The sequence below is a fragment of the Acomys russatus genome, chromosome 22 (genome assembly GCF_903995435.1).
Source record: "Acomys russatus chromosome 22, mAcoRus1.1, whole genome shotgun sequence".
Classification (NCBI taxonomy): domain Eukaryota; kingdom Metazoa; phylum Chordata; class Mammalia; order Rodentia; family Muridae; genus Acomys; species Acomys russatus.
This window is the reverse complement of record NC_067158.1, coordinates 1,541,094-1,685,272: the sequence shown is the minus strand read 5'-3', so window position 1 is coordinate 1,685,272 and position 144,179 is coordinate 1,541,094. Positions and strand designations below refer to the sequence as shown.

The window sequence follows — 144,179 nt, the reverse complement described above, 5'->3', positions numbered from 1 at the left end:
TCATTGCAATGAACATTTGCAAGTCAAGGTGTTTGGGCAAAAGGGCGCACTGTGTGACACACCATGACACACTACAGTTTCCATGACAAGAATTTTTTAATTATTCTACCGTATTTTATTTTCTTTTGGGGAGAACGGTTGCAAGGACAGATACAAAGGGATGGGTAGATGAGTGGGATTGGGGTGCATGATGTGAAATTCATAAAGAACCAATAAAAAGATTTTTAAAAAACTAAAAATCAATAGCAAAACAAAAACTACAGAAACTACACCAATATTTAAGAGTCTAAACAAAACACCACTGTATTTTTAGTATGTAATTAAAAAACCATAGGGGAAATATAAAAGAAAAAGAAGTCTAGAATAAAATGCAAATGAAAGCAGGCTATAGCTAAGAGGAAAGATTCTGCTATGAATGCTTACATTGAAAAATTCAGACATATCTCAAGCAAATAAGGTAATGATGTAACTCATATAATTATAAAGACAAGCCAAACCCCAAAGTGTTTGATAGACATACTGGAAGATGAAGACAGAAAGTAATGAAATGGAGATTATAATGACCATGGATAGACTCGATCAATTTAATGAAAAGAAGGACAGCAAATACCTAAGCTAATAAAAGTCAATGGAGGAAAAGGAGAAATGTTACATAAATTTCAGAGAATCATTAGAAATTCTGTGAGAACAGTAGGGCAGTGGTGGTGCATAACTTAAATCCCAGCACTCTAGGAGGCAGAGGCAGGCAAATCTCTGTGAGTTCAAAGCCAGCCTGGTCTACAAAGCACGTATCTAGGACAGCCAGAGCTGTTATACAAAGAAACCTAGTCTGGAAAACAAAACCAAAAGAAAAAAAAAAAAAGAAATTCTGTGAAAATTTATATTTAAAAAAAAACTTGAAAATATACAAGAAATAGATAAATTCCTAGACCCAGATGACCTAGCAAAATTAACTCAAAAGAACATAAACAAACAAACAAAAAAGAGCCTTCACTTTCCCGTGGCAGGGCTACCTCACCAGGTCTCATTCAGTCTTGATAGGACTTGATGTGCTGGGGTGGGTTGAGGGGGCGGGGACTCCCTGTTCTGAGGACAAGGGGAGGGCAATAAGGGGAAGAGAGAGGGGAGGCTAAAATTGTCATGTAAAGTGAGTAAATACATTTTAAAAGTAAAATAAAATTTAAAAAGGTTAAGATGAAAAAGAAAAGACCCTTAACAAGCAGCAAGACAGAGACAGCTATAAGCCATCTCCCAACATGGAAAAAACCCAAGAGCAAGTGGATACAGGTTCTAATTCTACCAAACCTTCAGAGCAATGGTTCTCAACCTGTGGGTTGAGACTCTTTGGCCACAGGGGTCACATATCCAATATCCTGGTATCAGATGTTTACATCATGGATCGTAAAAGTAGAAAAATTGCAGTTATATGTAAAGATATAAAGATATAGATATAAAGAAAAAGATATAGATAAAAATAAAGATATAGATACAAATACAGGTATAGGTACAGGTATAGTATAGGTATAGATAAAGATACAGATATAGATATCCATTTTTTGCTGCACAATTGCCCATCTCCTAGGCAAGGAACAAGCACATGAAGCAACATTGATTCCAGTTCCAGTGCCCTCTTCTGGCCTCTATGCATGTATATGTGCACAGATACACATGGGAGCAAGACACTCATACACCTAAAATAAAAATGTTTTAAAGATTTATTTATTTATTATTATATATACAGTGTTCTGTCTGCATGTACACCTGCAGGCCAGAAGAGGGCATCAGATCACATTATAGATAGTTGTGAGCCACCATGTGGTTACTGGGAATTGAACTCAGGACCTCTGGAAGAGCAGGCAGTGCTCTTAACCACTGAGCCATCTCTCCAGCCCTCTAAAATAATTTTTTAAAATATGCTAAGTTAAAAAAGCAAATGTGCTACTCAAAATCATCATTCCCTGCTTCCTGGCTGTAGAAATGTGTCTTGACTTACTGCACCATGATGGGCTGCAAGCCAAAATAAGTCATCACGTAGCTTTTGTCAGAGTACCTCAGTTGCAGCAACGGAAAAACTAAGGCAAAGCAATGTCTTATAGTGTTTGAAATCTGTCTCTTCTTAATTAGTTAGTTAACTTAGGGATGTCTCATATATCCAATGCTGGCCTTGAACACACTAGACAGACAAAGATGATCTTGAGATTTTTTTTATCCTGTTTTCAGGCACTGGTTTACAACCATACCTGATTTATGCAATAATAACAGTAGAACCCAGGGGCTGGAGAGATGGTTCAGAGGCTCAGAGCGCTGACTGTTCATCCAAAAGTCCTGAGTTCAATTCTCAGCAACCACATAGCGGCTCGTAACCACCTATAATGAGATCTTGTGCCCTCTTCTGGCTCACATGCAGACAGAATACTGTATAAATAATATATAAATAAATTTTTTAAAAAAAGAGTAAAACCCAGGGCTTTGTGCATACTAGTGCTCTACCTACCCATTGAATTTTATCCCTACCCTTTTGTTTGTTTGTTTTGTTGTTGTTGTTTTTGTTGTTGTTGAGATGTGTCTCTCAGCTAGCCTGAACCTCACTATGTAGCCCACATGGGCCTTGATCTACTGATCCACCTACCTCAGCCTCCCAAATCCTGAGAAAAAGGTATGTGTCCTTCTCAGTCTCCTGTTTAAATTTTTAAATTTCCTATTTACAAAGCACGATTGGCCACTGATAAGGGCAGCCATCTCAGTGGAAGCTGACATATTGATATTACCTACCTCAAATAGTGCCCAGGAACCAGATGCCGCAGAAGGATCTTTTGTTTCCTTTCTTCCTGCCTAACCATCCCCTTATCCTTACAAACCTCTCAAGAGGAAATGGAGTCTTCCAGACCATTTGAATCTCCAGTAGGACACTGCTCATGAATTTACTTTCAGCCAAGTCTCAATAGCCATGTTTGCCTATTCTATACTATTAAATACGGTAATAAAGGTAAAACCAGTGTACTGCATTATGCCTTACAATTGTACCTCTTCCCTAAGCAACTTAAGAATGTTAATGTGCACAGAATTGAAGGGCTCGGGTGAAGTACACTTTCTTAGCTATCAAAATGTGGTTTGACAGAAAGAGAGAGGGAGGGAGGGAGGAAGGTGGGCAGGCAGGCAGACAGGAACAAGGAAGCCTTGAAACAGAGAGGACTCCATCATGTTCTAGTAGCAAGTGAAACTCCATATAAACTCGATCCTAGCCCATCAGAAGCCACCAACTGTTTTCTAACTAAGCACTTTTCATTTTAAACAATAAAATATTTTCTTTCTCTTCTTTTGGGGGTGAGCAGGGAGTTGAAACGGAGTCTTAACATATAGACCAGGCTGGCCTGGAACTCACAGAGATCCTCCTTCCTCCTGAGTCCTGAGCTACCACACCACACTCTTTGTCTTTTTTTCATAAACACTTTACAAAAGTTTTCCCTTGGTACCCCTCGACAGAAAACCAAGAGATCTGTGATCTGATACCACTTGTCCTCAAAACTTTCCTCCAAAACACCCTTTACAGTTTCTCTGTTTACCTTTAGGCAAAGCAACCAAGCTTTAAAAACCAATAAAAGCTAAAACCACAAGGACACTCAGCAACCTGATGGGCTGCCTGCAGCTGTGCAGTTTGCTCCAGCTTCCCAACTTCTGTAGAGCTATCACTCATACATGGTGGGCCTTCCTGATACAGCTGTCTTTGAGCCATTTCTGCTCCTGTAGGTAACTCCTCACCCATATTCCTTTAAGTAACTCCGATAAAACTCCCTCATTCACCAACGTGGCCTTTGGAAGTATCCATACTTTGACCTGCCATGGGCTCCTTATCTGGGGAAAGAAGACATGTGTGTTTTGTCTTTCCAGTAAGAGTTTTGTCACACAATTAAACGAGAGATTGCGTCTGTGCCCTGAGCAGCATTTGAGGACCTGAGACTAGAACTCTGGTCATCTGGTTTGGCAGAAAGCACCTTTACCTGCTGAGCCATATCACAGCCTGTAAGAAGTCTTGTTTTCAGAAGAACATTATGATAGGCAGATTTGGGCCCAGGGTCCCGCTCAAACTATGACACCACCCAAGGATAATACAGGCTGTAAACTTTAAACCCCTACCCAGATCTAGCCAATGGACAGAACATTCTCTACAGTTGAGTGGAGAGTGGGGTCTGACTTTCACACGTACTCTAGTGCCTCACATTTGACCATGTCCCCTGAATGGGGAGACCTGGTGGCACTCAGAGGAAGGATAGCAGGTTACCAAGAAGAGACCTGATACCCTATGAACATATACAGGGGGAGGAGGTCCCCCTCAGTCACAGTCATTGGGAAGAGGAGTAAGGGGAAAATGGGAGGGAGGGAGGAATGGGAGGATACAAGGGAGGGGATAACCATTGAGATGTAACAAGAATAAATTAATTAAAATAACAACAACAACAACAACAACAACAATAACAATAACAACAACAATAATAATAATAATAATAATAATAATAATAATAATAATAATAATGAAGTCTTGTTTTCATAAGAGATGCCTATGAATCACCACAAAGAGAAGTTTTACTTTAAACATAAGCACTTCAGAAAATACCACATAACCTTAGCTGTCATCTCTTCAAAAGATAACAAGTCACTAGGAGACTAGAGACGTAAGATTGTAATGAGGGCTAAGGGAGAGAGATAAATTAGGCACCATTGTATACAGCAGTTCTACTACCAGCAGCTCTGCCTGTCTGCCGGGCAGCCTGTTCCGTTCATGCCCAAGACACAGTGAGTCCATTTTAGCACAGACCTTATGTTACTCCGAGGCAGCTTAGGTCTGGATCAGTGTTGTCCTTCCACACAGCCAGCCACACACAAAGGGTGGTCTCCTTTGGGTCAAACGTCGAAAAGGAACCAGAGAAAAATGTAGAGAAGCTGATTTTCACATTCTCTTTTAACAAACTTTTAAGTGAGCCTACCCCCCAAAATCAGCCTGAAGACATCATTATTCCATTAAGAAAACAGAACAATTTTAAGGAAGAAAAGAAAATGTCATCAGAAATTCCCTTGATCATCAACTCGGAGCAGTTCCCTAAGTCTCCCCAGAGTTCGGCGCACATTAATTACAACCGTCAAACCCAGTTACCATAAACTGCAGTCACCTAAGCTCACTTGACTGAACACACAATGCAGGGTTGGCAAAGGGGACCGGCGCTCAGTTGCTGTTCATTCATGCTGACTTGAAAGAGTTGTTTTGTCCAAAAGAACAGCATTCCTCCCATTATCCTAAAATACTAACCAAAGGTGAAAGTTTAAACAGCAGTCCAGTGTCATCCATTCTGTCAGGAACCAAAACAAGTAAAAACAGTAATAATTAAAGTCTATGTGCAGAGGATGTCAAAAGGAACCAGAGAAAAATGGAAAGAAGCTGATTTTCACATTCTCTTTTAACAAACTTTGAAGTGAGCCTACCCCCCAAAATCAGCTCGAAGACATCATTATTCCATTAAGAAAACAACGATTTTAAGGAAGAAAAGAAAAATGTTAATGTCATCAGAAATTCCCTATCTGCGTGTTGCAAAGCTATACAACTTTCTCTGAGATGGTGTGTGACAGGGCATGCGAGCAGGAGGATTGCAATCAGCAAAAAAAAAAATACATGTGTAGGAAAAAACGACAACTACTGGTGCCAACAAGTTCAAAAAGTAACAAAGCAGTCCCCAAAATGCTGATTGGCAGCATCTTGGCACAGAGAATACCAAAAGGGTATGTGCATTACACCTAGCTGAGAAATAGGCCAATCCCTACTTTGTAACAAACCCCTTTCTTATTCTCTTTTGTTGAGCTGAAGAAAAATGTCACACCAAGACAAAAACAGGCTAAAGGGATTTTAATTATCCTTTTATCTTCCAAAAAGGATGGAGTATAAATAATGATCCAAGCAAGCAACACCATACTGCTAAGGTCCAGGCTTTCAGTTAGTCAGGTGATCAGAGCCCCAGAACTGCTGTTTACTTGGTTCCTGGAGAAGACACGAAGCTATGTCTTCTGTCTATATCAGCAAGGCTGGGTGACTGTCTAAAATAATCCTAGCACTGTCAGGGCTTCCCTCAAAATGGAAACTGTAGACCAGCAGAAGTGTCCAGCCACAGCTTTCTTGATGGGCCCACAACAACAAGGAAGAACTGCTTCTGTTTCCTATTTTTAAAAAGGAATGAAAAATAAAGCAAGGAAGCCCAATTTCAGGTAAATGTTTGCTTTTCGCTGATGTGAAGGTGAACACACTTGTATAAAGCCATCTTCGTTACTATAATGATATACCTGATGCAGGGTGACCCAGCAAAGAAAAGAGGCTTACTAAACTCACAGTTTTTCAAGTTCAGAGGCGATGGCTTGGCTCCAGGAAAAGCCTTCTTGCCTGCATGATGTCACCATAAGATGCTTATGAGAAGGAATGCATCTCAAAACAGAAAAGCAGAGAGAATCTAGTCTCACAGTGCATCCCAAAGGCACATCCCCCAGTTGACCTGAAGACCTGTCACTAGACCCCATCTCTTACCATACCATCTCCTAGTACTACCAACCTGAGGGCTACGCTTCCAATGCATGACACTTTAGAGGACAAACAACATCTAAACCAAAGAAGTCCTCTCTCTTGATTGTTCCTGGCATGTCATCTGTATTCTAGATAGCACCATGAGGTGCCTTTTATGCATATAATCTTCACACTATGCAAAACAATTGGCATTGCTGCATACATACACAATTCCCATGTGTTGTTTGTGACCGTTATACACTTTTTGAAATGATTCCAAGTACTTGCATAGTTTTGGAGATGATGTTTTTGTTTTGGAGTGTAGTCTCTCCTCCCTTTGAGAATACAACATCTTATCAGATCCCATATGTGAGCGCCTGCAATGAACTCACTCTCTCTTGGGGATATTATGTCAAATTTTATCAGAATCTCCATATGTGAGTTACTGATCTCAACCACTGGACTCCAAATCCACATGAGGTCAGGAGTTTGCCTGACATTGACGGCAAGGCTACACTCTGTTAGCTGCCCCTGAAGATGGAGACCATTTGCTATGACGGGCTGCTCTTGGAACACTCAGCTCAGGCTTGGAACTGTAAGGCTTCCACACCGGCAGCAAAAACCCCCGGTAGCATCAAGGACCTTGTGTTGCCTCCAATCTCTAAGAGAGTCAGGACGGATCCTCCTGAGAGTCACAACCACAAAGGCACAGCTGGGACACTTGGCTACTTTGTATTTGAAGCCTTATCTCCTCGTATAAAGGCACTAACTCTAACAGGGCCACCATTAGGATCTCACTTTGCCCTATTCTGAATTCAGTCACACTGGGTGCTAAGACAGCAACATGAATTTGCAGGGGCAAGGGGCAATTCGGTCCTCTGTCCCCATACTATTATCAACCTTCATGAATCCTTGACCACTTATCATCCATCCCATGGCTTCACCAAAGAGGTAAACTAGCAAGTAAAAATTCTCCCAATTAAATATGCCTGCTTCCCTCAAAAGCTTTTATGAAGAACCTCAAAAGACACTCAGCAACACTACTATCTGATGATGGTGCTGTTTCTCAGGAGACTCACTCTTGCAACCTCTAAAATAACTTCCTTCTAAATGTCGCACACCCTTTTCTGCTTTACTCTCAGCTGACATCCACCCAAGAGTGAAACCTTCAAATTCATCTGCATCTATGCCCACTCTTACGCTCTCTGTCACCTCTAAGGTGTAAAACAGTGTGATCAATGAAGGAATTTGCTAAGACACCAGAATCTGTGTCAAGCCTCCAAAACTGAAAACAATTAGTAACTGCAATTCTAGTCAACTTCAAAATCTGAAGGAGTTTCACTGGAGAACTGCATTTATCAAATAACACACGCGTGCGCGCGCGCGCGCGCGCGCACGCGCACACACACACACACACACACACTTCTGTCCTCTCTTTCATCTGTTTCTTTCTCCTGCATTCCAATTCTGAAGCTACTCTAAAAACATCTGAAGCAGGAAGAATACCCCCATTGAAAATATGAAATAGCCAGGCGGGGTGGTGCACGCCTTTAAACCCAGCACTCGGGAGGCAGAGGCAGGAGGATCGCTGTGAGTTCGAGGCCAGTCTGGTCTACAAAGTGACTCCAGGACATCCAAGGCTACACAGAAAAACCCTGTCTCAAAAAACTAAAAAAGAAAAAAAGAAAAAGAAAATATGAAATAAAAATGACACTTCTGAGCTAGTTGGAAAGAGGTCTTGAATTGTGTGAGAACTCCGGCCTCTGCTTCAGCTGCACTAGATCTGGAAAGAACATTCTAATTCAAGAGCGACACTTGTTGTGTGGGTGCCCTGCCTTCTGGTACTCAGGTGGAAGGGTGTCTACACCCCTGAGGCATGGGAAGGTGTCCCAGACCTGAGGTGGGACAGTGTCCCAAAGGTATCCTGGGGCACGGGAGCCCAGGAGCCTCACAGCTCTGAGAGGAGGCCTCCTCAACAGAGACGATGCAGCTCCCAGGGAAGGGTTACCTCAAACCCTGAGGAACTGAGGAGCTTTGATCTAGCTGTGGTCGTGGAGAAAGCCCTACAGTCTGAGCAGTCCTTTGAACCCATCAGCTTCTCCCTTCTCCATTCCATGTGAAGATATTGTCAAGATCTTAGACTACCTGGCCTACAGAGGGGTAAAGAAATTACTTACATCAGATAATTTATGGTATTCTATCAGAGTTATCTAAGCCAGATACTTAAAGAATAGGATGCCATTCTCTTACCTGAGCTGCCCTGTCTGGCCTCAGTGGGACAGGATGCACTTAGTCCTGCAGCAATTTGAGGTGCCAGTGTGGGTTGGTACCCTTTGGGGGCCTTCCTTTCTCTAAGCAGGAGAGGGGGGAACGGGGTGGGGAAAGGGGCTCGAGGGTGGAACTGGGAGGAGAGGAGGGAAGGGGCTGGGATCAGGCTTTAAGTGATTAAAATTTTAAAAATATGATCCCTCCCCCAACCAAAAAAAAAAAAAAAAAAAGGAAAGAAAAGAATAGAGTCTCAGAAGCCACAGATACAGAGAAACTTTCTAGCACTCAACTGCCTCTCCATGGAACTGAGACAACAAGAAACAGAAGAACAATTGGAGAGCTAAGCAAATAAGACCACCTAGCAAAAACCACAGGGACAGAGGAATATAGCCATTGCCACACCATGAAGAATTACGGCTCTCCTATAGACAATCAACGGCTGGTGAAGAGAAGGATTCTCCAGAGTCTTCTCCAGAGACAAGACATACATGTATAAATATATTTATGTTTAACAATAATAAGGAAGAAGTCAATAAGGGGGGTTGTACGGGGTAGAAATGATGTGGCTATGGTACTCATGGAATTCTCAAAAAACTAAAATTTTAAATTAAAAGAAAGAATTATGGCCCTCAGGTTTTCATCACTTTTTCCTTTTTCTTTCTAATTTCTCATTTGTGCCTCCCCAGTTGTCAGACCCAACCGAAACCAGGAAGGCCAGGGAGCTGGAGTGTGGCAGCTCACAAAGAAGGGTAGAGAACGCACCTGGGACGACAGGCTAGAAGCACGCAGCAGGATGGATCCTCGCTTGCCTGCATCCCTGCTGCCCTCTCCACTTCCTAGATAGACTCCGCCACCTTAGGGTTCAGGTCCTGGGCCTCCTCCATATCATATTGGTAGTGATAACACAGATCCCTGGATTATGATGTCATTGACATGACAATTACTTTTATATTTGATTGTTGGCTCTGTTTCTTAACTATTAAACTTTATTATACAAACCAACTAGCTTACATAAGAAGAAAAAAAAGTTAAAGGGAAACAAGAGTGAACCTTCCGGTATCCATTCCATGGGACGGATCGCTAGGTGTCTCTGGCCTGCGCACTGGTCCAGCCTGTTCGCCAATCCTTTTTCCGATCCACATGCGCTCATGCTTAGTTTGAACCTCCTGCCCCACTCGTCCTCTCTGCCTGCCTGTCTCTCACTTGCAAGGGCCGGTCTCCCCCTCCCATTGAGAGTCCATTAGAAACACAATAGTCCCGGTGGAGTTCCCACCCACTCCCCTCCACTCCCCACTCCATCTGCTTCCTGAATTCCAAACCCAGGATGGCTCCACCCAGTGTATCTCAAGGTTAATCTCAGGGAGCATCCATGTGTCCTGTCCAAGGGCAAAGCCCACAAAGATTGCTTTCCCCTGTGACAAAGCTTACAATGCTTCCCACATTTGATTATCTCAGTTTTCTCCAAGTCCTATGCTGTCTTGGACACTGCCATTCTGGCCCATCTAATTAATTCCTGTCCCTGCATCCTCCTTAAATCAATGCATCAAGTCCTAACAACTGCCACCACATTGCTACGGACCATTACACTTCTCTTTCTTTCCTCTTCTGTTCTATTCTAAATTGGGAGCCTAAGGGAACATCTTAGACTCTAGATCAAGCCTTGTAGCAGCTCCTTCTCCCCGACCTTGTATCTCTCACACTTAACTACTGTTCTGGAAGGTTCTTCCCCAACCCAGGGACAGCCCCTAGCAGCACAGGTCACTCACGCCTCTGCTGGAAAAGCTGAGTCGCCTTTTCCTCGTCCTCTGCTGAGCTTAAATTTCTCTGCTCACTAGGAAGATTCTTCCTGCTCAACATGTTTGAACAATTGTTCTCTCCCACCAATTATTCTCTCTCAGCGCTAACTGGACTCTAATTTATCTAGGTAGCTATTTCGCTGTCTCAAATGAAGCAGCATAAAAGCAGGGATTACACCCTGTGACAGCAATTTATCCTCCAGCAGCCACACAGTCTAACCTGACTTTTCGGCATTGGCTTCACTGAAGTGCAAACCTGTGGAGAAATGGTAGAGCACTGCCTCTGGATGTCTCTGTGAGGGTGTTGCAGAGACAGACATGTGAACTTGTGGAATGGATGAAAAAGATCTACCTCTCAGTCTTTCTCCAGTCACCCTCTTTCCTGCTCTTCTCCCTCAGTGCCCTCCCTGTCCCATCTTCCCTCTCCCTATCATCTGTCCCCTCCTCCCCCTTCCCTCTCCCTATCATCTGTCCCCTCCTCCCCTTTCCCTCTCCCTATCATTTGTTCCTTCCTCCGCCTTCCTTCTCCCTATCATCTGTCCGCTCCTCCCCTTTCCCTCTCCCTATCATCTGTCCCCTCCTCCCCCTTCCCTCTCCCTATCATCTGTCCCCTCCTCCCCCTTCCCTCGCCCTATCATCTTTCCCTTCCTCCCCTTTCCCTCTCCCTATCATGTGTCCCCTCCTCCCCCTTCCCTCTCCCTATCATCTGTCCCCTCCTTCCCGTTCCCTCTCCCTATCACCTGTCCCCCCTCCCCCTTCCCTCTCCCTATCATCTGTCCCCTCCTCCCCCTTCCCTCTCCCTATCATCTGTCCCCTCCTCCCCCTTCCCTCTCCCTATCATCTGTCCCCTCCTCCCCCTTCCCTCTCCCTATCATCTGTCCCCTCCTCCCCCCTCCCTCGCCCTATCATCTTTCCTTCCTCCCCTTTCCCTCTCCCTATCATGTGTCCCCTCCTCCCCCTTCCCTCTCCCTATCATCTGTCCCCTCCTTCCCGTTCCCTCTCCCTATCATCTCTCCCCTCCTCCCCCTTCCCTCTCCCTATCATCTGTCCCCTCCTCCCCCTTCCCTCTCCCTATTATCTGTCTTCCCCTCCCCCTTCCCTCTCCCTATCATCTCTTCCCTCCTCCCCTTCCCTCTCCCTATCATCTGTCCCCTCCTCCCCCTTCCCTCTCCCTATCATCTGTCTCCTCTTCCCCCTTCCCCCTTCCTATCATCTGTCCCCTCCTCCCCCTTGTCTCTCCCTATCATCTGTCTCCTCCTCCCCCTTCCCCCTTCCTATCATCTGTCCCCTCCTCCCCTCTTCCCTCTCCCTATCATGTCTCCCCCACCCCTCTTTCCTCTCTCTATCATCTGTCCCCTCCTCCTCTCTTCCCTTCTCACTACCCATCTTCACTACTCTTTCCTTCTCCCCTCCCTCCGTTTGTCAGCAGACTAATACTGTAGTTGTTCAGTAAATGCCACAACATAATCTGTGTGAGAGGGAAGGCTTTAGTTATGCCAGAATGATTGCATTCAGATAAGCAACAGTCTTAAGAGGTAGGCTTCCTCCCTCCAATTTCACATGAGGAAAAATAGGAAGCTGCTTATCTGAGCCACAGAGTTGACAATCTGAAAGTGGTAAAATTCTAACACACAATTTGGTGCCATAGCCAGTATTTTTTTTTTTTTTTTAATTCAGATTACACGGTATTGGTATCTAGCACCACTTTCTGGAAATAACGGAATAAACTAGAATATCAGCCTCAGATTTTTCCTATGTGTCGGCCTGGGGAAAGAAGAGCAGTCTTGTTAAGTACTGAGCTCTCCAGACTGACACATAGGAGGGTGCATGTGCTAAGTACACAGACATACCTGCAAAGACACGGAGGCACAAGACAAAGTTGCACATTGCAAGGGATTAAGCTCAGTTTTTTCAGAGTATAAAAGGGAGGTAGAGATAAGTAGACTGGTAGATTAAAGTTCATATAAACCAAGTAGAAAACAAAATGTTTACAGACCATGAAAAGCAGCCTATAACAGCTATAAACAAGCTCAAACCATCAGGCTTGATGACAAACGGATTAGTCCTCTTGCCAGCCCCAAAGCAGTGTTTCTTAAATTTGAGCAGGAAGCATTCTTTCTGAAGAAAACTCTCTTGTATGTCTCAGTGTGTGGTGATATTTTTAGATACACTGTTAGCAAAGGGTTTACAAATGTATAACAAGATATAGACTAAGTATTCTTGCAGCTTTTGGAAAGCTACCTGTTTGAAAGAAAGAAAAAAAGAAAGAAAGAAAGAAAGAAAGAAAGAAAGAAAGAAAGAAAGAAAGAAAAATTAAAAGTACATGTATATAATAACAAACCAAATTACACTTAAATTAAGCCTATTTTAAAGCAATAGTGTTTTACTTAAAATTGTCACACAGAGTACACAGTGGTATTATGTTGATGCAGTTTAATTTGATGATGAAAAAGGAAAAAAGGAGATATGAGAAACAGTGTTCACCTCTAATATTCTCCAAGAGTCATAGAAAACTTTTAAATTACATTGTAACTGTTGAACATATTTAGCAGAACTTTGCTTTCTAGGATGTGACAACCTCAGAAATCAGTTTTAGCTGCTACAGCCACAAGGATTTATGTTTTGTCTCTGTGTTAACCTGACTAGCATAACATATTGTGGGGGAGAAATCTGCCACAAACTTCACTGTTTATATTTGCTTTTGAGCTTATGACTCCAAATTACTACAATTCTAATTATTTTAGATCGCCCTTAAGAAACAAAGACTCCTCCCGTTTTTATACACCTCTCCTACATTTACAACTGAATTAAAGTTAAGTGAAATTAATTTCAGAGAGAGAGAGAGAGAGAGAGAGAGAGCTGTTTCTTGGTTTTGTTCTGATTTGCTGGTTTTTGCTTATGTGTATACGAGTTTGCATGTGTGTGGACACACATGTGTGTGCAGGTACATGGCATGTGTGTGGACGTATTCGTGGAGACCAGAGTTTTAAGTAAGGTGTCTTGCTTAATAGATCTCCACTTATTTTTTGAGGCAGAGCCTCTTCCTGAACCTGAAGCTCTCAAGCCCATGTATTTATTCTCGGGCTCCCAGAGCTAAAACTATAGGTGGCTGCCACCGTTTGAGTAGGAGAGCTCTTCCATGCCCTTACATACATACGAACCTAGATCTTAACAGAACCAAATAAACATGAGTCGTTCAGCACTTAATTTTTGTTACATATATTTATTAAACACGTTGTTCTAAGACTTTTTTAAAAACTGAGAGAGAGAGAGAGAGAGAGAGAGAGAGAGAGAGAGAGAGAGAGAATTATTAAGAGCTTTCTTTAAAATCCTTTCTCTCCCTCCCTTCTTCTTCTCCTCCTCCGCTTCCTCCTTCTTCTCCTCTTTCTCCATTCCCAGTGTGTGTGTGTGTGTGTTTGGTTTTGTTCGAGACAGGGTTTTTCTGTGTAGCCTTGGCTGTCCTGGAACTCACTCTATAGACCAGCCTGGTCCTGAACTCACAGAGATCCTCCTGCCTCTGCCTCCTGAGTGCTGAGATTAAAGGAGGTCATTGGTAAGGTGAGGAGAAAGGAAACACAAAAACAAATCAAAACAAAAAACAAACAAACAAACAGAACGCATTCTGGTAGTTTGACCCTCTTGGATCTACATAGAAAGCGGCCAAGTAGCGTTTTCCGGAAGGCCCATCGGCACCGCGGAAACGAAACCGCGTCGGGCCCCGCCCACACGCCGGCTGGCCAATGAGGTGCCGCTGCGGCCCTTCGCGCGCTGGGTGTCATGGCGGCCTGCAGGCGGTGCTGCTCGCGCCTGGGTCTCCGGCCGCTGGGCTTCGGCCCCCTCGGTCCCCTCGGCCGGCCCGGGCGGAGTCGGGCACTTACGCCTTTGCAGGTGCGAGCGCTGTGGAGCAGCACCGGGTCCCGAGCGGTGACTGTGGACCTGGGACACAGGTAAGGGCGGTGTGAGTTCGCAGACTTCACGCGGTGTCCTGCCCTGCCTGCTCTGATAGTCAAATCTCGCAGCCTGAGTCTCTTTTAATCCCTCTACCTTAAACCTAAGTTCGAGATTTCCTTTTCTGGACTTGAAGTCTGTCTCCCTGGGCCCTGCCCTTGCTCACGCTGCCCGCTGCCCTTCCCCCCAGCTCTGTGCTGGACTTCCCCTCTGAGTCTGAGTCTGCCCCTGACATCCTTTCTCTGTATTTTCCGAGACCTCGGGCTCTGAAGTAGAAAACCTATACCACTGCCACCTCGAGGTGATGCGTTGTCAGTAGGTGCTCCAGCTCAATTCGCTGCCAAACGCGAGGTCGGTGTGAGCCAGAGTTGGGACTGTCATTTTGTTGAATGCCAGCTATATGGTGCACACAGTCCTGTTAAGCCTGTCGTGAAGGTACGGTTACCTTCATTTTGTAGTTAAGACAACAGAAGGTCAAAAAGGTACATTTCTCAGAGTTAAGAAAGCTGGGGCACCTGCACTCCCTTCCCCCGGAGAGGGGAGAGAAAATGAAAATATTTTAAATTTAAAAAATAAAACATTTTTCTGTGGTAGGCCGCTAGCCCCGCCCTTCCTTGGCGTCCTACTTTTCCCATCACTGTGTTCTGTTGTTGCTCACTGCGTCATCTTCTTATTATGTTTTCACAATACTGAGGTAGGCATTCACTCACATTGTTTGACATATTAAACTTCAAACCTGTTCCAAACCTCATATTGCTATCCATGTAGTATGGGTCATCTGTGTTTGGAGGTATTTTATACATAGACTATAGTTTTCTTAGAAACAACCAAAAGCACATGGGCCCCTCCCCAATCCTTCTTTCTGCGTTATCAGAATTCATTGAATTCTGGATCCTTCTATTTCCCCATTCTCCCATGCTTCTCTCACCTAACATTATGACAGGCGGATCTGGGTCCTGGGGTCCTTCCTGCTCAAACTATGGCACCAGCCAAGGAAATTATAGGCCGTAAACTTCGAACTCCTACCCAGACCTAGCCGATGGGCAGGACATTCTCCACCGTTGAGTGGTGAGTGAGGTCTGACTTTCATACAAACTCTGGGGCCCCATTTCTGACCATGTCCCCTTGATGGGGAGACCTGGTGGCACTCAGAGGAAGGATAACAGGTCACCAAGAAGAATCTCGATACCCTATGAGCATATACAGGGGGAGGAGGTCCCCCTCAGTCACAGACATAGGGGAGGGGAGTAGGGGGGAAGCGGGAGGGAGGGAGGAAGGAATGGGAGGATACAAGGGATGGGCTAACAATTGAGATGTAATATGAACAAATTAATTTTAAAAAAAGAATTCATTGAATTCACTGGTTGGCTGTGTCTGATGATTTCTTGGCCCTGTTTTTTCCTCATGGCCTTTCAGTATCAGTTCTGTTAGCTGTTTGCCAGGCGGTTCTAATTTCCTTTGGTACAAACTGGCTGTTGGCACACAGGGTTTCTTTCATTTCGCCCTCAGACTGCACATTACACCTTGGACAGTAATAATACCTATGTATTTGTATAAATGTAAGTTACAAGGTGACTACAGAGTTAAAGATGTGCATAGTTCAGGGACTTGATGAAGACTAGTCTAGAGGCAAAGAGCTCAGACACATACAGAGACTGCTGCTGCTAGTTCCATTTGGAGAGCTACTGGAGGTCCACAGGGCCAACCTACAGGGTGAAACTCAGCTGAAGAGCTGAGGGTCAGAACTGGGTCCAGACAGATGGACAAATAGGTATGAAGACCTACAACAGTTTGAGGAGGCCATGCCACCCAATGGGGACCTTAGGGACCGTCAGTTCTCTGCCTGTCTGTCCTTTGACGCACAGCAGATCAATGCATTCATCTCTTTTGGCGTTATTAGATGTCCTTCTGTTGGCTCCAAATGAGGGTGCTGCATCCTTCACTGGTTGGCTGTGTCTGATGATTCCTTGGCCCTGTTTTTTCCTCATGGCCTTTCAATATACCCATTTGTTCATACATATGTTTCCAATGTATTTGATGTTTACAAGTAATACCGTTTTACTTTTAGAACTAAGTATAGACATCCTTAAGTGTAAGTATACACCTGTGCCTTGTGGGTAGTTGTAGGCAGGAGCTGGTGTTTACTTGTATGAGGTACACTTTGCCTATTTGGGCTTTTGGTGTCACGTCAAAAAAGGCATTTTCTAATCTGAGTTTATGGAGATTTATTCCTACAGTTTTTTCCTAAGAGTTTTAATTTTTTGCTCTAAAAGAGCTATACCTTAAAGGAATATTGTAAATATGGGTTTTTATTTTTGTATGGTATATGTGGCTTTCCAGCCTTCTTCACAGCTTTGACTGAAAAATACTTTTTCTCATCATTAAATTGTCTTGACAGCAGTGTTGAGCATGAAAGTCTTGTTATTATTATTGTCATTAAGTTTTTAAGCCTTCAAAATATTGTTATTTACCAGAAGGTAAAGAGCTTTATTATTTTTAACTTGGCATACACAATATTGTTATATTTTAGAACATGAAAGTCTTTGTAGTCAATATTCAAAAGTTTATTTTTTTCCAGAAAGTAATAGAATTTTTTAAAAGTATTTTAATGGGGAAGAGAAGAGTTTATGTGTCGGGGATAATGAGAGATGAGAGCTAACAGATAGGAACCCTGTTTTCTCCCTGAGAACTCCCCTCCAGATGAATCCTCTGCCTCGGCTCCCATCATCTTTAACCTGAACCTAAATCTCCTTTGTGTTTTGATGATCACAAATCTGATGCTTATGATTTTTTTTTTTCTGAATGGAGAACTTATGAAGATGGGGAGCCTTTCATTCTTTCTTTCCCCTAGATTCGCCAATCATTTTTACTAAGCAAAGACTTGTACTAGTGTCATTTTGAATTAAATTTTTATTTTTAAACAGAAAATTAGAAATATCCTCTGGGAAACTGGCAAGATTTGCAGATGGCTGTGCTGTGGTGCAGGTAAGAAACTAATCGTCCTAATGGTATTGGGGCCTAGTTCAGACACTGCTACAGGTATAGCTAGTGTCAGAGCTGTGCTAGCCCATCAAAGTCAGTGTTGTGTATACTAAATGACCTTTAAATTCTCTTCCAAATGTTAGGCCCTAGTGTAGCCTATTAACAAATCTTCTATGCCTGTCTAGAAAAAGTGTTTTCACTATCCTTTTTATAGTAACTCTTGGAATTTTTTCTTTATAGTCTAAATTTCCTCTTAAAGAGTAAAAAATATGATCCAATTCATTGATGTGTGTGAAACCGTCAATGAATATTCTAACCCTGGGCTTGGTCAGATAGAAAGGATCAAGATTGGGCTGGTTGTAACCACAGGAAGTGAGGTCTGTTGTTGAGCCAGGCTTTGAGGTGCAAGCAGTTAAACCCAGTGCTCTGGACCTCTGCTGGCGGAAGAAGTAGATCTCTGTGGGTCTGAAGTCTACATAGTAAATTCCAGGCAACCAGGGCTGTATAAGGATACATTATTTCAAAAAAGACAAAGATCTTTCATTGGGTTTACTTGGAGTGAGGTTTCATTCAGTGCCTGTTTACACACTAATGTCTGATTTCAAAGAAATTTACTGGTATTTTTGTGTGTGTTCAACCAAGTCAGGTGATACTGCAGTAATGGTCACAGCAGTCAGTAAAACAAAACCTTCACCGTCCCAATTCATGCCGTTGGTGGTAAGTATTTGCTTATTTACCTAAGCCCTAGAATAGTGTATGTATAGAATTTGTCACACCCTGTCAAGTTCTCAAGTTAAAATTAAGTTGTACACAAAGGCTGGCCCTTGGGTGTTTGAGACTGTGTGTTAGGAGAGTGAACTGATGGCTAAGAGGACACTCCAGAACACCTAGCCTGATGGGAACATGAGAGTACTTTGGTGTTAAGGAAGCAATGAATTCATTGTTTTGGGGTTTTTTTTTTTCCCATTTGAGTCTGTATAAAGTGAAGAATTGATTAGGATTTTTTTTCTCTTTCTAATACGATAAGCAGAAGGCAATTGTGTTTCACAGGATTGATGCACAGAAAGGGGGGAGGGGCATGGACAGGAACTATTTGGCTTGCTCAGGGTAAGCTACTGTAGAAAGTAGGGAGACGAGGCAGCCACCTGACTGCTAAGTGAAGGGCTTTGTTTCATCAGTTGGCTGAAGGATTCTATACTCTTCTTCCCCTGAGAGGTGTGAGAGAATGCCAAAGGCGAATAAAGACAACCTGCAGTCTAGAATATGTTGTTAGCAACCTCAGGGAAATTAGTGCTTATGTAGCAGTTCTTGGGATCTACCTTGTTACCCCAAAAAGGTACCTTAATTCTTCATTGCTCCTTCAGGTAGACTACAGACGGAAGGCTGCTGCAGCAGGTCGAATCCCCACAAACTACCTTAAAAGGGAGATTGGCTCTTCTGACAAAGAAATTCTTACAAGTCGAATAATAGGTAAGACATTAGCAGAGGCACTTCTCCATTACACCCGTGTTCACTTCCTCGGTGTCTCCCAAGCTTCCTTTCCTTGTGCGACTCGCTGGATGTTACTCACTATCTGCTCCTTCACTCAGCTGTATGCTTCATGGGAGGAAAAGCCTGTGTCTTCATTGCCAGATCCCTGTAGCCGGTATCCTGCCTGGTCAAGAGGCATTCAGTAAACTGACTGAAAGAAGCTATTGAACATGTGAATTCCATGCCCATGTCTGTTAAATTTAGCCCTTAGGGTTTTTCATTTTTTACGTTCAACTTAATAAATCCTAAAAGTATTGTATTTATCAGCTATTGAAGTATACCTATCATCTTCCAAGTCTTTTTTTCTGAAGGAAGAGGCATGAGTGTGTGTGTGTGTGTGTGTGTGTGTGTGTGTGTGTTGGTGGTGGTGAAGAAACCCGGGGCTATTCACATGGCAGGCAAGGCCTATACTTAGTTACATCAACCTTCCTAATGACCCTCCAAATCTTTGACAACTACAAATACTGTGGGATTGTGTATAGCTTATAGTTTCCCTATCCAATAATTGCTAGTTTGTATTTATGTACTCAGACACGATGATGAAGAAATCTGTTCCTTTTGTCTCGTGTTGGTCTTGAGTCTCCTCTTCTGCCTTGTTGGGTAGTCATCTGCATTGATGAAAGTGATGTTTATCAGTGCTTTTCTTAACACATGGTCTTTTGTTTGTGTCTGTGACATACTCAGCAGCTATTGTATTAGCTCAGTAGTTTTTCATTCTAAAGCAGCTCTGCCAGGGCCTTTTAATAGCTTTTCCTTTGTTTTGACAGATCGCTCAATTCGACCCCTCTTTCCAGCTGGCTATTTTTATGATACTCAGGTAAATTATGCTTGGGTTTGTTACCAGATATTATACTTTTAAATTATTCAATTTCTATAATTCTTTCTAGAGAAAGAATTTTGATGATACCTATGCATTCTATTTTAAGTCATTTTAAAAGGCAGTACTTTTTGAGCTGACACCTGAATGATGAGTAGAAGTAAATGCTGTTGGGAACTCTCTAGGAGGACTGAATGAGGATGTAAAAAGCCTGCAATAAGAAATAAATGAGTGTACGGAAGAGATGGTTAGTTGTGGGCGGTGGCCAGATGAGGTGGCTGCACTTTGTAGTAGCCCACTAGGTCAATCAGTATAACTAATAGTTTTTGTTTGGTAAACAAGACAGAAATCTCTATAGCTCAAGTGCCGAGGTTAGAGCGAGCAGTGAGTGGGCCATCATGACTAACTTTTTTTATGACATCTTTATTTCCAGGCCTTCTGAACTTCTGTTACATTTTAATACTTTTTGAATATCCTTTTCTTCCCTCATGGTGGTTATGCTTTACTTAGCATACTTAGGGAACCATTTGACTTAGCTGCACTAGGTAGGTGTACCTTTGAGAGAATTGTTCTTTTAAGAATTTAGCACAGGTACATCATTGCAATGTAAACTGATAATAATGCAAATACATAGCTAATATTTACAAAATACTTGTAGCATACTATACTTTAGTTCTCACACGAACCCCTTAGGAACATGCCATGTTTTTCCTCTCTAAAGATGAGGAAACAGAACCGGGGATGTAGCTTGGTAGTAAAAGCAAAGCCCTAGGTTCAACAGTGCCTGATTAGCCACACATGCCATGTATCACTTTAAAAAAAGGAAACTCAAGTTTTAAATGTCTAGTGTCAAGGATTTAGTTAAATAATAGCTAACTCTAAGGGATTTGGATATTGGTCATATAGTTCTTACATTTTAGCCCAAAATGCTGACTACAGTCCTCCATGTTGCTGTATGTCTGACTTGTGTCCTTTACTGCCAGGTGCTTTGTAATCTGCTAGCAGTAGATGGCACCAACGAGCCTGATATCCTAGCAATTAATGGTGGTAAGTATAAGAACACCAACTAAAATGATCCCTGCTGACTTTTTAAAACAATGAAATATTGTAATTTCAGTTTTTTATTTTTCTCTTTTTTAAAGCTTCTGTAGCCCTCTCCTTATCAGATATCCCTTGGAATGGACCTATTGGTAAGTTACAATTTGAAAGTGTGAGCCACTGTTTATATTATTTTAGTAGTGGTGAGCATGTTATTGGAGCCGATTTGTTACTTCATAGGAAGTTGAACTAGATAGCATTGTAAGATTTCTTGCAGGTCTTTGAGGCATTTTCATCCTTGCTTTGGGTTTTGTTATCAGTACCCAACTCTGTTGCAGTGTTAGTGATTTTTATGGCCCTAGACTTCTTAGTTCCCTTTGTATTTGGTATCTTTTCTTTCTTTACAGTAGGGAATTACCAGAGTAAATACACTTTCAAGATAAAACCACCATGTTTGTAACTTATAATCCTTGTAAGTTGTAACCGCACAGTCTGTGAATGATTAAAGTTTGTAATGATGAAGTATCCTCAGTGCAAGCAGTGGGCTAAGCACCAACGGAGAAAGGCCATCCGAGTACTAGCAATAGAAAGATAAAGGAAAGACACAGATATTTATCTACAAGCAGTACTATCATAATGGCCCAGACAAGGTGCTTAGAAAATGACACAGAAGGGCAGGTTGTCATGTGGAGCTTCCCAGCGTAGCCAGTGTGTCAGTGAACCGTTAGTGTAGGCATTTGCTTTGGACAGAGTAGTCTGGACAGAGAGAAGAGCAAGAGCATAAGCAGGAGTGCCAAAGGTGGTTGACTAGAGTGAGTCAGAGCATCCCACTAAGCCAAAAAGCAAGACGGGCTGGGGGCTTTCTGGGCCTTACTGTAACAACGAGAGAAACAGAGATGTCATTCTGTTGTCAGAAAGACAGTGGCTTGAAGTCATTACTACAATAATAACCGTGAAAATTGCAATTTTAATTAAACAGTTGCCAACATTTTAATGTTTTAGGGGCCGTACGATTAGGAATGATTGATGGAGAATGTGTCGTTAACCCAACAAGGAAAGAAATGTCTTCTAGTACTTTAAATTTAGTGGTTGCCGGAGCACCTAAAAGCCAAATTGGTAAGTAATTTAAATGCATTCATTCTGGATTTTACTTGCAAGTTGTACTTTCTTCTTTTGTTATTTGTATCTTTGTTTTTCATTTTAAAATACTAAATTGATGAAGGTTCTAAGACAGTAACCATCTTCTTTCTTTCTCTAACTAGTCATGTTGGAAGCCTCTGCAGAAAACATTCTACAGCAGGACTTTTGCCATGCTATAAAAGTTGGGGTTAAGTATACCCAGCAGATAATTCAAGGCATCCAGCAGTTGGTCAAAGAAATTGGTGTTGCCAAGAGGACACCCCAGAAGATATTTACTCCTTCCCCAGAGATTGTGAAATATACCCATAAGTAAGAACACCTGAGCAGCTGGGACATTGTCACTAGGTTAAGTTTCCTCTGAGGAAATGCATTTGTATTGTTTCACGTGCAGTGCCTTCCTGCTTTAGGTCACTGCCGTGAGTATCCATCTGAGGCTGACAGGAGGATAATCACAGTTATAGCACGAACTTAGTCCAAGACAAAAGTTTAAGTCATAAATGAAAAGGAGAGACATTTGTTGTTTAAAAACCAGATCCTTTATCTCTCGGTGTCCAGAGAAACGGAAATAAAGCATGATATTTGAATATCTAGGAAACCGATGGATTTCTTAAAAAGAAATGGGTTTGAACCAGCCCTGTGCCCAGTGCTGAGACAGTGCCTGGCAATGCTTAGAACAGACAGGGAGGCACCAAGCAAGCAGGAGTGGATCTAAGTTGGGATTAAATGAGGAAGCCAGGTACAGTGCCATGTGAGCGATTGCCTGAAAGGTGAAAAGAAATCTGTTCTGTGTAATTAAGCACATTAGCAGTGACACGAAGCAACATTTGATCTTAGTGACATACATATTATTTAATTTGTAGTTCATTGCTATTTAATAACTTGTTTCAGTTATAAAAACTTCAGAGTTCAAATATTGTTAACATTTATTTTATACTTAATAGACTCGTGATGGAGAAACTCTATGCAGTTTTTACGGATTATGAACATGATAAAGTAGGTATACCTTAGGTTTTATTTGAAGATTACTTTTGTCATAACTCATACAGTTTCCTTTGTGCATATTAGTCCTATTTGCCTTTAACAAATCTGTCTGGCCAGGTTTAGGAATGTGGCTCAGTGGTAGATCAGTTGTCCAGCATTCATGAGGCCCTGTAGCACTACAATAAGTAAATAAATCTCTAAAAAACATTGAAAAAAGTGATTTTCCTTTGAGAGCTCATACCCATACTTCCAATTGTATCTTGCTTCCCTTCCAGCGCCTTTCTTCTTGTTAATTCTAATCTCCTACCTCCAACTGGACTTTTCTTTATAAAGCTAAGTCAAAGCCTACCTGTTCGCTTTCCAATTCCTTTCTTAATTCGCATTTTAAGAAAATGTGAAAATAAATGCTTGAATTTATTAAATCAGGTTTTAATCTTTCAGAAATGTTACTGTTTTTATAGTGCACTATTTATGAAACATTGAAACTAGACCTGTGAATGTCATGTTTACACACTAATGTCAATGATGTTTTAGATTTCCAGAGATGAAGCTGTTAACAAGATAAGATTAGATACAGAGGAACAACTAAAGGGTAAATTTGTTTTCATCTTTCAGTGTTAAGACCTTGAAAACCTGTTATTCTCATTTCTAAATTTGTAATGATGATAGATGAGGAGTGACTGTCACGTTAGCCTCTAGAAGTGTGGCTGACACTTCGCTTGAGTAGGCACCTAGGAAACAATTAATGTAAAATTTTCCTTTCTTATCTGCTTTAGGATCTTTAGGTGCTAGCCCTGTAGCCTGTCATTTGAAAACCTAAAAATAGGGCTGGAGAGATGGCTCAGAGGTTAAGAGCACTGGCTGCTCTTCCAGAGGTCCTGAGTTCAATTCCAACAACCACATGGTAGCTCACAACAGTCTCTAATGAGATCTGGTGCCCTCTTCTGGCCTGCAGGTGTAAATGGAGGCAACACACACACACACACACACACACACACACACTCTCTCTCTCTCTCTCTCTCTCTCTCTCTCTCTCTCTCTCTCTCTCTCTACTATCTGGTTTATGGAGAGTAAATGTGTATCTCTGTACCTGGCACATAGTCATCATTCAGCTTGATGCTGTTGTTATTTTTAACATTGTCTAGAACCACGAGGGGCGGGTTGTTAGATTAACCCTCCATAATCACTAAACGGCATCTTCCTGAATAACATCACTTTTATAATGTGAGTAGAGGGAAGCTTGACCTACAGTTCTTGTTACTGTTATCACTGATACCCTCTTGGGAAGAGTTTATCAGATTTTACAATAAAAATCCTGCTGGTTCCAGATAATGCTATTGCCTGTAGTTGTCTTCAAAAGTTTAGATTTTGTTTTTTGTTTTTAATTCCTTTTCATCAAGACTAAGAAATTATAGTCAGCAAAGTAGCTCAGCAGGTGACAGCTTGCTGAACAAGCCTGGAAACCTGAGTTTGATCAGGCTTTTAAAAAAAAATGTAAATTCCTACAACTGGCTTAAGAGCATTTGATTTGTTTTCTTTGCCTAAAGACTATGTTCCACCAGCTCCCTTGGCTTGTTCCCGCCATAATTGATTTGATGCTGTGAATTTTGGAGAACTTATATTCCAAAAGGATAAAACCTTTGTTTTTATTTATCTTTTTTCTATAGAAAAATTTCCAGAGGCTGACCAATTTGAAATAATAGAATCCTTCAATGTTGTTGCAAAGGAGGTCTTCAGAAGTATTATTTTGAATGAGTACAAAAGGTAAATATATCTTCCTGTGGTAGAATTGAATAGATGTGATGCCTTTAAAGTAGCAGCCTGCGTCATGGAGGGAACTGGTTTCCATCGAAGAGTAAGGACTAATGTACGTTCTGTAATGAGCACCTATTGTCAAGTACATGGACTGTGTGGCTGTGGCTCGCTCTCCTGGTGTGTAAGCCACACCTCCAGACACTGATGCCGTGGGGCTTAGAGTGGAACCCAAGCATTTATGTTACATGTTGCTGTAGGCAGCTGGTGATTAGAAATTAATGGTGGAGATAAAGAAGTCTAGTTTTTCTGACTTCCCATATGGCTTTACTACTTTACTACAGGTGTGACGGGCGAGATTTGACTTCACTTAGGAATATAAGCTGTGAGGTAGATTTGTTTAAAACACTTCATGGATCAGCATTATTTCAGAGAGGACAAACACAGGTAACATGTTTGGAGGTTGTTTAATTATATCTGCTATGTAGATGCTGTAATTTGGTGTGGGGGGGGAGGCGTCCTTGTCAGGGATCTCTTGTTGTTCACAGCTACACTTGCCAGGAAAGCTGGCCTGTGGGTTTCTGTGACTCTACTGTCCCTGCCCCCTATCTCTCCATGCGTGCACCAGAATCATACATACACGCATACTATGGTGCCTAACTTTTTTTTTTTAACACAGAGTCACTGGTGTTTGGCTGTGATCTCAACAAGTATAGTGTACCACTGTGTAGTGTAGACTGGTCTGGAATTCATGGGCCTCCTGCCTTTGTCTTCTGAGTGCCTTAAGTATCGGCATACGTTACTTTGCAGAGCCCTAATGTTCACTAGTAAAATTTAAGTACTGTTAAGACATAATTTAATGCAGTAAAGTATACATTTTTACATATATGGGTATCTTGTGTGTGGATTTTTTTGTTGGTTTCTGGACTCCCACTTGTAGTGTAGGCTGGCCTAGAGGCTCACTATGCAGCACAGGTTGGCCTCAAACTTGTGTTCCTCTTGCCTCATTTTTCTGAGTGTACTGCTTAGCCCGGTGGCTAAAATGTATGATTTGATATGTTTAAATTATATGCCGTATTTAAAAGGACATATTGGTACAGGGCCATAACTCAGTGCTAGGGGCTTACTTACCATGTGAGAAGCCCTGGGTTCAATCCCCAGCACCACAAACAGAAAACTCACAAACATGATAATAAACCTTCAGTCAGCTCCAAAAGTATCCTCAGATCTCTGTAGCTCCTTCTGCTCTCCCTTCTCTCTGGGACACTGCTTTTGTTGCTGTAAGTGCGTTTCTTTTTCCAGGGCTATTAGGTATTTTCATTTTTGTTTTAATATTAGAAGCACAAAATTAAGTTACTCACTCTCCCTGTGTTAGGGTGTATTTTCATTATTCATCCATTCATGATCCTTGTGTGCTTTCTACATGTGCTGCGATCCTGTCATACTCTTTCTTTACATAGATACCTGTTTTCTGGTATTTGCATTTGTTCCAACGTTCACTTGTTCCTTTACTCTATATGTACCCATTGCTTATGTATGGTAGAATGTTTGATGCCTTGTTCTCTTACGTTAGTAACACTTAGTTTCCCTAACCTAATAAGCACAAAATAGTATCTTATTGCTTTAATATGTATTTCCCTGCTTCCTGGTGAGACTCTCCTTTCATAATAACCAGTGAATAGGATCACTGTATGAGCCACACCCAGGATGACTGCACACACCTGTTTTCATGCTGATCATTTCACCTAGAGTTTGTGATTTGAGACACTAGTTCAGGACAACTTTTGTCTTTCTGTCCTGATTTCTGCATCACTTTTGGGTTGACTTATTTTCTATTTTTAACACTGTTTATAGTACTGTACCTGCTACTCTGCATTAATTTCTTAGATATTTTGGGCATTAATCCTTTTAGAAACAAACCACACTTTATACACATGACTTCATCTTTATCTGCATTTCGACTTTATTACAGCAGCTTTCTGAGTGCATGGAACAAGCCTGAATTCTTGAGTGCTGACGTGGCCGGTCTCTTTCTTACTCTTTATTGAGCATCACTCCTTATTCCCAGAGTTACAAAGCTGTTATTTCCTATTAGCTTTCTAGTATTAACGGTTAATGTAGACAGTGAATATATATTGGAATATACTCCTACGTATGGTATGTAGTGAAACCAGTTCACTAATCATTTATTTTTACCACTTATTTTCAATAACAATTTATATTCAAAGTTCATAAGTATATTTTTAAACTATCCTCTCTTCACTATTTTGTACATTTTTTTTTTTAATGTCAATATCATTTTCATTATCAAGCCTTTGGGGGTACACCTTAATGTCTATGAAATCATCTTCGCTGTTCACATACCCTCCCTACAAAACTATTTTAGCTTTTCAGGTACATTGGTTCCTTCATTTGAATTTTAGAAGTATATCAGATTCAAACAGTCCTTTAAGAATTACATTGGAATTGCACTGAATTTGAGAAGGAAATGGTGTTTTTACAGTTTAGTGATTACAGCAAATACAGTGTCTCTTACCTTTGATTCGTTTCCTGAAGCATTAAAGATATGTCCATTTAGATGTCCTGGATACTTCTGTTACGTCTTCTCACAGTTTCTGCCTTTTAACTGGAGCACATGACCAATTTATACTTAATTTAATGACTAATATGGTGGGGGAGGCTTTGCTTTTGTTTCCTTTGAGCACTTAATGATGTAGCATTTCTTGTTCTTTACTTTTTTTATCTGATAAGGGCACATTGAAATCATTCCTGTATATTATTTATTTTTCTTATGTGGGTGCTGTCAAAATGTGTTCTTTGTCTTTGGATTTCAGCCTATGACTTTGAAAAGGGTGATTTTCTTAGAGTATGTCATACTTAGGATTTCAAGCTTAAATCTACAATTAATTTTTTTTATTAAATTTTTTAATTAAGTCTGAGGTTTTTAGCCATTATTCTTTCAAATATATTTTCCTCTCTTCTCTCCTGGAATTGCAAGTGCATGCGCCAGTCTCTTTCATGTTATCCTACAGGAACCTGTGAATATGTTCTCTTCAGAGTGGGTGACTTCCTCTTTGCTTTTCATTCATCATCTTCTTCCCTTTCTCCCATGCTTAAGATTGACCCCAGGCCATACACCTTAAGTGCTGCCAATGAGCTTCCTCTAACCTCTGGACCATCTGTACCCATCTGTTGTTATGTTCTCTGACTTGTGTATGTTCGGTGTCCTCGGTTGTAATCTATAGCTGTCAATAATGTTTGACTGTTAATCCAGATTTCAGCTGTGGATCATTCTCTATCCTCGTCTTTTCTGTTGAGGATATTGCCTAGTTGCTGCTGATGCTGAACCCTGTGAATGATGCATTGTTGAGTCACTAGGCTTTGTTTCAAATCCACACAGATTAACTTTCTTTTAAACAGACAGGATTTGGGGTTTTGTTTTGTTTTTTTGTTTTGTTTTGTTTGTATGTTTCATTTTGTGGGGTGGCTTTGTTTTGTTTTCACTGAACCTATGATCAGGCTTCTTTTATGGAGTAACATTGTCTTTTATTACTCTTTCCTCCTCTCCCCATCAGCACTACTAGTGAGCCATACTTAAGCCTTTTGGATTGCTGAGTATTTCAGAGTGAATAATGTACACTTACTGTAATAACTGCCATGGGTACATTGTGTAGTATGTATTTATATATTATACCTTTTTTTAAAGAAGAGATACATTTGCCAGATATTTTTAGTTTGGGGCTGGGCGTGTAGCTGTGTAGAAACACAAGCTTAGTATTCAAGCCCTCAGTTCAGTCCTCAACACACACACACACACACACACACACACACACACACACACACACACACACACACACACCAAAACAATCAATTACCAAATGAATAGACCAACAAATTACATATGTATGTGTGTAAACTCATATAAACACACATATTTCCTTCTGGTTTTAATCTGTTAATATTTTAAAGCTTAAAAAATAATTTTTTTTCTTTTAGGTACTCTGTACTGTTACATTTGATTCATTAGAATCCAGTATTAAGTCAGATCAAATTATAACAGCTATCAAGTAAGTTATATTTTGTATTCTTTCACTAAATAAGTCTTTTGTATGTGTCCTAATACTTTATTCTACTCTCATCATTAGCAAACTTTTTGGTTTGTTTTGTTTCTTTGTTTTGTTTTGTTTTGTTTTTGGTTCTTCAAAACAGGGTTTCTCTGTGTAGCCCAGGCTGTCCTGGACTCACTTTGTAGGCCAGGCTGGCCTCGAACTCACAGAGATCCACCTGCCTTTGCCTTCCAAGTGCAGGGATTACAGGTGTGCTCTACCTCACCTGGTTTATTAGCATACTCTTAAAGGGAATTGCTATTCTGTTTGTTCTTTTGATAAGGCCTCACTCTGTAGCCCAGGCTAGCCTCAGGTTCTCAGCAGTGATCCTGCTTCAACCTCCTGAGTACTGAACTATAGATGTGAGCCGCCATAACGACTTCATTATTACTTTTATAGCCTGTATAGCACACTTCATTTTTAAGTATAGTCAGAATTGAAGAGAATGCTTTACTGTTGATGAGTCATATGTTCTTAGTTTGGAACACACTTAGAAAGCATTGGTTCTGGAATGTGATTACATTCAGTTATATCCTTGAAAATATTCCCCAGGACCAACTTCTTAGGTGATCTTTCATAAATTTTGTATTACAAAAAAGAAAAGAAAATATGTGAGTGAAGTCCCAAGTATTAAAAATAAGCCAGGGACTATTAGTGGAAAAACTCTGTTTAGTCTTAAATGGTACTGTAATTTTATACTCAGAAATACTTGGTTTTCCTCCTGTTCCTAAAAACTCAGCAGTAAAACTCTGTTCATCTGTTGAAGATAATGTCTCCAGCAGCCCCACTGCATCACAGGCCTGAGACACAGAGCCTTACTACCTAACTGATGGTAGTAACCCCTAATGTTTTCAGATTTCTGTCCCCACAACCCTGTTTTTCATGTACATAATAAATTAGCAGATTGAGGGCTGGGAATGCACATAGCTCAATTGGTAGAGTGTTTGCTCAGCATATAAAAATCTAGATTCAGTCTCCATCACCACCTGCAGTCCCAGCATCGAGGAGGTAGAGGCCGGAAGATCAGCAGCCAAGGCTCTGCTTGACTACACAGGGAACTGGAGGGCGTACTAGACATGTGAGACCTTGACTCTAAAAAGCAACAACAAAAGACCGCTTTGTTTGTTTGTTGAAGGAAAACTGTTAAGTCCACCTAGAATTCAGTTGTGTGTCCCAGCTGTAGGATGGCGTCTCTCAGCCCTCACGACAGCATGGCAAGAGACTCTCAAAAAGAGAGATACAGATTGGCGTTCATCCTCTGTTCTTCAGGTTTTATTTTTCCAACCAATTCTTATTAATAGTTGTTTTTCTAAAATCATAATGAGTCATTTTAGTGGTTTATAGAAGTAAATCTGTTTATGTCCTAATAATGGTTTTAATATCATTCCTTTTCCTTGTAGTGGGGTAAAAGATAAAAATTTCATGCTGCACTATGAGGTAAGATAAATTTTCTCCCCCAAATTTTTTAAAATATATTTTATTAATTTATTCATATTACATCTCAATTGTTATCCCATCCCTTGTATCCTCCCATTCCTCCCTCCCTCCCGCTTTCCCCCTATGACTGTGACTGAGGGGGACCTCCTCCCCCTGTATATGCTCATAGGGTATCAAGTCTCTTCTTGGTAGCCTTCTATCCCTCCTCTGAGTGCCACCAGGTCTCCCCATCCAGGGGATGTGGTCAAATTTGGGGCACCAGAGTTCATGTGAAAGTCAGTCCCCACTCTCCACTCAACTCAACGGTGGAGAATGCCCTGTCCATTGGCTAGATCTGGGTAGAGGCTCGAAGTTTACTGCCTGTATTGTCCTTGGCTGGTGCCATAGTTTGAGCAGGATCCCTGGGCCCCAGATCCACCCATCATAATGTTCTTCTTGTAGGTTTCTAGGACCCTCTGGATCCTTCTATTTCCCCATTCTCCCATGTTTCTCTCACCTAGAGTCCTTTTTTAGGATACAGCCAAATTAACTTGATAGTGAACCCCTATGTGCCCACTTCCTCAGTCTTCCCATTAACATTTTATCATGTATCTGCTAAAGCTGATTTGGCTATCATTTTATTGCATAGAGAAGAGATTTAGATGAGTAGCTTTCCAGTCAATACCTCCTCGTTCCCAGAACCCATGAGGTGGTTTATGACCGTCCCTCACTCCAGATCCAGCTCCTTCCGGCCCCCACAGACACCAGGCACACGTGCACACAGACACCAGGCACACGTGCACACAGACACCAGGCACACATGCACACACCAGGCACACATGCACACAGACATACATGCAGGCAAAACACTTTTACAAACAAAATAAAAATAAGTTAACTCTTTAAATGAGATACATGCCCATAACCATTTCCTACCCTTAGATCTATTTACACAATACAGATGGCTAATTTTACTAATATGATACACACTTTGGATGTTTTCAGACACCTTCCAAATAAATAGATACATAGACAGATAGATAATATACTTGTTATAACCAAAGTGGGATTCTCTTGTACTGTAATTTGTTTTATTGTTTTGGTAATATAGCTGAAGCCTTTCCATGTCACTTAGGTGTATGTGTGTGTTTTGTTTTCAAGTTTCCTCCTTATGCAACCAATGAAATTGGCAAAGTGACTGGTGTGAACAGAAGAGAACTTGGGCATGGTGAGTGCAGTTCTAAGCGTGGACGCTATTCTTAGAGACTTCAGTGCATCTTGTTTATTGTTCTCTGTTGTGATTTAGGTGCTCTTGCCGAGAAAGCTCTGTGCCCTGTTCTTCCCAAAGATTTTCCTTTTACCATAAGAGTTACATCTGAAGTCCTCGAATCAAATGGTATGGTACTGCAGTATTTCTTTCCTGGTAGAAGAGACTATAACTTTTCTTTTTTATTTGCCCTTATGTTCACTGGTGCTTTGTCTGCATGTATGTCTATGTAGAGTGTCAGATGTTGGAGTTACAGACGGTTGTAAGCTGCCATGTGGTGCCGGGACTTGCATGCAGGTCCTCTGGAAGAGCAATTAGTGCCTGTAACCACTGAGCCATCTCTCCAGCCTCCAGCCTAACTTTTCTAAGGTTATACTATGTAATGTTTACTACTCAGAGTCTCCAGCCTCCTGTAGGAGAGAACATGTTAACGTGGTCGTGCCCTTGTCTTGACTCTGATCTTAGTTATTACTGAGCTATTGTGAAAACACTCTACAACAGTATTTCTCTTGCTGCATGTATTACAGTACATCTAATTTGGGTTATTATTTGTTTTGGGGTTTTTGGGGGGGTTGTTTGTTTGTTTGTTTGTTTGTTTACACACAAGCAACAGAGCAAATTAAGCTTAGAGAGAGTAGCAGCCAAAACAGATGGATCCATCAAACAATCCACAGATCAGAGATGAGTAATAAGTGGACACCAAGAAAGATACACGGCTAAAAGGCCAAAATTAAATAGAATAAGTCAGTTCATGCATCAGGGCTAGGTATTGTCACTGAGGCACACAGTTCTTCAGGGGCTAGCAGTCACAGTGGTCACAGATATTAAGGCAACAGCAAAATTATCTCAGAATCTAAATTGAGGACTTTTCTGTTCTCCACTAATTGGAACTGGACTTCTGGTCCAATAAAAGAGCTAGGACTCCTATATTTGCACTTTCTGATTAAAGCAACAGAGATACTGGTAGGCCTTCTGGGTTCTCTTGGGCTCAGAAAGCTCTGCAGCAAATCTGCACAACAGAATTGTTTGTAATAATGAGAATCCAATAAATTGCTCAATGGAGAAACTAAACTTACTTCAGTTAATTTAAATTTAGTAGCTACTTGTTGGCTAGTGGCTACCATATTGTACTGTGTAGCCATCTACTTTGTAACCTAGGAGAGATTGACTTAAAGACTCTTACATGTTTTATTTTATTGTTAATGTATTGGTGTGGTGGTGGAAGGTGGCAGAGACCTGTGTGTACAGACACAGAGACCAGAGGAGGAAACTCAGGTATCCTGCTTTATCACTTTCTACCTTATTCCTTTGATACAGCGGTTCCCACTGAGCCTGGAGCTAGGCTGATAGCCAAGGAAGCACCTCGTGACACTGGGGATCTGTGTACACCTGGCCACGCACCCAGCCTTTTTTTTTGTTTTTTGTTTTTTTCCCAAATGGGTGCTAGGAATTCAAACTCAGGTTCTCATACTTGCAGAGCAAACATTCCTACCCACTGAGTCATCTCCCAGCCCCTTAAGCGATTTTACAAAGAAGGAAGAAGAGACATTGACTATTTATGTTCAAGTGTTATATTTATAAGAAAATAAGCAACACTAGCTGTTTTCTACATTTTAAGAAATCAGTATATTACAACAGAAGTAGTTCTTCTTTTTCCTTTTTCTTTTTTTCCAATAGGATCATCTTCTATGGCATCTGCATGTGGTGGAAGTTTGGCATTAATGGATGCAGGTAAAAGAATTATGACTCAAAACTGTTATATTTCATTAGTACGGAATATAAGATTTGTTTAAATTGTATGTAATAAAAGTCAAAAAAATTATAGATTACCAACCTAGGCAAGACATAAAAATGTTACAAGGTAGAATATCAGAAGTATATTGGCAGAGGTTCTTAATTTTAGCTAAAAGACATTGAAAATGTTTAATCCACTGAAAATTATATACTTGCCTTGTTGACTTAGTGAACTTTCTTACCTTTCAAAAGCGGAGATTTGCAGAATTAATTCCAGTCAATAAAACAGTTTCAAATAGTAAACAAAAGCATTAGAATCTATAAGAAAGGTAACCATGTAGTCTTTGAGAGCCTGACACTCCAAAAGCAGGGACAGAAGTGTAGAATTCAGTAGAAATACTGAAAGTAGTCTGATGCAATCCCTGAGTCTGTAACTCCAAAAGAGAAAGGGCTCACGTTTTAGGCTTTCAATAGCAATTTATGGCTGGGCATGGTGGTGCATGCCTTCAATCCCAGCACTCGGAGGCAGAGGCAGGTGGATCGCTATGAGTTCGAGATCAGGACAGCGAAGGCTACACAGAGAAACCCTGTCTCAAAAACAAAAAAGAACAATTTATGGCAGTTGCAATGCTACTCAAAAGAAAGAAGATAAGGCCCCCAAAGGCCCTACAGAGAATGCACAGTGGCTGCTCTGCTAAGCTTGAACATTTACAACACAGATACGTAGTACAGACAGGAGGGTAAACCACAGGAAGTGAAGCAGTCATGTGAGTGTATCTTAATGTGACTTAAAACATTAAACTTAAAATAGGCCAAAGTAAAACTGCTAGTGACCTTTCCCTAGTTGTAGTCAGAGATATATATATATTCTTCTATTGTTCATCTTCATTCATTTATTTTACAAATCTTTACTATGTAATACTTATAAATCAAGCACTGGTCTAAGTCCTTGAGACCTAGTTAGTGGTAAGCAAAAGAGTCATTTGTCTTCGTAGATGCTGCATTTCTCAGCCAAGTCTCATTTAAAAAAAAAAAAAAAAAAAAAGCAGCCAGGCATCATGGTTTAGTTCTAACACTCCATGGGTAGAGACAGGCAGATCTCTGAACTCAAGGCCAGCCAAGTGACTTAGTAACATTCTATCTCAAAAGAACCCTGGAAAGGATGAATTGAAAGAGAAAAGACTTTTCCCCCTGAGAGAAAGTCTTAATGTACTTCAGGCTGGCCTAGAACTTACTGTGTAGACAAGACTGACCTTGAACTCCCGATCTGCTGGCCTTCACATCCCAAGTGGCTGGGATTACAGAATATGCTACTAAAAGACATCTTAAAACTTTGAACAAGGATCCATCCGAGACAATGAAAAAGGACTTGGGAGTTAGACTAATGATATTTTGCCAGTGGTGATGCACTGACATGAGGTATACGTAGTTCATGATTTTGCAAGACTACACTTTCTATAAAATATGACTACAAAAGTTCATAATACTCTTAAATAGCTTATTAATAAAGAAAAAAGCAGGTGTAAGGGCTCTACACATGTTGAGAGCACTGGCTACTCTTAGAGGGGACCTTGATTCGGTCCCCGGTACCTACATAGTGGCTCATAGCCATCTTTAACTCCAGTCCTAGAATACTGTATGCTTTCTAGCTTTTATGGGCACTGGCCACATATGTAATGTTCAGCTATACATGCAAGCAAAACACCTATACACATAAAATAAACAACTCCATAAAGGGAGGTGGGATGGGTGGGTGTTACTTTAGAATGGAAAGTGGCTATTGAAGGAGCCAAAAGATATTAAAGAAAAATGTATCATGTCTACAACTCATTTTGTTATTACTTCTTGGGGGCAGGGAGGCTAGATTCCAAGGTAGGGGTGATACTGTTGTCTGGAAATCTAGAATCTATCTTTTTGGTGTATGATACCTTTATGTAAATGTTGCAGAAATTTACACTAAATAATAGGTGCATCCTCTGTGACTAGTTGAAGCATAAGCAAAGAGCACTGGTTAATTTGATCAGTGTGTAGGTGAGAGGCCCAGGTAGAATAGTAAAAGAATGCTTCAGTAGCAGCCTGTTCCCTTTGTGTAATAACACTGACCTGTCAGCTATGGAAACCTACAACCATAGTGGTAGGCAGTGAAGGCAAGATAGCAAGTTCAGGACCAGCCAGAGCTATACAGCAAGGCTCTGTCTCAAAAAGAAGAGAAAGAAAAAGAATGCATAGCTATATGTGTTAAATTATATGATCTATTTATTTATTTATTTGACAGTGTCTCACTGTGTAACCCTGGATGTTCTGCAGCTTGCTATAGATCAAGCTGGCACTGATCTCACAGATCGGGCCACCTCTGCCTCTGGAGTGCTGAGGTTAAAGTAACGTACCACCACACCCTCCTAAAATTTATTTCTCTGAAAAAAAAAATAACAGGATGAAAAAACATAAACACAAATGTAAAAATATTGAACTTGATAAGAATTAATATCAAGTACTGTAGAAAGGGCCAAGAGAAAGTAGTTAGTTCAAAGAGATGAATACTTCTGTGCCCTAAGCCAGGCAGGCCTGCACACTAGTGACACAAATACAATCTATTTTTAAAAAACTTAAAGGTACAAAATGAACATGAAACACTAATGAACAAATTGATAATATGTGTATTGCACAGTAAAAAATAATAAATTAGGTTGTGGATAGCTGATTTAGAAGAGGCTATGACATTTTGCCTAGTTTAATAGTTAGGTTAGAATAAGACATATTTGGAACATGGTTTATTAATTCACATGGAAGGAGTAGCTTGTGCAAAATGATGAAATTATAAAATAGTATGATTATGTTTCTAAATATATTCAAAAGAACCACTGAAGTAAATAAATGAACCAGATCTTGAAGGCCACTTGAGCAGGGTAAAACAGGTTTGTTTGTATTTTTTTCACTTGTTTTTTAAGATGTATTTACTTTTCTATGTGTCTGTGTGAGTACCAACATGTGTATAGGTGTACCACATGCCTGCCTGGTCCCTCAAAAGTCAGAAGAAAAACTGTACTTGCAGGTGGTTGTTATGACCTGATGTGGCTGTTGGGAATTAAACCCAGATCTTCCACAAGGGCAGCAAATGCTCTTTATCACTGAACCATCTCTTCAACCCCTTGTTTTTTATTAATTTACTTGGGGTGGGCTGCTGTTTTGTTTTGTTTTGAAACAGGGTTCCACGTAGCTCAGGCTGGCCTTAAGCTCAGTATACAGCTGAGTATGACCTTGAATTGCTGATTGTCTTGCCTTCACCTTCCAACTGGTAGGATTACAGGTATGAGCCACATGTCCACCCTTAGAAAGTCTGCTTAGTATGAGTTGAGTAGACTTAGAATATGAGCATAGAATCTCTAGGAACAGAATACACACTATGTCTGTGTTAGTTACTTTTCTGTTGTTGTGATAAAACAACATGACCATAGCAACTTGTGAAAAATAGAAAGTTCTCTTTGGCCTGCAATTCCAGAGACATAAGAGCCCATCATGCAGGCAGAAGCACGGCAGTATCTTCAACTGCAAACACAAAGCCAGCGAGAGCAAACTGGAAGTGGGGCCAGTCTGTGGACTCCACTGATGGACTTCCTCCAGCCAGACCTAGTCACCTCCCCCAAACAGTACCACAGTGGAGGAGCCTGTGAGGGTATCTCATTCTGACCGCCTCACTGCCTAAACGTTTCTGGACCCCTGGCTTGGGCTAGATCGGTGGCACAAATCTCCAACCTGAGCATAACCAAGTGATGCAGTGTTTGCTTAGCATGCAGGAGTATTTGCTCTAAAGATCCCCATCACCATAACAAACATCTAAATGCAGGTTGTGGGGAATTTAAAGGATTCTATGTTTTATTTTCATTTATTTAACTAGATTCTATTTCGATAGAGAACTCCAGGAAACAGTTTGCCTAAGTAGATCCAGGTGGAACGACTAGGCAGTTAAGATACCATTGTAGGAGCTGGTTGCTCATTCGGAGACCATAGATTTGGTCCCAGTACCCCTATGGTGGCTTACAACCATCTGTAACTCTAGTTCCAAGGCATCCATTGCCCTCTTCTGGCATACAAGGCAACAGGCACACCCCTAATAAATTGATATACAGGCAAAAACACTCAGAGACATAATGTAAAATAAATTTTAAAAAGACAATGTAATGGTAGTTAAAACCAAAGATATAGAAGATATGATAGATTCGAATAAAAGTAGTCAAAACTTTAAGAAAAAAGAGGAAAACAATTTTATCAAAACTTGAAGAAATGCCCTTCTCAACAAAATCCCAGAAACCATTTCATAAACTATAAAAATTCTACCCAGGGGGAAAAAAATCACTATTATTAAAGTGAACAAGCTAGGCAACAACACATTTTAATTTAGTAACTAACATCTACTGCTCATAATGGAAGAGATCCTATAATGTTACAAGAGAAGAGGGCTTCAAAAGAGTTCATACACAGCAGTACAAAAAAGACTAGCATGCCTGCAATCCCAGCACTCAGAGAGGCAGAGGCAGGCAGATCTCTGTGAATTTGAAGCCAGCCAACCTGGTCTACAGCCACACACATACACACATACACACACACACACACACACACACACACACACACACACACAAAATGGGGTAGCTTTGGAAGGTAGCTTGACAGTTTGAGCAAGTATAAATATCCATGCCTTTTAACTAAGCACCTCTGTTTATGGCATATCAGAGTAGATGGTTCGGTGCAGTGTGTAGAGACCTGATGACCTAAGTTTGATCCCAGGAATGCACAGTGTGGCAAGAAATAATAGATTCCAGCGTTGTCCTCTGATCTCCACATGTAGCAAACATTTGTCTACATTTAAATGCACAAAATATAAATTTTTTTTTATTTGGTTTTAGCAATACCTAGCACTTGCAAGGCAGAGGCAAATAGATCTCTGTGAGTTTAAGGCTAGCCAGGACTATATAGTGAAATCCTGTCTCAATTTACAAATTGTTTTATATATGGCAGCCATGCATAGTAGTGCATACCTGTGACCATAGCACTTGGGAGGCTAAGGCAGGAGACTGAGTTTGAGGCAACCTACTACCTAGTTACACAGTAAAGAACTTAGCTCAAAATTACAAGGAAAGCATAGGTATGTACTTTTCATGTTTATTTATTACATTTATGGGGATTAGTATGCTGTATGTTTGTTATGATTTAAAAAGTACAAGGTACCAGGATGATGCCTATAACATGTTTCTCACAAATAAGAATGTAAAGATGATGTTTACATGTATTATCTTCCAGTAGGCCATGGGGAGGTGAAATGAAAGGTTCGGGCTTAGAAAACTTAACAAACATGGGCATTTACATTATAAAAGGATCAAAAGTAACTGAGATAGGGCGTTTTCATCTAGATTCGATATTTAGAAAACACCTTATGTTAAAATAATGTCAACAGATATTCAGCATGTTGTTTGCTACTACATGAATTAGATACAAACCTTTTTGTTATTGCTGTTTTTAATTTTAGGGGTCCCAGTTTCATCTGCTGTTGCAGGTGTAGCGGTGGGGTTGGTTACCAGAAACAATCCAGAGAAAGGTGAAATAGAAGATTATCGTTTGCTAACAGACATTCTGGCAAGTATATTCCCAGTTTGAAATACTTATATCTAAAAGTACATGCTTGGAGGCCAGGCTTGGTAGCACACACCTGTACAGGCTGAGGGGAAGAACATCACTAGTCCTAGTCTAACCGAAACTACATAGCAAGTTCCAGGACAACTTGGCCATGTGCCTAGAACAGTGTTCTCACCTGTGGATCACAACCCTTTTGTGGGTCGAATGTCCCTTTTACAGAGGTCGCCTAAGACTATTGGAAAACAGATATTTACATTATGATTCATAACAGGAGCAAAATTATAGTTATGAAGCATGGATGATAATTTCATGGTTAAGGATCACCACACCACAGAACTGTATTTAAGCCAGGCGTGGTGGCACACACTTTAATCCCAGCACTCGGGAGGCAGAGGCAGGCAGATCGTTGTGAGTTCAAGGCCAGCCTGGTCTAGAAAGTGAGTCCAGGATAGCCAGGGCTACACAGAGAGACCCTGTCTCGAAAACAGAATAAAATAAAATAAAAACAAAAAACAAACAAACAAACAAAACTGTATTTAAGGACCTCAACATTAGGAAGGTTGAGAACCACTGCTCTAGAGGAATACTGCACTTCAGAAATAGAGCAGTGTTTATTTCCTCCATTTGCCCTGGATTTGAAAGAATGTGTACTACTGTATACTTACCCAGAATGGCTCCCTTAAGGATAATTCTAAATTAATTTTTATGTATTTTTAAAAACAGGCATGAGCTAAACATAAAGTGACATTTCCAATGGCAATCTTTGTGTGACGGAGCAGCAGCCAAGCAGCAGAGGCGGCTCTTTGCATTTAACGTTAGAGGATACAGCTTACTTCCAGAGCTAGGATTTGAAATTCTTTTACAGTGACTATGGATGAATTTTGGTTTTGTGTAAAACTTTATCATTTCTTAAATTGTTGAAGGGAATTGAAGATTACAATGGTGACATGGATTTCAAAATAGCCGGTACAAATAAGGGAATAACTGCATTGCAGGTATTTTTGAAAACCATTGTTTCATTTTTAAAATATTTGAATAATAGCATGGCTCGCTATTTATTTTTGGCTGCTTTATATTAGGCTGATATTAAATTACCTGGAATACCAATTAAAATTGTAATGGAAGCCATTCAACAAGCATCAGGTAAGTCAATGAATGTTCTTTATTCTCTCATTTCTGTCTAGTTTGTTAATGTGACCTAAAATTCCCACTAAGCTTTCTATAAAATATTGCTTTCAAAACTCAGTGTAGCTGACTGGCAGAATGTTTGCCTGTGATATATAAGAAATAAGGTCCCCAGAACCACTACAACCGCAAGAGATGAGGCAAGAAGTTAACATGATCAGGTATTAATTACTGAAAACACTGACAACGCTAATGAAAGAAGAGTTAAACTTTAGCTTTTACAAAGTGAGCCACTTTGTGAGTTAGAAGTTTGGAGAAGTGGATGAGGAATAGATAGAAGTGATTTTTAAAGATGATTAGACTATGAAGAGCTTTCATTAGTGAGATAGAGTTTGGATTGTACGCCAGAGAACTAAGAGTGAAACTATTTCAGATTATACTTACTTGATGGAGTTACAATTTTCATTCTGTTGCTATTTCTTCTAGTGGCAAAAAAGGAGATACTACAGATAATGAACAAAACAATTTCAAAACCTCGAGCATCTAGAAAAGAAAATGGACCGGTCATAGGTAAGACATTAAAATTACTACTGATAGCTTGATAGACAACAATACTTCAACATTTATCACTACTTTAAAACAGTTTTTTCTTAACAAAAGAAGATTACAGTACTTTTATTGGTAAATACCATCAAAGAAAAATTCCTTTTACAATTACTCATTTATTTGTGTGCATATGTGGGAGGGACATGAATGTGCCACACTGTCTGGCAGTCAGAGGCTTGGCCTACATGTGGGAACTGATTCTTTTCTTCCACCCTGAGTCCTGAGGATTAAACTCAGGTTATTAAGCTTTGCAGCACATGCCTTCACTGACCCAGCCACCTTACCAGCCCTAAAAAAAGATAGTAAATGTTCTTTCCATAAAGAAATGGAAAAGTGAGAACAGATACTCAGATTTAAACATTACACTATATATAATGTATCAGAAATCACAGTAAATACATAACGTCTCTGGGTTTGGAGGGTTTTTTTGTTGGTTGGTTGGTTGGTTGGTTTTTTGAGATGGGGTTTCTCTGTGTAGACTCACTTTGTAGACTGGCCTCGAACTCAGGAGATCCGCCAGCCTCTTCCTCCCAAGTGCTGGGATTACAGGCGTGTGCCACCGCGCCTGGCTTTCGGTTCTTATATGTCATCCTAAATGTAAATTTGTTTATATTGAAAGAAAACCAACCTTTATATTATTGTACATTTTTCGGTAATTTTAGTCACAACAAATTTCTAATATTTCATAATGACAGATTTGTACATATGTTTAGGTTCACATATCTTTGGCTTCTTTACATACTTGTCTGCATTGCATTTCAGAAACAGTTAAAGTTCCGTTGTCAAAACGAGCAAAATTTGTTGGGCCTGGTGGATATCACTTAAAAAAACTTCAGGCTGAAACAGGTAAGGGTTACATCTAGTTTGAGGGTATTATTAAATACACCATACCATATAAGCTTGCTATTTCATCTCTGTGTTACTACAAAAATAGTATTTGAGATGTTAAGAGTACAAGGCATGGAGTATGAAGTCTTCCTCCTCGGCTGTATTCCAGAAGGATGAAGCAGCATGTGGTGCCAGTGATGCTGACACTTGATAGCAGCCCGGAAGACAAAACAGCAAGACTCTGTCTCAGAGAAAGTGAAAGGATGATGGAAATTCGCCAAACTCTTTTCACATTTAAAGTTGAATGTTCCCAAATAATTTTTAGTTTTTCATTTTAAAGGGTTATTAAATATTCTTACTTCTACTGCTTTGATTTAGTTTCATTTAAGCTCTTTTGTTAAAAGAGGCCTATGTGCAAAGAAAGGCCAGGCGTGGTGGTGCACACCTTTAATCCTAGCATCAGGGATAGAGGAAGGTGAATCTCTGAGTTCAAGGCATCTAAAGTTCCATGATAGACAAGGCTACATTTGAGATTTTGTCTCCAAAGAAAAAGGGGAAAAAAAGAATATATGCACAAATAGTTAGGTTTGAATTTGTTTCTTCTAGACTTGTTAAAGGACAACAAAAAGCAGAGTTGCTTTAACCTGTGTTAAGAGTGAGAAACTGACATGATTCATCTATTCATTCTAAGGGGTGAAAATAATAAAACAAAAACATGAAAGTGTTCTGGTGTAATTTCTAGTCATAATTAAAGAGCAAAACAAAAGCCCTAAAAATCAGCCCTGCTGTGCTAGGACATGGTTCACTGTTATCCACAGGGCCTAGTCAGAAGCCAGGTACCTTGCAGGAGAGCAGTGCTTCATGGTGAGTGACTTCCTTCACTAAGGAACAAACATTAGGCACACAAGGAACCCAATCCAGATGCTTTGAGGTCCCTTCCTTTCTCATATTTGCTCTTAATTTTAGTCACCGCTGGTAATGAACTTGTTAATTTTTATTTATTTTTATTTTTTTGGGGTTTTTTGTTGTTGTTGTTGTTGTTTTCAAAACAGGGTTTGTGTAGGCTTGGCTATTCTAGAACTCACTTTGTAGACCAGGCTGGCCTCCCAACTCACAGAGATTCACCTGCCTCTGCCTTCCAAGTGCTGGGATTACAGGTGTGCGCCACCACTGGGAAAGCTATACTTGTTAATTTTAATGTGTTAAGTTACCTCTTGTTTTTTTGTCCCTCCCTCCCCTCACCATGATGCTGGGTTTGTTCTAAAGGTGTGACAATTAGTCAAGTGGATGAAGAAACCTTCTCCATATTTGCACCAACACCTAGTGCAATGCATGAGGCAAGAGACTTCATTACCGAAATTTGCAGAGACGATGTAAGTATACATCTTAAGATAGTTTTTCCCTATTTTCTCTTGTTATCTTTATTAACCTAATGGTTTATTTTGCACTTTACAGCAAGAGCAACAATTAGAATTTGGAGCAGTTTATACCGCTACAATAACTGAAATCAGGTAATTACAAGTAAAAAATGGGTTTGCTTTTAAAAGATTTTTACTGCAAGCCCAGATTCACTTCATATTTAGATATATGCCAATAACTGTGTGTGTATGTGGGGGAAGGGCTAGAAAATGTGTAGCCCAGACTGCACCAAAAGTCAGTATGTAGCTGGGAATGACTCTGAACTGTTTCTCTTTAGTCTTATGTGTATGGATGTTTTGCCTGTATGTTTGTATACCCACCATGCAGTGCCTGAAGGGGCAAGAGGAGGACATTGAATCCTCTGGGCCTGGAGTCAGATGATTGAGTCACCAGGCAAGTGCTAGGAATTAAACCTGAGTTCTCTAAAAGACCAGGAACTGGACTTAAGCCACTGAACTGTCCCGCCAACACCCCCCCCCACACACACACACACCATTTTAGTGTTTTGCTGTGTTTATTACTTGTTTTATGTGTATGGGTGTTCTGTTTGCACGTGTGTCTTGCACCATGTACATGTCAGGTACCAAGAGGGGCTCAGATTGCCTTGAACTAGAGTTACGGGGAATGACTCGCTTTGTAGTGCTGGGCTCCCACCCCCGGCCTTGGGATGAGCGCTGTACCAGTTGAGCTTTATCATCAGCTCCATGCAGTCCCTTTTATTAAGCTAATTTTATTTTCTGTGCCACTGTGTAGGAATGGTTCTATCATTATAATAGATTCTTCTGCCACAATTTTTCTTAAACAAAATTTTCTACCATATTTTATTTTCAAGTCACATCTTCTACCAATTTAATTTTCCCCCAAAACAGTAAGCCTAAAGCCTACAGCTTACTATTTCCTTTTCATTGTTACTGTTTCTGCAGATACTGTTTGATGTTTAATTAATGCATATTTTCAAGTCAGTTTCAACCTCAAAGTATTTTTACCAGCTGAAATTATCTCAAAATGCCATATCAGGAGCGGCAAGGAGAGTGGGATAATCTGCTTAACATTGCAGGTGACAAAGAAGCAATAAAGATGATTGCTTTCAGACCAGAGAAAAAAATGAAGAGAACTTTTCGCAGCCATCTATATATACCTCCAGTTCCGGGAGGCCTGATGCCCTCTTCTAACCTCCACGGGCACTAGGCACCCATGTGGTATGCAGACGTGTATACATATGGCAAAACAGTCACACATATAAAATAAACTAAATCTAAAACAATATAATTTAATAAATTCTGAAGAGAAACTTAGGTGAATATGTATCCTAAAAACTTTATCTTTCTTGCTCATTTGATTCATAAATACTTAAATATTTTCTATTGAAAAATAATTTCCATTCAAAGAAAAAGTATTTGGGCTTAGGATATGTGGGCTATTACTGGAGCTCTTATTATACATAGTCATAAATTTTATAATCATGAAAATATAATCTAAAAGCCAGGCATGGTGGCACACAACTTTAATCCCAGCACCCTGGGGGCAGAAGTAGGTGGATCTCTGTGATTTGAGGCCAGCCTGGTGGTCACCTTAGTGAGTTCTAGGACCATGTAGAGATACCTTGTCTCCAAAATTAGAAGAAAAATATATCTTAGAATGAGGTCTGGGTTTTGTTTGGCACTCTTTTGTAAAAGCATAGGTTCTGTTTGTCAGTACACACACTTACCGTTTTAACCAAGCTGTGTTTCCGCAGAGACACTGGAGTAATGGTAAAACTATATCCAAACATGACTGCTGTGCTACTTCATAACTCACAACTTGACCAACGAAAGGTAAAAGACACATGTATTTGTGTGTGGTGAATGTGCACAGTATGAGTACACATGGAGATGCACGAAGGATGGAGGAAGGCATTGGGTGTCCTCCTCTGGGACTCCCAACCTTATTCCCTTGAGCCTTGTCTCTCATAACCTGCATTTGTCATTTCTCATCTAGGCTGCTGGGCAGCAGGCACCAAAAGTCCTTCCTCTCCATTCCCCACAGCACTGGGCTCACAGGCACATGCACAACTATTGCTGGCTTTTTATTACAGATGCTGGGGATCTGAACTCAAGTCCTCATTTTTGTGCAACACGTATTCTTATCTTCTGAGCTTTCTTCCCAGCACAGATTTGACTTTTTGTAATTGTTAAAGATAATATTGAAATTACCTGAATTGTTGAGAATTGTGTATTTTGACCATTAGTAGTTTAAGTACAAAAAGTATACATATGCTTTCACCTTGATTCACCAGCCACTAATGTTTGCCATGGTGAAATGTAAAATGAACAGCCCTCTTTATAGGACTGTAGTTTGAATATTCACTTGCCCTGCTTTAGATATTCTTACGAGAAGACATTCTTAATGTAGTGAGTGAGCTGCCTCCCTAGTCCAGTGTATCAAGGCACACTAAAGAGACACTGAAACAGTAGTAATAATTACCTACAGAAAGTTTTCTGTGGTTTTCATTCTATTTTTTATTGTTTTCTATTTTGATAATAATAGATATCAGAAAAACAAATACAGCTGTTCACTTAGAGAAACATGTTTACTTCTATGGTTATTAGATATTACATATAACTAATAGATTAACTTTTTTTTTCAGATTAAACATCCCACTGCCCTAGGATTAGAAGTTGGCCAAGAAATTCAGGTATCTGTGTTCAATGTATTATCTTCAAAGGTGTAAATGATGCTTCAAGTTCCAATTAGTATTTTTGAAAGAATAGAGTAAACACCTCTAACTTGTATTTCTGCACACTGCTTCTTTTATAAGTGAGGGTAGCTTAACCAGACTTGCTAAGTAAGGATTTGAAATAAGACCCTTTCCTTCTAGGAGATCACACTTTGGCTTTAAAAACATATAATAAAAACCCACCTGTAGAGTTGTGCAGACTATCATTTGTAGACCTTTGAGATCCTTGTCATCTTTGAACAGTTGAGACTTTTTACTTGGCATTAAGTATTTTTGAACTTACTAAGGGTAATGTTGCTGGGGCCTAGAATTCTGATAATAAAACTGACCCTGTCAGGGAATGGAAGTTGTTGATCTGGGTGTGTTGGTTGCACCACATCCTGTTCCTGTTTTACCTGAGAAACTAAAGCCATGCGTTTATTCCCACTCGGTGCTCCTGTTGCTTAAGTGGATCTGAGGAAAAATGAGACCCAAGACAGCATCATTCCATATAATATTTTTTTTTACATGAAAGGGGACTTTAAACCTGTTGCATTTCCCCTTTGTTTACATTTTCCATGGAGAATATACTCTAGTGTAAAATGGTCCCTGAGTCATACAGAAAATCTAAGAGATCTAAGCACCATATGGAATTTGTAGAACTTGGTTTAGAAAGCCCATATCTGAACCATAACTGTGACTTTGGTCTTACAGTATAAGGACCTAAAGACCATTAAAAGGCACAGTTAGTTTACCTGAAGACTTTTACTTTTTGCTGGTTGGATAGTTGGTTGGCTTTAGGTTTTCTTTAGACAAGACCTTACTATAGCCCAGCTAGCCTGGAACTCAGCGTTCTTTAGCTGAGGCTATTCTGTAGCTTAGGATATCCTCAAACTCAAGCAGGCCACCTGCTACCACATGCTGGAATCCTAAGAATAGGACAATATGCCTGGATTCTTTTTGTTATTTATAACCGCTAATTAACCAGATTATACTTATTGAGTGTATCTCTACATATTACTGAGCTGTGCTTTCATAAGACACATACAAATATTAATTACTCCCTTGTTTGGACAGCATAAATTTAACTGTCTGCAAAATTACATGTCAACTTTAAAGTAAGTCTGTCTCTTTAACATAGGTCAAATACTTTGGCCGTGATCCAGCTGACGGAAGAATGAGGCTTTCTCGTAAAGTACTTCAGTCTCCAGCTACAACTGTTGTGAAAACGCTAAATGACAGAAGCAGCATTGTAATGGGAGAGCCTATTTCCCAGTCATCCTCTAACTCTTCCCCTTGACTCCTTTTTGAAATGGTACTCAATGGTGATAGTCTGCAGAGCAAACTTTTAATACTCCTGTTTACTATGTAGATTTATATATAATTTAAATATAATTATTTGTATTAAAATGCCCATTTCGTGCGCCTTTTTTAATTTCAGCAGTAACACCTATATTTGCTTATTCTTGTTTAGATTTTTTATAAAATCAATATTATTAAAAGTAAGGTATTTTATATCTTAGGAAAGATTACCTTTTTGTTCCTGTAATTGTGAACTACTGAGAAATAATCAGTCAGTTCTGCTTTCCTAAGGCCTTTCCTACACCGCCCTTCCCTTCACATGTAGTAATGGCCATTCTTCCCTAGCCCGTCCTGTGGCTCACCGCTGCCCAGGAACTGCCTGCCTACCACTTGCCACTTTGAAAGCCAGAACCTATTTCTTCAGAGCAAGTATACATTTAATTGTCATTGAGGGAGCTAATTTGCCTGTTTTTAATGATTTATCTTTTAAACTGGTCACAAAACCATAAACATAGTGGGATGTCCTATAAACGGGTTCTTGCTAGACTGAAGTAACTTTTGAACTACCTATTATAAAGATTATCCACTCATCAAATAGAACTAGGTCACTTTTTGTATGTATGTAGTTGTTGGTGTGCGGATATTCTTGGTGTAAGAGCTGGAGAAATCAGCTGCGCATGGTTGCACATGCCTGTAATCCCAGCACTTGCAAAGGCGGACGCAGGCTGATCTCTGTGAGCCCGAGGCCAGCCTGGTCTACAGAGTGAGTCTAAGACAGCCAGAGCTACACAGAGAAACCCTGTCTTGAAAAAACAAACAAAAAAACTGGAGGAGTCAATTCTGTATAAAGATTATTAATATAATTTCTAGAAATAAACTGTTCATTGTTTGAGGAGGCTTGTTTGTTTTGTGTGTGAGAGAGGGACAGACAGACAGACAGACAGAGACAGGGTCCTAGACCAGGCTGGCCAGGAACTGAGGTCCTCTGACGCCAAAGTGCTACAATCAGAGGAGTGTGCCACCATACCCAGCTCATTTCTGTAATTTAAAACATGCTATTAGTCCACAAAAAGTAAATACTACATAATTTAGACTATACTCTTGTAAATCTTATAAAAATATATGTGAACTCTTGACTCAGAGCTGTAAGATATTAAATATATATTTGTCCAAGTCAAAGATTTTAAAGATACATTTATACTTAAGTCAACAAACATTATTCTGTGTAAAATAGCATGTTAGACAGTATTGATAAACTTTCTGAAATAGTGGAAAGTAACTGAAAATGAAAAATTGAATTTGATTTCTATATTTAGTATACTGTTATTTTGTAATAGTGACCACTATAATCCTTAGTTTAAGGGACAATAACCTTTAGTGATAGGACTTTATAATTTGGTTTCCTTAAACTTGCTTATTTTTCAAAGGAACTCTAAACTCTATTAATTCAGAAAGGCAAAGCCAGTTCTTGGAACTCCAGAGGAATGCCACAGAATTAAACGGGCAGCTCACTAACACCAACAGCAGAAGCACCCTTACTTCCACACACCAGGAGCCTACCATTTGTGTCAGAGCTTCTGTTCATCTTTATACAAATCATGGTAGTTTGTCATAATTTCTAAGGGTTTAATCTGGAGCTGTCTTTGACAAAAGCTAATTTATAGTACCTGAATAGTACTGCAAGTCGTTCTTTATGACCTTTGTTTGACCATTAATTAGTGTTAGAATTTTTTTTTTTAATATTTATTTTGTGCACTTACAAGCCACTGTGCAGGTGTGGGAACCAGAACAACTTGCAGGAGTTGGTTCTTTCCTTCTACTATGTGGGTTCCAGGAAACAAACTCAGGTCATCAGTGTTGACAGTAAGCACCTTTACTTGCTGAGCCATCTTACTATGATGTTGTATGTGATTATTCTCCTTCTCTTCCAAAACATCTTAAATTTCAGGATCTAAGACAGAAGCATGAACATCAGCAGCCGACTCTGTTCAGCTCAGCCAAACACTGAATTCATTCACTCAGCATTTACTGTAGACTAAGCACTATGACATGTACAGTGATGTCATCAAGCAGAGCTAAAATTCCAATATGCTCACATTCTACTTGAAGAAAACTGACAGTAAACAAGTATGTAACATGTGACATAGTGGCAGATGCTTTAAATTAGAAAGGCATTTGGACATGGGTTGGAGTGATATGTCCTACTTATGTCTCTATTGCTTCAATATAGACCATGAACAGAATCAGTATTAAAAAAAGGTTTGTTTACTGGCTTGTCCCCCATGGCTTGCTCAGCCTGCTTTCCTATACCATCCAGGACCACTCGCCCAGGGGTGGTACTACCCCCAGTGAACTGGGCCCTCGCACATCAAGCATTAGTCAGTACAATGCCCCCGAGACTTGCCTATAGGCCAATAAGATGGAAGCATTTTCTCACTTAAGGATGATGACCCTGGCTTGCATAAAGGTGACCCAAAAATACAAAAAACAAAAACAAAACAAAACAGGACAAGTGATACAGGTTATTGCTGCAAATGAAATGACCTAGAACCACTTCAGTCACAGTCATAGGGGAGAGGAGTAAGGGGAAAATGGGAGGGAGGGAGGATATAAGGGATGGGATAACAATTGAGATGTAATATGAATAAATTAATAAAATATATTTTTAAAAATAAAGAATGTAGACAGGCTGGAGAGCTGGCTCAGGAGTTGAGAGCACTGTCTGTTCTTCCAAAGGTCCTGAGTTCAATTCCCAGCAACGACATGGTAAGATCTGGTGCCCTCATCTGGCGTGCAGGCACACATGGGGGCAGAACACTGTATAAATAATAAATAAAATCTTAAAAAAAAATATATATAGACAAGTGGAAATAGCAAGTGATACTTTCAAACCATTTAATCACACATATGCTTAGTTATTTCCAAGTTAACAGAATCATGAAGAGTTTAATAGGCTTTGACAAATGCTTTCTCATGAAAATTGGCAATGGGATGGCAGGCAGTAGAAATGGGAAAGAAAATATAAATACTCAATTGTCAGAGGTAAAAAGCAATGTAAGTTAAAATTAAAATGTATTTCAGCCAAGCCCCACACCTGTTCTTAACTGACAGCAAGACTTGGTAGTCAACAAAAACTAAGACTTGGTTACGGCAGCTCAGCGTGGATAGGACGTAGAGCTGACTTTAACCTCAGGACTGAGGAGATAATAAGGATCTGGTATCAGCAAGAAACTTGCTAAATATGAGTGAAGCCATCAACCAACATAGATGGCAGTCACAGAAGCAGTTGGAGGCTACTGTATGACTTCTGGGGATCTGTCCACCCCTGAGAGAGGGGGTATTTACAAACCAAAGAACGTATTCTGTCCAAGTCAAGCTCATCAACAAGTGAATCTATTGGAGCTGTGTATGGGAGCAATAGGCAAAATATGTGACTCTAACCCAAAAGAAGTTCCCACCCCAGTGGTCAATGCTGTTACTCTCTCCTCAACTGGAAAATGTTAACAAGCCCCGAATTCAGTGCCCGACAAAACACACACAAGTCATTTTACACAGTGATGAGAGTTGGTCTTAGTGGCAGACATCTGTAATGCTCAAGTTCCTCAGGACGCTAAAGCAGGGGAATCTCTTGAACCCAAATATTAGACCTCAGTCTGGGTAACATTAAATTCTAATCTTTTTTTTTTTTTTTTTTGGTTTTTCGAGACAGGGTTTCTCTGTGCAGCCTTGGCTGTCCTGGACTCACTTTGTAGACCAGGCTGGCCTCGAACTCACAGCAATCCGCCTGCCTCTGCCTTCCGAGTGCTGGGATTAAAGGCATGCGCCACCACGCTCGGCTTAAATTCTAATCTTTTTGAAACAAACGAACTAAAAATTGGGTTGAGAAAACAGGATGTTAACTGAGAAAAAAGTGAAGCTTTCTAAGTAGAATTTGAATTGCTTCTTAATCTAGAGAGGTCAGTCTATGAGCCTGGCTGTAAGGGATGATAACAAAGGGAAGAGGCAGACTATTGATCTGAAGCAGTTTCACAAGCAGATAAGTAGAGTCTACGGTAAAGCAGTTTAGAATTAAGACCTGACATGAAAAACTACATTAATCAGTTGCCTATTAATATTTTTAAATTGTGGCAATAAAATTAGCAAAATTCCCAAGAACTCATAAACTAGGAGACGATACTAAAAAGTAAAAATGGTAAAATGTGTAGATAATTACCATAAAATATAAGTTATAATAAAATGTTGAGGGGTAAAGCTACAGTTGCCGAAGAAGTGACTTAAAGAATTCAGTGTATATATCCTTAATTTGGCATATATCAATCAAAAATTAAAAACAGGCTGGAGAGATGGCTCAGCAATTAGGAGCATTTAGAACACTTGCAGAGGACCTAAGTTGGGGTCCGAGTACCCACATGGTGGCTTTTAACCACCTATAAACTACAGTTCCAGGGGACCCAACACCCTACCCTCCTCTGCCCTCAGCAAGATCCTAAATGTACATGGTATACACATAAATAAATTTTTTAAGTATTAGAAACCTAACACTGAAGGCATAGCCATCAAAGTCAAGAACAAAACAAGCACCACTGTTCATCACTTCTGGTCGTCTTATCAATGTAAAGAGATTAAAAGGGGTTTCAGAGAAAAACACAAACTTTGAGGTAATCACCTAAACCACTTACTACAAAACAAGTAGGAGTTACAAATGACCACACCAGGACATAGCTGTCCTCTCCAGGAGTCAAAAGCTGCTACGCCAAGAGCTCCTTTCTACTTTTTTCAACAAAAGCCATCACCTTCCCAGATGTTGAAGAGCTAAGCCTGCAGTGAGTTTGTCACATTCCTGTAGTCCATGCTCAGCTTAATACCGGCTCCCAAAGAGTGCAAGTCTGTGAATACTTTGGAGAATCTAATACCAAGTGTACTCTGGCTTCCCAATACCACATTCTGGCTGATTTTAGTTCCTTCAGTGTATAATCTTCCCAGCAGTCCCCACAGACTGCTGAGATTTAAGCCTGGCCATGGCTTCATAACCAGAAGAGAAAATTAGAGTAAATAGTAAAGGACTTTCAATGGGGAGGGAAGTGCTTGCTTTTTTACAAGGACTTATGAGCTGCTAAGATCTGAGGGCTGAGCAGTATCTATCCTACCAAAATCCCTAGGGGTGCTCATCCACACTCTATGGTTTCAGGTTTTCCCAACCAGAGACTAGGCTTAGCATTCGGACATCCCTTATCTACCCTTAAATTACAAGAAATAAATTGAGCTCAAGGCGTCCCCTAGGGACCTAGACTTAGTCCCTGAAATACCCTAAATAGTTCAATTGTAATCTCTCCATTTCCTCCATATTTTTCAGATGTGGTTTGAACGAAAATGGCTCCTATAGGTTCACAGGGAATGGCAAAACAAATTATATTATTCCCAGATCAAAATACATCTTGTCCTATCAATCATAGCGATATCAGGCACTTATGTATAACGAATCAAGTCCTCTTATCATAGGCAAAATCCTGTTACATACCCCAGGCTGTCCCGGACCTCTCAGAGATCCTCAGTGTCTCAGCCTTTCCTAGAGCAGTCAATATAGGCAGGTGGCAGTACGTCAGACTAAGTTTCTTGGCCCCTTATAATATAAAGAAAACAACTGTAAATCAAAATTTGAAATTATTTTTAATCAAGCGGCTACTATACGGAAGACTCACCTTTAAACGTACAGATAAAGAGTGTTCACACTCAACTAATCTCATGAAAACATAAGCACACTTCGACAAGCAAAGTGAGGACTACAACTCCCGAAATACACCGCGGAATCAACATGTGCACCTGCCCGAAGTTCACCTTTCAGGCTACAGCTGAGAAGAGCTGGCCAAGCCGAGGGAGCGTGTGAGAAAAAAACAGAGGCGGCCGTCTGGCGAGAGCGTCACACGCAGTGACCAACGCTAAGTGAACTTCGGAAACCATTCTTTCGGCACACGAGACCGAGAGCGCCCCGAGGGGTGGACGGCTGCTCGCCTGCGCTCGCCTCGCCTCGGCCGCCGGCTTCTCTCGGAGCAGCGCGCACTGAGCCTTCCACTGGTCGGTGCTACCAGGCTCAAGAGAAGAACGCTTTGGCGGGAAATAGGACGCTGTCAACGCTTTCGTGGAACACTAAAGCCGCCTACTGCTCACGGCGGCCATAGAACACTTCCCAGGCTGATTCTATAACGGGTTTTAGTGGGTAAAGGAGCTCGACTCGAGCGTCCATCGTCTTCTCGAGAGGCTCGAGCATCACCGCCCCCCGCCCCGTCCTCTTCAGCTGAGTCGTCCCTGACACCTGGCTTCGCCTCGCTCCTGCAAGCATTCGGGCTTCCCAGCCTGGCTTTGTTCTGTCCCCTAGAGCAAGTCCAGAGCTGACAAGCCAGCCACCCGCCCAACATCCGCCCTGCGGACCCCAAAGAGTCAGCAACCTTCTACCTACGCTTCCCATTGGCGCAGGGAGGAAAGCTCGCGAGAACTCCCGCCCAACTGAGAGTCCCGAGCCAGGAGGCGGGGGGTGAGGGAGGCGAAAGAGGCGGAAGTCCCGCCTAGGCCTGCTCGCCTCGGTAGCGTACTCCTCGCGAGAACCCCGAGGTTTGGCTTTCCGGAAGCGTGCTCGGAGGTAGAGGTGCTGTGCGTTGGCCGCGCCGGCCGCCGTAGCCCCTGCTAGGGCAGCCCGTGCGAACCTGCTGGAAGAGGAAGAGAAAGGCAGAAAGAGTCGGGTTACAAGATGGCGGACCTGTAGTAGCAACCGCGGCGGTCGGCGGCAGCGGGAGAGCGAGCGAACTCTGGGGAGCAAAGGGTGGTTGTGCGCGGGAGCGAAGGGAGGGGGGGGGAGCGGAGACCACGAGCGGAGGGCTCTCGCTGGCTCGTGTCACCCCATCTCGCTGCTAAACCTCTGGAGCCATGGTAAACTCGGGCCTCTCCGGAGCCGCCACCTCCACCGCCGCCGCCACTACCGGCTCTCAAGAGTGAGGAGGAGGAGTACCGGCGGGGTGAGCGAGGAGGCGGCGGCTGGGGCGGTGGGGACGGGAGCCACCATGTCGGATACACGGCGGCGAGTGAAGGTCTATACCCTGAACGAAGAGCGGCAGTGGGACGATCGAGGCACCGGGCACGTCTCCTCCACTTACGTGGAGGAGCTCAAAGGGATGTCGCTGCTGGTTCGGGCGGAGTCCGACGGTAAGGTTCCCGGGACGGTGGAACGGGGGACGGTGCCTCCCGGTGGCTGCGCAGCCCGGGGTTTAAGCTCGGGCCTCGGGACGCTCGCTGGCTGACCAGCAGCCCCGCTGGGGACAGCGCTCTGGTCTTTGAGCCCTGCCCTTCTCCACGAGAGAAAAAAACAACAAACCACGGGGCCTGGGTTTGCTCTCCGTCAGACGTGGGCTCGCAGCTCTCCGCCTCCAGCCCTATTAAGGGTTTGACTCCTTCCCCCTCCAATCCCTGCCCAGTGGCTGAGCTTTAAGGATGCGGAGAGTGGGAAGTCGGTAAGGACACCGGATTAGGACTCTGCCCAGTGAGACCGGACACCCACCCTGTAACCGCTTTTAAGTCCTGTTTTGTCGGTTGTATGTGTCTGGTATAAAAGGTTTAATGAAAACTTTTCAGAGTGCCTTTAAAAAAAAAAGTTTAAGTTGTTGAAAATCGACAGGTGCTGGGGGAAAACTGAGACAGACTTTTTCTTGGTGTTAGTACAGTCTGTTGCCAAGATACATACAGAAGCACATCTTTGCTTTTTGATCCCTCCGGGCTGCCGTTGTAGAGAATGAAAAAGTGGGTTCCACACTCTCGGCAAGTTAGAAAACTAAAGCAGACGGAGAAAGCGTTTTAATATTACTAAAAACTGACAGCCGTTCAAAAAGCAGCTACTGCGTGTACTCACTGAGGAGCTCCCCAGTTGGAGCAGCTGGTACATGTAGTAGAAAAATAGCAGTCTTAGATTTATTTTCGGCAAATGTTGTACATTGCAGAGGCCCTTTTAGTAGTCAAGGACTTGCATTTTTACACTCTGCTGGATGTCTGTTGATTGTCAAAAGAACATGTGTGCTGTGTGTGGTAAGTCCGAGGCCTTGCAGATTTGTTTTGTTAGGCAGGAAATGCAGTGACACAGCCTTGTTAAAGTTAGTCTTGAAATGGTCAGCTTAGACCTTAAAAGGTTTTCCTTAGCTATCTCATATCCTGAATATTGATTTCACGTGACTTTTGAGACTTAAACATTTTTTTTTTAACTCTTTCAGGATCTCTACTCTTGGAATCAAAGATAAATCCAAACACTGCATATCAAAAACAGCAGGCAAGTAGTTGTTTATCTTTAATTTGAAACACTTCATCTGTGATCCAGGAAGTATTAATCTGATGAATACGGAAATATTTCGGGACAAGAAAAAAAGTTTGGTAACTAAAATTTGAGACTTTATATTTACCCTTCAGGTTGAGAGTTTCAAACTGAAAGGTAGGTTTCGTTTTGTTGGGGTTTTTTGGTTTTTGATTATTTGAGACCGGGTTTCTCTGTGTAGCCCTGGCTGTCCTGGACTCATCACTTTGTAGACCAGGCTAGTGTCCAACTCACAGAAATCCACCAGCCTCTGCCTCCCCAAGTGCTAGGATTAAAGGGGTGCGCCACCACAACTGGCTGAAAAGTAGTTATTATATTGGCAATTTAATAATTATTTTCTAATTGAGCCACTCTTTGTATTGGAGTGCAGTGTATTTAGTCTTTAAAGTCAGTCATGTCTCTGCTCTATGCTCTGCACTAATCCTTTTGTTCTGAGTCACATTTGAAAGAAAAGGAAGGCATAAAAGAAGATTTAGACTGTTCAGTTACTACCATTAAGAAAAAATTCAAAGGGTTACTTTTTAAAGCAAGGAAAGCCTGTTTGTGGTGTGAAATTGGACCCTCTGACCAAGGAAAAGGGCTTATTAAGTAGCATTTAAGTTCTGCTTTTAATTATATGTACATTCTTTATATAATTTTAATATAATCAATGGATACCTTATAATACACTAGTAATTGTGCAACATTGTCTGTTAATATTTATTGTCACTTTGGAAAAGGAGACCTGTTTTAGTATTTCTAATTAATTAACATGAAGATGGCAGATTGGGTTGTCCTCTCTTTACCTGTGAATATGGTCATTCTTACTGTGAAATCTTATCAAAATTGAATATGTGGAGAATAGTACATTGGGCTCCTTTACATTATAACACCATCAGGTTTAACAATATTAACAGGATACATTTTTTTCAGTCTTTTTGTAATGTTTAATGTGGATCTATCCCATTTTGTCTATTCTATTCTCCCTATGGTAGCCCTATATTGAAATTGTTGTGTATTCTGTATATATGCGTTTTATGCCTTTCTTGTATATGTATGTATCCATAAATACTATGTAGTCTTTTGTGTGTTTTTAAACTTTTACACTATTGATACTATACTTTTACATGTATTCTGAAATTTGCACTTTCGTACTTCTTTGAAGATTTATTCATGTTAATGTAGGTGGGTTTTTTTTTAATGCTGTATTATATCCTAATGTTTGATATACACCTGTGAGTCATTTGGATTATTTCGAGTGTGTGCACGCGTGCATGCGGGCGTGTGTGCGTGCGTGCGTGCGTGTGTTGTAAGGTATAATGTGTTATGTAAATAAAATTACTCTGACAGACTTTGGAAGAAAAAGAACTTATTTTAGATCTATATTTATAGCATCAAGCCTACCTTTCTTCAAGGTCTATGAGAATTTGGGTGCTATAAGCACCTCACAGAAGAAATAAAATTACATCTTTTGTAATGTTATTAATAGTAAATTTTTTAATGTAAATTGTTTTGTTCATGCAGTACCTACTTAGTTTTTCAGAGTATTTTAGTCTTCAACTGGTAGCTTTTTTTTCTCTCGGACAATTTTTATATGTGTTTATCTTTTGGTGAAGAATTCAATTAAAACATTTTGAACAATTGAGTGTTTCTCTTATCTTAGATATATTTAAGAATGTTTAAATAAATTTGATTTCTAACTCAACAGGCAGATAGTTACTCTGCATTAAATCTTACAAGATAGCTACTTGGGAGGTTTCTGTTCGTTTGCAGAGAAATAATAATATTTTGTCATTTTTTTCTCCTACCTATATGAATATAAAATGATGTTCAAGACATTTGCTTCTGTGACTCCTAAGTAGTGAACAATTCCCTACACATTTAGTTATAATAATTTGTGACTTGTGTATGTGATCTTTTAGCTGCTATTCCTATTGAAACTATCATATTGTGCAGAGGTTTGTGTGTAAAACAGTGCTTCAGCCTTTAAAGATGTACAATGGTTCTTTAAATACTTAAGAATCTTGAAGCATACTTTCATGTATAATGTTAACACTCCAAAAAACTAGTTCCAAGCCAGGTGGTAGTGACACATGCCCTTATCCCAGGACTCAGGAGGCAGAGGTAGGTGGATCTCTGAGTTCCAGGATAGCCAAAGCTACACAGAGAAACCCTGTCTCAAAAAAAAAAGAAAAGAAAAGAAAAGGAAGATAACTAGTTCCAGACAAATGCGATTTTTTTTTTTAATACAGTAAGTATACAAAGCATTCGAAAAAATGTATTTAAATATTTATGACTTCTGAAATTGATTTCTGCAACCAGTCACATATAAGTTATAGTTCAGGACTGCCTATCTTTTTGACATTTCCATATATATATATTTATATACATATACACATACACACACACACACACACACACACACACATCACTTAAGTTTTGTAAGAGAATTCTTTGGTAATGAGAGGAGTATGGAAAAGCATGGTGTGAATACAAAAATGAAACTGTGTGAATGGAGTCACCTGTTTTATTTTCTTTAATTTTACTTATATTGAGAGGACCTTTCTATTGCCCTTTGAAGTTATGTGAAATTTGGTTTCTTTGTAATATATACAATTCTTTACCTATTTTAGCCAAAGTCTTACTCAGTTTGCACTTTTTACCAAGCTACACAAACTGGAATTCTTGAATACATCATTATTTTTATGTTTATTAGAATTATCACATTATCAACATTTGTCAATTAATTATTTGCCCAGAATGTGTGGGTTTCTCTTTCCCAAAAGCAAACTGTTAGATTAATAAGCTTGCTTAAAATATACTAGAATAAGTACAATTAAATGTCAGATAACTGAATTGCAGAAGACTGTCAGTGATTCACAGTACTTCCCTATTGTGTCTAGTACTGAAAAGGTGATGGATGAGGAGATGTATTTTCTCAGTACAGTTAAGCGCGTAAGGAAACATAATGGAAGGAGAACAAGATGAATAAGCAGTGCAGCCTGAAACAAAGTATCTGAAGGTAACGTAAAGCCAATCCTTCCTATCCTGACTAAGTCAAAAGTCAGGATTATAAGGATATAACTTGGCATGTTTAGCATAGTTGTGCGTTCATGCGTTTGAAAGATAAGTTCTCACCTCTGAAACAGTAATAGAACGATAAGATAACGAATGACAGATTTTCTGCCTAGAGCTCACTGAAAATGCACGAAAGCATTTCCTGTGGAGTCGGCTGAGGTACAGAAAGGTTATGAGTGGGGATGCAATGCAGATACACTGCTACACAAAATACTATAAACAGAGAAGTTTTTTCCACAGGTGTGGGCAGTAGAAAATTAGATACAGGAGAAAATATTAGAAGCTAGGATCGGTAAGAATTTCACTCTTGGTAGTGGTGGTGACTACTGAAATAAGTAATACACCTGCTTGAATTGCAGAAAGTCTGTTTGCAGAAGTCATTTGGGAGTTTGGTATACCAATACATTCTTATTGGAGACATAAAATGATGGCAGTGGCGCTATATTTAAGGAAAGCACTGTGACAGTACCCTGAGAAGAGCAAGGTGGGACAACGCGGCTTTGGGTGGGCACCCCTCCCCTCTTGTAATTATTATGGTACAAGAAGTGAAAGTGTGGTGAGTAGACTTGAGGCAGCATTCTGCAGTGTTTTCAGGAAGTTGCTAGAGGAGATTGTGAATGGCTAGACATCAAAGAAGAGCTCATAGTCTAGTCTAGTCCTAGTCATAATTTTGTGGTGGTGTTATTATTACGATTGCTGTTTAGTATTTTGAGCCAGGAAAGTTCTATCCAAAAAGGGAGTTGAGCAAGCAGGCTTACATTCTTCCTTTGGCTTGAGGCTTGGTAGCAAAATAAACCTTTTTTTTTTTCCTTTTTTTCTTTTTTTAATGTGCAATGTGTTGTCATGAATAATTAAAAAACATTGAAGTTTCTCCTACTTCTAATCCATGTGGTTTATATTGCAGTCACCTTTATTACTACTTTTTTTGTTATTTGTTAGTTGGTTGAGTTTTTTAAACAGGGCCTCACTAAGTAGCCTTGGGTCTCCTGGAACTCACTGTGTGGTGGTCCACACTCACAAAGATGGGCCTGCCTCTGCCTCCCAAGTGCTGGGATTAAAGGTATGAGCCACCATGCCTATCCCATTCCCATTTTCTTACAGATAATCATCCTTTCAGTAATGCATACATAAACAAGTGTATAGACTTACTCACTTTCATAAGCTCACATGATAGCATTCTATATGCTGTTCTAGGCCTTTTAAAAAAACTTAGGCTTTAAGGTGAATGAAATAAATGAAGTCTTAATGTTAAACACCTGGAGCTTGTGGTAACCCTTAGCTCCAGCAAAGGACCACCCCCTTAGACAGAAAATAAGAACAAAGCTTCAGACAGCTTTGTTGACACACTACTTAGTAGGGTGTTGGTTGTTTATGGGCTGCTCCTAATTCTCTGTAGGGCTTTTTTTTGGGGGGGAGGGGGGGACACTTGTTTGGGATTCTGTTTGTAGTACAGGCCAAGGTCAAACCCAGCACCTTGTACAGGCCAGGTAACTCTGCCACTGACCTACTTTCTATCCCAGGAAGAGTTTTTAAATTGCCTGGCAGGAGGACACCATGGTCACAAAGGTGGTTATCCCAGGGTAAGACTTATCCATTGCACTCCAGATGTGCTGACCTTGCAGTTTCTCCAAATGCGGTAGTGGCGGACTTTGTTTTAATGTATATGAGTGTTTTGCCTGCATGCATGTCTGTACACCATGTGTGTGCAGCGCCCTCGAAGACCAGAAGAGAACATCAAATCTCCTGGGACTGGACTTAAAGCTGCCATGTGGGTGCTGGAAATTGAACCCTGGTCCTCTGGAAGAGCACCAGTATAACATCTCTCTAACCCCTAAAGGGATTTAAAAAAAAAAAAAACTCTTAAAGGTTCTTATTTTAGTGTACAAAGGCTAGCATGATCTCTTCTTCACTGTGTAGATGGCCGTGAGTAATCCATTTAAAGAAGTCAATGTGCAACACAGAGAAGCTGCTCTAAGGACAAACTATAGAAATGATGCCTGAAGGGATAGTTTTCCTGAGTGGGTTTTGAGGGTGGAGGTGACAGACTGTGCTGTTGAAGGGTTAGGAAGAAAAAGGCTACAGCAAGTTTTTCAGTGCTCAGGGATCAAGTCCGGGGTCTCATGCAGACTAGGAAAGTACTGTGCTGCCAAGTTGCTCCCTGAGCCCTGAATGTGTTGGGTATTTCCTTATTTTTTTGAGGTGATTAAACCTAGGACCTCACAGATAGGAGGCAAAAAGCTTTATCATTGAATGACATCTCAAGCCCATTTTTAGCTTTGGGACAGACTTGCTAAGTCGTCGAGACTGACCTTAAACTTGTTGTAAAGCCCAAGCAGACCTTCAATTTGCAGTCACCCTGTCTCACACTTCTCAGTAACTGAGATTACAGGTATGTGACAACAGGCCCAATTGTAATTGCCTTAGTTGAAATATAGTAGTTCAATAAAATTTAGAATGTTGGGTATTAGGCTTCAGAGGTAGTTATTTGGGGAATAGAGTACTGAGTGCATAATAAAAGATTCACTGCAGTTTGTGATGGCCTGCAGCTCTATTCCCAACTGTGAGAGGCAAAGGCAGGCTGAGGCCAGTCTACTCTACGTACTGCGTTTCAGGCCATCCAGAGCCACACAGTGAGACACCTGTCTCTCAAATAAATAAATAAATAAATAGATAAATAAATAAATAAAGCATAAACCAAAACAAAGAAAAGGAAAAGGAGAGGCAGGATGAAAGGGCACCCAGTAAGTCAGATTTTGTTGTTCTACCTTCATGTATTGTTTGGTTTTTTTTGTTGTTGTTGTTGTTGTTTTTTTTAGAAAGTCAGAGGCAAAATTATTTGGCCCTTAGCTGCATAAGCTATTTGGATTTCATTCTGCAGTTGCAGTGGTAATACAAAATGGAATATGTAGTATAAAGCTCAAGACTTTAAAGATTTATTTGCTTATTTTTAATGGGGGCCAGCGGGCAGAGGCATGTGCACATGAGGGACAGTGATCAGAGGTCGCAGTATCGTATCCCTGTGGAGTTGGAGTTACAGGTGCTTGTGAGCTGCCTAACTTAAGGGCTGGGCACCAAGCTCAGGGCTGTGCTCTTAATCCCTGAGCCATCGTTTGCCCTACATGAGAATTTTAGAAGAAACCTGCCTATGTATTGATTTTTCTCAAAAGACAAAAGGATATCAAGTAGTGGGGTCCTAATATCTTTGTGACATTCTAAGTGAACAGTAACCTTTCTATGAAAAGTGTTTTGCTCACATTATCAGTTATTGTTGCCTAACCCAACAAAGTAGATCAAGTAAAACAGTTGAAAGAGTATAAATAAAAATGAAGATAATGATCAAACTGACAGGCTATATTAGCTCTGACAAGACATTAAGACTCCACAAAATTTTTAGCCATTTAAAATATTTTAATTTTCTGCCACCATTTTCAGGTTTACTATGCTCTAAGTAGTTCTAAAAATGCTGATTATTAATACTAAATGAGTAACTATTTAAACATTAAACATTTTACTTATTTCATTTTTATATAATCCTTCTGTTTCTTGTATATTTGTGGAGTGTGTGTGTATGTATGTTTTGTTTTAAGTCATTGTTCTTTGGCGACACGGTCTCTGACTGTATAGCCCTGCTTGGCCTAATCTCATTGTATAGCCTAGGCTATCCTCAAAATCACAGAGTCACCTGCCTCTGCCTCTCCAGTGCTAGGGTTAAAGATGGAGACGACTGTTCATGAAGCCATCTTCAAGTGAGTTGTTAAGATGATTGAGAGGAAGATGGAAAATGGGTCAGACAGCAGCAGCTCTGCTCTAGTCTTTTAGAACTTTTCTGGTTCGTCCCCCCAGGATAGATAGATGGGGGGAGGGAGAACACACATGGGTGCAGGTATTACCGAAGATTGAAGAGAGCATCAGATCCTTGTAGCTGGAGTTACAGGTACTTACGAGCTGCCCCAAATACCAGGTGCTGGAAACCGAACTCTGGTCTTTAAAAGGGGCTTGAAAACACATCTGTAGATATTGTAAGCAACTGAAATACCTAATAAAATTTGAAATAATAATTTTGGTAACGAATTTCCCTTTTAAGGTATATAATCTATCTAGACAAAGGTAGAGCAAAATTCCCAGGCATTCTTAGCTGAATATACAGCAGAGAGGAAAGATTAAATTGAGGGGTTGGGGAAATGGGTCGACTGATGGAGTACAGCCGCACAAGCATGAGGACCCAAGTTTAATCTTCACAGCCCATGTAAAAAGTGAAACCTGGTGGTGCATCCCTGTAATCCCGGTGCTAGGAAGGTGGAGAGAGAAGGCTCCTTGGGGCTTGCCGGCCAGCCACTCTATCTACAGCAACACGACATGCTTCTAGGACAAGGTGGAGAGCAATTGAGTGCTGAGAATCGAACTCAGGGCCTTACAGTTGCTAACAAGTGTTCAGTAACTGAATTTTATATTTCTTTTGTTTGTTTTTTGTTTTTCAAGACAGGGTTTCTCTGTTTAGCTGTAGCCGTCCTGGAATACACTCTGTAGGCCAGGCTGGCCTCAAACCCAGAGATCTGCCTCCTGAGGGCTGGGATTAAAGGTGTGTGCCACCCTTCTCAGTGGAGTTTTATATTTAATACCAAGTCACAATATTATAAGGACTACTCAAATGAATGGTTAGTAAATATGCTTTGTTGGGGCTGGGGTTTAGTGGTTAAAAGCACTTTCCTGAGAACCTAGGTTTGGCTCCTAGCACCCATGTGACAGCTCACAACTGTTTCTAAGTCTAGTTCCTGGGAATCTAATGCCTTCTTCTGGCTTCTGTGGGCACCAGGGACACTTTTGATGCACACACATGCATTTATTAATACTCATAAAATAAAAATACATCTTAAAAAATCATATGTATGCCATATTGTGGGTTGTGTTTTAATTTTTGGTTTGTTTGCTGTTGGGGGGGGGGTACTTGTTTGTTTGGGTTTTTTGAGATTAGGTAAACCTACCATCAAACTGCTGTGTAGCCAAACATGGCCTATGACCTTGAATTCTTGATCCTCCTGCTTCGATGTCCCAAATGCTAGGACTGCAGGCACACCCAGCTTATGTGTATGCTAGTTAGTTTTTGCCAACTCAACACAAACGAGAGTAACTGGAGAAGAAACCTTGATTGAAATTTTGATTCCATCAGTTAGCCAGTGGACCTGTTGATTATTGATTGATGGAAAGGGGCCTGGTGCACTGTGGTCAGTGCCATCCGATGGCACAGGGCCCTGGACTGTATAAGAAGCTGAGCAAGCCATACGCACTTTCCTCCGTTATCTCTGCTTCAGTTCCTGCCTTCAGATTCCTTGCTGTGCTTCCTTCAATGATGGAAATTAACTGTCCTCTTCAGCTGCTTTGGACATGTAGTTTATCATACCAACAGGAAAATAACCAAGACAGTGTGGTACTGGGGTGTTCAACCCAGGCAGGCCTTCATGCATGCTAGACACATTCTACTAACTGAGCTACATTCCCAGCCCTAATTCTCAGTTTTTAAGTTTAGTTAATCAACACAGCTTCTCACTATGGAGACCAGGCTAGCCTTAAGTTCACAGAGAACTGCTATCTCTGCTTCCCATGTGCTGAGATCAAAGGCTTGTACTACCATGCTGGTTTCCCCTATATTTTTAAAATAAAATTTTACTTGGTATACAAAACAACCCTGTTCATTTTGCTAGATTATTACATAGTGAACTTAATGTTTGATCATGTATGTTGGATCTGAGGGACGTGCAGTTAAAGAGGAGAGAACCACCCCAGTCTAGGTATACAAAAAAGCAACTTTATTTACCTTGGAATGGGCTTCTAGCTGACTAACTAGGACTACAGTCGGTCTCAGGAGCTGACTGCAGTGTCAAGGGGAGAAAGGGGGGGAGTTTCATTTAAAGCAAAAAACCACAACCAGGTGTTCAGAGACATTCAATCATTCTCGGAAGTGACAGGCCCTCTCCTGAGTAAAGAGCCTGTTTGTTGAGACAGGACTCTCTCCCTATAGCCTGCTGAAGGTCGCTTGGTCTTTCCTGCAGTTAAAGGGACTTGGCAGTTGTCCCATTCCATGGGACACTCAAGGGGAAGCTGAGGGGAGAGAACGAGGGGCAGGGCAGGGGTACCCGTGCAGAAACATTGGGAAAGGAAAAGGGAAGGAAGTGGGAGCCACTGCAGGACTGCTTGCTAAGTCTTTTCTTTCTTGTTTTTGGGGTGGCAAACAGATCTCTGCCAAGCTGACTGAGCCAAGCCCCCTTCATGTATATGTCTGTGTGTTAATTAAAGTCTAAACCTTAGTTTCTATTATAGAGTTTGACAACCTAACCTTTTAAAAGTAGGAACACACTTGATGATACTCTATGGAGAATAAATGTTAGGTTATTCTTTCTGCAAGCTGGTGATGAGCCACACTTCCTCAGCCTCCCCATACAGCACCGGTACTCAAATGCCAGAGACTCTCAGGGACTTAGCACTACATTCCTCTCCTCAGCATCCATAGTCTATTGGTTATACCATAATGCAAAGTGCATTTAGTCCAACTTAAAAGTTCCTAGTCTTTTACAGTTTTAACACTGTTCAAAGTCTATTTTGAGATTCAAAGCAATCTCGTAATTGCAGCTCCCTGTAAATTAAAAAGCAAATTACATATTTTCAACATAAAATGGCATAGAATATATAATGTCATTCCAAAAAGGAGGAATGGAAGCATAGTGAAAAAATAGTGGACCAAAGCAAACCCAGCAAAGGCAAACTGCAACATGCTAAGTGGCATGTCTGGTGTCAGAGGGCTCTCGTGGCTTCACCTCTACAGGTTTGCTTCTCTCTTTGCCTGCTCTCTGTAGCTTTTCTTATTAAATAGCTCATGTTTCTGGCAACTTCAACATTTGCAGAGATCTCTATCACAACTCAGGCTTCACTTCCACAGCTTCATTTGGTGACCTCTCAGGGGTTTCATGCAGGAAGTCCCCTCCCACACACCAGCCATCGGTGGCTCTCTGGAACCACAGAAGATTCTATGGCTCCATTTACTCTTGAACCCTACATGACTCTACAGCCAGCATCATCTACATGACACTGCTAAGTTCAACCATCAATTTGAAATGGACCTAGGCCTCCTCTCCTAGGATCATTTGTAGAAGCTTTTGTTTGCTGTTTGTAGGACTTAAAAAAAAAAAAAAAGGATAGGATCCTGAGGGCATCTGTAGTGGTTGAATAAGAGTAGCCCCATGGACACATACACAAATGCCTGAATAGTTGGTTTCAAACGCCCTTCTAGTCAGCTTTCTTTCCATAACAAGTTTATGGCTCAGATACAAGCTTTCTTTCGGCCACTGATCCAGCACCATGCCTGTCTACCTGCTGCCATGCCCCCCTCCCCCCATGATGGCCATAAACTCTACTGCTGTCCTCTGGAACCATGACCCCCCAAATAAATGCTTTCTTTTGTAAGTTGCCTTCGTTGTGATGTCTCCTCACAACAGTAGAAAAATAACAGAGACAACAGCCTTCCCTTTTTTTCCAGTGCAGATCAAGTGTCTCCTTATTTCTTTTTGCAGAAGTCTTGGGTTATAACATTAAGTTTCATAGTATTCTTTTTTCTTTTCAACTGCTGTAGTCTGTAATTCTTTTTACGCCATTTACTCTTTTTTTATTGTGTTCCTGTATGAGAGCATTACTAATCTCCATGCCACAGCATCAGTGTTAGTGAAATCTCATGAAAAAATAAAATAGTCTGTTACCTTTTATTTTAGCCTCGGGCATGCTCTCAGGACAAGGACAGAAACCAGATTTCTGTGATTTAAAAAAAAAAAAAAAAGAGTATAGAAATATCATTCTCAGAGTGTTGTCCATCACAGTTACAGTGGGGAATCATGGCAGCAGGCAGGCCTGGGAAGAGGAACAGCTGAGAGCTCAGGACTCACATTTTGAACTGCAAACAGGAAGCAGAGAGGAAGAAACTGGGAATGATGCAAGCGTTGGAACTTTTAAAGCCACCTTCAATACCAGGAAGGCCATACTTCCTAAGCCTTCCCAAAGACCACCAACTAGGCACCAAGTATTCACGCTTCAGAGGCTGTGGGGCACAACTACCATTCAAAACACTTCACCTGCCAGCATTCACACACAAAATACAAATAAGTAAAGATAGAGTTAAACCTAAATTTGTGTGAAGTGATTGCATGCTTTTAGTCGGTTGTCAGCTAGTTAAAACGAAAGGGTAAGTATGTAGGTTGGTGGGTGGAATGGCTAACATCGCAGACAGCAGAGAATAAATGGTTGGAGTGTGTGCAGTCTTGCTCAAGAATGGGTAAGAGCTGTTACCTACTTTAGCTTATTTAGAAAATTGCTCATCGTCATCTTTAACACCAAAGCTTCTCTTCCAGTGAGAGTATATTACAAAACTTTAAAGGCATAGCAGAATACTTCCTAATATAAAGCAGAATATTTTATAGATGTGTGCTGTCAGTTGAATGTAGTTTAACTGCCAGTTCTCTTGACTTTTATTTGTATTTTATAGGTATATCTTTTCTAGTGTGGTAATGAGAAATTTTCTTTTAACAGGATACATTGATTGTTTGGTCAGAAGCTGAAAATTATGATCTGGCTCTGAGTTTTCAAGAAAAAGCTGGCTGTGATGAGATTTGGGAAAAAATTTGTCAAGTAAGGTTTTTCTTTTATATCTTCATAACTATGGTTGTGCACATTGGGTTTTTGTTTTTTTGTTTTTTGTTTTGTCTTCACTTTACAAGTCTTTATTAAACTATGAGAAGTAATAGGGTAAGATTTTAATACTCTAACATGGATGTCTATGTGTATGTCTGGTACTGGGAATATGATCTAAGTCCTTTCTAGTTCATACTAAAGAAGTCCTGTATCCTCAGTCTTGGACTTTTTTATTTATTGCAACTTACTGTTTAACTAAAAATTAGGAGCAGCAACAACATTATAATTTTTAGGTTTTTTTTTCCAAATGTGAACAACACATTGTAGTTCATAGAACTGAACATAATTCAAATGGTAGAGTGCTTACCTAGCATACAGGAGGCCCTGGGTTCAGCTCCAGTACTGGGTAAGCCTATGGTGGCAAGCACCTATAATCCCAACAATTAGCAGGTAAAGGCAAGAGGATCTGAAGTCTAAGGTCATTCTCAGCTTCATGATAAGTTTGAGGTCAGCGTAAGCAATGAGACCCTGTCTCAAACGGAGGTGGGGCATGGAAAATGTGCTGGGTAGTATGGTGTTCCCTATAACTCCCTCCCATAGAGCTCCTGTACTCAGCAGTACATAATGCAGCAGGGTTAGCACCTCACGTTAATATGGACATTAGTTGCACTTAATACTCTAATATTAAACATGATTACCAAGAACCCATGCTCAGTTTAGATCTGAGTTTTTCTATAATATCGTTTTTCTTTTTTTTTTTTTTTTTTAAGATTTATTATGTATACAGTGCTCTGCCTGCATTACACCAACAGGCCAGAAGAGGGCATCAGATCACATTATAGATGGTTGTGAGCCACCATGTAGTTGCTGGGAATTGAATTCAGGACTTCTGGAAGAGCAGTCAGTGCTCTTAACCTCTGAGCCATCTCTCCAGCCCAAATTACAACCTTTTTTAAGGGACAGATCAGTTTCAATGATCACCTAATGTAGGTCATTACTTTTAGTGGGTTGGTTTTATTGTTGTTTGGCTATCATCTTACTTGAGGTTTTCTCTATGGTTCTGTTCGTTACCAGGTCTCGGTCCACAGTCAGGCTAACTTCAGACTCTACGATCCTCATGCCTCAGCCTCCCAGGGACTAGGATTATCACGTGAACCACCACACAGGTCCTTCTAATGAGTCTTAATTGAAATATTTTTATTGGTTTCATAGATCTGACCATAATATTTTAATTTATGCCACATACTTCAAGAAATTGTAGTCAGGCATATTGATACTAACCCATTTTCCCAGCTTTTAGAACATGGAGACCAAAGGATCAAGAGTTTGTCCTCCCAGGGTGGGTGGGTGGGTGTGTGTATGAATTTGAGGCCACCCTAGACTACATGAGACCCTATCTCAAAAAACAAACAAAAAATTTAGAATGAATCTTTCTATTCCCGATGATGTCCACCCCTGGGTCAGTAAGTTTTTAGCTGGAATGGATGATTTCTTTTACACATTCTTATTATACATTATTTGTTACTGAACATTTTTAATACACATTATTAAATGGCAAAATGCTGATATACAAAAATCCAGTATAGAGTGTGTCATGTATTAATGCAGAATGTACACTGAATAAAATTGAAACCTGTGAATAATTTTTATTTTGTTTTCTCTCTCTCTCTAAAAACCAGTTGTATTTTTAGCATATGAAATTCTATATAAATTAAAATGTAAGGCCTAAGCCAGGCATGGTGGCGCACGCCTTTAATCCCAGTACTCGGGAGGCAGAGGCAGGCGGATCGCTGTGAGTTCGAGGCCAGCCTGGTCTACAAAGTGAGTCCAGGATGGCCAAGGCTACACAGAGAAACCCTGTCTCGGAAAAAAAAAAAAATGTAAGGCCTAAAAAATGATGTGAATTGTTTGCCTATAGTTTATTTTCAGCAAATATTTGCTTATTGTAGTCTCAATTTACACTTTAATCCAAGTAGTGATATTTATCTATGTAAAAACACACTTGAAGTATAAAACTATTAAAGTCTCTAAATTATAAGAGAATACTATTGGAAACATGAAGTTGTTTGGAATATTGATAATGTTATACAAAAGTAATTTTTCAATGATAAACTTCAAATATTGGAAGGATAAGCACCTTATTTAGAATTACAATGTCAGTTTATCTGCTAATGCATAGATAAGCATAGTAGATAATATTGTTCAGTAATCAGCATATTAGAATGTACTTTTCCCACCTCAACCCCGACTTAATATGGTTTGGAATATACATGTATGCCTGAGGCTTCATATATTTATGCTAAAGAAAAATTTTTATGTAATACACTTACTTACTTGTGTGATGCGTATTGTATGGGCACATATATGCCACAGAACATGTATGGGGGTTAGAGTAGAACCTGGCAGGCTCTGTTCTCTCCTTCTGCCCTATGGGTCCCAGGGATCAAACTCTCATCATAGGGCTTGGCAGCAAGCTAAACTTTTTTTGCTGGCCCTGTCATAGACATTTTTACTGGTTTTACTCAGGTAGTGCTGAAGGTTCACAAAACCATTTTTAGGTATAATAGTTGATTAAAAAGATTCAAAAGAACTCAACAAAGCTATTTTATTTCTGTTACAATTTCTACTGTAATTAATAGCACATACAGATTAAAATCACCAAATGGGAAGAGGCACCTGGGGCAGCAGATCCAGGAGAGTCTGTACATGGGTTTCCACGTCTGTCTGCTGGCAGCCTACACACAGCACTTAGTTCTCTTGTCCCCAGTGTATGCAGCACATTGAGTGCTGTCACCCATGTGTTTGTCTTCAGGGTTTTCTCCAGAGATAGGTCACATAAAGTTCATTGACCTCGGACTCCAGCTCCTCCAGAGGTCAAGGATGGCTCATTATCCAAGGAGCCGAGCATAAACCACATTGTTGGCAAGAATAATGCACAGCCCCAAGCCCCCATGTAACCAGTCACCCCTTTAAACTAGGATAGTGTAGGTACATAGGAGTTGCCCCTCAGGAACTCCACAATGGCCAAACCTTTCTTTGGGTAACATCAGTGTCTTGGCTCTTCCACTGAAGTGATCGCGTCTGAGGTCTCACAGATGGCTCAGAGTGTAAAGACGCCTGCCACTAAGCCTGACAACCGTACTTTGATTTTCCCAGAGCACGGCAGAAGGAGTCAGCTTGCACAAGTTATTCTCTAACCTCCATGACACCTCACCACGGGAAAAGGGGAAACAGTTATTTTTAATGATCGTATGTGTATCAGGGTTTTACCTGTGTGCCTGACTAACTGTACAAGGAGGCCAGAAGAGGGTGTTGGGTCCCTGGAGCTGGAGTTAGAGCTGGTTCTGAAACATGATGCAAATGCTGGGAATCAAACCTGGGTCCTCTGTAAGAGCAGCCAGTGCTCTAAACTACTGAGCATCTCTCCAGCCCTATAAAGAAAAATTTCAAATATATGACTAAGATCTACATTTAGAAGTAATAGAATCAGTATAAATATGCTTGACGTTTGAAAGAGCCAGTATAGAGTAAACGTATTAAAACATGAGGCAGCGAGATGACGCTTGCTCTACAACCCTGATGAGTCAAGCATTGTCCCTAGAACCCACAGTGGAAGCATTGAACCACCTTGACATCTACAGACATCCCATAGCACTGGGGTGCATCCTCCACTAATAATAATACTTCATATCACGTTAAAAAAAACTGTTACTATTTTCCTCCTTGATTTACTGCAATTTGTACCTTACAGTAACTGTTCAGAACTGTTCATGATGCCGTACCTGATTTCAGTTCCTGGAACCCCCACATGTTGGAAGAATGAAACTGACTCCTTCATGTTGTCATCTGATCTCATCTGTGCACTGTGACATAGACACACACACAATGCTTTTTAAAAATCAGAGCTGTTTAACTTAGATATTACACAAGCCATACTTGATGGTATATGTCTTTAATCCCAGGCCTCAGGAAGCAGAGACAGGTGGATCTCTGTGAGTTCAAGGTCAGCTTGGTCCACAAAATGAATTACTGGATAGCCAGAGCAATACAAAATAACAAAACACACACACACACACACACACACACACACACACACAAGGAAAGGGGAAAAAGTTGCTTTCCAGGGCAGTCGTTTTGTACATAAAAATTGAGTCACAATATCAGTTTTACAATATTATAGTGTGGTGGTAAGTATAACTAAAAAGCATCAGTAAATAATGACATATTGCAGTCCCTCATTTGTTCCAGCTCATCATCGTATTGTGTGACGAAACGCCACAGAGCAGTGTCCCTCAAAATTTACAGGGCTCCCTTTGCCTTTGTCAGGTTCTAGAAGCAGAGATAGCCTTGATTAAATAAGGTTCTGTCCTTTTAGGCAGTTGGTATAGTTGCACCGGTATTATTTCTTATTCTTAGCCTTTGAGGTACATGGCTGTGGGTTTCTGTTACTACACAGTCATCTAGTGGTTCCTTCGCCCTCTGTTGTCATTTCCACTCTCCACGTGTCTTCCCCATGTGGGATTTCAAACAACCGTACCCACCACCGTGTCCTGCGTGTGCAGGTTTCTGGGGCCCCAGGTACAGAGTCTAGCTTCTGAGGCCTGCATGGCAACTGCTTTACCAACTGAGAATTGCGTGTTCTAACAGACTGGCCTTGAGTGCCTCATTCTGCTGCCTCGGCCTCTCAAGTGTTGCAAGTGAGCCACTGCTCAATGATTTTACTTCCAGAGTATGAAATTACTTTGTATTTTAAGATAACCAGCTGTACTTGGGTGTTTTTAGGTTCAAGGTAAGGATCCATCAGTAGAAGTCACACAGGACCTCATTGATGAATCAGAAGAAGAGCGGTTTGAAGAAATGCCAGAAACTAGCCATCTGATTGACCTGCCCACATGTGAACTCAGTAAACTTGAAGAGATTGCTGACTTAGTTACCTCAGTTCTTTCCTCACCTATCCGTAGGGAAAAGCTGGCTCTGGCCTTGGAAAATGAAGGCTATATCAAAAAACTGCTGCAGCTGTTCCAAGCTTGCGAGAACCTAGAAAACACTGAAGGCTTACACCATTTGTATGAAATTATTAGAGGAATCTTATTCCTAAATAAGGCAACTCTTTTTGAGGTAATGTTTTCTGATGAGTGTATCATGGATGTCGTGGGATGCCTTGAATATGACCCTGCTTTGGCCCAGCCAAAAAGACATAGGGAATTCTTGACCAAAACTGCAAAATTTAAGGAAGTTATACCAATAACAGACTCGGAGCTAAGGCAGAAGATACATCAGACTTACAGGGTACAGTACATTCAGGACATCATTCTACCGACACCATCTGTTTTTGAGGAGAATTTCCTTTCTACTCTTACGTCTTTTATTTTCTTCAACAAAGTTGAAATAGTCAGCATGTTGCAGGTAAGTAAATTATTTTTCACAACTCCATTTTCAAGTGTTTTGTTCCTAGTGATTTAACCTGGTGATACAGATTTATTTTGTTAACTTTAACTCTTCTGCCAAGCTTATAAGCATAACATTCTGGATTTTGTTTTTCTTTTTCTTTTTTTTTTTTTTTTTTTTTTTTTTTTTTGGTTTGTTTGTTTTTTCTTTTTGAAGAAAATTCTTTATAAAGAATAAGTTTTATGTTTAAATCTGTCTTCGTTAACTTGAATAAACCCGATGAGCTAGTGATTTCTATTTTCCTTTTAATATTATAACTTTTTAATGTACATATTTCTGTTATGGTAGTTGCCAAGATTTAGTGAGATTAATGTCTAAGACTAATTGTTTCATCAAGTTTTTGTATTCATTGACTTCAAGGGAACACAAAGCAGCCAGAATGCGTCAGTATTCCAGGGAGTGCCTTGGTTTCTCAGGAACTTGAAAGAACATACAGTGCCCAAGGAGCCAAGGACTTTTTTTTTTTTTTTTTTTTAAGCCAAGGACTCTTAACTTGAAAAATCTACTACATACATTTCTCAAGGCAGCTAGACCAGACCAGCTCCATGATATCCTGTAGTTTCTTTTTTTATTTTTAATTTTAGGGTATGCAAGTTAATCTTTAAAGCACACATGGCGTAACAAATTATTCTTTAGTCTATTAGGCTTCTCAGTATAGCCAGTAAAATATTCTCAGAGACATTTCTATGGACCATAGTTTAGAAGTCCAGTTAGAAACAAATTTTATCATGTAAGGCTTGAACATCAATAGTAAATTTGTTAGATAGCCATATTCATAGGGAACAACATAATCAACAGTGGGGGTACCCAAGTCCTAAAATTCATTGAATTAAATAGGAATATCATTTTTTCCAGTTAACAAAGTGAAACAGAGGGTGACTAGGCAATATGCGTCAGCAGTAGTTTTTATTTATCTATTTATCAAGATCATATAGTAATAAAGACATTTTATAAATATCTGATAAATTTTTAGATGTCCTATAGCTTTATATATTTAAATGTGTTTAAAAGCTGTTTTTTCAATATCAGAATAAAATACCTCTTTAAGAGTGAAGTCACAGAGCATAACCATCTTTATAAGACAAAACTAAAATAAATTCCAAGTGTATTATTTGATGTTAAAAGATTTGGCTGCCAGCAAGAAAAGTTCTTATACGCAGCTTTAATGCGTCATTAATCAAGCATAGTTCCAAACCCTGCCTCTAATAAAAAGGATTTAAAATTATGTCCAATCAAAGAGACATTATAAGAAATTATGTAAAAATTATATTCTAATTTAAAAGTATCTTTGGAGGCCTGTTTCTCAAGTTGGGTCATGCCATTCATTGTTCAGAATAGCTCCAACCCTAAGTTACAAGTTTAAATTAACGTTTTATTACATATATTAGAGATTTTTAACCATATCCAATAATTTGTAAGCCAGTATTCTATAACCAATATACACGGAACATAGTAAATATATACATTTAAAACCAGTCAGAAACAGACATGTAATGGCCTTATATATTTAAAATATATAAATTTTTTATTTCCTCTAGCTATAATTTCAGCAGGTTGTTACCTGCTGAATCTAATTCTCTTGGGCAGAGAGGTTTTGGAAGAGGACTAACCATCAGCTTCCTTACTTGAGAAGCTGCTGGTACTCCTTTTTGAAAACAGTTTGTATAGATCAGGCCGCTCTGGACCCGCTGCCAGCTTTATCCAGGCAGAAGGCGGAGGCTTCTCCAGCAATGCTAGGCTCCTAGCTGCAGGTGCTGACTTGATGAGTTAAAACTAAGTCGAGGGTTAACTGGCCAGTAAAGGAAGTTGGGCCTTTTCCTCAGTTTATAAATCACAGAGCAACAATCAGACACTTAACAAAACTACATCAACTGATGCAGACATGCCCAGAACCAGAACCAGATGTTTCCCCAAAGAGAACCAGAGAAGGGCAAAATGTTTTCCAACCTCCTCAGACCCCAGGAGTTTGGCCACATCCAGCTCTCCTTTCCCAAAAGTCTCAGTCAGATTGGTACCACAAAACAAAAATTGGGCTTCCCAAAACAGGTTGCAAATTACAGGTTCGAGCACTCTCTAGGTTGGGGTGAAAGCCAGGAAAACTCAATTCGGATACAGAAGGCTAAAATGAAAGCTTTATTTTCTGAGCTCAGGGAGGTGGCCATTTTGGGGATCTGAACCACATCAGCTTCTCTTTCCTGAGTCACCAAGAGTCTAGACCACACCAGAAACACGGCCAAAGCAAGAAATCAAGAAAAACCAAGAGACCAAGAAAAGAAAACCTCCTTCCTTACAGGGGAACAGGCTGTTTTGGTGGTGTTCACTTATCAAACTGAAGGATGGCTGAGGGCATAGGGCCGTCTTGATGAACCTCCAAATGCTGTAGTTTAAGACTGGCCACATAAAGCACTCAGACACCAAGCTCAGTCAGATATGGACGGTTTATTGAACGCAGCACTCCAAGACTGACCATGTCCAAGGACATAGTGGACTCAGGAGCCAAACTTTGCCCCCAATGTTTTTCTAAGGCAGGTTTTTATAAGAAAAACTGTAACCAGGTAACAACCAGGTAGTCAGGTTGGGGAAGGTGGGGTGGGGTTGGGGTGGCATTACATGATTTTGACGAGCTAAGCACAAGAAGAATCTATTTTTTCTGAGTACAGTGTGTCCATGTAGCTAGACAAGGCATTTTAAGCTGATTGGCTAGGATATAGGCTTAGGAACTTTCCAGTTCTCCATCATTCTGGGAGAAGAGAACAGCGCAGGATATTGTCATTTTGTTTGAGTAGACCGTGTATCACTAATTCAAGCAGAACATTCAACACATAAAAGGCTGTTCAATCTCACAGGCCGGCAGAACCTGAGAACTTGAACTTAATTTCACCTTATGATCAAAATGGAGTCTTAAAAACAAAAATGGCTTCTGTTATGTTAAAAACAAAAGCAGATGTTAGGGGAGGAGCTACAGCTTTAAACAGTTTACAACACGAGATAAAGTTACTTCCCTAAAAGCAGAATGGATAGTAACTTTCCTAAAAAGACTCAGACATAATTTTCTCGGGGGGGCGGGGGGGAAGAATCGTAATACATAAAGTCCCCAAGAATGCAGCACACAGAGACCAAAACCTAAATGTGAGTGAGAGGCAGAATGACAGTGGTCACAGAATTTGGCTTAGCTTTGCTGGGACTGTCAAACAGCTGTGCTGACTTCATGACTTTCCCTAGGATTTACCACTTAGTTATGTGTTACGTGCCTACAGTGACACTGAAATCTAGTTTCAAAAGTGTAGGAGAAGAAACTGATTAAGACTATAGCCAGTAGCCTTTAAATGTTCTTCTCTTCCCCCCGCCTCCCCGCTTTTAAAATTGATTTCTATTAGTTTAGTTGTATCTGTGTACACACATGCGTATGAATACTGAAAGCTCTTCTTTAAAGGCCAGTTCCAAGGCTTCCAGAAGAAATGTTTAGCTAGATAATAGATGTTTCCAGATACCATTCTAGCTATGTAGCTTGCATAACCAAACTTTTTAAAAATAAGTTTTAATATGTTACATAGTTAAATAAGGTAAGTGAAATTGTACACATTGTATCTCATTGAATCAAAATGAGATAAAACTAGTAGCCTGTTAGGTTAGTTACTGAAAAGTAGTTTAAATAAGTCCTGTAAACTTATTTAAGTACTGGGACTAAAGATGTGTGCCACCTTGCCTAGCTTCAGGTGCCTTTTAAGAACTGCCATGTCCTTGCGTACAGGAAGTGCTTTAGACCCATTTCGTTATGATTTGGTCCTGTCCAGATTGTGACTGTTTCTGCTCCCATTCAGCTCTTATGTTTGAATTTAAGAATATATAGGAATAGCCTCATTGTTAGGATTTTATTGATTTTTGTAATTCTGTGTATATGTGTGTCTGCATATGGGTTTGTGCACATGAGTATAGCGTTCATAAAGGTCAGAATAGGGTGTAAGCCCCCCTGGAAGCTGGAGTTGTCGGTAGTTGTTAGTTGCCTGAGTTAGGTGGGTCCTAAACTCCTGTCCTCTGTAATTGCAGTGCACATTCTTACCCACTGAGCCCTCTCACCAGTCCCACAAGTAATTTTTTAAAGGCCATTTACTCAAGATACCTGGGTCCTAAATCCATGTCTCCCACTCACTAGCTTCATCCTATCTCCTGAAATTCAAAATTGAACTTGGAGGTCTCAAAGTAGAGTTGTTAAGAGCCTGGTCACATGTGCATGTTTCTAAAAAGAAACATGCATGTTTTGCCTGGTTTTACATTACTGTGAAGAAAAGAGTTTGATTTATACTTGTGTTTTGTTATTTTTGTTTGTGGCGCTACGGATTAATCTCAGGACTAGAAAAACACATCCACAGTATTGGTTTAGAACCTCTTCCCCACAGGTTTTGTTATCTAGAAAAGTAGCCACATACACTGTGGCAGTTATGTCTCATTAAACAAAAATCTTCTAAGCCTGGTGCGGTGGTGCACACCTGTGATCCCAGCACTCAGGGAGGCAGGGTCAGGTGGGTCTCTGAGTTCAAGGCCAGCCTGGTCTACAAAGTGAGTCCAGGTGAGCCAAGGCTACACAGAGAAACCTTGTCTTAAAAAACAAAACAAACAAAAAAGGCTTTTTAAGATTTACAGAAAAATGTAAATTATCTAAAGTGATTATTTTAACAAGTTAAGAAACGATTTAGTAAAAAGCATCCCAACTATAAGCTTTTAAATTGCCAGTTATTTGCTTCCTAATATATACCCTGGAACATAATGCTTTGTAGCTTAAAGAAATCAGAAAAATAGTGCTATAAATTGGAAAAATGTACTGGGAATCAGGAAGCATTCTCCTAATAAACATACTTGAGATTGCTTTCATGAATCGTTTTTGCAGTTTTGAGTGTTACCTGAGTCGTGTTCAAAGAATTTAGGGAGAAAATTGCATTTATCAAGATACTGGAACTTTCTCCTTTGAAATATTCTGAAAAGCTAGGAAATCCTTAAGAGGATAGAAAGAAAATTTAATCTGGGAGATATGTGGGGAAAAAATGATAAGAAATGTGAGCAGAACTGGAAGTGGTGGTGCATGCCTGTAATCCCAGCACTCAGGAGGCAGAGGCTGGTGAGCTCTCTGAGTTTAAAGCCTGCCTGGTCTACAAAGTGAGTCTAGGACAGCCAAGGCTACACAGAGAAACCCTGCGTCAGAAAAACAAAAGAAATGTGAATGGGGGAAATACATACTGACAGATAGTACAATTATATTTTTAGAGCAAGCCACTTGGAAGTATGGAAATTACATTTTATAGAGGTGGGTTTTGAAATATACTTTTTCTCTAAATGTATATAGATACTGCTTTTTAAAAAAAGTCAGTGAACTACATAAAGAAGCCCCATTCTAAGTCAGACAACCAGATCTTGAACTCAGAGATTTACCTTCCTCTGCCTCCCTAGTGCTGGGATTAAAGGTGTGCGCCACCACCACCTGGCTATTTTATTTTTTTATACTTTGTCTTTGAGTACTTTGCATTGACACTTTTTGTGGTCCTTTCTAACTAGTGGCTTTCAGTCATGTATGTGTTCAGATATGTTCCTATTTCAGAAGGAGTTTGAGATCCTTAGTTAATAAATGATCAATATTTTTAAAGGATAGAGACTTGAAATATATCTTTTATATCTAATGATTTGATTTTACTATCAGTCAGATATTACTATTACAAGTATTTTAGAACACTTTAATTTAAATTAATAGAAATTACATTTCACAGAGAAGGGTTTTGAAAATAAAATGAAAGCTTAGAAGTACCATAATTTCAATAGCTTTTTTTTAGCAAATAACTAAAATGGATTTCAATACTGTAAAATTTTACTTGGCAATTTTTTTATTGTAGAACACATAGGTAAGCTGAAGATTACTTGCCTCACTAAGCCAAGGACAATTACAATGTAACTATCCCTCTTACATTTCAGACATACAAATTTATATAAAAAATTCATCAAAATTAAATCTATAATGAAAATAAGAAGGGTTATAAGAATATATGCATACTTGGTCTGGGGCCGTAGCTCAGCAGTAGATTACTTGCATGGCACGCACCAGGCCTTGCATCTGTTTCTTAGCTCTGTATATTCTTTTAATGAGCAGTTGAGGAGATTAATACCTGTCATTTAGTAGCTCCCAGTCATTAGGATGCACTCACCATAGTCATTTGTCGATTTATCCTTGGCCATAGATTAAAGCACTCTGTAAGTTTCCACATGTTAAAGACTTCCTGCTTGTCGCCATAATCCAGCCACCTTCACTGCTGCACTTGTGCCCCATCTTGTTCTTTTTCTCCTCCCCCACCCCCCCCCCCCCCGGTGCTGTACAGACTGACAGTGAGATCCTTGGATTTATTTGAATTATGTTAAATTAAGAGTAAATAAAAACTGAGTTAGAAAAGCTATCAGAAAAATGAATTTGCCGTTATACCTTTAGAGCTCCTGTTCATTTGGCCTAGTCCTGTGTAGTGAGATTTCTAGTTAAGTATGTGTTGATAAATAACTGAAGTGGCATTTCTAGGTTTCAGAAAACTATAAATAGATCCTCAAACTGTAGGTTTCATAATCAAAATGTTTTTAAATTTTGAAAAATGCTTTTATATTTTGGTCTCTTTTTGCTATACTTTGTGTAAGGCATATGCGTAATATATGTAACTATACTTTTGTTAACATTTTATGGCAATTATTTTTTCTCATGCAGGAAGATGAGAAGTTTTTGTCGGAAGTTTTTGCACAATTAACAGATGAGGCCACAGATGATGATAAACGGCGTGAGTTGGTAAGTTATTCAAAGTTTCTAGAACTTGTTTTCACGTGTTTCAGAAAACTCTTTAAGATATGTATGCCATTGTTCCTTCCCAGAGAAATTTGAATAACTTATAACATGACAGAATTACAGATTATTTTTATAGTGATAGGTATTTATATAATGGAGATTCAGAAGCAAATCAACAAAAGAGATGGTAGGAAAAAATACTTTTGAAACAAATGAATGGTAAATCATCTGATTCCTTAAAAATGTTTAGACTTTTAAATATATTTATAAAGACGTTTTAGGGACCTGAAGTTGGTTTTGCTTTTGGCTTGAGAGGTAACTATATTTTAGAGGTGAAAGTAACAATTACTGTTTAGCAGATACTGCCTTCTTTGAAATATAATCAAATTTGAGGATTCAACAAAATATTAGAAGATATTAAATTTAGTGTCTGCCAGCAACTTTACTGGGGAGGCAGAGGCAGACAGATCTCTTTGAGTTCACGGCCAGCCTAGTCTACAAAGTGAGTTCCAGGATACCATGACTACACTGAGAAACCCTATCTCGAAAAACCAAAAACAAACAGAATTTTTAAAAAATTTTAAGAAGTGATGGGATAACAGTTGAGATATAATCTGAATAAATTAATAAAAAATGTTTAATTAGCTTTGGTAGTTATTTAATGGACTACTAAGTTTTCCAGTTGTTAAATTAGTATTTTGAAGTAAAGAATCATCTGTCTTTGTTAATGCTTAAATTTTGGGGGGTTCTGCGTTTTTATTTGTTTATTTGTTTTGTTTTTGTTTTGTTTTGCTTTTTTACAGTTCCCTTGGTAGCCCAGACAGTTTTTTGCAGAATGGTTTTTATGCAAATGCTTTACATGATATTTTTATATTATGTTTAGAGAGGATCAATGTTTTAGAAATAAAGCTGTTTTCTTTTATGTGATGCTAAAGTTTTGTTGTGTGCATATATTTTATACACACACATATTACACTTTTTTATATTTTACAATTAGAGGAGAGGTGCATACATGCATGAGTGGAAGTCAGAGAACAAATTATGGGAGTTGGCCTCTTTCTATCATGTGGGTTCCAGGAATTGACAGCAAGTGACTTTATCCTCTTAGCCGTCTGGTCTACCATGGGCTTTGGTTTTTTGGGGGATGGGGGAATTTGAGGCAGGGCTTTTCTGTATAACAAAATACACATAAATAAGTAAAAGCAGAGAAACCCTGCCTTTAAAAGAAAAAAAAAAAATCCCTCAGAAGGATAAAATCCATACTCTGATAGCTAATCTTATAGTGTACCTGATTTTATTTTCATGTTTATTACCTTTTCACTTACAGGTTAATTTCTTCAAAGAATTTTGTGCATTTTCTCAGACATTACAACCTCAGAACAGGGATGCTTTTTTCAAAACCTTGGCAAAATTGGGAATTCTTCCAGCTCTTGAAATTGTAATGGTAATTACGGTTTCTTCTTGGGCTTTTGAAGTTGTGAATTTGTCATAAATTCATATTTTGGGTGATAAAATATTTTCCTAGTGCTGACTTGTCATTTAGTCATTCATCTGATACTGAGTCACCACAAGAATGATTTCAGTTACAAGACTTGTACTATCAGTGTTTGGATTTGTTTTCCAAAGACTGTTGTCTTTCCTTTGAGTCATAGGATTGGGTAAGTTGCCTTCCCTTTGCAATCCAGTTAGTAGAGTAAGGACCTTCTGAACCGGAGAACCTAAGCTTCCTTCCGTATGAGAATCAAGTTACAGTTCTCAGATTTCAGTTACATGAATTTGATTCATAGATAGTCATATAAAAATTTTAAATAATTTTAAGTATTCATTTTAAAATAAGTGACATATGAAATGTATTTTTGTTTCTTCATGTGTATGTGTATTTATGTGAATATAGGCCACATGTGTGCCTATGCCAGTGGACTACAGGTGTGTACCACTACATTCAGTTCTCTACTGACTCATGTATAAACTCCGAATATTTCATTTAGTTGGTAGAAAATATTAAAATTAGTACTGAGCTGCTCCCAAATGATAACATTTATAGATAAAGAAGGGAAGAAAAGGATATACTGATTCAGTTTGGTATATTAGTCCAAAAATTGGGAGGTAATAAATCCATATAGGGAAAGAAGGGGGATTGCAAATTGACATTCAGTGTTAATCTAAAAATCTGAGAGTCGTTCGTGGGTTTGGGAGAGAAGAGGGGAATGCAAGAGTAACCTTTGTTATCAGTCTCTAACCTACCTTCCTTTTGTCAGGGCATGGATGACTTGCAAGTCAGATCAGCTGCTACAGATATATTTTCTTATCTGGTAGAGTTTAGTCCGTCTATGGTCCGAGAATTTGTGATGCAGGAAGCGCAGCAGAGTGATGATGTAAGTAGTGATGCTGCAGCTGTGTGTGTTAGCCATGGAGCAGTGCTTACGGTTGGAAAGGCGGCATGGCCACAAGCTTAAATTTAAGGATGGAGGACTAATGAGAGACAGCGTAAGCCCTTAAGGATATACAGACCAAGTAATTATTTTGTATAACTAAGAATTTGTTTTTATTTACTCATTTCCTATTTTTAAATAGAAATGAAAGTTGAATAATAAAAAATTTTCTGACTATAAAAATATTTTAAAATTTCCTTAAATTTTCCCTTATACTGACAAAATGAACATTTACTTAAGTTATAGATCTGCCTACCTCTGCTTCCAAAGTGCTGGGATTAAAGGCATGTGCACCGTTGACCAGCTAGCTGCATTACAATTTTATGTATTTTCTCTTAATGTCTGTTTATATTTTTATTTTCTAAGTTGATGCCAGTGTTTCTAGGTTTATGTTATTTGTTTTGTTTTTTATTTTTCTCCATTTGTTTTAAGGTTTGTATATGTATGTCAAGTAGTTACCAGTGGAGGAACAAAAGTCATTGGATCCTTTGAATCTAGAATTACAAGCAATTGTCAACCACCCAGGCTTGGTGCTGGAAACCAAATTTGGGCCCTCTGCTTTTGTTTTAAGACACTGAGCATGTGCACCAGCCTGACTGTGAAGTTACAGCCCTCCCTGCCTCAGGTTCTCAAGTGCTGTGATGCAGACATGTGTCACCATCACTGTTTCCATTTTTACAAAAGTTTGGAGTGGTGCTATAGTTTAGACAATAAAGAAGTAATATTTTGGTCATGATGTATCACACCTCACCCCTTCTTGGGGCCGAGACAAAAGGGTTGCTATAAACTCAAGTCCAGCCTAGGCTTTCTTACATATTCTATAGATTAAGACCCTGTCTGAACCATCAACCCCCAAAAAACCTTTTATATAAATATATTACTATGGAGGGTGGGTTTTGTGTTGGTTTAGGGGTATTTGTTTGCTTGGTTTTTAGATTAATTTTCATTTATGTGTAGGTAAGTGTTGTGTGTATGCAAGTACTCAAGGAGGCCAGAAGAGGGTGTCTAATTCCCTGGAGCTGGAGTTATAGGCAATTTTGAACTGCCTGAAATGGGTGCTGGGAACTGAACTGTGATCATTTGGAAGAGCAGGGCCTTCATTGAACTGCTGAGAGCTGTTTCTCCAGACTCCTAGACACCAAATGATGCTAAATTCTAGCTTCTTAATATGTCACTGCAATATTGTTGTATTCTATCTTTAATGCTTATGTTTAAAAGACATTCATCTTAAATGACCATAAATTTCAACTCATAGCATGATAATCATGAATAATAACTTAAAATTCTTAACTCTTAAAATTTTGATTTGTTTTCATTAGCATTATTTTCTTGTTTATATTTAATTCATACATGGAGAAATAGTTAACAGTTTTTCAGTAGGAAAACTAAGTGTTTTCCTTGCTCCTTTCTTTGAGACTTGGGTCTTGTATTGCTTAAGTAGGCCTTAAGTTTATGTGCTCAAGCAAGTCCTCCTACCTCAGTGTTGTCCACTTTCTTTCTTCCCGTAAGATGAGGTCCTAAGTATTCCAGTTTGGCCTCAGTGTCATTATATAGCTGAGGTGACCTCAAGCTTCTCCTCTACTTCCCAAGTGCTGGCATGGGCTACCATCCCAGTTTATGCAGCACAAGGGATCAGATCCCTAGTTTCAGGCATGCCTAGGCAAGTGCTCATGGATTAAAGATATCCCAGCCTCTTCCTAAGCTTCATAATTTTAAGCTGAGCATGATGATGCACACTTCACACACCTGGAGGTGAAGCAGAATCAGGAGTTCATACCAACCTCAGCCATATAGTGGATTTGAGGCCAGTCTTTAAAAAATAAAATAAAACACACCCAGCTTTATAATTTGAAATTCAATTCAGTCTTTCAAGATAGAGAAAATATTAAAAAGTTTATTGTTGATTTTTCAAGATTAAAGTTTCTACATACTGGATTCTATATAAGACCAGTAATGACCTTTAAAAGGAAAGAGGACCCTTGAGCATCTTCACTTACGTGGCCTACTACTTTTTTGTAGCATAACCTGACTTGTTCTACCACTTTGAATATAGCATTTGTGCTACTTCTGGGACAGGAAAGAAGAAAAAGGAAAATAATTTGCCTGTACTTTGATTGGGTGGTTGACATTTTGTTGTTCCAAGAGCGTGCTTACTTCAAACTCCTGATATAGAGCTTACTATCCTCAGACTTGTGGGGCGACTTTCCTGCCTCTACCTGCCTTGCATTGGAGATTATAGGTGTTTGATACTCACTTTTCCTTCTATTATTACAGATCAGTTTTAGCAACATGAATTGCATAGTATTTACTGCAGCTGTTTCTATCCAAGCTAGAAAGATCAGTTGAGCAACAATTGCTGAAGTTGCTATACTGAAGAAATGAGGTATTCCTACCTGAAGTTAGTTAGCTGTGAGGATGCAGACCCCTTTAATAACAACTATTTACATAGCATTTACATCTGCTAGGAGTTATGAGCAGCCTAGAGATTATTTAAAGTATATGGAGGAGCCAAGCATGGCAGCACATATACAGCACAGCACATCACAGCACCCCAGAGTCTGGAGCAGGAAGCTTGTCTCAAGATTGAGGCCAGCCTGAACTGTGTACCAAGTTCCAGGTTAGCTTGGGCTGTTAAAGTGATAGCCTGCCTCTAAAAAGTGAACCAACATATGAGACAGATACTATATACCTTTTTATGTTATTTTAACCATCCCAAGATGTTAGTGTCTGCAGGGACCAAATAGCAACTCTATTTTAGGTGGATTTGGTAGTACATTTCATTAGACTAACTTTAATTCGTGAGCTGGGTGCTGCTGTTTTAAAAGAAAATCCCAAATCCCTTCCTACTCAGCTCATGTCCCAATGGAAAAGGCCCAAAAGGCTCACTAGCTCAGCTGACAGCCCAGGAGGAAAAGGCCAAAAAACCTCAGGCCAAAGGCTTGTAAACTCAAATATCTAAAAGCCTAATAAGCCAAAGCCACAGAGCTGAAGCGCTAAAGAGCTAAAGCCCAAGAATTTCTACTGCTTCTACAAGCTGTCTTAAACACTTAACTCCAAGTCCCTCCTACTCTATAATCCTGCCTTTTGACCTAGGGTTAACTTTATTACATCCTGAGTACAGAAAGCTCTTGAATTAAAAGTGTATGTTAGGGTTCAGCTGTACCAAACAAAAAAACAGGCTTTTACAGTTCAGTCTCAGGGATCACAATAGGATTAAATGTCCTGCAATAGGGTGCCTGTAGGATAGCAGTACACCATAACCTCCAGATCTGTGGTTCCCTCCAGTATGTTGGGAACTGGATTTTACTGAGCTTATAGATCCAGTTCACTTATTATGAGTGTTAGCATGTATCCTACCGCGCACCTCACATCTCTTCCTAGGAGCTTTTCTTTCATGATACCTGTTGTCTAACCAGTTGGTTTTTTTGTTTGTTTGTTTTTGTTTTTTCGTGTTTTGCTTATTTCTGGCAGACTGATAAATTTTGCTCTGAAACAGAAACCTGATTTGATACTAATTTTTGAAGCAAATTGTATTCTACTTCACTGGGTCTTACTTGGGGTTGGGCTGTTTGTGAATTCATGTTTCTTTATTGCCTTCTTCCATAAATATTTCCCATTAGATTGAGACCAGAATTTTTTTTTTTTTCCTCTAACCCATCTGCACGCCTTTAATCCCAGCATTCTGGAGGCAGAGGCAGGTGGAGCTCAGTGAGTTCAAGGCTAGCTTCATCTACATAGTGATTTCCAGGCCAGCCAAGGCTATATAGTGAATCCCCAATCTCAAAAAACAAAACAAAGCCTGCCATGTATTTAAAGAGAGAGAGTGTGTGTTTCAGATGTGGAAGTGTATCCAAGTCCTAACTAACTACTTAGAGGATTGCTGAAGCTCAGAGTTCAAGACCAGCCTGGGCAGCTTAGCAGATCCCATCATTGAATGTTTTCCTAGCATTGGTGGATTACCCATTTATTTATATCATTATTGCTTGAGTATGCTGTGCGTATATCACCTAGGTTTGTATAACTGTCTTAGTCACTTTTCTACTTCTGTAACAAAGCACCATGACCAAGGCAGCATGGCAGTGGGGTGTGGCAGTAGGCAGGCAGGGATGGCACTAGAGCAGTTGCTGGTAGCTTACATCACATCGCAAGCATGAGGCAGAGAGTGCTAATTGGGAATGACATGGGCTTTTGAAGCCTCCAAGTTCATCCCCAGTGATACAACTTTTCCAATAGACACACCTCCTAAGCCTTCCCAAACAGTTCCATAAACTGGGGAACCAAATATTCAAATCCAGGAGCTTGTGAGGCCATTTTCATTCAAACACATAGTAACCACACAATGTCCATACAACAATAAAGAGCCTAATAATAGATTTTGCTTAGAATATACCATTGATGATAGAACATTTTTCCTTTGGTGTGACAGTCATTTTTTGTTCTTCATTGATGCTTATGATTTATATTTTAGGGGGGGAAATTGAAGGCAGAAAAGGTGATGCATGGTCAGTAAAGTGCTTGCCATGCACGCATGAGTAATAAAACCTGTGTCAAAAACACTTAACTTCAATAATCCCAGAGCTCGATAAGTGGAAACAGCAACAGGTATCTGTGAATCAGAGAGACCCTGTCTCAAAAGTTAATGTGCATGCTAGGTATGGTAGCACATACCTTTAATTCCAGAACTCTGGATGCAGAGGGGAGTGGATCTGTGTGAGTTCAAAACCAGCCTGTCTACATATCAAGTTCCAGGACAGCCAAGGGCTCCATAGAAAGACCCTATCTCAGAAAAACAACCAAAAAAGAAAGAGAAAAAAAAAAAAAAAAGTAGAGGAAGATACTGGACATTACCCTTAGGCTTTCATACACACATAACACTGCACGCACACAGATACGTACACTAAGAATACAAGCTTATGCAACACTAAGCCTCGTACTAAGTCACTTTATGACACTGTTCTCAGATCTCATGAATTACTGCTTGTCATTTTTCTAGAAAAGTTTTCTGTTTAAAGACTGAAATGATTGGTTTCAGGGTCACCTGTTCTGTGATCATATGTGGTTGATCAACCTCTTGATTTACACCTAAAGCTAAAGCCTAGCATAGGATGGTAACAGTAAACAGTCCTCCACCCCTCTTTGTGTGTTTAGTACTTTCAAAAAACAGTAATAAATATCTTTAAATAAGCTACTCTGTGCTTTGTTCTTTTGTGAGCACTATGTGTTGGTCTTATAGAAACATACTTTCTTTCAGGATATCCTTCTTATTAATGTGGTGATTGAGCAGATGATCTGTGATACGGACCCTGAGCTCGGAGGTGCAGTGCAGTTAATGGGACTTCTTCGTACGCTAATTGATCCAGAGAACATGTTGGCTACAACTAATGTAAGAACTCACACTGAGACTAAGAACATTTTGGTAATCAGTCTCAACTGGTAAACATGAAGTACTTTGTTAAGTATTTGTATTTAAAAAGCAATGGTATTTTTATAACAATTAATTTTTAGAAAATACAACATTATTATCTGTCCAATTCCTATTTTGTTGTTAGCATTTCCTTTATTTATTGGGGATATAGGGTAGGCATGGAGGCCCAGGGATAATTTGCAGGCATTTACTCTGTACTTATATGGGGCCCAGAGAATGAACTCAGGCTTGATAATGCTCAGCAGCAAGTGCTTTTACTGCTGACCCACCTCACTGGCCCAGGAATAGTACTGTATTTTTTAGAACCATGAGGCACGCTTTTTCCTCAAAAAGTGGGGTGTGGGAGTTAGGGTGCACCTTATGGTCCAGTTGTTGTTTTTACTGTTATTCTTGTTTTGCTGCTCTAAAAACTGGGTGCATCTTATGGTCAGGTGCGTCTTATAGACCAAAAAATATGGTAATTAGATTGGGAATTTAGATTTTGTTCCTTGGCATCTGTGTGCTAACTTGTTTTGCTTTGTTTTGTTTTTTTATGTTGTGCATAGCACTGTGAACATACTAATGTTGTCACAGTAAAAAGCAAGAAAATTGATGTAAGCTAAAGATTGTTAATTACATAAATCATGAAAGGTTCAAGGAAGATTTCAGAATATTAATAGTTATTTCAATATAAAAGACCACTTCTCCTTAAAAATTTCCTCATAATTGAGAATATATACATTATTTTTAAATTGATATAAATTAGTTAGCCCAGTGATTTAATAAACAGTGAATAGAAATTAGAAACTGTTTTATAATTTACAACTTTAGTCTGTAAGGAACTGATCTGAATTTCATATTTTCATTCAGTAGCTTGATAAGTTGCTTCAGTATTTTTTCAGATTTGGATAAGCAGTGAAATGTAGGGCAACAGTGCCTCTTACACACACACATGCACACGCGCGCGCACACACACACAGACACAGACACAAAACCTGAGTGAAAAGAAAATTTTAAAATTATCATCCTCACGACTTTCGCACCCAATACACTGCTATTAGTTGTGATCACCATGTTGTTCATTGGGTTAGTATAGTCTTCATTACACTTCACATCACAGTGTCTTTGGGGAAAGTTCTGAATTTCCTTGGAAAAACTTTCTTTTTTTTTTTTTTTCACTTTGATTTCTATTTAGTATCTATCAAATTTTAATTATTGAGTTTGATTCCTTTGGGATTCATGTTGAAATATGTATCTAAGTCCGTTTCCTTGACTCTAGGTAGTTTGGGATTTGTTCACATTACCTTAAAAGTACTGCTGTTAAAAATGACCTTCACTGCTAATTCTTGAAGATGTCTATAAATGCAAAGGTGATAAAGTATTCTTTTAAATATTTTTTCAGAAAACTGAAAAAAGTGAGTTTTTAAATTTCTTTTACAACCATTGTATGCATGTCCTCACCGCTCCACTTTTGACCAATACGTCAGAAGACAAATGTGAGGAAGGTAAGCTCTCTTGTTTATTTGCTTATGATAGCCAGGAAGAATTACTTGGTGCTTTATATGACAGAAAAGATTTAAAGTGCATTATGAAGTCCTGATTGTCCTTCTTTCTGGGTGTCTTGGGTAAGAACTATGTGGGACAAGGATTTTTTTCTTAGCATGTATTTTTTTGTTGTTTCTCCATATTTGTTGCTTAGTTAATGCTCATAACTTACTAATGCTGTTCTCTAGTTTTTGAATTAAAGTGGAATGGAGACAAAGGTAATTTTGAGGTAATCTGAATACAGAACTGTTTAGGCATTTGTAGCTGTCTAGATCCAATTTGGCATCAGTTTTTGGTTTATTAGACTAAATAATGAAAAGGACGTAGTGGCCAGATGTGGCAACTGGCCAATGATTTCAGTACTGAGAGGTGGAGGTAGGAGGATCAGGATTCAGAGCCAGTCTTGGCTACCTAGTGAGTTCAAGGGCAGCCTGGGCTGTGGGTCCCTGCCTTAAAGGAGGCAGGGCAGTCAGTTTATGAAATAACCTTATTTAATAACTAACTAATTGCTTTCTGATTATATACCCTAAGGAGTATTTCATGATAGGTTCAAGACTGATACTATATTACTTATAATGTAGGAGCTTAATTATCAAAAATGCAAAGTTAAGTAAATTTTAAAAAGCATATCCCAGAAAATTTTTATTGCAGTAAGTTAAAATAATGCATTTTAACACTTCCACCATAAGCAGGATATAGCTAATTTTATTAATAGATACTCATGTATTACCTTTATCAAAACTATCTTAACATACTTTTGTTTTCTGATTTAAAAAACAAAAAACAAAAAAACTGCAGAGTTGGGATTTTCTATGGCCCCCTTCACCTTCTCAGTCCCACTATACCATGGTCTGCAGTCTTGAGGATATGCCCCAGACTTTTGTCTCATCTATTAATGTATCATTTTTCAGCTTCAAATTTGATTTACATTTACTTCTATTCTAGGCATTACCCTATTTTCGAGATCTGTTTATAGTGATATCTAGGTTCTTAGGTACTTTAAATCTTGCATCATGTCTATGAGTGTTAACATTCTTCTTCCTGTGTACACTTGTTTCAAGCTTTCTCCAAGCTTGCTCCTGTATACATTTTTGCATTCCCTGTGCAAATGAGCTTACATGTGCTCTATGAAACATATTTGTAGCATAAATACATTGCTGATGTATGTGTTGCTCTGAAGTTTTGAACTTCTACTATTTTGTGTTTTTTTAATATGTGTTGCAGAAACATATCCTAATTGTTAATTGTTGAATAAAGGAAAGCAAAATAATGTGTCTGTCTTAACTGTTTTTAATCTTACTTTTTTGTCAGAGTACTTTCACTGTTGTTATTATTTTTCCTAGTATTTGTGAGACAGGGTCTTAGTATGTAGGTCTGGCTGTCACTGTGTAGACCAGGCTGGCCTCAAATCCTGCCCAAAGGCTGGGATTTAAGATGTGCGCACCCACGCCTGGCTCGCTGTTATTATATTTTAATGATCTACCTCAGTACTAATTCTGTAAAAGATATATAATATTTGACCAAAGAAAACAACTCAGTAGTTATTATGAAATTAAGAAGAAATTATGATTGAGATGTGTGTGTATTGTAAAACATTAGGTAAATGTAAGATATTGTTAACTGAAGTGGTTGATTTCTTTTTTTTTAAGATAATATGCTTGGATCTAACAAAACCAACACAATTTGCCCTGGTAAGTATAAATTTATAATTTATAAGTACAAATTATTCTTAGTTAATATATATTTGTGTGGAAATAAGAAAAACATTTTTAATATACAAATAAAATCCAAACACAGACTTGGCTTTATTATTATAAGGAAGAAGTTCTCCTTTCCAACTATAAAAGAAGAGAAACAGATTGTTGCCTCTGTAAATTTGTTGTTGTTGTTGGTGGTGGTGGTGGCATTGTTTTGAAAAATCATTAACTGTAAGTTGATAATTTAGATATTATATTTTAGATGTGATTAACTGTGATCAGTTAGGAGCCCCACTTTGGCACAGTGCTGTACTACATGAGCCTACGTCTTTGACTGCCTGCTTCTCCTTAGGATATGCATTCAAGGTGCTGGCCTTATAATATTGAAGCTACATACACTTATCGTTACATTCTTTCTACCAAGCTTCTCAGAGGAAACAACAGAAACTTGTAGGAGAGCTTCCATAGGAAAGTGTTGAGAGACTCACTGTTTTAAAATGTCTTTTTTAAAGGGCTGGGAAGATAGTCAACAGGTAAAGATGTTTGCCATAGAAGCCTGGAGACCTGAGCTCCAGCCCCATAGCCCACGGAAAGGTAGAAAGGACACGCGCGCGCGCACACACACACACACACACACACACACAAATACCTTTTAAAACTTTTGTAGAACTAGAGAGATGGCTCAGCAGTTCAGAGCATATTCTGATCTTGCAGAAGACCTGAGTTCGCTTTCCAGCATTCATTCCAGGTAGCTCAAACTGCCTATAACTTCTCCAAAGTGTGAGACACCCTTTCTGGCTTTCAGATGCACCTGCATTCATGTACACAAACCCACACAAGTATACATATGCTTAAAAATAAATCTGACATAAATAAAATTTGGGAACTATGACAAACTTTAATGGTTAAAGACTAGTTCCAGGGACTAGAGAGATGGCTCAGCAGTTAAGAACATTGGCTGCTCTTCCACAGGACCCAAGTTCAATTCCAAGAATATACATGGTGGCTCACCACTGTCTGTAACTCTGGAGTTCCAGAAGTTCCAACCCCTGCACACTGATAAACATGGAGGCAAAAACCAATGCACATAAAATAAAAATAAATAAATAATTATTAAAGACTGGTTCTAAGTTTGGCTCTGGTAATACTGGCTGTTATAGAACTTACTCTGGAACATGTAAGAGTATTTTCTTATACTTGAAGTAAAAACAGTGTTTGAAGTTATCTCAGAGTTTCCATCACTATGAAAAGTCACCATGTCCAAAGCAACTCTTATAATGAAACATTTCATTGAGGCTGGCTTACAGTTCAGAAGTTAGTCCGTTATCATCATGGGAGGAAGCAGGACAGTGTCCTAGCAGACATGGTGCTGGAGAAGGAGCTGAGAGTTCTACATCTTGATCCATGGGCACTAGAAGGGGACTGTGAGCCATGCTGGGCAGAGCTTGAGCATATATATGACCTCAAAGCCACCCCGACAGTGGCACCCTTCCTCCAACAAGGCCACACCTCCTAATAGTGACATTCCTATGGGCACCTGAGTCTGTGGGCACCTTACTTCTTCAGATCACCACAAAACTACTAGTTTTCTTTTGTGTGAAGGCCATTTTATTAAAGGATGCTGCATTATTTTCCGTAGCCTCCTATAGCATGGACTAGAAAAACTCTTGTCTCCCACAGTGGACAGTTCACAGCTCCCTGTATGCCCAGTCCTGGGAACACAGAATCTCCATCTGCCCTTCGCGGGCACCTGCACACATGTGGCTTGACTATACACACAGAGTGGGGGAATGTATTTAAGTGTGTATTGTTCCTGCTTAAATAAAACAGTTGTACTAGATGGTATTGATTGTGCTAACTTTTTCCTTGTTTGGTTTGGGGAACAGTTGTTTTGGGGTTATTTGGGAGAGGGTTTGTCTTTCGAGACCCCATTTCTCTGTCTCTCTGTATCCTGGACTCACTTTGTAGACCATGCTGGCCTTGAACTTACAGAGAACCACCTCCACTACCACACCCAGATAATAACATTTTCTTAATTATGCATTTTTTTAAATGCTGATTTGCATTGGGGGCTGCCAGGTGCTCAGTTGGTAGGAGAACTTACATGTACGCCTGCTGTATTCTAGTCCCCAGCTCCTACAGGGTGGTAGGAGAGAACCGTCTCCTGAGAGCTGTTCTCGGCAGGCACGCTTGTACTAACACATTTAAAAGAAATTTGTGTTGTGTCACTTCAGGTGTGAACTCTGTGGCCTTTCCTCTTTGTTGTGCCATTGCATGGTTGTTTCACATTTGCAGTGGTAGCACTAATGAAAAAATTACTAGGAAAATGTCAAAGTGACTAAGGCTTTATTATCATATTTGTAGATTGCTACATTTTTTTACACAAGAACCTTAAAACAGTGCTTTTAAGAGTCTACATATATAAAAGTAATGTGTATTTGTAATGTATTTTTGCTCTAAGATAGAGAATGTATTTATTCTATCAGTTGCATTATATTCTCATAAAATACTTTTCTTTTGTAGATAATTATCAAACAGCACAGCTACTTGCCTTAATTTTAGAGTTACTCACATTTTGTGTGGAGCATCACACATACCACATAAAAAACTACATCATGAACAAGGACTTGCTAAGAAGAGTCTTGGTGTTGATGAATTCAAAGCACACTTTCCTGGCCTTGTGTAAGTAACAATTTAAATGAGCATTTTTGTAAAAATAGTTAAAGAAATATTTTAGTAGCGGTAAAAGCCAGTTAACCCATTTGAAGTCTTGTACTTACTAGCAGTATTTGCGGTGTTAACAAGATGGCTGAGAAACACAACTGCTTCTCGAGAAGTGGGAAGGAATGGTTCCCACGTGCATACTGCTTACATTTAGATCTAGTAGAATTAATGTAGGTTTTGCTGGAATATAGTAGCATGTGTAATAACAGCATTTCTTCATAGAACTGCTCTGGTGTGGTGGAGCTTCATCACACTACCATGATTACATTTGTGATGGGATGAGGGTGGCTCTCACTTGTTATCCCAGCACTTGGAAGGCAGAGGTAGGAAGATCAGAAATTCAGAATCAGTTTTCAATGCATAACAATTCATAAGTTGGCTTGGGACATGATACTTTGTCTCAAAAAGACAAAACAAATAAGCAAAAACTTAAACAGTGTTAACAACCCAAGTTTTTTCTGTTTATTTTTTTTCTATCCCTGTATATAAGCATATTCATACACATATCAAGGTTTTTCTTAACTTTATCTTTGTGAAAAATAGTACATTTCTCTGCCCTTCACGACAAGTTATTTGGTCTTATTTTTCTTTCTAGTGATAGCTAAATAAAATTTCATAGTATGATTTCCACAAATGTTTTACAGTTCTTTAAAGCATAGATTACAAAGTTGTTTTTGATTTTTCACCACTTTAAACTAGTGTAAGACTCCTTTATATGCTACTGTATTTATGTAAGATTCATAATAAAAGGATTGGCAGACAAAATGTTGTGTACTTTTTCATATATTCTTTTTAAATTTTAACATCTACCTACCTACCAAAAGATGAAGCACTTGGCATTTTCCAAATACCCTGTAATGCCACACTCATAAACAGACAAACAAACAAATGGAATAAAAGTACATGGCCTCATTCTTGAGGTCCCAAGCTAGCTTGGTATACATTAAATAGTTGAGGCTTGCCTTGAATTCTGCCTCAGCCTGGTGCCGAGATTATAGCCAAGTCACTACTCCCAGCTATATTGCTAATTTTTAAAATTGTTATTTGGTGGTGAAAATATGTTTTTGTAGTTTTGTTCTAACTTATTTTTCTTCTCAAAGGATATTTTCATGTATTGATATAATTTGTATTTTTATTTATTTATTGAGACAGTCTCCTGTAACCCAACAGACCTCACGTGCTATATAGCTATGGATGATCCTTATTCTTCTGCCTCTGCCCCCAAAATGTTGGGATAGAGGTCTGAATCATCATGTTTAGCCTAATTTACATTTTTATCTGATGTTAACTACAGACTATCTTTTTTCATAGAACTCTGTGTATTGCAGTTTATGTTTTAGGAAGAAATGTTCCAGTCTTACTTACCTTTTGTTTATGATATTTTCCATGTAACTTTTTTTAAAATCTGTATTGGGGTAGGAGCATGGCTCAGTTGAGACTTGCAAGCACAAGGACCTGAATTTGATCCCTAGAAGCCACGTGCAGGGCTCCTGGTGTGCACACCAGGATATCTCTGGGAGGTAGAGACAGGAGCATCTCTGAGACTGGCCAGTCTGTCCTAATTAGTGGGCTTCAGTGTTGCAGGGTATTTAATCACAGTAGGGACCCTGAGATTGTGTACTGGAAAAACCTGTTTGTGACTCAGCCCTAGCACATAACCTTTAATCCAAGAGCTTTCTGTAAACAGGATTAAATAAAGGCAATCATAGGTCAAGAGGTGGAGCAAACAACCATTGACAGAGAACGGATATAGGAAAAAAGCATAGAGAGTGAGGGGAAGTCCAGAGGCTGGATAGAGAAAGAAGAAATGTTCTGTTTGAAGGGTTTTTAAGACAGCCTGGAGAAGAAGGGGCTTTGTCCTTCTGGGATGTCAGCTGAGTAGGAAGGTCAGCTAAGTGCTTTCTCTGCCTCTCTGAGCTAGTAGGCTTTCTTCCCAGCATCTGGCTCCAGAGTCTTCATTGGTAAAAAGGAGTGTTTGGGATTTTGCTGAAAACAACACTTCAGGCCAATGAGAGATCATGTCTCAAAGAAAGTAAATGATACCTGACATTGTCCTCTAGAGTCTCCATGTACACCTAACATGCAAACATACATATTGTGTCACATACACACTTTATGAATTTTTACAAATTCAGTTTACCTTCCTTTCATTTATGTTTTGGGTTGTCATGCTTAGGAACTTTTCAGTGTTCTAAGATTATACAAATTTTCTCTTCAGTATTTTCTGTTATTTTTATTACTTTTATGTTTGCATATGTAGCATCCTTCAGGATGTAGTATGAGATGATAGTCTAGGTATCTAGCCACCTACGCCAAACTTTAAATATTTTTCCATAGAATAAAAATGCGACTTTTGCTATGCAGTAAGCCAACAAAACACTTGCTTTATTTCTGTAATATCTATCACTTAATCTTATCAGGTGAAAAAGTAACTATTGTTTTCATTATATTAATATTTCTATGGAAGACTTAAATGCCTGCCTTTTGAGTCAGCCCCTTAATTTTCATTATTTTCCTGGTTATTTATAGTCGTTTTTTAATGATAACAAGAGTTTATTTAGTTCATCTTGTTTGGAATTATATTTGCATATTAATTTTGGAAGGATTTATGTTCTCATAATAGGTTTTCCATAAATAATCCTGGAGTTGATGGTAGATTATACCTATTAATGTCGACATACCCTGATTAGATGAAATTCCAGTATATAAGTCTTTGTTGTACTTTAAGTCCTCCATCATTATAATAACGCGAAGCTGTTACAGCTATAGTTTAAGTTTTTGGTTCATTCAGCAGCAGCATATGAGTCTGTGTACTCAGACCTTTTCCAATACCTCAGTCTTTTTTATTTTTATTTTTTTATCTTTTACATGTGTATGTGGTGTGTGTGTTATACAAGGCACAGTTTCTTCATTTATAGGCTTATATCCTTAATAGAATTAAAATGAGAAACACATAAAATTTGGAAGTCCTGGCTAATGAAATCTGTAGAAAAAATTAAACTAAGGGAGAAGTTACGTTAAAGGATCAACATGTAAAAACAAAGGATTATGGTTGCAGTGCTTGCTACTCTGTAAGCATTTTAGCAGTAATGCTTAAACATTGTTTTAATGTGAAAGTAGTATTGATTCAAAAATGAGCTTTCCTAGGCAAGAGAAGCAAGCGTAGTAGATCTGCAGCCTTCATTGAAAAGGTTTTAAAAGTTTAGGTCTGTTATGTTACTGGTAGTTCTTTGATTGTATTTTAAGAAAATAAAAAGCAAACATCTACCTCCATAGAGTGCTACCTTAGAAATGCAGTAGGCTGCATCACACCCATGCCCACCTAGGCCCTAACTCCAAGCTTCCTTTACTGCAGCACTCCTTTGCTCTAAGTAGTACTTGTAGTAGATTCTATAGGTACTGGGGGTTTTTAATTATGACTTTTAGTTATCACTGTTGTGTGTGTGCATGGTATTAGAGGATAGCTTTGTGGGATCAGTTCTTTCCTTCTATCGCACATGTATTCTGGGTATTGAATTCTGATTACCAAGCCCTTATCCGCTGAGCCAAGCCAGTTGTCATTCCTAAACTTTTTTTTCCAAATCCCAATTTTTTTGTATGTGACATCTTACCTTTTATTTTAGAAAGTTAAGCATTCCTTTATGTCAATATCTGTAAAAATAATATTTATTGGTAAATTCACTATCCTCTTTTATTGTTTTAAACTAGGTGCTCTTCGCTTTATGAGGCGAATAATTGGCCTTAAGGATGAATTTTATAATCGTTATATTACCAAAGGAAATCTTTTTGAACCAGTTATAAATGCCCTTTTGGATAATGGAACTCGGTACAATCTATTGAATTCAGCTGTTATTGAACTATTTGAATTTATAAGAGTGGTAAGTTTATATTAAAGATCTCTTAGTAATCCTATGTAAACAAGTAATTTTATATAAAAGTAAAATGATTGCATGTATTCAAATTGATTTCTTCATTCCTATTTTTCTGAAATTATTTATTCCATGTGTCTTAGAGTCTGTTTCTAATAAACTGAAATTTTAAAAATCACTTACTTTTTCATTCTTACTTATACATAGTTAATAGTTGAATGGTAGTAGTTCCTTCTATTTGGGGTGGGTCACTGTTGGGGGTCATACATAGATCCTTCTATGTAGTAGGGAAGCTGTACCAAGTAATTCTCCAAACAACTATAGAAATTATGAAATTTAAAAGTGAAATTCAAGAGATTTGTAACTCATATTTGTTCATTTTTCTCAGTTCCATTTTCTTGGGGAAATGTCTTAGGATCATGTGTGACATGTTGGACATTTGTGTCTGTTGTGATCTGTTATGAAAAAGCATTTTTCTATCATAGGAGTAATAATAAAAAATGAATAAAAAAAATTAAACTTTTTCTTCAGTAGAAGTTTATACAAGATGCCTAAGCAGTGGAATGGAATTTTAAAATTTAAGCTATGAGAGAAATGGGACGTTAAAAGTAGCCCAACTGCCTTCTGTTCCAGACGAGGGCACTGAGGCGGCCGAAGCGACTCAGTGCCTGTTAGAGCACGCTCAGCACTGGCCGCCATGTCCTGGCACTGCCACATTTCTCTCATAAGAAGAGCTGGAGAGAGCAATGCACAGTAATTTGAGATAAGCTGATTTTTCTAAGAGTTGCCATTTGCCAAGAGTGTGATACTTGAATAGATGAAGAGGAGAGACATGTAGTTATAGCTTGGAAAACAAGCAGCAGAATTGATTACCTCAGTCGCTGTCTGTTTTAAATACTTGGAGCCTTCCATAAGCTTTCTCATGGACTTACTTTTTCCTTTACCATTTTGCTAAGATTCTGATAAAATGAATTTGGTACACAAGAGATAGCATTGTTTTCTGAAAACTGATAAGCTTAATACACTGAATTTTCAACCTTAACATGTCTTTGTTCCAAATACAACAGTCTACTGCCAAAATAGAGAACACAGAGTCCAGTTAAGTAGATTATCTGCTTTGTGCATACATCATAATCAAAGGAGCCTGTGCTCATTAGCTATTGATATAAGACTTAGCCTATTTTGACAGCAGTTAACTAGCAAATCATTTACTGAACATATGGGCCCAACATCTGTTCTCTAATAAGGTCTCAAGGCCTAAATTTTATCTTATTTTTTTGGGGGGGGAGGTAGGGGGGCAAGTAAAACAGGTATAGCTTATTATATAGGATTGTGATAATCTTATATGAAATTGTAGAAGTGTTCTTTAAATGATGACATACTGTATAAAGCACTAAGGCATAAACTAAACCCATTGCTTTTCAAATGTTCCTTATAGCCCCCTAAAGGGCTCCAGTGAATTGCCTCTCCTTGTCCAAGTTTTCTGTGGAGTCCTGTCCTGGCTCATGTGTAAGGAATCTAGGACATTTATTTTTAGAAGGTGATTTTGAAAAACCTTTTTTGATCAACTTTGGAACTATACAAGTTTTTGTTTTTGTTTTTCTCAACAAGTATTATATTGTTTTATAAATATGGATTTTGTGCCTGTACAGGAAGATATCAAGTCTCTTACTGCACATATAGTTGAAAACTTTTATAAAGCACTTGAATCGATTGAATATGTTCAGACATTCAAAGGATTGAAGACTAAATATGAACAAGAAAAAGACAGACAAAATCAGAAACTGAACAGGTATTGTTTAAGTATATTACATTTGTAGGACATTTAGATCTTAACATGTGAAGTGCTCTGTATTAGCACAGCATAGGGTAAACTGTCTTCCTGCCCCATCCATTATATGATGACTTGATACTGTATATAGTAACTCAGGATGGATTCTTAATTTAGTTTACAACATGCAAAGATATTTAAAGAGTTCTCTAACTACATCTACATGATGGCTGAGATTATTTTGCTATACTGTACATCTTAAATTAAAACTACACTAGTTCATCTTGGCTATCCATCCGTCCCAAATTTTATCTGGTCATGACCTTGTAGTCATTACTCAACATCTATGATACATTTCTTACAGTGTACCATCTATATTGCGTAGTAACCGATTTCGCAGAGATGCGAAAGCCTTGGAAGAGGATGAAGAAATGTGGTTTAATGAAGATGATGAAGAAGAAGGAAAGGCAGCTGGGACACCAGTTGAAAAATCTAAAACTGAAGATGATTTTCCAGATAGTTATGAAAAATTTATGGAGACTAAAAAAGGTACTAATATTCTGAATTTTCATATATTACCACATCTCACTTAGTAAACCAATTATACAGCCAGAATTTGATCCTCAGCACCATACATATACACACAGAAACACACAAATCATAATCATAAATAATTTTCATTTGTTTGGGAAATGTTGGCTAATGTTTGTAAAACAAGAAACACAAGAATTCTTGCTGAGCCATAATCTTTTTTTTTTTTTTTTTTTTTAAGATTTATTTACTGTGTATACAGTGCTCTGCCTGCATGTACACTTGCATGACAGAAGAGGGCATTAGATCACATTATAGATGGTTGTGAGCCACCACATGGTTGCTGGGAATTGAACTCAGGACCTCTGAAAGAGTAGTCAGTGCTCTTAAACTCCGAGCCATCTCTGTAGCCCCTAAACCATACTCTTTTAAAGTCACCCATATTTTCTAAATTATTTTGGATATTCATATTTAAAATGAACATATTGAAACTTGGTGGTTTGATGCTATTCATTTTGGGTTTAGAAACTTTCAGATTATTTTATTATTTAAAACAAGGTATGTAGCCTCATTCTGGCTTAGAACATGTAGCCTCATTCTGGCTTAGAACTCATGGCCACCCAAGCTCAGCTTCTCAAATTCTGTGCCACTTCTCTGAACAGACCAGTCTTGGCTTTGTTTCTATACTAAAATTTCATTGAGGATTTCCATTGTGATTAAATTGTTTGAGGGTTTCTATTATTAAGTAGCTGAGACTATAACTATGGAAGCTTAAGACTACTCCATCTCTAGTATGTACAGCCTGAGCAAGGTGAACTCAAAGAAGTAACTTTGCTCTTTGAAATCCAGCTATTATTATAGTTGCTTAAAAATATAATAGGGTGAGTCTGGTGTGGTGGCGCACACCTTTAATCCCAGCATTCCTGGGCTGAGCAGTAGGAACACTGTGAGCTGCAAGGCCAGGCTGTGCTACATAGACGTCTCCAAAAAAAGCAAAATAAACCCAGGCATGGTAACACCCTCTCGTGACCCCAGCACTCAGGACATAGAGGCAGGAAGATTAGAAATTGAAGGTGATTCTCAGCTACAAAGCAAGTTTGAGACCAGCCTGACATATGTTAGACTCTGCCCCAAAGAAAGGGAATGGCTAAATTTGCCACTTCTTGTATACAACTAAGCTATAGCTAGTATCTTTGAAGAGAAATAATCACTTTAATTGTGTGCCTTAAAGAACATTGGCTTGCAAATACCATTTGAATGTTTAATAGAAATTTATATGTTGAAGGGGAAAATTGTCTCTTGGATATATTTTGAATGTGACTTATTCCACAGGCATTTCTTCTTAGAACACTGATTTAGTTGACTTAGTACAATTTCTTTCAGCTATTCTCCAGTCTGACTCATTTCCTATTCATAAGCAGCATGAGCTCTGCCCAGAGATGACAAGGAGCCTACTGGTATTCTAAAGAGCATTATTTACTTTGTATTTGCATAACTGCTAGCTCTTGAACCCAGGTCCCCGAGCATGCTTGGCCAACACTCTACCACTGAGCTATATGTCCCCATCCCAGAACAGGTGCTTTTTAGTTGACAATTTTTTTTTTCCCCTTCACTCAGTATTTTCAAAAGCAGAAAGGCTGTGCTTAAGCATTGTGTCCATTGTTGGGTACATGCTGTTAGGAAATATCTCAAAATAAAATTAACCAGCACTAAATGGGTTTGGACAGTTAAGCTATAAAAGAAACAGGTAATGGAACTTGGAGTTTTTAGGGACTAAGAGACTAGGATATTTGAAGAGTTGTCTTTAGGTATTTGAAATGGTGACTTGTGAGGGAAGATTTTTAGAGAGGAGTCAAAAACTGAAGAGTCAGTGAGTGGAAGACAGTGTCAAGTCAAACTGCTAGTAGCTTTCTAGGGAAGCTGTGAGATGGTTCTGTTCACTGAGCTTCCTAGGAACCTCACCAGCAAGAATGTGTACATGTCTTGTAGCTCTTAGAAAGCAGAGTTGTGTGTTGTCACTTTGAGAGCTGCTTTGATTTAGAAGTATTTAATACAGGCTCAATTTTACTTTTGCTTTAGCAAAAGAAAGTGAAGACAAGGAAAACCTTCCCAAAAGGACATCATCTGGTGGCTTCAAATTTACTTTCTCGCATTCCCCCAGTGCTGCTAATGGAACAAACAGTACTAACAGTAAGTCTGTAGTGGCTCAGACAACACCAGCAAGTTCTAATGGGTCCTCTTCCAAAGCCACAAACCTGGCTCCATCAGTGACAGCCACTAAGGTATGTCAGATACGCAGAACACACAAACTTTGCCATTTCTGTCTGAAGCTGCTCTGTGTACTGCAGATGGCTTAGATGAAAGTTTCAAAGAACGAAAAGATTGTATTGTCATCAGAACTTGACTCCCAACGTTATATGCAAACTTCTGAGGTCTATCTTAAATATTTAGAGAAATTTTAGGATAAACAGGTTTTTTTCTTCTTCTTTTGTTAGGACTTTCATTTTATTAAAGCACTGTTGGTCATTTTATTTAGCTATGTGTGAGCATATTCCCCATCTTCTCTACAAGTACCATTGGCTAACCACATGCAAGAGAGATGTTAGACTCACTTGATATAAAAGTTATAAGACCCAAACATAAATACAAAGCTCTCAGAAAGCAGGAATAAATAAATAAATACCCAACCTTGAGTTGGGTAGTTAAATATAGCACCTAACTCAAAAGGGAAGAAAAAAAAGCAATGGCATTGTGATGAGAAATGACACTAGTATAAAGTAGAGATAGAGCACAACATGGAGTGCTGATTGCAGACCCTGTGAGAAGTAGGTCCAGAGTATATCAAGGAGGCTTACCAGTGATAGCAAACCCCATAAGACATACACAGTCATTTCTCCAAAGAAAATAAGTATTATAAATAGGCTAAGTGAACACATGGTAAAATGTTTGACATCATCACTCAGACAAATACAAATCAAAACCACAGCAAAGAGCTGAAGTGATGGCTCCATGGTTAAAGCAGATGCTATGAAAGCATGAAGATCTGAGTTCAGAGCCCCAGGAACCCACATAAGGGATCTTGGGGCTATTATCCCAGCATTCCTACTGCAAGACAGGAGGAGCCATGAGAACCCCCAGAAGTTTGCAGGTAACCTGTCCTGGCATATGCAGTAGCAAGCCACAGAGTCTCTTAACTTAAAACAAGGTAGAATGTGAGAACCCACACCCAAGATTGTCCTCTGCCTCCGCTTACCCAACACTGCACATGCCTCATAGCAGACATGCTCATATACCATACACGAGATTTTTAAAGAGCACAAGAACAGTTCATACCCACTTGAGGAGCTATACTTTTTAAATGGACAAATGTTGGCCAGGATACATAGAAATTGAAGTCCATATTCATTGCTGATGAGGTAACATGGAATAAGCAGCTTTGAACACAACCGAGTCTGCTCAGTACCTAAGACATTCGCAAATTTCATAAGATTGGTCCAAAGTTAGTCACTGCTGAGTACACCTGCCATTTTCTGCAGAGTGCCCAAAGCTTCCATAGGACTTCAAAGGGGAATCATAAAAGGCCAACCCCAAATTACCTCATCCTTATTTTTAATTTTAATCACTAGCTTTTAGAAACTATTTCTTTTTTATTATCTAGCTTCAGCCATTTAAATTCTGTAGAGTGAAAAAATAGGATATACTTTATAATGAAATAAATTCATGTAAAATCTAGAGACTTCTCAGATGAAGTGAGAGAAATGAACTAGTTCATGTGTGCTTTTCATCTTCCATGTATTGTTGGTCCTCCTGCTTGAAGTTGGGGGGAAAATCATTTTCCTAGTGACATTTTGTTAAATTGAATTCTCAAATTTCATTAAAAAGAAACAGCAGAAAAGCTAAGGGCGAGACTACCACCAGTAGCACTCTATAAATGATGATAATTTAAGCAATTGTTTCCTAAATTCAAATATCTTAATATCAGATAGACTATTTAGAAAAATGGCTTCTGCTATCTCTTAGTGACTATATTGTACCATGCTATTTTTCATACTTACCTGGTTGTTTAGATTATATAGTGTTAAAATGTTGTTCATTCTTCAATAGGGAAGTTTGGTTGGCTTAGTGGACTACCCAGATGATGAGGAAGAAGATGAGGAAGAAGAGTCGTCCCCCAGGAAAAGACCTCGCCTTGGCTCCTAGGACACTCGCTGGGGGACTCCCAGCACACGGTCTAACTAAAGCGCTGCAGCTGCTCACTGAGCTCAAGTCTGAGTGGAAAGCTTTCTCATGGAACTCAACACACAGAATAGCAGAGACTGTTACCAGGTAGGAAAGTGTAGTTGTGTAAGAAACCAGGCTTCCCAAGAACTTCATTGTTTCCTAGTAATTAAAAGGTTTGCCTTTGGGGCTGTCCAGAAGGAGGAGGAGGAGAAATGAAGATGGAACCTGGGTGAAAGCTTCCAGCATGGGAAGTCTCGGGTTTGGGGGAAGAAGGTTGATTTAATACACAGTTGCTGTGGGGGTCCAACTTAAGAGAAACCTGTGAGACTTCAGTACCCAATAACATTGCTTGTGTAATGGTGCTGGCCATATTATTGTTTTAATCAGTTGCCTCTTTTTAAAAGAAATTTTTATGTAAAACAAATTGAACTGTCATTAGAAATGAAGTTATGCTGTTTGGGACCATTTCTTAAAAGATTTCACAGAAGTCAGCCTTTGGTGTTTGACAGGACATACACCCTAGGTAACAGCACACACCAATTTCTCTACACCAAGAACTTCTAATACAGTTTAAAAAAAAATCTGGGTTCCAAATGTATTGTTTTCTTAATAGAACTTCAAAGTCAGCATTTTTAGAGGTAAGAGCAGCCAAGAAACAGAACAGCGGTGTTCTGAAATGGTCCTCTTCAGAACAACTGGGGAGTGGCTAGAGCAGGGTGTTTCTAATACCATCTCCAGTACCTCACTTTCTGCTCTCAGTAAACGTAGGTCTGGGTGTTCTCAGAGCTGCTGACAGATACATAAAGACCAATAGCGAGAGGTGCTGGGTTGCGTGGCATTTACTATCTAGAGGTTATTTGATCTTAGAGGCTACTTAAGTATCCGCACAGGAAGCTGTTCTATGGACAAGGGAGTAACATGAAAGCTGCTTTTTCAAGAGATTTAAAAAGCACATTCCATGTACGTAAATGAATTTAAAATAATTGAGGCAAACTATTAAGAGCTTTTATTTTTAGAACAACAATTGTAAATATTTTAATGTTAGCTTGCTCATCTATGATCTGAGATCATTGCTGAGAGGAGAAAAATGACCCCAAACTACAATTTACTACATTGAGGGAAAAAATTCTAAAAATAGTAATTCCTGTTCCAGTCTTTAGATCATCTCTGTAATGTGTTAATGGGTCCATTTTTCCTGGAATAGCTTAAAAGCAGTTTCCTGTGTTGGAGATTTTGGAGTTAATTTTAATTTTGGCTATTGTTTGGAAAAGATGGGCTGTATGTGTAGATATGAAGTATAGTTTTTCCATAAAACAGATGTTTATTTTGTATTAAAAATACCACTGTACTTGTTTTACACCATTTGTATACATGTGGTGATATTAATGCTAAATTGTAAAATTCAGGAATTAAAATGTGACCCTGTAATTCCATGATTAAGGCTTCTGTTTTGTTTTGTTTTGTTGTAAATAATAAGTAAACTCTTATTTTTGAGATATGTCTAGTCTACATTATCTTTTTAAAAGCTTATAAAATCCATAAAGATTGTTAAAACCCACGAGGTCGGAAAGTCTTAATTGCAAGAGTCAAACATACTTTAAATATCAGTGACAAGAGGTAAACCTTGGGCAGACATAACAGCAGGAAGCAGTTCTTATCTCTAAACAAAGGTGCACATACAACAGCCCTCCACCTCGTATCACAAGGGAAGATGCTTTCAGCCAACATCAGTATGAGTAGGCATTCGTTCAGGCAAGTTCTGTCAAGCCTCTTCCATCTCAGTGCTTAGAATCTAAGCATCCCTGACCTATAAACTGTTCTATTCTTTTATTATATAACTTTAAGTTCACAGTATTGTCTTGTACCTTACAAAGACCTCCTTTAATTTTCCTTTCTGAGGAACTTCAGACTTTTAAGTCATTATTATGGGAAGTGTTTCTTACAGCAGAAATATGAACGTTTTCTTAAAATACAAGGATAACAATTGTATAATGCATATGTTCACCCACATGATGAAAGGATCCTTGGAAGGCACAACTCGGAAGATTCCACATTAGCTGCTGTACTGAGTGACACAGCTATTTCAAGCCAGAGCACACATTTGTATGCCTTAGGCCCTAAATATATCTGTAAACATGTACCTAATTTAAAAAAAAAAAAAAAAGTATTTTTAATAAAAAGCTAAGTGAAACAGATTTGTGTTTTCATCACTGGTTTGTCTACAGGTTAAAGGTTGGAGCTTAAGGTATAATTTTAGATTCAAGCAGATAAGATGAAATTTTAGAAAAATCCCAATTGAGGCAAGATTGCTAAGTGAGTAAAGGAGCTTCCTGCCAAGCCTGAGTTTGATCCATGGAATTCAACACAGTACAAACTGCCCACCCTCCCCGACTTCCACAGGCACATAGTGGCATGTATATGCATGCCCATATACACACAAAATGTTTGGGGAGGCTTTTTGGCTCTAGGGAGGGGTGTTTGTGTCTTTTTGTTTTTATTTTTAATGTCCAATAAATACAAAAGGATGTGTGCGAATTGTTATTGTAAGTTTTTGAAAGCAAGATCATTCATTCTGATTACCTTTAAGCAAAGAGACTAGAATTTTTTTCAGGGCTTTATAGAGCCCAACTCTGTGTTAGGTAGCATTTTCCTCAATAGTCGATCCTTTCATCTGTTTTTATAACAACTTTTGTAGAAAAAGGTATGTCCTACATTTCGCACATTTATTTTCCAAGTCTTCTTTGTCCTGCTTCAAATATAAAACTCCTTACCATTGTCCAAGATACCCTTTGGATTGCTCCATACATTGTAAACCCAAAACTACACTAGTACACCTGTCTGCCCTGTTACAACAACCACACCTTTAAAAGTGAAAGTACGTTTCCACATTCCCTCCAGAGAATACCCTAACCCACTATCACTTTTCACCTAATCTGGTTCAGCTCCTAAGCATGTGCTCTAAACTACTACTGTACACCCCTCTTCTCCACGTGACTGCCTGATCAGCTTACAACATTCAAGGCAGTGAGGCTAGCCTGTTGGGCGACCGCTGCACTTTTTCCTTCTAACACTGCTCTCTGGACCATCAACAGCCAGCCCCCTGAGAGCAGGGGCCCACCCTGTCAGTCTGGTTGGCTACTTTTCCCTTGGTGTGTATCATATTAGCACAAACAGTGTCTACCTAAGAATGAATGAAACCATGCACCATCAACAACTAATTTCTTTCTATAGTCCCTTTTGAAGAGAAAACATCCAAAATTTTGTTTTCTTTTTAAAATTTATTTACTTTGATTAGTTGAAGCAGACTCCAGTTTTCTCTGTCACTGAGGGAGGATCCAAGTTCCTGATCCCTCCTACTTCAGCGTCCTGGGGAGCACCACTGCACCTGGCCTTGTGCACAAGTTTCTGCTACATTGTCTTCCCTCTTGCCCTTAGCTGTTTAAGATAATAATAGCTTATTGTTGCATTTAGAAAAGCAAGTATTTGCCTGAAACTCAGTCTTTGTTTAAAGATTAAATAATTTATTTTAAGAAAATTTGGGCTTCTGTTTTGTTAATTTTTCATATTACTTATTAATAACTTCTTCTTTAAGTTTCTCTGCAAGCAATCGCCTCTTTAGTAATGTTTGTTTCTCCTCTGCTGTCATTTCTGGCTTCTCTGTCATTTCCTTTAAGAAAAAAAAGACAAAATTGGCTACAATTAAAGATTAGCTTCATAAGGTGTCTAAAATTATCAACATATTTCAAAAGAATAAAGATTAAGGGCATTTTCAGTAAAACTAAAAGTCAACCAAGATTTAAGAGATTCTTGAATCTCTTCTTAGACAAGCATTTGGAAAGGTGATGGTCATGGACAGAGCATTACAAACATGTCAGGTGGCTAAGCCTAAGGAACTCAGCATGGAAAGTTAACAAAAATGTATGATGAAGTGATTATTTCTACCTCATAAAATTCTCGTCTAAACTCCCCTGAGAGAAGACTTAGCAGTTGTCCCACTAGCACATGGTTAATTTGAATAGACCAACCAAACAAAATTCACTGGAGGCTTTCTTGCATAAGCTGAAAACTTCCTGTGGTCTGCATAGTTGATAAGCTAAAACTAGCCATACCTCCACCTCCCTGGTAGGCTTTCCTTTTTGCTCGGTATTCTGGATCTGCTTTGCCCTCATATCCTTTCTCATGGACATCAGCTTATCTCTCTTCTGCTTGAGATAGTGTTCTCGTTGACGTAACTCTTCCGTTCCAAGTGCTGACAAATTCTGGTTCAGATAGAGAAGGGACTGTCTGTATTCCGGTCCATACAGCACATGGCCAATGGACTGAATCCATGTTAAGTTCCAAGAGCACAACAAAGACAAGCGAGTGGCTTTGCGTGGCTCCAGTGCCTGCCTTGCTCATAATGAGTTAGCTTTTACTTACAGCTATCGGTCCTTCCATGCTCGCATGTTCTAAGCCAGGAATCTTCAGACCTTTTTGTGGGAGGGGGGAAGTTTCAGGCAACAGCTCTATCTTTCTTGCCAAGGGTTGTACTGGCTGATTATTAGCAAAGTGCACTTTAACTTCTGGCAATAAACAGTGAGACCAATTAAAACATTATAACGTATAACTCTTCTCATTAAGATATAAGAACCACATTATTATGCAGTACACAAATACTTCATAATTCAAACAGCATATTGATCCCTCACAAATAAAAATCTGGTTTCCAAGCATGTGACTGTACACCTATACAACAGTTTTGAAACTGACTGTCTTATAGTGTTGTTAATGGCAATGACTTGGTTGTGATAACACACTAAGAACAACCACCAGTGCACTATAAAAATGTAAAGGCTCTAACCTAAGCAGAAACTCTAAAGTGTTCAGTACTCTGACAAATGTGCCACAAGGTATCATTAATATTCTGATTGCTTCTGGACTCTGTTTCCTATTAGAAAATTAGATAATTAAAAAGAAAAAGAAAAAAGCCCAGCAAGATGCCTTAGAAAGTTAAGTCTCTGGCTACCAAATATGATGATATACAAATTTGATTCCAGAACCCACAAGGAAGGACAGAACCAACTCCTGCAAGTTGTTCTTTGACTACATGCACACAGTGGCACATACACACATACACAGCGTACTGGTGCCCTCTCTCTCTCTCTCTCTCTCTCTCTCTCTCACACACACACACACACACACACACATAAATCATTTAAGGGGGTGGGGTTTAGACAGTTCAGTGGGGAAAATTCTTGTTGCGAGAGCATGAAAGCCCTATTTTGGATCCCCCACACTCATTTTAAAAGCTAAGCTTGGCTGAGAACATCAACCTCAGAGACAAATGGATCGCGAGGGCTTGCCAGCCTGCAGCCTCGCCAATCAGTGAGCTTAGGTTCAATGAGAAACCTTACCCCAATAAAGTAAGGAGCAACAAAGGAAGACACCTTGACCTCTGACCTCTGCATGTGCAGGCATGAATGAGCACTTACATATGTACACACAGACAGACATAAGCCACACATGCACATCAAAAGATAAAAACATGTTTAATTTAAGAACATGGGCTAAAAAAGGTAACAGTGAGATGTAGAAAGACACAAAAGTGACACAAAGAAGTAAAACCGTGAGGGAAGACCATAACACATCTCAAAGGACTGTCAGGTGTGTGTGACTGGAAAAGACACTTGAGGGGGACCACTGCTGCAGCACAGCGAGGCTGACTGCACTGCAGGGAGCCTGGAAGAAAACTCTTGCAGGCACTTGGGAGAATAGAGAGCCTCCATAAAAAGACAAGTTGGAGCTGGCAATTAGGCAGAGGGCCAAGAAGCTAATGAGTTTAAACAAGTTAGTCTAATATTCAGATGAAGTTAAAGCAGCCAGTCTTACTAGAGATGATCATACTGCAAGAACTCTTGGTACCCAGACATGGAGCCACAGAACTGGAGATGGAGGCGCTCATGCATAAGCATGTCTATGCACCTCACGTGCTCACGCAAGCACTACAGACTTTGCATGTGTTAGATAGGGGCAGGGATGGATGTATTTGCTCTCAGGCCTAGGAGAGGAAAAGTATGCCGAGCCAAAAGATCCTTCACTCTCTTGGTTTTTAAAGAAAGAATCAGAAAGCTTAATAAAATATCAACCTATCTCTGAAACTCCATCAGAGAACAGACGCTATTATTTTTGGTAGGAACCAAAGGAAGATGTAGACAAAAGGACAAAAAGTGCAAGTCAAACACCATGATTCTTTTACAATCAGAACTTCTTAATAGGGCCCCGTCACTTTACGTGAAGTGACACTGAGAACATCAGATATGTTAATTTTACAAAGTACTGAAAAATGAAAAACATTAAGTTTGAAGTTTTCTGCCGAGCCAGGCGGTGGTGGCGCACGTCTTTAATCTCAGCACTCGGGAGGCAGAGGCAGGCAGATCGCTGTGAGTTAGAGGCCAGCCTGGTCTACAAAGTTAGTCCAGGACAGTCAGGGTTACACAGAGAAACTCTGTCTGGAAAAAAACACAAAAAAAAAAAAAAAAAAAAAAAAAAAAAAAAAAAAAAAAAAAGAAAGAAAAGAAAAGAAAAGAAATTATCTGCCATTTATTTTGCTGTTGATGTGTAAACCTGTATTTTATGTGGCCAAGGATGGCTTTACCCCCACCTTCCAAGTGCTAGGGTTACAGATATGTGTCACTGTGCCCATTTGAAATTGTCACTTAAGCACTACAGAGAAAATTTATTTAAATTACATCAGAAATAAGCTTTAAACAGTACATGGAGTTCTGTTTCAATTAAAATTTGGGTCACATATTTAAAGCACAGAAAAATACCTAAAGCAGCAATGTTGTGAATATGATTCAGTGAATTCATTTCTACTCACAAACTAGAGTGTGAGAAGAAGAATGATTAGACGTAGCAAAAGCACAGAAAAACCTGTCTAAACCTGTCTCAGTTTCATATTCCTGACAAGTTTAAACTAAGATTACAGTTCCTTCAAAACCATAGAGTAAGAACAGAGGGGAACTCTCACAATTGGACAAACATCTACAACTTTAAAAGCCGGGTGTAGTGGCCTGTGCCTGTAGCCCCAGCACTGGCCAGGCTGAGGCAAGGTGGGTCCCTGAGTTCAAGGCCAGCCAGTAAAGAAGATAGTGGTCAAAGTCAAAGGTCACAGCTTCATGAACATTTCTCATGTAAATCATGAAAACTCACTTTCTTGAAAAAAAAGGAAAAGGGAAAAATACAAAGCATATTCTCTACCTCACATTCTATCTTTTCAGTTGAGAAAAGGTACGTAAAACCATGGAAACCCAGGACAAGCTAAAGTGAATTCATGGTCATGATTCAGTACTTGCTCTCCTGTACAATGTAAGAAATCAAAACCGTCAAAGCAGACGTGAAGCACTGACACCTGAAAAGTGGGCTGCCTCTTATTTTGTACTTCTACCTTAATGTAATTAAGTAAAATTTAACATTATCCCTCCAAGCTGAGCTCCAGCTCACAAATACAAACGTTGTGCTGTGCTGTCGGCACTGTACAGCAGCTCCTCTCTAGATCTCAGGCCTCACTGAGGAATGTGGAGCTGGCACTTCAGGCTGCGTATTTCCTACCTACAAACAAACTAAACTTGGAAAGAACTTTTAAGTACAAAGTTAAATATGTTCTGGGATATAACACACCTTCAGTGTTTACCTGTTAAGGTGCAGGCTTACCTGACGGTGGCTGTACAAAATGTTCACCATCTCCTTGGGAATTACTTATTTTTGCAGCTTCACTAGAATAGACTGTTGGTTCTTCCATTTTAGCCTCTGATGACTTCAAGATCCCATCAAAATAAAAAATAATAATAATTAACATTGACCAATTCAGTACTTAACGGACCCAAAGATGTTATTTAAAACATTACTATCACTGAACAGCAGGGGGTTCTATTTTCCCAATGTTTTAAACATGTTAACATTTTATAGCTCCTACTTTAATTTTTTAGATTTATTTTTGTGTGTATTTTGCCTGCATATATGTATACACATGCCCACAGAGATCAGAAGAGGGCATTAGATTCCCTGGAACTGGAAATTCAGATGGTTTTGAGCCACGCTGTGGGTGATGGGAATTGAATCTAGGTCCTCTGGAAAGCAATAGGTACTCTTAACCACTGAACCATCTCTCTGGCCCGTATACCTACTTTTTGAAACAAGTAGTATGCAGTACTAATGATAACTAATAGCAGTAGGATTTGAAAGGACTGGTTCCAAACTACAGCCCGACACTCAGTAGTCATGTGACTCAAAGCAAGACATACACTTAAATTTGAAATGCCCGACATAGCCACAAGCTCATTTATTTCCATCACTAAATAGAAGAAAAGTATTAGATGAGATAATTTAACCTTGGAAATAAGGTAAACTAATTTTAATTCTTTTTTTTTTGTTGTTGTTACTAAAAATACAAGAAAACTAAATCACTTTTAGCATTTTTAGGTGACTCGGATTTCTAAATCTTCTTCCCCTTGTTACTATGTAATGGATAATTGGGGTTCATTATTGTCAGCATATGTATTTTCATGCTTTTAATTGTTATAATAAAAGTTTTCAAATGAAAAAACCAGTTGTGCATCCCTAAAATGTGATATTCAAGAAACAAGTTTGCATATAAAATGGAAGATTAAAATGTCCTCTCAAATTTTTACACTAATTTCTATAATTTTATATTTAAAAATTAAAAGTATCCTAAGTATTTTTCATCTATTCACTAAAAACTTAAAATACATAATCACTTAACACCGTAAACGATCTCCTTTTTCTACACTTGGTACAGTGGACTAAGGTTTTTGTAATCCAGTAGGTGATACAAGGATGTGTCATGGTTTTCGGAGGACAAAGAAAAGGAAAATGACTTTTCAGTGATTTGTGTTAGGTTTCCTTTTCCCTTCAGAGAGACTGGGGAGAATATTAAAAACACACACCCAGAAAGTAGGGAGCACAGATGAGCTTTATTCATCTCCACCAAGTTTATATTTCACTCATCCTTAGACAAAGTAGGCACTTAGAGAAATGGTTCTTAGTAGAAGTGTTATTCATGAAGCCCTGTGATCCTGCTACATAAAGAAGCTTGGAGGTGACCTGTGCTGAAAGCCAGGGTTGCTATTTCAATATAACCAAGGGTCAAAGAGAATTCCTCTTAATTGTCTTTGAATACAGAAAACTAAGGGATTTATTTACTTATTTACTTATTTTTGGTAGAATGAACATAGATAAATGAGAAAGAACTCCAGAGAATAGGAGGGGCTTTGTGGTGGTTTGACTAAGAATGGCCCCCATAGGCTCTTGGGAGGCGTGGCTTTATTGGAGGAGGTGTGTCACTCAGGGTGGGCTTGGAGGTTTTGAAAGGTCACAGCAGGCTGGCCCAGTCTTGTTCTCTGCCTGCTGCCTAAGCAGATGTAAGCTCAGCTCCTGCTCCAGCACTATGCCCATCTGCCATGCTCCTTCCAGGATGGCCATGGACTCAGCCTCTAAAACCGTTAGGAGGGCCTCAACTACATGCTTTCTTTTATGAGTTACCTTGGTCTTGGGGTCTCCTCACAGCAATAGAACAGTAATGAAGACAAGCTCTGGTGGAGGGCTACTATGGACTTTCTAAAGAATTCTCGTGGTTTGTGTGTGTGTAAGTGTGTGTGTGTGTGTGTGTGTGTGTGTGTGTGTGTGTGTGTGCGCGCACGCGTGTGTGTGTGTGTACATATATATACATATAAGTGACATAATCATTTTTGTTGTGATACTCTGGGCCTTTACTGTGAAATATAACAGGAGGTTGCTGGCCTTATTAATAAAAAGTGAACAAATTTAAACTGACAGAATTCTGGATTTGGATGTGGACAAAAAATAGGGACTAAACTCAGGACACATACAAAGCACATGCTCTGCCATTGAGCTACATCCCTAGCACCAATAAGTACTTTAGAAGAATGTGTAAAGTATGTTCTTATAAGAAAGCGTGTACTGAGCCAGGCACGATGGTACAAACCCAGCACCTGGAAGGAAGGGGCAGGCAGATCTCTGAGCTCAGTGCCAGCTGAGAAACAGAGTAAGACAATGTCTCAAAAAACAAAAATAAGCAAGACATAAAGTACCATTTTCTGGCCCAGATGGCAAGCTGCAATACTGACCTGCCAGTCAGGACGAGCACTGTGGTGAAACAGGCATGACTTCTGTAGGGTCTGAGCCCGCTCCACAAGAGGAATTCACACCACAATGGCTGAGGGCCCAGGCTGGGGACCTGCTACTGTCCTGCTAAATGGGCAAGTTGTCAACAGCTCTAACTAGTGCTGCTCTCAGTCACAGACGCATTTGTGGGTTTGTTTTGGGTTTTTTTTTTTTTTAAAGGATTTATCTTGACTTGTATGTCCATGAGTATTTTGCCTGCATGTACGTGTATGTACTGTGTGCAAGCGTGGTACCCATGGATGCCAGGAGAGAATGCCAGATCCCCTAAAACTGGTGTCACAGTCAGCTGTGAGCTGCATTTGGGTACTAGGGCCTGAACTTGCTGAGGAGCAAGTGTCCTTAACCACTGAGCCATCTCTCCCGCCCTGGGGTTCTTTCTGCAAATGGACAGTACTTAATAAAGAGGTCCAAGTATTGAAATTAAGTGAATGCTGAGTGTTCGGTCTGAAACAGGACTTCTGTGCCATACTGCCAACCCCACCCGAGGCTCCAAGAACATAACAGAAGAGGAGGCAGACAGAACATAAAAGCTAGAGGGTAGGGCAGAGTGCTGTGCAGCTGTCTTCCGATCTAGCACGGCTGCTGCACTGGTGAACGCGAAGCAGCTGTGGCCATCTGTACAAGCCTCAAATCAGGGTTCCAGTGTGCGAGAGGAGAGGGCTCATGAGGCCCAGCCCTAAGTGAGGAGCAACTAGCACTTCCTGACTGCTGAGTGTCATTTTCTTGTTCCAGTGGTGCAGGAGGCCACGATGCAGAAAATAATCCCTTGCCAATGCTCATGTAAGCAGCCTTAATTAGACTCAAGAAAGTTAAGACGGGCCTTGTTAGAAATAAAAAAGGGGGGAAGCTGGAGAGATGGCTCAGAGGTTAAGAGCACCGACTGCTCTTCCAGAGGTCCACAGTTCAATTCCCAGCAACCACATGGTGGCTCATAATCATCTAAATTGAGATCTGGTGCCCCTTCTGGCCACAGGTGTACATGCAGAAAGAAGGGGTTCAGAGAAAGAGTGGAGAAAAGGATAGTGAGGCGAATACAACCAAATGCATTATATATATAGATGAAATTGTGGGGGTCAAGTGATTTTTTTTTAAAGGGGCTGGAGCTGAGCGATGGTGGCACATGCCTGTAATCCCAGAACTCAGAGAGGCAGAGGCAGGTGGATCTCTGTGAGTTTGGGGTCAGCCTGGTCTACAGAGTAAGCTCTAGGACAGCCAGGACTACCCGAAGAAACCACTTCTTTAAAAAAAAAAAAAAAAAAAAAGAATTAATTAATTAAAAATAAAAAAGAGGGCTGGAAAGATTTGCCGAGTGGGTGATTACATGACAACTGAAGCTCTCAGATCCCCAAAACAGCACATATGAAAGTCAGATGGGCACGGCAGCTAACCTTTCACCCTGTGTGGAGACAGTATTCGTCAAGCATACAGGATCTGCATTTAGCAAGAGACCCTGCCTCAGTATAATGTGGAGAGATATTGGGGCGGCCCACCTGACGTCAACACACGCATACATGCACACACAGGCATGTGTGCTCACACACATGCAAACATTCATACATCCCCATAAGGCGTACACACACAACCTGCACAGGTCCAAAGGAAAAAAGGATAAAAACTTAAATATAAATTCTTTGACTTCCCAAGAAAATATGACTACTCTGAGGTGTTCTATAGGAAGCTTAACTGCTAACAGTAAAAGACAAATATAAACTGGGCACGAGGCGGTGGCAGTAAGATACTTCTGCTGCGCATGGGTCCTGCACGTACCTGCTTTTTTCGCTTCCGTTCTTCCTCCTGGTCATACTCTTCTTTTGACTTTCTGAAATACAGAAAAAGTTTAAAAGTGAATTTGTTTAGTTTTGTTGAGACAGGGTCTCTTTACAGCCCTGGCTGTCTTGGAATTCCCTATGTAGGCCAGGCTGGCCTTGAACTCACATTGATCTCTGCCTCCCAAGTGCTGAGATTAAAGGTGTGAGCCACCCCCCCCCCCCAGCTAAAAGGTAAATTTTCTTCTTCATCAAAAAATAAATATGCACGTTTTACTTATTATTACAGTGCAGGCAAGGTGTCTCACCACCAAGATGGCGACCAGCATCTCCACAGCCCTACCCTAAATCACCCACCATGGACTGCACAGCTGACCTAGTGAACCCTAGCTGAACAACCACCAACAGACTTGAAATCCTAAGCCTTTTTTTTTTTTTTTTTCCAGTTAGCATATAAATGAGTGGTCTAAACCCACATTTTAATGGCAAACTCCATTAGGAAAGGCACATTCCAGCCAGAAGTAGTGGGAACATGCCTATAAATCCCACTACTTGGGAGGTAGAGGCAAGAAGTTCAGGTCATCCTCAGCTACACAGTGAGTTCAAGGCCAGCCTGGACTACAGGAGACTCTTGAATCTCTTAGAAATGTCACATCTTTTCTGATAGGAGCTGTTTCTCTCCTTCTCATCTGCCCAGTGGCATCTGAGCTATCATGAAGTTGTGTGGCCTGTCCCTTTCTTTAAGCAGTCCACAGTCACTGATGAGGAACCAGCTGAGGCCAGCTGTCCTCCATGCCCAGCACTACGCTTTTAGAAACTCCAATCTGATTTCTGCAAGGTCAGCCTAGTGAGAGGATGCTCCCAACCACTCTTACAAGATGCAGGAACTGACCACAATAAGGGAAGAAAAACATGCTACAGGAGACACTAGAGTTTCCAAGGCAACGGTCAATCAATGCAACCAATCCAAACTTTAGCAGATCTAGACAAATAAGCTTCCCTTTGCACATCTGGAAACTCAAGCTCCCATCTGCGCCTGCCACAGGCAGAATCTGGTGGGAAAGGGCCATGCCCACCATCCACACTTCTGCTTCCATCCCCACAACCACTCACATTCCCTAAAGTTAAGCACTAACCCTTGGAACAACTGTCAGAGTTTCCCACTAGGTCCAGCATCCTCTTCCTGTAAGCCAAACATTCTCACAGATCTAAAACTTATGTGCTACTATGGCCCTTCCCTCCCAAAGCTTCAAGGGAAAACTAATGCTCACTAACCTCTCTTGGTTAAAGGGTGGCACACCCCATGCAAAGCACCTGGCTGAGATGGAAAGAAGTGATTGGCAAGATGCTTACTGAGCTCAGCATCTTCACTGTCCTCCCTTTATTACCATCACTCCTTAGCTATGCAGCTGGGGCAGGCAGGCACAGATGCCCGCCTCCTACTCTGCAACACCAGCCTGAGTGGCCTCTAATGTTGAGATATGACAGACAGGGACACTCCTCCACTCAGGTCACTCTGTCTTTCCCTGTCACTCTATGCAGTCTACTGCAGCTTTCTCCACTGGTGGCTAGTCCCTTAACCTTCTATAAAGAAAGGTGTGGGGGTGAAGGGAGGGAAATCCTCTCAATTGGCCTGATCCAAGAGAAGTGATATAAAAATATTTTTCTACCAGTTAAATATTATTACAAATTCGACACCAAACATAAAAATCCAAAATGTTCTAAAAAATTAAAAATTTTACACATCAGCAGAAACAGTTTCAAATTTTGGAATGTTTGGATTTAAATTTTCTGATTCGGGTTGCTCATCTGTGATCTGTGCAAGTATTACAACATCTGAAACATTTAGTCCTAAGCATTTGAAAAAGAGACAAAAAATCATTTTGGTGGTCTTTCTAGTGGATAGCATTTTCTAGGGAAAGTTCAGATGAATTCAGATCATACACAACACTACCAACAATTCACTGGAAAACAGTTGAAGACACGCACCGGAGGACCTCTCTCAGGATTTTCATCTCTTCCTGTTCAAGGTCACTGACCACATCGGCACCATCAGTCAAACAGTCGGGTAGCACACCTGTTGAAAACCAACCACCATATGGAAGACCATCAGCTCAACTGAAAATGTTCATTTGTCACCATTCTAGTTCATAGAGTACAAATGAGTTTACAATTTATCACTTTAAAAAATCCCAAGCTTTTTTAATTGTTTTATGTTTAACTTTCTCACATTTAGAAATTAAGCCCAACAAAAACCAGTCACCACTTTAGCCAGAGCTATCTCTCAGTGATAACTTATATTGACTATCTAAAATAGCAGGGACTGGGGCTGATATGTAGCTCAGTGGTAGAGACCTTAACTAGCATGCAAGAAGCCCTGGGCTTGATTCCCAGCACAAAAGAAAAAAGAAAGAAAGAAAGAAAGAAAAGAAAAGAAAAGAAAAGAACACCAAACCCAATGACCTCACTTTGAATCCTCAGTCCAGGACTCACACAGTCTAAGGAACAGAACTCTACAAGCTGTCTTTGACCTCCATATCATGGAGGCACTCATTTGCTCTACTGATCAATCTGTTTCACACAAAATTAATTTTAAAAAATTTTAAAAACTTGAAAGACTGTATTGCAGTAACAGTAACAGATGTTTCAGCCTTCCATTATCACACAGTATCAGAGGCTATACTACTGATACCACTTAGCCAGGGTTAATAAGATGTTTTTAAAGGTGAACCTGAAGTGAGAAGAGTTTACAAAACAAAGTGGTGCTTTGTTAGAGGGCAACTGATGCTCTGCATTTGAACTGCAAAGTTAGTGAAGAGGCCCTGCTTACTATGTGCAATAACAACATGTGCTAACAGAATGATCAATGAGACTATCTCTGCCCTGTAAGCATGTGTTCAGATACTGGCAATAGCTTTAGATCACAACTGTGCCAACCTCTACCCCTTGCATCCCCACCCACCACAACCACCACCACCCACCCCGGAAAACACAAATTCACAGTAAGAAATGTGTTGGTCTACTTTACTTCTGTCTCTCAGGTAAGGCAGCCTGGTAGTGAGCATCCTGTTCATCTCTATATGCTACAGCATTAGCAGAGTGTCCTTTATTTTACCTTCCATTTCTGTATGCAAATATGCACAGTATGGCTCTGAAGTACTACTTTAGCTCTAAAGTTGTTTTATCATCCTAATTTCCTTGATGTTCTACTGAGTTAACACATCCATTTGTAAAGAAAGCAGGAAGATGCCTGTCCACTTCACCTGTCTCCCCAGTGTAGCACTGTGATAACCCACAGCACAGCATCACACCAGGAAAGCCACATCTGTAAACGCATCACCCTGAAGTCTGATTTTGTTCAATCAAAATATGAGATCATTTCCTCCTAGCAACCTTTCTATGGAGAATTAAAACCAATAAGGAACAATGCAATAGTATGAAAACCTTTAAAACCATCAAAATGCATTCTCTCCAAATTATTTGAGAAGATACAAAAATCTGGAAAGCCTTTGAGTTTTTCTTAAAAGAAATAAAAGTTCCAAACATCCTGTTTTGAGAACAGTCAGCACTGATGTACTAAATGTGGGCTGACAGCAGGCAGTATTCCACTACACCCCTCCCTCTCCAACAAGCCAGGTTCTGCAGTCATCAGGCAGCCGCCACTGAGAGTTGGGACCCTCTCTAGCCTCAGGAAGAGTAGCACCCAGTTGGGTCAAGCTATCACAATGCTCTCATCCCCTTCCCAGTTAGAAAGCACGCGACCCCAATCCTGGGCAATAGGGCCTGAGAAAAAGGCTCTTGGATGGCCCGCATGAAATGGTATCTTGCTAACAAAAAGAAATTCACACAGAAGGAGACATTCCTTTCCTCACAAAACACTGAGTCTGCCCTCGAAACAGAAAAGGGGGCAGGAGGTTGGGGGCAGACTGGAAATGTCAGAATATAAAAGTAGCAAATGTCAGAGGCCTTGGAAACGTCACAGAACCACCAGAGTAACCAATTCTGGACCTGTCTTCCTTTCTTTTGACTTTTGGTCTGGGAGACTGTGCCTGGACAGTTTTATGACAACTTGACACAATCTAGAGTTTTCTCAAAGAAGTGGACCTCAATTGAGAAAATGCTTCCATAAGATCTGGCTGTAGGGCATTTTCTTAATTAGTGATTGATGGGGGAGGACCTAGTCCATTGTGGGTGGTGACATTCCTGGATTGGTGGTGTGGGTTTTATAAGAAAGCAGATTCAGAAAGCCATGGGAAGCAAGCCAGAAAGCAGCATTGCTCCATGGCCTCTGCATCAGCTCCTGTCTCCGGGTCCCTGCCCTGCGTGAGCTGCGGCCCTGACTTCCTTCAGTGGTGAACAGCGATGTGGGAGTGTATGCTGAATAAAACCTCTCCTTCCCAAGGTGCTTTGGTCATGTGTTTCATCACGGCAATAGAAAGCCTAACTAACAAGACAGAGACTGTAATGTCTAACTGCTCAGGCAATTTTGACTTTCAGGAATATTGAGAAGAGAGGACTTCACAGAACAAAGCATGGTAGGACAAAAATGAGACTCTTCCAGATTTATTTATTTTAAAGTAACCTCACTGTATTTCACTCTTCAGGGTCAAGGTGGTGTTCTCTAACCCACAGACAACAACTCTACAACCTGCTGTGAAAAGCAGCTTAACTTTAAAGCACTAAAGGCTAAGACAGTGGCTGACGCTAAAGGGTAAGGCTCTTCTCAAATGGCCAAAAGATATACAACATCCTGATGTTGTCTCCTAGCCACAGAGCCCTGTTTTCTGGGGCTGCTGAGAAGGCTCAGGGGGTAAAGGTGCATGCAGCCAATCCAGATGAGGTGAGTTTGACTCCCAGGACCCACTCCTGAAAGCTGTCCTCTGACCACCACATGTGCACCATGGCAATATGCTCCTCCCCTCGAAATAAAAACAACTCCTATTTATTGTACATTCCACACCCTTAAAGCAAAGAGCACAACTGAAATACAGCTCCCTCCCATACCTTCACAAACCATCAAAGAACCAGTCTTGCTGCCTGACTAGTAAAGTGCTAATCCCTCCTGTGGCCAGAACCAGCAGCTCTAGCCACACCTGGGAATCTGTTAAAGATGCAGTTGACCAGGTTCCACCCCAGACCCATGAGGGCATAAACCAGACGTGAGCTGGCCCAGTACCTACTGAAGCCAGAGAACTGTTCCCTCCCAAGGCCTTAATAGTGACAAGCAGAAGAGAAGCTCACAAGAGTGACCACAGCCATTCAAAGCACTGACCCTAACTGACAATGGCTGGACAGCAGAGCAAGCTCTGTGGTTTAACTAACGCCTCATTAAATTAAATTCTTGTCTTCTTTCTTTGAGATACCACATGCTAAATTGGGAAATTTACATCTTTAAATCTTTTACAAAGACTGGCAAATTTGAAATAAATGCATAAAAGCTACATTTAACATTGGTAGAATTTAAAAAAAAAAACAAAAAACTTTAAAAACTCTTCAGCTAGTACTTAGATTCCTAACTTGAACACTTTACCATTCCTCTCCTGGATTATTCGGATGGCTTGAAGCTGCATTTCAATGTTCTTCTGGACCATCATTGCTTTAAAGATAGTAAAATCTTCTGCTGCCAACACAGGCTGCAGAATGGCCTACGGGAGGAAGTCAGGAGGTTAAATGAACACTCAGGCTGGAAACTTTACCCCACATTCAAATCATCATTTCCACTGAGAAGCAGCACATGCGTGTGTGTGTGTGTGTGTGTGTGTTACATCATTATTATGGTTAGTTGACTCAAGTGGACAATCTTAAGAGTTTAAAAAAGTTAAAAAAAAAAAAAAAAAAGAGTCCTGGTTGGTCTCAAACTCCTAACCCTCCTGCCCTGGCTTCCCAAGTACAGCTCGACGTAACAGTGCAGGCATCCACTTGGAAGGATGAGCCCTTCCCCTAGCAGCCAGCGCACATTCTAGATGTGCAGCTTAACAAGTGCAAAGGCAAGTGCAGTTCTCAGTGGCATCCACAAGGAGGGTGCTATGAAGACAAAGACACAGCATTCTTTAAGCTCTGCCTGCGTGGTCAGGGGTTTCAAAGTAGGATGACAAGCATTAGCTGAGAGCACTGTACTCAAACAACGTGGAAAGCATCTGTATGAATCCCCTCTCTCGGGTTGAGCTTCCTGGTCCATTACTAATACCAAGTACTTTATCCTCAGCACCGGCACACTTTTAAGATGACATTGCTATTCTCTTTTATTTGGGGGCCTTTTGAGGCAGGGTCTCACTCTGTGCCTAGGCGGCCTCAAACTCAATTGTAACCTTCCTAAGGCAGAGTGCTGGGCTTACAGGTAGGAGAGAACACACTCAACCACAGGCACTGTTAGCAATGTGTCAAACAAGTTTTTCAGCAGCAAGTTAGAATTGTGACCTTTGACTCTTCTTAATAAACCCAAGGAAAAAGGGTTGTTAATAAACCATATTCTTGCGCCCTGTTTCAGACATAAAAGAAAACTATAATATTTATAGGATAAATATCCACATATCTCCACAGATTAATTCTTAAAACATTAAGGTTTGGGCTGGAGAGATGGCTCAGCGGTTAAGAGTACTGGCTGCTCTTCCAGAGATCCTGAGTTCAAGTCCCAGCAGCCACATGAGATCTGCTGTCCACTTCTGACATGCTCACAGAACACTGTATATGTAACAAATAAATGAATCTTAAAAAAAACCAAAAACACAAAACCATTAAGGTTTCAGGAACATTGGCATATTAGGGAAGAAATAGAGTCTTGATTCAAAGGCCTACCTCCAATATGACTACAGACACTAATAGCTCTGTAACCCTGGGTATTATTTAATGCTCTGCATCAATAAAAATAACATAGCATTTTCATAGTGTTTCATGGACTCTAAGATTCTAGAAATCAATAGAATAGGCCATTGTTTTCTGTCACTTAGAAAAAGCTACAAATGTTATACAAACCATTCTCATTTTAAATATGATATGAAAAAATGGCTCAGCAGTTAAAAATACTCAGATTCAATTCCAAGCACCCATAATATGGCTTGCAGCCATCTGCAAGTCCAGTTCCAGTGAATCCAATGCCCTCTTCTGGCCTCTACAGGCACTGCACATATGATATACAGACATACACATAAAGTGAAATCTTTTTTTTAAACTTGCATCTGAGTAAAACAAATATAGGAGCAACTGTCTCACAGAGTATTAAATGAACTAAGTAAAATTTCATAATCTGAAAAGTAAATGTAAAAGTAATTGCTCTGGTCCTTTTTAAAGTTTTATTTTTATTATGTGTAATCATGTGTCTGTGCATGTAAGTACAGGTATCCCTAGAGAACAGAGAAGTGAGGGCCCCTGGAGCTGGAGTTACAGTTGGCTATAAGCCACCTAACTGTGAATGCTGAGAACTGAACTCAGGTCCTCTCAAAGGGCAGTGTGTGTGTGTTCTTAACTGCTGAGCCAGTGTTCCAATCTTTAAATGCTTGATGAAACCAATAAAACTGTTGACCCCGCTAAGAAAAAGCCAGTTTGGACTACATAGTGAGTTTGAGGCCGGCCAAAACTACTCAACTCTATCTCAAGAAAACAGAAGTGAGATTGTACTTAAGAAGCTAGATGTTTCCCATTATGATCAGACATAAAACATTGAGGCCTATCACTATTGATCTTATAAACATTAAAGGATAATGAAAAAATATGCAAACAACTTCGTGCCTACAGACTAGATGACCACAGTTTGCCAAAATGCATACTATGATAATAAGATGATATGAATAATAAATCTATTCATTATGCCTACTTAAAAGAATAATAAAGGTGCACTCCTTTAATCCCAGTACTGGGGATGGGGGGCGCCAGAGGCAAGCAGATTTCTGTGAGTTCAAGGGCTACACAGAGAAACCTCTTCTCAGGAAAATAAAGAGGAGGAGGAGGAAGAGAGGGAATAAAGAAGAAAAGAAGAGGAATAAAAAGAGAGGTAAAAAGGTAATAATTAGTAACTGTTCAAAACAGAAAGCATGAGTCAAGATGGGTTTACAGGTGAATCCTCTCTAACATTTGAGGGAGAAATTACACTACTTCTCTACAATCTCTTCGAGAATACTGAAGCAAAGACGCCTCATTTCCTGAGGCCAATACTATTCCAATTCCAAAATCAGACAAAGAATTACATAGCATAACAAACTGGAATTTTTTTTTCTAGATTCAACATTTGAAAATAATTCACTATATCAGAGATCAACACACTGGAGAGTGCCAATGACTCTATTAATAAACAAAAAAGAGCTTTTGACAAAACCTGACACCCATCACATTTTTAAAACGTAACAAAACCATCTCAGCAAATGAGAATAGGCAAACTTCCTCACACTTGTACAGATCACCTATTTTCAAGATTTCTAAAAAATGTATGTGTACACACACCTGTGTAGGTGCCTATGTCCCCTGGACTGGAGTAATGGACAGCTGAGAGCCATGCCACGTGAATCAGAAACAAAGCTAGGTCCTATGCAAGAGCAGTACGCGCTCTGAACAGCTGAGCCATCTCTCCAGGATCCAAGACAGCTGAACCTGGCGTGGTGGTGAATGGCTGTAACCCCAGCACTTGTCAAATACAGACAGGATAATAAGGAGTTCAAGGCCAGTCGGGGTCAAAGGGCAACCTAAGCTACTCAAGACTACTTCAAAGGGAGGGAGTAGAATAAAAATCACAGCTAAAACATACTTAAGAAAGTAGTATCTTACACTGGGAATGGCGGTGCACACCTTTAATCCCAGCACTCACTCAAGGAAGCAGAGGCAGGCAGATCTGTGAGTTCAAGGCCAGCCTGGTCTACAAAGTGAGTTCCAGGACAGCCAAGGCTACACAGGGAAACCCTGTTTCAAAAAAAAAAAAAAAAAAAAAAAAAAAAAAAAAAAACGAAAAGAAAAGAAAAAAAGACACTAGAATCTTTCCCACTAAGATCAGAAACAAGGGAAAGATGGCCTCCTTGCAATTCCCATTCAACACTGTATATAAGTCCTGGGTAATGAAGTAAGCTTGGGTTTTGGGTTTTTTAATCAATTGGAAAGGAAGAAATAAAACTCTGTTTGGGGCTGGGGCTGGAACGGTAGCAGGCTAGTTAAGAGTACTTGATGTTCTTTCAGAGACTCACGTTCAGTTGCCAGCACCCATCTGTAACATCTGCAAACACCTGTAACTGAGAGCACATAGACTAGTGCACACGCCCTCATGTAGACACACATCTACATGTAATTAAAAATAATAATAATAAATTTAAGCCTAAATCAAATCCAACATTTACTGCTAGTAAACCATTTTTTAAAAATTGCTTTAACACAGTTCCTTGCCTAGGACACCGCTCAGTGGGTAGAGGGCTTCTCTAGCATGTGCAAAGCCCTGGGTTGGTTCCCAGCACCGTATGAACCCAAGGGTGATAGTACAAACTCGGCACTTGGGAGGTTGAGCAAGGGGATCAGAAGTTCATGGTCATCTTCAGCTACACAGCAAACTCGAGACTAGCCTGGGATGCACAAGACCTTTTCTCCAAAAACAGAGTCCAGGGCCCCACAAAGACAGCTCAATGGTTAAGAGCACTGCTCCTCCAGTGAATTCAGATTTGGTTGCCAGAACCCACACGGTGCCTCACAACTTCATCACCATAGTCCCAGGGAATCTAACGCCCTCTTAGGGCTCCATGGGCACAAGGCATGCAGGCAAAACATACACACATGAAAAGAAATGAAAAAAAAAAAAAAAGGTCAGTTGCTATGCATATAATTTTACCATTTGTTAAGTACAAGAGCAGATTTACATACTAAATGAGATGGGTGTGCTTATTTTTCATAACACTTTAGGCAGAGTCGACAGCCAAACTCACCAAGACAGGGTTCCTGACTCACAAATATGTCTGTCAGATATATTGGACCAGATGGCTGAAGATGATATTCCAACATTACAGAGAGTGTTGGGTGACTGTTGAGGCAAGTAAACTGTCTTTTTTTTTTTTTTTTTTTTTTTTTCATTTTGAAAGCTGCTAACCTGCACTTCCACTACACTCAAATAATTAAGTTTTATTCCTTCCCAAGTCTCCAATAGGGTTGAAAACTGGATAGTTTAGTCTTACAATTAAGCTTAATTGGTTATGGGTTAAGATGTTTTGAGATCTAGATAGATGTTTTAAGTTAATAGAGATGAGATATGAAAGATATAGATTTTCATTCAGAATTTTAGACTCAAAAAGATAGGAAAGATGTTTACTTCAAGTTTGTCAAATACAAACAGTCAAATCACTATGAATGTAACAGTTATATAATTCCTGATTGTCTCATGGTTCTTCCTGCTGTATATAGTTTATTTTATTTATGTGTAACAATATAATGTATATGTTAAAAAAGAAATATAATAATAAAAAAGAAAAAAATCAATCACTGCTGAATGTGTGCTAGCACAGGACATAGAAGAACTTCAGTGTTTTTCAGAATTGATGTTTTAATTTTATAATCACCAACGCTGAGAACATCACTCCACATAAGTAAGTAGTGCAAATGACACAAGCATTGTTAAGCCCTATTTCAGAAATCGTTGGAAAATCTGTCCTAATTTCAAGCCAAATTCATTCAACGATTTATGAATTAATGCAACTCTAATAGCAATTTTTAAAAATCAAACATTCAAAAACAATAAAATCTGAAGATATACTAATTTGATACATGCTGAGAAATGACAACAGTTAAATGCTATCTTTGCTTTCTATATTTACACTGTTTCTGTAAGAGCAGTGAGCATCCATAAAGAATAAAGTCATCATAATTCATAACATACAGTAGCCTGCAGTTTGCCCCAGGTGTTTGAGGTAGTGTTCAGTGATGCTGCACAGCCTCTTCAAAGACCCCAGGTTCCCCAGCCACGATGGATGGACTTTTATCCCTCAGAGCTGGAAACCCAAATAAACGCTTTCTTTAAAAAAAAAAGACCCCAGGTGTTTGAGGCAGTGTTCCGTGATGCTGCACAGCCTGTGAGCATCTTCATGTTGAGAGCACCGGCTGGCGTGAAGCCTGCTACACACTACACGCCAGCGCTGCCAGAAACACTGTCAAACAATCAGCAACACGGGTCTCAGGCCACAATTGGAAGGCAGTGTGGCAGTTTCTGACAAAGCCAAACAGAAAACACGCCTTAAACACACACTGACTAGTAAAAGCCTCTGAGCATGGCTTCCAGTCTAGTGTTTTTATGGGACCTGAGTGTTTGAACAAGTTAGTCTCTAACACTTGTGCCTTCTCTTGGGCTCTTTTCTTTCTTTTGGTTTGTCTTGTCCAACTGTGATGTGATAGTTTTTGTTTTATCTTATTGAATTTTATTTTGTTATATTTTTTAGAATGAATGAATGAATGAATGAAACCTAGCCACAGCTGGGGTACAGTGACACATGCCTGTAATCCCAGCACTCGGGAGGCAAAGGCAGGTAGATCTCTGTGAATTCAAGGCCAGCCTGGTGTGTGTGTGTGTGTGTGTGTGTGTGTGTGTGTGTGTGTGTGTGTGTGTGTGTGTGTGTGTTTTCCTTTTAGGTGTGTTTTTATTTTGTTTTCTTGGCTTGAAGGGTTCATTGTGTATTGGGGTTTTGTTTTTTGAGAAAAAAACTTAAATTTGAGTGTGTAAGAAGGGGGAGAGGAGCTGGAAGGACTTGTGGGAAGAGAAAAATAAGAAGATCAAAATATATTTAAATTGAAAATTACTTTAAATAATAAAAAATAAGAATGTAAAATTGCTATGAAATAGGGTTTTTTAAAAGTTATTGTCAATAGACATGAACAAGGCCAGGAGGGAAAAATATGGGAACACAGCAAATTTTTAAGGCAGTGAAACTATTTTCTATGATAATGTGATAGTGTATACACAGCACGTAGGAAACCACAGTTACTGAATACAAAGTGTGAAATAATGTATCAGTCTTGATTCTATAAGTATGTCAAACATAGTAAACTAATATAAGATCTATTTAACTAGCACTCATATATAATAATGTTTGTTATGTATGCTTTTGGAAATTAAATGGAATTGTTTTATATATACATATATATAATAGTCTCAATAATGTCAGTTACTAAAAATAAACATAATTTTCCCAAATTATTATTACTGTACAAGAAACGCTCTGTGAGTATCAGTTTCCATCTGACAAATGTAAAAGTAAATCAACTAAAATGTCAAAGCAAGACAGACTTCTACTTACTATACAGAAGTCCTGGCTTTTGATATACTAAACTTATTTATAACCTTTGTATGCACACATATGCACGCATGCATGCATGCACACTCACACACAAAACCACAAGTTATACACAACAGAGGAGCAAGCTATTAAACAGAGATGAATGAATGTGCTCTCGCAGTCTGACAAGCAGAGCGCAATCCCTGGAGCCCATGTGGCAGGAGAGACTTACCTCCACCAATTTGTTCACACAAAATAGATACAAAAGAAAAAAACATATGCTAGTGGAATGCTTTTTTGTTTTGGTTTTTCAAGACAGGGTTTATCTGTGTATCTCTGTCTGTCCTGGAACTTGCTCTGTAGACCAGGCTAGCCTCAAACTAAGAGATTCACCTGCTTTCTGCCTCCAGAGTACTGGGATTAAAGGTGTGTGTGCCTCCACCACCCAGTTGATTTTTTTTAAAGAGGTTTTTGTTTTTTGAGGGTTTTTTTGGTGTGTGTGTGTGTGTATATACACGAGCATTTGTTTCTACTATTGATACCCCTCACCTGATATACTGCTTACCACTCTTGCTGATTTAATATGTGAGCATGCTAAGACCAGTGTTCCAGGCCTAATGATGATGAAATGAGCCATAAGCATTCTTCTGCAAGTCCCCCTTAGCAGTGCAATTCGATGAGAGCAGCATCCAGTTTAGAAATTTAACATCAAATCAACTAAAACAAAAAATACCCCATAAACTACTCATGTTTCTTGAACTGGAGTTTTGGCATACTGGAGTCCACTTTCTGATTTTCATGTGTGAAAATGAAATTACTGCAAAGCAGTCCATAATGTGCTTCAGGATGCCTTTCAGGACTACTGAGCCCAGCGCCCACATACTGCTGCCATTTGGCAGCAGGTGACTAAGAGCTTGTTCTAGAGAGTAATGCTAACTCGGACCAGGATTGAACCCATGACCCTGGCCTGTCAGCACACTGCTAATTAAGAAGTGCTTCAATATACTTAGGGACGTTTAACACCTACAGGCACTCTACTAGATGTCTGGCATACATCAGCACTCAGGCTTTGCAAAATCCCTTCAAAGGAAACTCTTCTGCTCTTATACAGATGTGCACATTGGGGCCCTGAATCATTCAATTCTGCCTGAAAGTGATGGGCAAAAACTGCTCTGCAGTTACGCCTTTTTTATTCCTTTGGCCTAAAAAAAAGGACAGTGAAGTGTTGGGGAGAGGGCTGGACATTCTAGATTAAGGAGCAATAAAATAAGCCAGGTGCACACACGCTTGTGAGGAGCCTCGATGGGTGATAGCACATAGCATACTGAATTACAGCAGGTCAACAAAGATGAAACTTGAGCCTAAAGCAGCATAATAGGCAATCTGCATGGCTGTCCTGCTAAACAAATGTGGATTATTTAGTAGAGGACAGGAAGCAAAGCGAGCCCTCAGATGGCTGGCTGGGCTCCACAGTCAGCTGCGGACCTGGGCCAGGCTGCTTACTGTTTCTCTGCTTTATTCTCTTCATTTGTAGGTGGGAGCTAAATGGTGCCAAGAAGATAAAGTAAGGCACGACCAATAAAATGTCTAAGGCATCAACTAGGGAACTGAGCAAGATGGTTGGCCCTTGTAATCTCAAGCCTGGGAGGGTAAAATGGGCGAAGTAGGAACTCAAGACCAACCCAGGCTACATGGTGAGCCTGCAGCTGGTTACACAGCCAGTCCTCATCTCAAAATAAATAAAGTGAAAACGCTTTTTAAAAGCATAGCCATTCACAACAACTGTCAATAAGCATTATCTATAAATGTACCTATTAGCCACTCAGCCCAGCACTGCAGACCTGAAGAGACAAGAAACCCAGTTTCAAGAAGAGGCAGAAAGACGCTTGGCAGCTAAGAGCAATTGCTGCTCCCGCAGAGGACGCAGGTGCCCACATGGCAGCAGCAGGCCAGAACTCCATTTCCAGGAGATAAAAGCCTCTTCTGGCCTTCACAGACACCAGGCATGCACACAGTGTACATACATACATGTAGATAAAACACCAACACACATAAAAATAAACAAAAGGTTTCACAAGGAGTCCCCAGAACTAGAAAATATGTATTTGCTACAAACAGAAAAAAGTCAACTACAGAAGTACCAGAATCCTATAGAAATGAAACCAGGTCTGAATATCTGAATAAGTACTGTGATAAATCTTACAACTCTGAGATCAGGAAGCATATTTTTAATTCTATCAATTCACATTATTGCTTTCCTTTCCACTCCCCCCCCACGCCCCACCCCCATGCCCCACCCCCCGGCCCCAGGACAGGGTTTCTCTGTGTAGCCTTGGCTGTCCTGGACTCACTTTGTAGACAAAGCTGGACTCGAACTCACAGCAACCCACCTGCCTCTGCCTCCCGAACACTGGGATTACAGGCGTGCTTCACCACGCCAGCTTCATGTCATTCCTTACAGTGGTTAAAAATGAACATAGCAGATGAATGTTCTCACCTCGCACAATGAATGTCTAATCTGTTGGTGTCTAATACCATAACTCTTACACTGGCACAATCAAACATACTAAATTAAAACCAACCCTGGGAGTTTTTGCTACAGCTAGCATTAACAGTAACATGGGAGCTGATACCTGTGATGTGCGTGTCTTTGCCAAAGGGGAAGTGCATGCTTCTTGAAACTGATCTTCATTAATTCCAATCTCTTTGAGGTAACTTTCTAACAGCTTTTCAACCTAAAAGGAAAAGGTTAAATGTTTACAATTTACATAGGAAAATTCTAAATGACATTCAGCCTGTTTAGAATGTTCTTTGTAATCAATATACATACTATTACATAAGACATGGAAGTAACAATGCCTTTCACCAATAAACAAGAACTTTCTTTTTTCTTACAAAGAATCACATGAAGTTTAATTTTCTCTACTAGAGGACAGGCAGGATTATAAAGGTGAACATGGTATAACTCTTCTACCCACTGCCTTAAGCGGTGGCGCACACCTATAATCCCAGCACTGGGAGGCAGAGGCAGATGGATCTCTGTGAGTTCGAGGCCAGCCTGGTCTACAAAGTGAGTCCAGGACAACTAAGGCTACACAGAGAAACTCTGTCTCAAAAAACAACAACAACTAAAACAAGTGCAAACCAACCAAAGAAAAAAGTCCCAAGCCAACTTTAAGGGAGCACAAGCACTGTCGGACGGAGGCTGCAGAGGTGCTGAGGCAACCAATAGCACCTGTCGAGGTACAGAGACCCAGGTTCGATTCTCAGCACTCACACAGTGGCTTACAGTTACAAGGAACCCAACACCCCTCTTTTGAACTCTGTAGGCACAGGTACACAGTAACAGCTGATTGTGCATTTTTACAGAGAAGCAAAGCTAGGGCTTTGCTAGGCAGGCAAAACACCCAAGCAAATGTAATAAAACTAATAAACTTAATAACAATTCTAAAGATTGTTTATTTTAAAAGGCATTTTTTAAAAACATTTATTAAAAACCAAGTATTATAAAATGAGTCTTAAAATCAATGAAAAGAGCCACTGTGGTAGCACACACCTCTAGTGCCCAGCAGCGGCACACAGATCTCTGTGAAGCTGAGACCATCCTGGACTACACAGTGAGTTCCAGGCCAGCCAAGACTGCATCTTAAACAACCTCAAACAACACAACAAACCTCAGTGGGGAAATACTCACTAGCTCTTTGTACTCTTGATGAATTTCTGTATAGGTCAATTTGCTTTCTTCTTCATCATCGAAAACTAAATTCATAAGAAAATAGAACAGTGTAAAAAAAATCATTTCATTATGTACAAATATACAATCTTACAAATGGACTTGCAAAAGCCCGTTCTCCCCTTCCACCACAGGGGTTGTGGGATCAGACTCAAGTCATCAGTTTGCCAACGAACACCTTACTTCCTCAGTCATCTCCCCAGCATCTTTATTTTTAACACTTACATATTTGGACTCACCACTTCATACTTTACCGTTTACATATGTGTCTTCCCTCAGTAAACCATAAACTTCTCAAGCATAGGATTTTTATCCCCTTTCTGGTCTAAGGTAACTCAATAAACATTGGAATGTTGATCTCACAAAGCTGTCTAAAAAGCTACTCTTTACAATATCTGAAGTAAAGAACGGCGTACTGGAGCCCGACTCAGTGATCCCAGTGTCCCTGCCCTGACTTCTCCTTACTGTGCACTTGTGTGCTGTGACACTGCACATACAAATGCTGCTTAAACTCTTCAGACAGTTCTGAAACCACGTCATTGCAGCATGTTTGTAAGCCCTAGCTTTGCTTTTCTGTAAAAATGCACAATCAGCTGTTACTACTGAGCCGCAACCTCTCTTGATACCTGGGGATAAAGGGCAAACCATGCCCCGCCCCCTTTCCACTCGGCATTTAGTCTCAGTGATACAAATGAAATCAACGGGTGAAATAATCTTTTCTAAAGGTCAGACTTCACCCATCTCTTAACAGCATTTTAAATTCTTCAGAGGAATACAAGTAAATCACTTTGTTTTCTGAACCTCCTTAAAAGTTACCTGCTAAAACACTTAGCTGGTGTTTGAATTTTAACAGTAAGAATAAAATAAAAGGTTCTGTGGTCAAGTAAAATCCTTTCTTTGATAGATCCATGGGATCTTAGGTTCGAGAGAAGTCTTGCAAGACAATGCAGGATAAGAACCGTCTGCTAGCTGGATCTCAGGCAAGCTGCACCGAAGTGCAAGCACTGTCCGATGTACTCAGACACTGCGAAAGCCTGGAAACCATCAACTTTGCAGGCAGGCCAACTCAAACTGGAAAACGGTATGCAACATTTCCCTCATCAAAATGGGTTTCCCTGCAGCCTGTACTCACTCACCCCAGCTCTGTCGCACTGACCTTTATCAGTCTAATCCCTATAACCTAAGACTCAAGCTCAGAGGATGGATGGATATTGCTACCCTCCACATACTGCCTAAGTACATAACCACAATAAAGGTTGGAAGTGGCATCGTTTGTGAGTCCAATTTGTCTTTGCGATATGAACTCGGATATGAACTACTCAGAAAGCGGCAGTGCCTATCCCTCAGAAGTACTCCATATTTGTATGTCTGGTTTGTTAGAAAGGTCTTCCTCCCCCATTGCCCGCTTTGGTCCTGCCCGAGGAATCACCTGCCCTCCTTTGATAAACTGGACAGAGTGAATTAGTTTTCATTTTGAAGACTGAGTCCACAGAGCGACATCAAAGAGATAAGAGGGAATTCGAGGAAACATGACGCTTGTCCCAAATAACTGGGGAAGACGCTGGTTATACAAACAGTCCACTTGCGCGGGGTAGGAAGGTGCGGGATGAAGTGACAGGCCGAACGGGGCGGGGGGGTTAAAGTCTAATGTGTTCAGGCCTCGGTACCCACTTTCAGGTCTGCAAAGCAACCCCCACTCGGGAAAGAAGTGTATGCAATTCCTTCTACAAAACTAGCCCGAGACCCCGGTAGGCAGAGACAGCGGGTAATATTCGGCCTGTTCCGAGTCTGGTTTTTACCTTCGCATTTCTGCTCCACAAAGTCCAAGATGGGGACAGACCAATCCGGGCCCCGCAGGAACCCAGCGATGCTCTCCACCACCCACTCCACCTCATCCTCTTCTTCCGCAGCCATCCCGCCCACCCCGGGCGACGCGGATGCCTAGGCCAGACTCCCCCGGCCGCTCTGGCCTTTCGGCCGCAGAAAGCCGACGGAGGGCGCGGGCAGCACGGACCGACCCCGCAATCAATCTCCAGGCCCCCGGGTTGGACACTACAAACCAGTTAACGTAAAATGGTCGCTATGACAACATACGCGGCGGCCCGGAAGTGAAGCCTGACTCCCGGGCTTGCGCGTCGGGGGCGGGGGAGGGGGCGGTTAGGAACGTTCCTATTGGCTGGAAGAGAAGGGCAAACGATAGCCGCGCGCTCATTGGCCCGGAGTTGCTATGGCTGAGAGCAGACGTACGGGATTGGCTACCGAGCGTGGACAGGGCGTTCGCTCTCCCGGTACGCCCAGCGTCTGTCTTAAAATGGCGTGCTGAGGCGTGGCTACCTCTGACCACCTCCTCCAATCTCATCCCTAGGCGGTTTCAGAGGACACAGGCCCTGTTGCTGTCCGTAGTTGGTGCTTCTGCCACAGACTGTGCTGATTACCGTGGTATGCGGCCGTTGGAGTCCATGTTGATGTACCCGATCCGTGTTGCCACTGGCTTCTATGGACAGGAAGCTTACTTTGCAGGGGTGTCGATGACTGCAGACTCATAACTGAGAATGGGAGACAAGAGAATCCCGTGACAACCCTCCCCACCAAAAGAAACAGGCCAGACAGAAAACTATAGAAGAGAGTCCTTAAAAATTATGATATGGGCCAGGTGTGGTTGTGCACGTCTTTAATCCAGGCATTCAGAAGGCAGAGGCAGGCGGATCTGTGTGAGTTTGAGGCCACCTGGTCTACAAGGCGAGTCCAGGACAGCCACAGCTACACACAGAAATCTTGTCTCGAAAATTAAAAACAAACAAAAAATTGTAATATGCTGAATCGTAACTCTTCTCAGCTGAGGGCTTCTGGTAGGGCACAGGAGAGAGGACACTCCTTAGTTTTTTTGTTTTTGTTTTTTTTTCTAAAGGGCTGACCACTTGGAGTTTGACCATGCTCCAATGAGTATATAGGCAATGCAAATTGGACTTGTTGGGGGTGGGGGTGCAAGGATGGACCTGGGAGAAATGGAAAGCAGGTGTGATAGGGGTGCAGTCTTAGTTAGGGTTTTTATTGCTGTGAAGAGACACTGTGACCACAGAAACTCCTATAAAGGAAACGGTTTAATTGGGCTGGCTTACAGTTCATGATCACAGCAGGAAACATGGTGCTAGAGAGGTAGCTTAGAGTTCAACATCTTGATCCACAGGCAGCAGAAGTGAACTGTGAGCCACCCTGGGCATAGCTTGAGCATAAGAGACCTCAAAGCCCGCCTCCACAGTGACACACTTCCTCCAACAGAGCCACACCTCCTGGGCCAGTCATATAAATACATGAGTCTATGGAGGCCTTTTCCTGTTCAAATCACCACAGGTGCATTCTATGAAATTTCCAAGTAATTAATAAAAATATTATGTTGGGGGAAAATGTCTATGCAGAGCGAATACTGAGCCAGTGATAATGGTTCAGTTCGTAAAGAGCTTGCCACAAAGCCTAGGCTCAACCTGAGTTCAATAACCAGAACCCACGTGAAGGTACTCCACACAAGTTGTCCTCTGACCTCCACAGCTGCTCTGGCACATCTGCACCATCACATGAGGACTGTAACACATACGTCTCACACACACACACACACACACACACACACACACACCACATACATAATAATACATAAGTTTTAAAAGAATATGGGCTATAGAAGACACAGAAACACACAGACGAATTTTCCAAGACAGTCACCACACTTAACCCCAGAGGGAATGGAGATAAGGAAGTTGTGTGGTTTCAGTAACTAGAGTCATACATAGATAGATAAGCGGGCATTTCACTATCTTTAGTACTAAATATCACACCATCATTTGTCCTTCCTAAGGCTGGATACTCCGGAGTAGGCGCCACAGAAATTAGGCTCTGTATTGGATACTCTTGCCAGGAGAATATGCATGCTGAAGGCAACTTAAAGAAGAAAATGTTGGGATCTGGAGAGGTGGTTCCATGGTTAACAACACTGGCTATTCTTCCAGAGAATCCGGATTCAATTCTCAGCACCCACATGGCTCACAACTGTCTGTAACTACAGTTCCAAGGCATCTGACACCGTCACACAGACAGACATGCAAGCAAAACACACATACACACACACACACACATATATATAATTTTAAAGTAAATAAGTCATTTTAAAAAGTAAATAAAAGGAGGAGGAAGAAGAGGAGGAGAAGAAGAAAAAGAGAAGGAGGAAGAGGAGAAAAGTGTTTATGTGGCTCACAGCCTGAGGGTATAGTCCATCACAATGGTCAAGTCATGGCACCAGGGGCATGAGATTAGTGAACACCAATGTTTCCCTCACTTTATCCATTTTATTCAGTCTGGAACATGCAGCCCACTTCTACTGGCCATATTAAATCTTGTTGTTGAAAATATAAATAAATGGCTAATAATGTTTATTATCAAAAGCTTTTAGATATTACAGTGGTATTGTCTAACCTGCTATCATAATCAATAAAAAAACAGACACCTGCTGTGTTTTAAATAAGCCTTATTTCAGCTGGGGCAGGGCAGATACTAACCTCCTAAACTATCCTGTATTTCCCAGTCCCACATCTTATACCAATTACTCTAATCATTTCTATCCAGGCTACCTCCCATCCATAATCCATAAAATACTTGCACATGTTTCCAATCTGGGATGCTTTCCTCCATCCACACAGATTCAGCCCTGTGCTTCTCTCCATGCTAACCCATGATGGCTCTGCTTCCTCTCTCCTCTACCTGTCTCTCTTCTCCCATGATCCTCTCTGTTCTTCAAGCCCATGAATCATCACCACACTTACCTCATTTATGCCCTGCCCAGATGTGTAGACAATCAGGGATAATTGGAGAATTTATCACATGGGTACAGGAGATGATTCAACATTCATAACAATGCCCATGGCAGAGTGGTAACCAGATCTCTGGGCACTGAAATCAGCACCTAAAAACACTATGCACAAGACCCTCCTCTAACAGGAACTCAACAGTTACATAAGCACCAAGAAGCCAGGGTCTGGTGTTAAAGTGTAGAGATTTTTTATTTTAAGTTGGGACTCCCCCCACCCCACACAACCGTTGTGGTTAATTTACCAGTATGGCCTAATAATGTTTATTATCAGGCCTATAATTATTATTATGGCAGTATTTTCTACCCCAACTAGCAACGTGTTATACTTTAAAATAGCCTTAGTTAACTGGGGACAGGGCAGATATCAATCCTCTAAACTACTTCCCATAGTGGGGCAGGTATGGAATACCTGTCCCAATTCCAAGCCATCTGGGTCTAATAATTTCTCTCAAGCTACCTCCCACCCATGATCCCATATACTTGCTAATGTTCTTCACCTGGGCCAAATCCTCCATCCATGCCGGCCATGTGCTTTCTCCTCCACCTAACCCATGATGGTACAACATCCTTTTCCTCTCCTCTCCCCTCCTCTGGTCTCCCTTCCTCCCCAGATCCCTCTCTCTAGCCCGGCCCTGCCTTAGCCACTCCTATCCCATTTGCCCTGTCCAGGTGTGATGGCCTTTATTGGCCAAATTGGTTAGGCTCTTAGACCAAGTACAGGTGGGGCAGAGACAGCAAACAGTAATTAGCATCACAATACATCAGACCAACCTCCAACAGATCACCAAAGTCATAGACAAGAGATGAAGCTTTTATTCTGGAGCTGCTTCAGAGCTGAGAAGGGGCATCAGGGGACCCTGGTTAGTGGTGTTGATCTGCCATAGAATGGTAGAACTGTAAGACATGAAAAGCTTGACCTGTGCTTTGGAGAGAGGGTGTGAGGAGGCCAGATTAAAAGTCTAGCCAACTCCATGACAGGCTTCAGCTTCTTGTTAGCTTGGAGTAGGCATGAGCCTCAACTTCGCAGAAATGAGCTCAGCAGTTACAGTAAACAGCAACCAATCAGAGATGGCCTACCACCTACCCAGAGGAAGATAAGATTTCTTAAGTTTAGTTTACTGTTGGTTTGGTAATATCTTGTCTTATGACTAACTTCTGACTGCTAACTAAAGTTGCCCGCACCTTTCCAGTCTGCCTGCACTTTTTCAGTTTAAATGCTCCAATTGTATTAAAGAGTATCAACCCGTCCCTTGGAATTCCCCTGAATGCCTTTAAAAAGAGCTTTCCCGGTCACCTCAGGATCACCATTTAGACAAAATGGTGATCCCTGCATGCTAGGCTTCTGCAGAAATAAAGGCTTCTTGCTTTTGCATATGGTTTCAGACTCCTGGTGGTCTTTGGGGATCTAGTGATCTGGACATAACAGATGGAGTGCTTGTCATAAGAGGTTGAAGGACAGAGTTTCAGCACCACTTGGAGGTCAAGAGGTCCTAGATAAGAGCAAGCACCAGTGTTGATGGTAATGGTTTGTATCCCTGAGAGGATGTCAATGTAATGGCCTCTAATCTGGAAGAAGGTAAAGTAAGTAAGGGATGAAAAGAGGAAAAAGAATCCTACCAGTGAGCACACAATACTGAGACAGTAACCAGGAAAGCCAGCTCCATGTGCCCTTCATAGTTATCCATTGGCAGCACAGTTAGATGTCTGTTCTTTTAGTCTTTTTTTTTTTTTTTTAAAGATTTTTATTTATTTATTATGTATACAATATTCTGTCTGCAGGTCAGAAGAGGGCAGCAGACCTCATTATAGATGGTTGTGAGTCACCTTGTGGTTGCTGGGAATTGAACTCAGGACCTTTGGAAGAGCAGCCAGTGCTCTTAACCTCTGAGCCATCCCTCCAGCCCCTGTTCTTTTAGTCTTTTAGCTGTATTTTATACTATCATCAATTTCTTGGCTTAGATAGAGCATTCCACTTCCAAGGACTTTCTTCTGTGGCCTCTTATCCTTAATGTAAACCTAGGACTGGATTGAGAGTCTAACTTCTGACAAGACTGCATTCTCAACTAGTTAGCAAGGGGATGTGAGAAAGCAAAACTTGTGTTTATGTTTAGGAGTGAGCGTGCTAGAAGGGGTAAATCCAGAGAGATGGCTAGGTGGAGGGCGGATCTATTTGAAGTGTGTGTGGAGGGAGATTGATCAAGTTTGTTCCAATGGAGTGGTTGGATAAGTGTTACCAGTTCAATTAGTGGTTTATGACGTACAAAGCGAGCAGTCATTTACAAGAAGTGAGCTTTGTTCATGAGGAAGATTAAAGGCTGGGAATGGGAGTAGGAGAATCATCACAGCCATAAAGCTTAAAAGTGACATCTCAGAATGATTTTAGGGAAGTGGGTAAGAAATTGTGTCAACTAAGTTTTTGTTTCCTTGATAAGTCACTCTGACAAAAGCAACTCACAGAAGAAAGAATTTATTTTGACTTATGATTCCAGAGAGTTAGAGTCCATGGTGGGGCAGAGGCAGCAGGTAAGCATGGGGGATGGAGCAGGATATAAATAAAAACAGAAAGAGTAAACTGAGAGTATGGCAAGGCTCTAAAGCCCACCTCCATTGACACACTTCCCTCAGCAAGGCTATGCATTCTAAACCTCCTGCAAACTGAGTATTCAAATGCTTGAGACTACAGGGGACCACCACAGACATACAACACTAGTAATACTGAACATCAGAAGAAATGTCTGCTATGGAAAATGGTGACGATAGGCTAAGTAGATAAAAATGGAATTATAATTCAAGATAAATGATGGCCTCAGATCAGAAATAATTCAAGAAGTCTCCTGAAAAAATAGGTCTAGTATAAACTTTCTAATCTGGATTGAGTTTTGCATAACATTAAGGGATTAAGAGGAGAGAGCTTGTACAATTATACTATAGAACTCCAAAAGTTAATAGAATCTTACTCACTCATCGGGGGTCCCAGAAGTGTCTCTTGAGTGAGTTTCACTGCATCTCAGTGGAAGAAAAGATAGAAATCTCTGAGAGACAGGCTGTTCGAGCTTCTTGGGTGGAACATCCTTAAGCTTGGGCAGGTAAACCCAGGTTTTAGGCCTTGCTATTTGACAGCAGTTGGAAGCATGAGCAGCACTTGATAGGTCAGTTCTAACAGATTCCGGTGGCCATTTATTTCGTGGGAGGGTTTTTAAATAGATCCAGCCCAGATGATACAATATTCTGAATCTCTGGGCCTAGTAATCTATCAGTTGGGAGGGAGGGCTGACCTAAAGGACCCCAAAGGGGCTGAAGAAGGCTATAGATGTGGGAATAGTGCAGGATCTTGAAAGAGTGTCCCAAGTTGTTTTAGTGCAAGCTCAGTAAAAGATAGCATCAGAGAGGGGGATCCAAGATGGCGGGGCCAAACACACACCTTGTCTGATCAGCAGGACAGCAGGGACTGTACAGCAACCTAGGGACTGAACTGAGGAATACAAAACACCAGTGCTGTTGATCCCCAGGTGAGAGGGGTGCAAACTGTGTGGAGCATGGGCAGGGCAGGCCTCAGGCCACCCACCAAATCCACAGAAAACTCCCTGGGTCCCTGCAGCATAGGACACCTGCTCCAGCACAACTGGCCTGAGTGCAATCTCTAATCTCCTGGGCCCAGGGGGAACTATGGGCTGCTAAAACACCAGGGTCACACATTGGTCTCTGACCCCAAGAGGCAAGCTGGTCTACTGGAGCAGCTTTCTGCTCTAGTATCTTTCTGCCTGCTCCTCAGCTTTCCTGGACCTCAATCAGGGAGCCAACAAAGATAGTGAACTAAACAGAGGTGCCTGACCTCCCTGGATCATAAACAGGGAGCTAAAAAGACAGTGATCTCAATAGAAGCGAGGAGGGTGCAGGGCTGAACACCATTGTCTATACCTCCCACCAAACTGTCTAACCATCAGAGACCACCAACCAGCTAACATCAGAGACATCACAATGGGAAGAGGTCAGTGAAGGAACACAAGCAACAACTCCCAGGACCATTTCATACCACCAGAAACCAATAGTCCCACCACCACCACAACAAGCCCTGGAGATAATATCACATCTGACATACAGGAGAAAAACTTCAAATCTGAGGTTACGAAAATTACAGAGGCCTTAAAGGAGGAAAATAAATCCCTCAAACTAGAACAGGAATACACAAAGAAAGAAATGAAAGAATTGAATAGCTTAAAGAAATTAGTAAAAGACAGGAAACTACAAACAGGAGAAGGAAATGAATAAAAGGATTCAAGACCTAAAAATGAAGATAGAGGCAATGAAGAAAACACAATCTGAGACAATCCTGGAAATAGAAAACCTAGGGAAGAAGACAGGATCTACAGACACAGAAAATGCAATCCGAGACAATCCTGGAAATAGAAAACCTAGGGAAGAGGACAGGATCTACAGACACAGAAAACACAATCTGAGACAACCCTGGAAATAGAAAACCTAGGGAAGAGGACAGGATCTACAGACACAGAAAACACAATCTGAGACAACCCTGGAAATAGAAAACCTAGGGAAGAGGACAGGATCTAGAGACACAGCAAACACAATCTGAGACAAACCCTGGAAATAGAAAACCTAGGGAAGAGGACAGGATCTAGAGACACAGCAAACACAATCTGAGACAACCCTGGAAATAGAAAACCTAGGGAAGAGGACAGGATCTACAGACACAGCATCACCAACAGGATGCAAGAGATGGAAGAAAGAAACTCAGGGATAGAAGACATGACTGAAGAAGTCAATTCAACAGTCAAAGAAAATGTTAAATCTCAAAAGTTCCTGACATAGAACATCAAAGAAATCTGGGACACTATGAAAAAACCAAATCTAAGAATAATAGGAATAAAACAAAAGGAAGACTCTCAGATCCAAGACTCAGAAAATATTTTCAACAAAATCATTAAAAAAGCTTCCCAACATGAATATATATATATATATATCATATATAGTATATGAAGCATACAGAACTCCTAATAGATTGGACCAGAAAAGAAAATCCTCCTGCCACATAATAATCAAAACACTAAGCATACAGAAAAAAAAAAAAGGAATATTAAAAGAGGCAAGAGACAAAGGCCAAGCCAAGTCACATATAAAGGCAAACCTATCAGAAATTATACCTGACTTCTCAACAGAGACAATGAAAGCCAGACGGGCCTGTTCAGATGTCATGCATAACATGGTATGTGGATACTAAAAGACCAGAGATGCCAACCCAGACTACTATATCCAGCAAAACTTTCAATCATCATAAATGGAGAAAAGAATATATTAAAAAAAAATACTAAAAGGAAAACTCAAACCCAAGGAGTGTAACTTTACCCAGGAAAACAAAGGAAATAAATAACTCTACATCCACAAAACCAAAAGAAAGGAAGCTCACACATATTCTACCACTACAAACAAACATTAAAAAAAAAAAAAAAAAAGGAATCAACAACCACTGGTCATTAATATCTCTCAACACTGGGGCTGGAAAGATAGCTCAAGAGGTTACAAGCACTGGCTGCTCTTCCAAAGGTCCTGAGTTCAATTCCCAGCAACCACATGGTGGTATATAGCCACCTATAATGAGATCTGATGCTTTCTTCTGGCAGACAGGCACACATGCAGGCAGAACATTGTGTATATAATAAATAAATAATTTTTTAAAATGTATATATATCAACATTGATGGACTCAACTCCTCAATAAAGAGACACAGGCTAGCAAGATGAATGGGAAAACAGGATCCATCATTCTGCTGCATACAAGAAACACACCTCAGCAACAAAGATAAACATTATATTAGAGTAAAGGGCTGGAAAATGGTATTCAATGCTAACAGACCCAAGAAGCAAATTGGAATAGCCATTGTAGTATCTAATAAAACAGACTTTCAACCAAAACTAATCAACAGAGATGGGGAAGGACACTTCATAATCATCAAAGAAAAATTACAGCAAGAGGATGTCTCAATCCTGAATATACCCCAAATACAGGAGCACACACATTCATAAAAGAAACATTACCTTTTTTTTTGAGACAGGGTTTCTCTGTGTAGCCTTGGCTATCTTAGATTTGCTTTGTAGACCAGGCTGGCCTTGAACTCACAGCAATATGGCTGCCTTTGCCTCCTGAGTGCTGAGATTAAAGGTGTGCACCACCACGCCCAGCCAAAAGAAACATTACTAAAACTTAAATCATACATCAAGCACCGTACATCAATAGTGGGAGACTTCAACACCTCACTGTTCCCTATAGACAGATTATCAAGGCAGAGACTAAATGGAGAGAAATAATGAAACTAACAGATGTCCTGAATCAAATGGACCTAACTGATATCTACAGAACATTCCACCGAAACAAAAAGAATACACTTTCTTCTCAGTACCTCTCAGAACCTTCTCCAAAACCGACTACATACTTGGTCACAAAGCAACAGATACAACAAGACTGAAATTATGCCTTGCATCTTATCAGACCACCAAGGACTAAAGCTGGGACTCAACAACAATAGAAAGAACAGAAAGCCTTCAAGTTCATGGACAGTGAACAACTTGCTACTCAATGACCTCTGCATAAGGGATAAAATAAAAAAGAAAATTAAAAACTTCCTAGAATTCAATGATAATGAGAGCACAACATACCCACATTTATAGGACACAATGAAAGCCTTTCTAAGAGTAAAATTCATAGCATTAAGTGCCTTCATAAAGAAATTGGAAAGCCGGGCATGGTGGTGCATGCCTTTAATCCCAGCACTCAGACGGCAGAGGTAGGTGGACTGCTATGAGTTCAAGTCCAGCCTGGTCTACAAAGTAAGTCCAGGACAGCCAAGGCTACACAGAGAAACCCTGTCTCAGAAAAAGAAAAAAAGAAAGTAAGAAAGAGGGAAAAAACAATTGAAAAAAAAAAAAAAAGAAATTAGAGATATTCCATACTTGCACCTTAACAGCTCACCTGAAAGCTCTAGAACAAAAAGAAACAGACACACCAAAAAGGAATAGATGGCTGGAAATCATGGAACTCATGGCAGAAATCAATAAATTAGAAACAAAGAGACCAATTCAAAGAATCAATGAAACCAAGAGCTGGTTCTTTGAGAAAAATCAACAAGATAGACAAGCCCTTAGCCAAACTAACTAAAAGGCAGAGGGAGAGTATTCAAATCAACAATGAAATGAAGTGGGAGACGTAACAACAGACATGAAGGAATTGCATCAAGATCAGGTAAACAAATTAAATGGCTCTATATCTCCTAAAGAAATAGAGGCAGTCATCAAAGGTCTCCCAACCAGGGGAAAAAAAAAAAAGCCCCGGGACAGATGGATTCAGTGCAGAATTCTATCAGAACTTCAAAGAAGATATATTACCAATTCTCTCCAAACCATTCCCTAAAATAGAATCAAAAGGAACACTACCAAACTCATTCTGTGAGACTACCTAAGCCACACAAAGAGCCAACAAAGAAAGAGAATTTCAGACCAATTTCTCTTATGAACATAGATGTAAAAATACTCAATAAAATACATGCAAACTGAATCCAAGAAAACATCAAAAGTATCATTAACCATGACCAGGTAAGTAGGCTTCATCCCAGGCATGCAGGAGTGGTTCAACACATGGAAATCCATTAATGTAATACATCATATAAACAAACTGAAAGAAAAAAAAAACACTTGATCATCTCCTTAGATGCTGAAAAGCATTTGACAAAATCCAACACTCATTCATGTTTAAAGTCTTGAAGAAATCAGGGATACAAGGCACATACCTAAACATAATAAAGAAAATATACAGCATGCCAATAGCCAACATCAAACCAAACAGAGAGAAGCTTTCATCAATTCCACCAAAATCAAGGACAAGACAAGGCTGTTCACTCTCTCTGTATCTCTTTAATATAGTACTTGAAGTCCTAGCTAGAGCAATAAGAC

General features: G+C 40.0%; 3 protein-coding genes and 1 long non-coding RNA gene across 6 annotated transcripts; 2 read left to right on the top strand and 2 right to left on the bottom strand.

The window, feature by feature from the left end:
• Window positions 1-14,379: 14,379 nt before the first annotated feature.
• Pnpt1 (polyribonucleotide nucleotidyltransferase 1) lies at window positions 14,380-47,013 on the top strand. The gene is made up of 28 exons (XM_051164835.1): window positions 14,380-14,549; window positions 17,475-17,535; window positions 18,175-18,249; window positions 18,897-19,002; window positions 19,830-19,879; window positions 20,863-20,926; window positions 21,022-21,069; window positions 21,920-22,033; window positions 22,180-22,366; window positions 22,999-23,050; window positions 23,573-23,630; window positions 24,706-24,802; window positions 25,135-25,237; window positions 28,787-28,857; window positions 30,297-30,333; window positions 31,474-31,540; window positions 31,619-31,708; window positions 33,257-33,310; window positions 38,835-38,941; window positions 39,865-39,936; window positions 40,021-40,084; window positions 40,553-40,636; window positions 41,435-41,518; window positions 42,767-42,873; window positions 42,956-43,011; window positions 44,655-44,733; window positions 45,546-45,593; window positions 46,756-47,013. Exons 1-28 carry the CDS (start codon window positions 14,380-14,382, stop codon window positions 46,912-46,914), a joined length of 2,364 nt encoding a protein of 787 aa, XP_051020792.1. The 3' UTR covers window positions 46,915-47,013.
• LOC127205609 (uncharacterized) lies at window positions 33,348-48,979 on the bottom strand. 2 transcript variants are annotated; one of them, XR_007832676.1, is made up of 3 exons: window positions 48,677-48,979; window positions 40,511-40,609; window positions 33,348-33,555 (listed from the first exon to the last, which is right to left on the bottom strand). It is a non-coding gene; the product is annotated as an uncharacterized LOC127205609 (long non-coding RNA). The 2 variants fall into 2 exon arrangements; XR_007832677.1 differs by lacking the exon at window positions 33,348-33,555 and adding an exon at window positions 37,955-38,167.
• A 4,877-nt stretch (window positions 48,980-53,856) lies between these two features.
• On the top strand, window positions 53,857-104,275 carry Ppp4r3b (protein phosphatase 4 regulatory subunit 3B). Of its 2 annotated transcripts, none has more exons than XM_051165137.1 (16): window positions 53,857-54,110; window positions 55,166-55,221; window positions 66,889-66,987; window positions 71,773-72,396; window positions 79,169-79,246; window positions 80,571-80,687; window positions 81,502-81,618; window positions 86,927-87,058; window positions 88,482-88,584; window positions 90,274-90,315; window positions 92,845-93,003; window positions 96,754-96,923; window positions 98,567-98,706; window positions 99,071-99,234; window positions 101,296-101,498; window positions 103,321-104,275. In XM_051165137.1, exons 1-16 carry the CDS (start codon window positions 53,969-53,971, stop codon window positions 103,414-103,416), a joined length of 2,442 nt encoding a protein of 813 aa, XP_051021094.1. In that variant the 5' UTR covers window positions 53,857-53,968; the 3' UTR covers window positions 103,417-104,275. The 2 variants fall into 2 exon arrangements, with proteins under 2 accessions (XP_051021094.1, XP_051021092.1); XM_051165135.1 differs by having other exon boundaries at window positions 99,050-99,234.
• Window positions 104,276-106,660: 2,385 nt separating this feature from the next.
• Cfap36 (cilia and flagella associated protein 36) lies at window positions 106,661-133,461 on the bottom strand. Its single transcript, XM_051164895.1, has 10 exons — window positions 133,163-133,461; window positions 131,325-131,389; window positions 130,264-130,365; window positions 120,937-121,051; window positions 117,396-117,483; window positions 115,408-115,459; window positions 111,130-111,232; window positions 107,857-107,999; window positions 107,547-107,696; window positions 106,661-107,104 (listed from the first exon to the last, which is right to left on the bottom strand). The coding sequence occupies exons 1-10, from the start codon at window positions 133,275-133,277 to the stop codon at window positions 107,003-107,005; spliced, it is 1,035 nt and encodes a 344-aa protein (XP_051020852.1). The 5' UTR covers window positions 133,278-133,461; the 3' UTR covers window positions 106,661-107,002.
• Window positions 133,462-144,179: the final 10,718 nt, after the last annotated feature.

What these genes read in the sequence shown, in the direction of transcription:
- Pnpt1 (XM_051164835.1), top strand. Translation starts at nt 14,380, where the DNA reads ATGGCGGCCTGCAGGCGGTGCTGCTCGCGCCTGGGTCTCCGGCCGCTG. An exon ending in GCTATTTTTATGATACTCAG is followed by an intron (nt 19,880 to 20,862) that starts GTAAATTATGCT and finishes CTTTACTGCCAG; the next exon opens with GTGCTTTGTAATCTGCTAGC. An exon ending in CAGAAGAGAACTTGGGCATG is followed by an intron (nt 31,541 to 31,618) that starts GTGAGTGCAGTT and finishes GTTGTGATTTAG; the next exon opens with GTGCTCTTGCCGAGAAAGCT.
- Ppp4r3b (XM_051165135.1), top strand. Translation starts at nt 53,969, where the DNA reads ATGTCGGATACACGGCGGCGAGTGAAGGTCTATACCCTGAACGAAGAG. An exon ending in AACCAACACAATTTGCCCTG is followed by an intron (nt 90,316 to 92,844) that starts GTAAGTATAAAT and finishes TTTCTTTTGTAG; the next exon opens with ATAATTATCAAACAGCACAG. An exon ending in TATTTGAATTTATAAGAGTG is followed by an intron (nt 96,924 to 98,566) that starts GTAAGTTTATAT and finishes GTGCCTGTACAG; the next exon opens with GAAGATATCAAGTCTCTTAC.
- Cfap36 (XM_051164895.1), bottom strand. Translation starts at nt 133,277, where the DNA reads ATGGCTGCGGAAGAAGAGGATGAGGTGGAGTGGGTGGTGGAGAGCATC. An exon ending in AACGGAAGCGAAAAAAGCAG is followed by an intron (nt 111,233 to 115,407) that starts GTACGTGCAGGA and finishes GGGATCTTGAAG; the next exon opens with TCATCAGAGGCTAAAATGGA. An exon ending in TTTTGTACAGCCACCGTCAG is followed by an intron (nt 108,000 to 111,129) that starts GTAAGCCTGCAC and finishes GTTTATTGCCAG; the next exon opens with AAGTTAAAGTGCACTTTGCT.